A 144,179-nucleotide genomic window follows, 5' to 3' on the forward strand; every position below is an offset into this window, starting at 1 on the left:
CTTTCTCAATAATCGAAAACGTCTAAGTCTCGAACGGTTCTTCTTTTCTTGGCCTTTCTAGCTTGAAGTCTGGTGAAAGGGTGTTTTCTTCGTCGTCTCTTTCTGCCTTGTCCTTGCTGAATGCCTGACTCGGTAGCGTGCAGGGCATTTATAGGTGTGTCTCGTCGGCCTAAAATGTCTTTGTCCGTTTGCAGCAAGACATTTTTGCCAGCCCTCATGAAGGCTTCTTTAGGGTTTTGTTTGTCGATGATGACATTTTGGAGAAATTCTTTGCCTTGCGTCAGTGCCGCATCTTTCAAGGCGTGCAATCCGCGTGTCACCATCGGTTTCAACACCGGGGCCACCGAACGAAAGGCCGATTTTAACATATCTCCTAAACCGTGTCCTCGCTGACGAGCAACCCCTCGGTACACTGGATACATGACTTACGAGTCGTGAGAGAACCGTTTTCGAAAATGGAGTCTCACCGTGACTTTTCCTTTGGTGAATGGAATATTTTGTCCCAAATCTCCTTTTATAGCAATGTTGACCGTGTCCAATACGACTTGCTGACAGGCAAATAGTGAGGATGTACAAATTCTCGGTGGACGTGGTAAGTGTTTCCACCTTCCTCGTCATTGGTCGTGGTACTATCCACTTTGAAAGGAATGACACGCAGTAACGGTACGGAGGTGTGTCCCACCACGTTGTACTCCACCACATCGGAGTACACAAACATCAAATTCAGCCCTTGGTTCAGTTCTACCGGGGAACGAAAATACTGGGTAAAAGACTCGTTGTCGTAAATGACTGGTAATTCGCCTTTTTCTTTTTCTACTTTCTTCCTCATCTCCATGTTCCCGCCCAACATGTCAAACAATTCAGGACAAAATACAATGGACACGATTTTACTCGGGTCAAATTTCATCAAGAAGCGACGAGCTGCTTTGTGGTACTCCAGGGTGACACTTTTTTTGGCAAGCTCCAAAGCTTTCAGAAACACGACATTAAACCTGGAGGCTATGGTGCTGACCAAATGTTGACCACTAAAATAATAGCCTGGGGTAATCAACAAGTGCTAGGTCCACGATTGAGTTTTGTCATTATAGGTTTTCTTGTCATATTTGACATGGGTATTCAAGAACTCTTGCACATGCTCGTCATGAACTTCCACATCAAATTTATTTTGATTGACAAGGACATTGAGGACTTGAGTCGGGTGAATGATTTCTACTAAAGCCACTTCCCAATGGGCTTCGTGATCTAAGGGGATGGCCTGAGGTAATTTGGCCGTGTAACAGCACAACGTGTTCTTGGGAAACACCTCCATGGAATTGTCACTGGGTAAGGTTAAGTAAAATTAGTTTTGGTGACTCATAATTCCAGAGTTCTGTGGCTGTCCGAGGGGTTACTGGACGTCAGAGGCGTGTCTCCGCCCAAAATGGGGTTGTTGTTGTGGTTGTTGTTGTTGGAGTGGTGACTGGCACTGGCACTGGACACAAGGTTCCCGTGGTTCCCGTTCGAGGAGAATTTCAGGGAGGGATTAGGAAGCAGGTAACCGATGCAACTGCTCAATAAAATGATCCACAATTGTTTGTCTCCTTGTTGCAAACTCAAATTGGCAATGGCTGCCCCGATGACACAATACACCATGAAGATTTGGCAGAAAAAGACGATTTGCGTTTTAGGCACACGTTCTCCACACCATACCCACAAGGGTTGTCTTTGTAAATCTTGCACAGAAGAACTAGGTGAAGGAGTGGTCGACGTAGCTGCGTCTGTGTGAAAGAGCATGATGGTCACTTCTTTTTACAGTCGATGACTTGCGAAGCGTCGATCCAAGAATCAAAACTGGGTGGATATCCTTTCCAACGTACTTTGACTTCTTTGACACGTCGTTTGCCCACTTTACGGGTTCTGCGTTCGAGAATGCTTTCGATGTCGTACACGTCGTCTTCTTTTTTGGTGACACGTTGTAACTCGGGCAAATAAAACGTTCCTTTGAGCACTTCTCCGTTCATGTCTTCCAATTTATAGACGGCAGGATGACGGCCATGCACTCGTCCAGTGACGCGAAACAATTCGGTCGTCCAGTTAGGTAAGTAATCTTTGTCGAAAGTGCGTTTGGTTTTGCCAATGCGTACCCAATCTCCTACGGCCAACTCTCCACTTTTCTTGGGGACAGCCCTCGTCGGGGACGTACCAAACAGGCGCTCAAACACTAGCACTTCGTTGTCGAGAGTCACGTCTTGCGGGGCACGTCCGATGCTTTGGTGGTAAGATTGATTGTACGCTTGCACCAGGTGCGGTAAGATGTCGATGTACTTCAGAGTGTGGTGATGCGTAAAATATTTCCACATGCGTTCTTTCAAAGTGCGTTGAAAACGTTCCACGATGCTGGCTTTGGTTTCAGGATTCTCGGTGGTAAAAAAATGAATGTCACGTTTCTTTAATTCTTTTTGGAAAGCTTGGTTCAGAAATTCGGTGCCTTTGTCCGTTTGCCATCGAAGAGGATGACGACCGCTTTGTTTCAACACCCGTTGCAGGGCTCGCACTAACTCGCTGCTCGATTTGGAAGTCAAGGGCACAACCCAGGCAAATTTGGAAAAGACGTCGATGACACAAAACAAATATTTGTAGCCACGATTGTAACTGGCCAAATGAGAGACATCGGCTAAATCGGCTTGCCATTGATGATCGATGCCTTCCACTCGGGTGCGACTTCTGGCAAACTTGCTTCGAATGAGTTTGTGTAAAGTGTAGGTAGCTTGTTCTTGTAACCATCGTTGCACTTGAGGTAAACGGAGACTTTTCAGTCGAGTTTTGGCAGCAGGATACAATTTTTGAACTCCTGCGTAACCTGCAGGATGGGAGGGATCGTAGTAAATGCTGGCTAAGACTTTTTCCATTTTTGGTGTGTTAATAAGTCACCCACTCTTCGGTGATGCTACTTTGGGTGGGTCGAAAGGGTGGTTTAGAAACGGATTTACGTGTCCGATGGGATACGGGAGTAGAAGTCGAAGGTAGTGGTGGTGGAGGTGGCAACGGAATGGCTTTGGTTTTCTTTTCTTTTTTCACTTCTGGTTTCCCTTCTTTCTTTTTCACTTCTGTCGAAGGAAGAGTGGACATCATCTTTTTAACCCAAGCTTTCATTTCTTCTCGTTGGGGTATTGGGGACGGGGTCAACAAGGATGCTGAAATCTTACTCGAAATGGGAGCTGCTGACGGTGTTTGAAACATTTCTCGCATCTCTTCTTCCTCAGGCCTTCGTGGGGTAGCATCTCTGGTGACCCCTGGGGATGGTAGTAGTGGTGGTGGTGGTAATGATGATGGTGCTGGACTTTTCATCAAGGTCTTAAAATCTTTCAGAGTGGGTAGAGCTGTTTCGTCTAAAGCTTTCTGGTGAAAGAGTTGCAGTCGTTGCAAGAGTTGACCGTACTTTTGCGATTTTTCTGTTTCGGACAAATCTTGGCGATCCATTAAGGACTGCAATTCGTGTTGTAACTGGGACATCTCGCTCAAATTGGGATTGGGAGGTAAATGCGGGGTGCGTTGTTCTTGCCACCGATGGTATTCCATCCATCGTTTGTAAGGCACTAAAGCTAGTTTTCGTCCTTCCATGGGGTTGTCAGGGGTCAATTCTGAGATCTTGGGACTTCCGAAGGCCTTTTTATCTTGCTCCCACCAGTCCTCCCAACATGGTTCCCAAGACTCCTTTCAGTATGGGGCCTAACAAGAGAGGTAAAATGCCTCCACGTTGGACCAACATCTTCTTCTTTTGACGAATGGGAATTTTCTTTTGAACCATTTGGCGAAGAACGTGACGATGTTTGCTTAAGCATTGTTTCTGGTGTTTGGACAAAGGGATCGTGCCTTTCAAAACGTTCAAACAACATTCGCACACGGTATCGATGACCTCTTTGGAGGCCGATTGAATGAGTTTTTTTCGTAGAGGTGGAGAAGCTTTGGACAGGACAGATAACATATCCTCATGTTTGACTAAACGTGGTGGTAGTCCTTTTCTTTTCTTTCCTTGGGGTTTTCTGGAGGGTGACATCTTTGAGTCTTCAGGAGCACCAAAAAAAACCACTGATACCCCCGACTTGGTCACAGGTCTTTTTTATACTGGAACGCGTCGCCACTGATTGTCTTTACGTCGTATCAGCTTGAGGACAGGCATGACACGTCGTGGAGGGGTAAGCAACGGACTAAATCGAGCCAGTTCTTGCTTGGACAAATCCAGTAAACTTTGTAACATGCCCGATCCTTCATGGACTTTGATTTTGGGAGAAGGTACTTTGTGAGCAGCAGCCACTGCCACTAAATTGGAGAGTCCTGCCACTGGGGAAGTTCTTTTTGGGGTCATCAACGGAGAAGTTCTTGGTGTGATCAACGTCTCCAAGTACTTTTCAGTTCTTGGTGTCATTAATGGAGAAGTGGATGAACGTGAGGCTGCCGGAGACACAGTCACTGCCGTGGCAGGTCGTGGTTTGCGAGTGTAAAGTTGCGTCCTGGCCGAAGTGCCTCTCTTGCGACTAGTTTTCTTCTGTGGACTTTTCTTTTTCTGGGGGCTTCTTTTCTTTTTCCGGGGTGGTGTCTGGTAAGAGGAGGGTCCCGCCACTGGAGAAGTTCTTCTTCTTCTTGGGGACCTGGTCTTTTTCTTTTTCTTCTTGGGGCTTCGTTGGACTTTTTTCTTGGGGATAACTTTGGGGGCATTAGGATCCCATCTTAAGAGAGAGCGAATGATGACCCCTCCTAGAGTACCGCTCCCTCCAGGTTTCAAAATGATTTGTTTTTTGGTTTTAGTGTCGATGCGGGGATCGGCCACTTGGACCAAAGCGACTTTGTTTCGATCGGAAAAGCGTTTGGTTTGATGAGGAATCTGAATGATTCCTTGGAGTATTTGACGTGCCGTCACCGTGAACCATCGTAAGACTTCTTTGAGACTAGCTTCTAAGACACGAGCTCGTATTTGTGGATTTTTTTCTCGACTGATGCCATACAAGGCACGAATCAATTGACGGGAAGATGCGACTGAAGGGACGTCATGTTCACACTGTGTGAGACAGACGAAAAGGGTCTGAGGTTTTTATAGATTTTTTTATGTGGAGTGAAATTAAGTCGAGGACGGAGACGTGTACAGGACAGGCCCTCCGTCTTGGCACCAGTGGTGAAACAAGTGGGTACGAAATCGCAAATCCTCGGGGGTTGTCGGTTTCAAATCGACGAGTAAATAGGCGTGTGGCGTTTGAGTGGCATCGTCGTACGCCTGAGTCAGCCAAGGCGTCCCTAACTGTTTGGCTAAGACTTGCACTTGCGATTTATCTCGAGGGCTTTTAAACAAGACCACGTAATGCGCATTGAGACTGATGGTGCGATGGGCTTTACTTTGTTGAAACAAATTTTGAGTGATGTAAACGACACTGGCATTACGGTGATGCCCTTTGCGCGTGAACCACAGTTTAATTTTTTCTTCGTCTTCTCCTAACATGTCGTCAAAAATGACCAAATGGGTTTGACGGGAGTCAGAGACGATGCCATCGTCTTCTTTAGGAATGCCTCCCACAAACACGATTGAATCGCCTTGACTTTCTCGCAAGAGGCTGTACGCCGATTGCCACTCTTTGTAACACCACACGATCCGCTGAGGTGGCCGATCGATCAAATGATGTTTATGTTCGATCAAACGTTTGACGAATTCGGTTTGTTTTGCCTGAACCGCTAGGTCCAGCAATGAGCATGTTAAAGGGATGGCGAAGATACAAAGCCTCCCAACTGGCACGATCTAAGTGTTCGTCGATGACTTTGACAGTAGAGGAAGAGGGAGCAGAGACAGCAGTGGTAGCCATAGTGTCAGAAATGTCACTTGTGACACGAAAACAAACAAGACAAGAGTTTATATACTTTTTTCAGAACACGTTTATTGAATGTTTCAAACATAAATACGAAAGACAAAAATACATAAAAGCCAAAGGCTTAAGTACAAGGATAAAAGGCACATGATAACCATTAACGTGGAATAAAAACAAGTGTCTGTACAACAACATGTTTTGGGTAATGTTCTAAGCAGTTCTATAGTAGGGGGTAAGGTCACACAAGTGTCCTCCCGAAAGGGTCTTTCAGGCCTGTCCACGACAGTCCCGTCCTGGGTGACGGGTTCTTCTGGCACCGTCACTAAGTAACTTTTTTCCTTGAACAACTCTCGTGCATACTGGGCCACTTCTTGGGTCCAAGCCTCAAAATCCCATTCTTTCCAGGCACGGACATCTGTCCAGTGGGGATGTAAGTCACAAGCTACACACACATCGTCATACACGTCTTGGGTAGCTAAAAGTTGACGAATCTTTTTTTTCCCGTAGAGGTCGAGAAGTATCCAGATGAAACCGCAAGGCTTTGAGCAAAAGGAGTTTTTCGTGACCATTTAAGGCCATTGAGGTGGTAAGTACTGATCGTAAAGAGTCCACAAAGAATCGGCTGGTAAACGAAATCCCAGAAAACAAGTCACTAAGACACACACCACTTGTCGACCCAAATTGAATGGATACAGTTCTTGTAATAATCGATGGTAATGATCCACGGTTTGAATATGGTCATTGAGTTCCTTCCACGGAATCTGTTCAATCACTTGTGACATAAGCAGTGGCATGGATTCCTGTTTTTGTACTCTCTTTTTCTCGGAAGTAATACACGTACATTCTACCCAGACATCTTCGTTCTCCAGAAGGAAATCTAGAATACTGTAACCTACAGTTCAAACTTCGATTAGAAGTTTTCTCTTCCACTAAGCAGATTCCATGTAACATATGTTGGTAATCCTTTAACTCGTCTTCCTCAATACGTTGCTCTAGGTGAATCTCGAAGTAACCAAAATGATGAACATTTCGTTCATTCACTAACTCACTAACAAGGTCTGACCACTGAAACAATTTCTGACGAATCAGTTCTCTTATACCATTCAGGTACCAGTGGTTAAAGATTTGGTGACGTAACGGATGCAACTGTTCTTTACGTTTCACTTGTATTTTCACCAGCTCTCGGTAAATCCTTTCTCTCAACTCCTCAGGCAAGCCCAAAATGTTCTCTTGTAAAGTATCCATAAGTATATACACTGTTTTTGGAATCCTTGGGTGGTGGCCAATAGCCTCGTTTACCTTTGTGCCTGATGTAATATCCACTCATAATCAGTCTTCTTATACTTTGGAACAGAGCATAATTTAAAAACGGTTCAATAACTTTGCGTTTGCGTTTCACTTGTATTTTGATCAGTTCTCGGTAAATGCGTTCTCTCAACCCCACAGGCAAAGCACGAATGTTCTCTAGCAAAGTATCCATGAATAGGTCATACTAAATCCTCTTTGGTCTGACACAAGAAATGTACACTTTCCACAAACATGGTTTTACTTCAGTGTCGAATTTAAATCGTCTAGTCACTAATTTACACATTACAATTCGTTCAGAAGTTTCCTCTTTCACCAAGTTGACATTGTGTTCAAGATGTTGGTAATTCGTTCACTCTTCCTCTTCGATGCAGTAAGTTTACAATGATGTAGTAGATAGAATCGTCCATAACAAACCAATCCTTTTTAAAACTAGGGGATCGTTGATCAATGTCTGTCCAATGGAACACTTTCAATTGAATCAGTCCTTGTATAGCCTTCAGGTACCAGTGGTGCGAACACCGTTGACGTAACGGATGCAATTGTTTTTTAAGTTTCACTTGTATTTTGACCAGCTCTCGGTAAATGCGTTCTCTCAACTCCACAGGCAAAGCACGAATGTTCTCTTGTAAAGTATCCATGAACAGATTATGGTAAGTTACTTCAATGTCTCGGTCCCACTAAAGGTAAGTAATGACAATTCGGTGACCATCGAGCATGTTCTACGTAGGCCGAATCTTGCGGTTCCCAGTGGTGAAGTGACACACCGCAACTGAAGCACTTGACTTTATCTCCTTCGCCCAAGTAGAAAAATCCGGCTCTGGCTAATTCTTCGGGGGTCGGTCCTCCCAGATACTTAGGCCATTTTCCTTTGAACGATTGAAGACGATTTTCAAAGTCGCAGTATTCCGACAAACGCACAGGAAACGAATATTCGTCTTTCACAGGTTCGTTTCGATGAGGGTTGGGTGACATGAACAGGAGTTTGCTCAGGGCTGGATGACATCCGTAGGGGGGTAGACGTGAAGGTGAACATTCCCCTTTAAAACGAAACCCAGTAAAATGTCCAAGAGGACGAGCGGCATCACTTTCGCATCCCTCAGGTTTGACACGCACAGCATCCCTTTCCATGATAGGGGTAGTGACACTAAAGTTCCCATGATGCTTTACGGCATCGCTAAGGTCACAACGTACAGCATCGTACCCATCGCAAGGCTCACAATCGCATTCCACTTCAGAAGCCTCACACTTGAATTGTGCCTTTCTAAACAACTTGTTTTGTGTTTCTCTGAAAGTATTCATCTTGTTCGCTCGGTCTTGATAGTCCCAATGAACTATCGATCTTGCCTAGGGTTCCTTTTTTATATACAGACCACTACCGACGTGTCCATACGGTAAGGTGAAATGATTGGGAAGTCGCACTCGCTTCTGGTACACGATTTGATAGACTTTTTCCAAGGGTCGACTGACGATGTGGTGAGTGGGTAAACGTACAATCTTGTTCGGTTGATAGGTGGTCACTTTAAAGTGTTCATCCTCTCCCGATTGCAAGGCTTCTTTCAATACCCCAAAGTTCACCACACGACTGGTACGATAATTCAGAGTCAGTCCTTTCACTTTGCACGTCGTGTGCACTTCTCCTTGTTTGTCCCGGTATTCGTAGCCGTAATTTTTGGGACCGCCACTGACGAAACTTAGAATCTTGTCGTCGGGATGCTCGTCTGTCCAGGCTCCTAAACGGTCTCCTTCGATGTCAGGGTACTGTTGACTCGGGTGATGGATGTAAATGCAACTGTCCGTGTCAAAGTACAGGACGCGTTCTCCTAACAGTTCTAAAGCTTCGTACAATTTTAAGCGAGCATGGGCTGTCACGTAAGCCGCAATGATGACATTTCCAAAAGGGTCGTCTTGTACAAAGTCCAGATCTTCCTCGTAATTGACCAAGATCAAATTCTCTCGAACGACGTCCACGTGTTTCATGTATTTGGTTTTGTCGTGAATCATCTGGAAGTAGCGGGAAGGTTCTGTCAAATATTCCGTCTTGGGTAAACACGGTCGTTGTGCCATTTTACCCCACAAGCAATTTAACATCACTTTGGCAAACGATCGCCTGCCTTCGTTTTTCTCGATGTGGTCTAAAGAGATGCCTTCTTGTTCATAGTATTTCTCTTTGAATTGTATTTGGTCTTCGGGAGTGTGACACCAGGAAGGATAGCCGCTGCCTTCTTGTTTCAGTTTCAAAACGGCATCCACGTAGTCAGTGAAAATGCCTTTCTGACTGGGATCGCCCTTGTGGTATTGTTGTGTCTTGGGAAAGTGGCAAATTTCGTACACTTCTAACAGTTGGTATCCCATGTCCAGAGCTTTGAACAATTCTACGCTGACCCAGGTTCCCGTCAAGGCACGTTCTTCCTGGGTGTACTGACAAGGTTGGTCTTGGTTGCACGTTTCGGCACAAGTACGGCACAATGGAAACATCAGTTTGCCTTGACAATGGTGAGGTAAGACGGGATGGTATTGGTTCGTGGGAGGCAAAACTTTACACTTGATCAAGCTTTCGTATTGTCGAATGTTTTTCAGGTCGATGTGTTCCGTGAACAATTGCGGGTGCCCTACAGGAAAGCGACAATATTTGCACACGTAGCGATACAGCGAACACACGTCCAAGTATTTGATTTCTTATCCTTTCTCTTCGTCGGCTTGGTACAGCAAACAGGTGGCATTGGTCCTTCCTCCGTACAAACTATCCCTCGGGTTCACCGGGTCCATAAACTGGTAACTTTCCACGAGGCGTTTAAACTCGGGATCGGTTTTCATACGGTGATCGTACTCGTGTTTCCACATTTCCACCACTTGGTATCCTTCCTGTTCTAACTTTAGGCGTCGTTGACAAGTGTCCTAGTACAAGTCTTCCATGGTTCGTTGCAAAAACTGATTTTTAGTGCTACGATCAGGGTAACAGACGGGACATCCGTGAAATAAGCAACCGTTAAACTCGTACACGATCTTAGGGTTTTCTAAGTCCCAGCCATCGACCGAATACGTTCCGATGGTCTTTTCACCGGGCATGCTGAATCCACTTGTCTTCCTTGTCGCACAAGTAATGTAACCAGCGTAGGGCTTTGACCGAGTATTGACGTTTGACATAGTGGGTCGTTTGGGGGCTGATGACACCCACGGTGTTTTCAGGCATGAATCGTTGTCGATACACTAAGGAACACGCTTTGGCAATGGTGCAAGCTTCTTTCAAAGGATCGACCCCTCCGTGTTCCATGAACAGTTCTCGAAATTTTCCACAGCAACGCCGTAAAATGTCCACGTCGGAACGACAATACTTTAGCATTTCTTCCTGAAAGTCGAAAGGGTCCGAGGCGTGAGCCTGGTACCAAGCGTAGAAACCTTCTCGTTGTTCGGTACGCATGTTGTCGGGGTCGTAATAGTGAGCCTCAGGCAAATGGGATAGAACGGCGTGTTGATTGGCTTCCGTATTGAAAATGTGTGGAAAGTACCCTTTAGCCATTTCTGTCATTCCAAACGTTTTAGGCATTCGACTCAAAGGCATGGCCAAGTAGCTCATCGAATCTTTAAACTGTACTTGTCCCACTTGCATGAAAATGATTTTGGCTCCGTTCAAAGTCACTTTAGGACGCTCGGTGCCATGTTCCGTATAGTATCTGAGAAGAAACTGTCCATCGTATCCGGAGAAATTGTGAGCCATCACCGTGGCATGACGATGACAATCTCCGTAACGTTCGATGTCCTCTTGACTCCACGTCTTGTCGATGGTGCCTAAAACCCATTGGGCAAAATCGGCTAACGTGTTCGGTCCCCGAAAGATTTTTCACGCCCTCCAGGAATCCTGCTGCAGTGAGGGCAATGACTCAAGATAGGTTCTTGAATGCACTTCTCGCACGCTCGATGAGCTACGCAGAAATTAGGAATGTGAATACCGGTCTCTTGCATGCATTCGAAATCGAAAAAGATGAAATTGACTTTCTTCTTGTGACCGTCCTCTTTCTCTGGTGGAGGTTGGTATTTTTGCACGTAGCATTGGTGTTCCAAGTCCACGATGTGGTGACAAATGTGACATTTTTTCTTTCCTCGACATACGTGTGCCTTGGTACTATTGGTACGTATGCCTTGTCCACACGTAGGGCACAATCTCAGGAGTTGACAAGCACATTTCTTCTGTGAACCTTGCGTCTTCAAATGTTGTTGGTAACAGGTAGGGCTGACAAACGTGCGCAGACAAGTTGAACAAGGCACTGGTCCTTCGCTCAGACAGGGTGGAGAGGCCAAACATCCTGAGCATTTCAATCCGCAATGCTTGTGTTGCTCTCGATTATTATAACCATGGTCACATTTCTCACAGTAATAACCGTATCCCAGGAATGCAGTGATACTGGTAATGGTATCGAAATGGTCATCGTGATAATAGACATGAATGTATTTTCCGTCCTTAAAATCTTGGTCTCGAAACAACAGAGGCCCACGCATTTCTTGAGGGTGCACTTTCAAGGTGTATCGTGGAGCTAGGACATCTTGCAATTTTTGCATTTCAGGAATGCCACAGGGTGTGTCTTTGGACAGGCCAGCTTGTTGCAACAGGAGTTCTGCTTCGTTTCGTTGTTTGGCTCGGTCGGATTGTTGAATAGTTTTCCAGGCTCTTTTCCATTCTGCCGTGTCATTCTTGTTGGCATAGGTTCGTCCCACCACGATGGCTCGGGCTAAGCACATCTGGTCATGAGGGTTGTTAATTCGGACGAGACTTGTTTTGGTGTTGCGAAGGTCGTCCACCAATAACATCTTTTTGCGTCCAGTCCCTTGAGGAGGAGAGACGTGGGTCATGTCCAGTGTGGTTTTTCCATCGGTGATGTCAAACTGGTCATTATATTGTTGTACGTGTTGAATCTTGTCCATGACATTGGAAGCGGTCAATTCTGCAGGGGTGCTAAACTCGATCCAAACAGGGGATTTCAAACCGTCGTGTTCTATGGAAAGTCTCAAGCGATCGTCTTCTTTGGGTTGACATTGTCGCTTGAGTGTGGTGAGCAAAGAATCCCACACCCCAGTGATAAACACTTCTGCTTTCTCTAACGGCACTTCAGCCTTGAAATCTTTAAACTTCACTGTGTATTTGTAAGCCGTGGTTCTAAATTTTCTAGAGGAACGCTTTTCCGTCTCTCGAATGGAATAGTATTTTTCAGGGTTGACTAAGGGTGGTGAACTTGGTTTAGAGGGTTCGGATTCTGGTTCACTCATGTCCTCTTCAAAATCACTGGCATGAATTTGTGCCAAGATTTCAGCCCTGGTACGAGGCGATAGATCACATTTCTGCCTCTTACTTTCTTCTTCTTTCTTCTCGAATGAATAGGATCGTTTCATCTTGAGTGAAAAACGTCAAATGACTCAAGTTTAAACACCATGGACTAATTTATAGTCCTGGCAGACCAGCGTATATAAAAGGGTGTGTGTCTTGTCCTTTCACTATTCATTTCACTCTCAAACCGAGCACAACGATGGAAGAGACTAGCCAAATCGAACATTTCGTCAGAGCTTTGCGAGGGGTCATTAGAAAATTCTCTTCAGACCAGCCCACGGACTACTCTCCTTCCTTTCGAGATAAAAGTCAAGATACTTGCTATATCTGTCAGAAGAAAGGGCATTGGTCTTCAGAGTGTCCAGACCGTCAAAAAAGAAAAAAAGGGGCTAAAAAAGACAAAAGTAAAGATACCTGTTATTATTGTCAAGAAAAAGGACATTGGTCTCCAGATTGCCCAAAAAAGAAACAAGAGGAGTCAGAAGAAAAGAGGAATTCTTCAGAAGAAGAGAGGGATTCTTCAGAGGAAGAGAGGGATTCTTCAGAGGAAGAAGAGGAAGAAAGAAGGCAATTCTATTTACAATAGGCAAAGAAACAGGAGAAGAAAAGAAGAAGGGAAGAAAATGAGGAAAAGACGGTGAAGAAATTCAAAAAACAGAGAGACTAAACAAGGAGAAAGAAGAAGTAAATGAACTTTTAATTAAAGTGTTCTGTTGTGAATTGGATTGTAACAATGGAGAAAAGAATAAATTAATTGTACAAGGTAAGTGTCTTTGAGTTATGATTTTAAAATAAGAACGTACACTCACGCACTCATACAAAGACACGTACTATAGGGGGTAAAATGGGTTGTTTTTTTTGGGGGGGGGTTATTGGCAAATTGAAAGGCTATCTCTTTTCGAGAAATGTGGGTGGCCCTGAAAAGGGCCTTTTTTTTTGGTGTAGGGGTGAGTTTAAGCAATCAACTTTAACTGCCTTAAGCCTTTGCCACGGCCAAGGCCTACTTCTGGACTGCGTAATGTTGATGATGATTGGGTTGAAATCACTAAGGGTGGTACGGTAGGCTTAGTCACAGGGTTAACGTGTTTAGCTCGGGAAGGTCGTATTCTCTTCGGTCGTAATAAAGAAGTCTGATACATTTGTTTCAGACTTCTTAACTCCGCTAAAATGTCCAACAGTACCGTGACCGTTTGATTTTCACCCTCTTGTTTCTTTGCTGCTACTTCTTCTTGCTGTTGTTGCTGTTGTTTTTTTTCTTACCTCTTCTTCTTGCTGCTGTTGCTGTAGGAGAAAAGCTTGTTCCGCTTCCTTTTGTCGTTGTATAAATTTCTCCAATTCTTCTTTCTGTCTCTGTCTAAAATTCTCCACTTGCGGTAATGAAGAAGGTAACGAAGGTTCCAGAACAAATTCTTGTGAGGTAAGAAAATCCACAAAATCCAAATTCACCTCTTCTGAAAGTAAGTCCGGGTTCCCTTGGGCAGTCTCCCTTGCTGGTGCACCCCAATGGATCGTTTTCTGAGTTTCCATCATGTTGAATCACTGTCGCATAGATTGACTGCACACAAGCGCTAGCGAATCTATATAGACCACGTGACGTCACAGACTGCTCTCTTCGGATTGGATGCGGGCTGACTGAATTTTGTAACGCGTGTTCGGATTGGTGGATGAACTCAATCCGTTTCAATCCTTCCTCTACCTATAAATAAGCGCAGTTCACTGCATTGATTCACCTGTTCTCGTCGCTTCAAGATGTGGACCACAGTCGAATCATCCACCCTTGTGTCTTCAATGATGTTTAGGACGGACATGCTCATGTATGTCCGGTCCAAGTGGACCGTTGTCGACAAGTCAGACACCAGTCTGTGGATACGAAGAGTGTACGTAGAAAGACAAGGTTGCCTCAAGAGGACACTGATTTATGGCCCTCGAGTAAGACGCAGCTTGAGGACAAGAAGATGCCGCAGATGCCCTTTATGTTAATGGATACATTAACATAAACCCAAAGGCCCTTTTCAGGGCCACCCATATTTCTCGAAAAGAGAATGACTTTCAATTGCCTACCCCCTTTTTTTAAAAAAATTTTTTTTTTTAAAAAAAAATAAAAATAAAAAAAAAATCCCATATTCAATTTCCCTTGACGCTAGATAGTCCCACGATTTTCTCTCCATATTCAATTCCCCTTGACGCTAGACAATCCCACGATTTATTCCCATGTTAAATTCCCCTTGACGCTAGATTGTCCCACGATTTTTCTCCATGTTAATTTTCCCTTGACGCTAGAGTGTCCCAGGGTGTTTTTTAATGATAAGTCCCATTGACGCTAGGGTATCCCCATTCACTACTAATGTATCTACTATGCATGCACAATTGTTTATCAAAATCCACCTAATAGTTCCCTGGGAAACATTAATTAGCAACACTAAACATTGATATAATTTGTTACAATGATCTATCGCAATTACTTTGTCACAATGGTTTATTGCAATTACTTTGTCACAGTGGTCTGTCTCAGTTATTTTGTCACGATGGTCTATCGCATTTACTTTGCCACACTGATCTTACTTCATCAGTACCATCTCTAAACATATATTCCCTTCTATAAGTCTTCTCGCTAACACTTGTTGGACAGACGATTTCATCAGTGTCAAAGATGTTTGTTTTTTTGACATTCCATTTCGATCAAATCTAGTGCAATGTTTGTGTCTTCATAATATGTGACATCCCATACACTCAAAGGATGAATGTAGTCTCAAATACGTCATAACGTCAATTAAACGTTAGTACCAATTAACGTTTTGATTTCTCTTGCTGTGATATATAAAGCCTCAAAATTTCCCTTTTTGTTAGCCTCGTTGTGATCAAGAAATGTATGCCATATTAATCGGAAATGCTTTAACTTTTTCGTGGTTCTTTGTTTTGTATTGTTTTATAGATGTGGAAAGCATCGTGTCCACAAGTAAGAAGAAGTTTAGGGTTTCTTCACCGTATTGCATTTGCTCAAAATTAGCAAATATCTTGACTACCTCCACAACTGATTCATCAGTTTTTCTATATAGTTTATTCCTTTTTAACTAGTTCAGTATCTCCTACACCAATATGAAGCATTTTATGTCATAGTTATCACTTAACGTTTGATAACTATAGCTTTTGTTATCGTAACCCTTAGGGATGTATATGTAGTATCAGTTGTTTTATCTGAAATATTAGTCATTATTTCAATGGGGTATTGCTTGCCTTTTAGTCTCATTATTACATTTTACAGGTGCATGAATTTATTGTTAACTTCTGATGTCTTCTCTTTTAATTTTCACCTTCTTCCGGTTTGGTAATTGCTTATAAGTGCTATATAAGACAGCGGTTTATAGCTAATTTGTTCCTTATCCAAGAATTAATTTAGAGCACTAGTATTTCCAGGGGAAAAAATCACTTTTCTTCAAAGTAATTTGAAGAAAAGAAAATAATTAGCCCAAACTGGACACAACGTAAAACACCTGGATGTCTCAAGTGTTTATGCACGACTGACAATTATTTCTCAATATATCAGTAATAAGTCTATCTAAGACGCAAAGCAGATTCCCGGATGGGGGTCAACCTTCTAGAAATGGAAATTTGTTAACTGATAAATATCACGTCGTCCAGGCATGGCCTTGACTTACCATACTAATTCTCACCCTGAGTAAGAATTAAAAAAATTAAAAAAGTTGTTTACCAGAACTGCCACTGTTTCCCAATCCAGGTCAGAAACTATATACAGTGTTTCTATTATTATCACAGCCAGATCAAGCAGAACTGAAATGAATTTCTGTAAAATGTCAAATCCAGTAAACAAGGTTACCTTACAATAGCATGTAATATCATAAAAAATCAAACCTAAGAAACAAATAATTACATTAAATATGGATAACAATATATATATATATATATATATATATATATATATATATATATATATATATATATATAACTGATGAAATATATCAGTTTGATAATGTTATTATGGCTCTAAATAAACGTATTGTTATGTAAAGTTATTAGATCTGGCTTAGTCATATGCTGTGTTATATGACTGTCATACTCTATCTGCCTTTGTTGTATTAAACATTTATATTATACTTACAGAGTATAATACTGTCATAATATTATTGTGCATGTCTCAATAATATAATGAATTCTCAATAACTGGTTAATGAAAGTTTATTCACAATTGTCGGCATATATATATAGTTGTCAGAACGAGAAAAAAAAAGAGGCACAACTAAGGATGCATATATACCAATTTTGCTTTCAAACAAGATAAAAAGAGCTTTTCAAAAATTATAATTACAATATTGTCAAAATAAAGTTGATATGTACAGATAAACTTAAACAGATTTTGAATGACGTATGACTTTGTTAAACTTTGACTTTGCTGTGTTCAGAAGGACCCCTTTCAGCAGGGGTGACAAAGTTATAAACAAACAAAAATAAAATCAGATGAAAAATAGTATCCAAATGTGTACACCCAAAAAATATGTGCAGTTTTTATATTTTGACACTTTTCAGCTGATTTTATTTTTTCATAAAATTGAACCTTTTTTCTCTATGTTTCCGTTGTCATTCAAATGTGTAAATAGTTCAGGATTTGAAAGAAAAAGTATCTCCCCTTGGTTTCCTCACTCTTAAGTATTGTTCAAAGAAGCTTTAATTCCCTTTAGTTTGGTGTATTATTGATGGGTGTAATATGGGTTATAGAGTATACAGCTTAGCCTTACTTCAGATGTGCACCTTTCAAAAACTTCTAGCTCCGCTTGGTCAATTTTACTTCCTGGACTTCAGAGGTAAATTGTGAAAAACAAGGTCCGATAACTTTTTTTAATATATTTTATATAAGTTATAATTCATCCATTGTACTTTTAGAAGCTTGCATTGTATGGTTGGGCAAATTAATTTTCCCTATTTTCATAGGTGCTAAAGATAGTGTACTTTAGACTAATTCAGGCTGATTTTTTAGCAAAAGAGAGCAGTCATTTTAGTTAGCAGTGTACTAAGATCATGTACAATTTTTGTAAGTACAATATCCAAAGAAATGTCTGCCACATTACATCAAAGTAGCATAGTTGTATGCCAAAATTCTCTCCACTGTGCATGTTTTAAATGCAAGCAACTTAACCTTGCATACGTCACTCTCTCAAAAGTACATAATAACTTGTGAGCGCACCCTCTGTGTGTGTTTGTGTGTGTATGTGCGCGTGCGCGAGCGAGCGGGGAAAAAAAGCTGACAACACAGTGGAAAAACACGGCCTAACAGCTTTTACTCTGGTTAAGTTTTTATCTAATAGACAAACATACTAATACAATAAATACAACAGATCGCACAAAATTTATCTAATTTTACACGACCATGTCTAGTGTAAATGTCTAATATGTAATGGAAATGCCTGACGCTGTTTCAACCATACAATATCCAAGGATATAACTGAATCTTCTAGTGCATCTTGAGTATTGGAAGATTTATCTCCCATAACCAGAAGAATCATGCGCCTGTACGATTAAGTCGAATACGTCATTTTCATTTGACAAGATGGCGGGAACACGGAAGCAGGTCGAAAATACACGATGTATCAGCTTCGTTTTATTTTTGTTATTATATATCAATGTTGTATACAGTGATGTGCAGTGCCTGTCTGCTACGGGCCAATACATTGACTGGTAAGTAGTTTTACAGACAACAAGCCCAGTCTGTCTTTGGCACATCAGTTGGACATGCAGATGATAAAAAATATTGACATATTCATCACATTTTCGATTTCATCTTCCTCGTATGTATTTGACAATCATTTATCAGGAAGATAATATTGTTTTGGAAAGTGAACAGAAATATTTTGGAAAAGAAGAAATGTATTGTCGTCGTTTTTTCTTTCTCTCTACACTATTTAAAATTTAGATGGCAAAGGATAGATCTGCACACAAATTTCCAATCTTTTGGTTTGGTCTCCATTATATGCAACCCGGATATGTAGTCCTACAACATAAGACACATCACCCGATATTTTTTTGTTTGGGGGAAGGGATGATGGGACATAGCACAAAAACAAAAGCAACATGTGCTATGTCTTACATTGTAGGTCTACCCGGATATGGAGAGAACAATATACTTTAGTGCACAGTGTTTCCCTTTACCCTCAACTGTGCTTCAGGGAATCCCCTCCCCCAATTTTAATTTGACCCCCAGTTTTGATACCAAAGTTTGTTTTGTACACAGTCTGACCCCCAATTCTCACACCAAACTTTGGTCCAAAGGGATTTTTGACTCTCAGTCTTTCACCCTTAGGGGATATACACTGGTGCAAAAATTCATGTATGTGTTATTGTGTTTCACATTTGATGAAGGTCACAGTCTGATATATCACAGCCATCAATCACATACACCACAAAATCAGCCCAAATATGATGAGAACACTGTGAGTGGGACATTTCATTTACACATGACTGGGACCAGTTGGAGGAAAAGTCGCGTTTTTTTAACGACGCACATACAGTCAAGACTATAATGAAACAAGAGGTCACAACATATATACTTTATGACAGTAGAATATGTGTAGTCGCTTTGCTGATTTGCTAATCAGTGCACCAAGTGGCTTTATTTAACTACTTTCAGAAATCATGAAAACATTTAAATCAGTTCCAACACAGCTTCTGTGTGTTGTCTTTGAATCTAAATAGCTTTGGATAAATGTACAATGATATGTACACAAGCAACTGATTGTCAACTTGCATTTTTATTTACAAATTGCCTCATACAAGTGCAGGGCTCAAACTAAAATGTTTGAAAGTGCTACCAGAATTTTCATTGTTATAACATTAATCTAGCAAAGGTTAGTTACGGTTAATGTCCACTAGCATATTTCATGTTTTGAAATAACAATTTATAAATGCTGTACCATTATGTAAATTAATAAATAAAAAATAAATATATGAATAAATGAAACAAATTACTGAGGAATATAGAAAAAGTTAACTAAATAAATTTAACTTTTAGAAGAATAAAAGAATATTCTCTTCTTATTGATTTATAAAAAGTCTTTAATATTTTTTCTTGGAATGTTTGCACAAAGTGCTATCTTTTCTGTTATTTTGGTGAGAGTCTGAAATGGGTTCGAAGACATTTCAAGCGATATTTTATTAAGTTTGATGCAAATCATTTATTTTAGATTTTTCTCAAAATAGCAAAAGCTTGCAGACAAGGTAATTCAATCTCATGTTTTTATTTCTGAAATCTTAGTAGTTTTGTTGAAGAATGAGAAGAAAGTGCAGAGAATAAATATTCAAGCTGAGAGTATTTCATACAGTAAAACCTGTCATGAGCGACCTCTGCTATGAGCGACCACCTGTCATGTCCGACTGCAATCGTAATGCACGGATCGATTTTACTATATAAACGCTCTGTTATGAACGACCACCTGCTGAACGCGACCAGCGACCGCGATTTCTTGGCAAAATATGCATTTTGACACTGCTATGAACGACCGCATCGCCAAAAAATCAAAACAGATTGACACCACTGACCTTAACTTAATCCTTTGTAAACACTAGAGCTCGGGATAAATGTAGTATGCAAACAAAGTGCACATTAAATAACACTATAGTTGAACAACCATATATCGGGATAAACACCTCTAACCATCATTTAATCCTTTGTAACAAAGACGGCAAAAATAGCAAAGATTGCTCTAATAAAGTATTTAAAAATAATTTGTCTTGCTACAGTACCAGTTTTGTGAAATTTACAACTCCAGCGTACGGTGTCATTTGTAAACTGCAGTAAACCAGACTAAAGTACATGTCACTAACCGCCATTGTAGTGCCGAAGTCATGTGAATAGCCAGTAAGAGTAACATCAAAGGGAGTAATGATGGATATACGCAGTCAATTTAGAGGTTTGTATTTTTTCTTTATCTGTATGAAAACTCACAAAACGCTGGTAGTCCTTATGTCCAAGTGAGAAATCGTTTAAAAGGGCTTCAGTGTTGGTTTGAGTACGTCGTTTGCTTTCCAGTTAATCCATAATGCCTGGAGGGTGAATGAGCTCATTGTCTTTAATACTAGTAAGTGAGAATCATTTCCGGATTTTTTTAAAATTATTTTTTATTTCTTTTGTTAGTGTTTCACCAAGCCACAATCTGTTTACGTGGGTGCAGATGGTCGGAACATTTGTTTATCGAGCTATAACGCTGTTGATTTAAATAAATGTACAGTATTGTTTCCTGATGAGTTAATTATGTATTTTGGTTTCATTCATTGGTACATAATATATATTTATTCCACAATTCCCCAAAACCTGATCAAAACCTATAGTCTTTATAACGTCAACACTAATAACAACGGCAGAATCTCCGCTGAAAAAAAGAAAAATTTTAACACTGGAAGAAAGGATTAATGTCATTGAAAGAAATGAAAAAGGTGAGACCACTCGCAAAATAGCAGTCAGGATAAAGCGTCGGTAAAACGCAAGTTCAAAATGTAATCAAAGACAAGAAGTCCATTAGAAACGAATGGCAGAAAGGTGCACAAGCACAGAGGAAATATGCCACGGCACGACGGACAGTTTACGGAGATCTGAACGAGCGAGTATGGGAGTGGTTTTGTGTTGCAAGGAGTAAAAACATACCAGTAAGTGGAAAGTTGATTCAGGAAAAGGCAATAATTGAGATACATCTTCAGACCAAAGAGCTGAGTAAAACATGTCAACAAAGAAGTATAATGGATTTCTTTTAAAAAAACAGTGAATAAGTGTATAAAATAAGATATATACATCATATCTAACTGTTCATTTTTTGTACATATTAATGTGATGTTGAAATATAAATTTTATTCTCGTTGTTTGATAGATGTATATCTTTATTATATAAAGATATTTTGAGAGGAATGCATGCATTATTTAACAAGATTCATGAATAAAGGATATGATACATGTACAGTGAGTATGGGTATTAATTATTTTTCAACAATGCTAACTATTGACCCTGAAAACCAGTCCATTTTCACACACCTCTTATGAGAGACCACCTGTCTTGAGAGACCACTTTTGGTTGGCAGAAGGGGCGGTCTCTCATAACAGGTTTTACTGTATTACAATTTGTATGATACAACATTATTCCAGAGGACTCTTAATTTTCTTCTGGATGATACAATAATTCTAAACGGCTCTTACTTTTGAAAAGGATGATTTAACATTATTTCTACATGGCTCTTTTCTCCTGGATGATGCAATTTTAATTTTAGATGGCTCTTTTCTCCCAGATGATGCAATTTTTATTTTACATGGCTCTTTTCTCCTGGATGATGCAATTTTTATTTTACATGGCTCTTTTCTACTGGATGATGCAATTTTTATTTTACATGGCTCTTACTTTTCTGCAGGACCAGCATTACAAGCTTTGGAATATTTTGCTATTCATGTATTTTATTTGGTAATACTCTCAGTTAAGCTTAAATTTGAGAGTAAATTGCAACAAATAATTCTACTTCATGTATAGGCCAAGAAAAAGTTGGAAAATAATGTATGTGGTCCAAGAGAAATCTTAAACACATTGAAAAAATAATTCTGTTGAAATCTTTGCTGTTCTTCATCTTTAAGCATGTATTTATTTCATTCTCAAATAATACAAGCAGTCCCTTATCTACAGTTGTGCAAAGTCATAGTTATATATAAAACTTTCAAATAACTTTTAAATATTTTAATTATCTTTTTCTCTGATTAGACTGTTTTCATGAAGATCAACGTTGACTAATGGAACTGAATGTTTTACTTCTGTACTGTGTCAAGGCAACTATTTACCACTGTTCAAGTGTAAACAAAAGTACAATTTACATAGTCAATGACTTTGACCTATGTGTGTCTTTTCATTTAAAGCATTTTTCAAGCCTAAATACAAGTTTCTTTTTAGAAATTCCAAATATCTGATTTATGAATTTTGTTGTCAGTCATGAATCAGGCCTTTTGAATGAGCCCAGCACATATAAATGGTTCAGAAAATGCAGCGTTTCAAAAGTTAGCATGCATATAGTAACAAGAACTTAAAGCATTTGGATTCAAGTGGATCTTGCAAAAAATATTTTTATAGAAAGAATGCTTTTTTGATGGTTTTACTAGTATTGGTACAACCAGATCAGGTGGTATCTGATGAGTAAAACCAATTTTTGCATCCATTTATTCACAATTAGACTAGGTTTTTTTCCATTGGCATCTTATTGTGTAGTAGGTCAAATGATGATGTGTATATAAATAGGGGTTTGATAAAACAAATCATGCCTATTTTTGATCAGTCCCTGAAATCATTTTATTATTAGATTGTATGGTTATGTTCAAATAAAATTCCAGAGGAATTATTTATTTAAATTATTCATTGAAATTAATAAGTGCTCATTGACTTTCATTTATTACACTATATTGGAATTAATGTAAAATCATTCAGTCATACTGGATTGCATTATTGTGGTTCATCAGGACGGTGAAAAATATTGAAATTCATTTTTTTGGTATATTTTTTTTTGCTTGTGATAGGACATATAGACTTATTTAGGATTTAATTCTCAATATTGTACCTTTTAAATTTTCACCATGTAACTTAGAGAAATAAATTATTTGTTGATTTTACTTACAATTGATGGTTTCACTTTCTTCATTTTCCTTATTGGGGCCCCGAGTGGCCGAGTGGTCTAAAGCGCTCTTCGTTACGGATCACTGCCATCTCACCTCTGTCTGCGGCGGTTCGAGTCTAAGATTCAGCCAATTGGGTATGTGAGAAAGCTTGCCAGTAGCTTCTCGTGGGTCGGTGGTTCTTTCCGGGGTTTTCCGGGTTCTTCCTCCACCATTAATACTGGCCGCCATGTATAGCCTATCGTGCTGAAAAATGGCGTTAAACCCCACAACAAAAACAACAACATTTTCCTTATTATAAGACCTAGAGTCATAACAGAAATTGGATGCTCCTCCGGATCTCAGTTTGTTCAAAATATCTCAGAGATATAAAAAAAAATTGTCTTTCAAGTTTAAATGAACTTTGTTTCAGAATTTTCATTGTCCCTGGTAATGATTTTAATTTTGCACATTTAACAAATCATTAGTGAAATCAACAAGCATTCACAATGTTATCTTATCTTCAGAACTTTGTTTAAATCTGACACATGGTGGATAAAGTTTACAAAAAAGAACAAATTGCTTGAGCTTGCCAGCTGTTATGGTCTTTCAGAAGCAAAAGCATTTTTAACAAAACAAGAAATAAGACTATTTTGGTTCGGTATTTTGTGGGAAAGGACATTTTGGATAATAGTGCTTTTGGTTTGATTGGTTGGTCTGTATCTGGTTTGCATAGATATTTAAAGGAATTACAGTGAAAAAGATAGAATTGGAATTAAGAAAATGTCAGCTTCAAAAGGAAATGATGGAAAGGCAAATGCAGAAAAAGAGAGAGGAAGAAGAAATACATATTCCCTTATTGTCAACTCATAAAGCATTTAGTATTGTTTATTATAAAACATGTATTCTGAATTAGTTTTTTTAAGGACACATTTCCTGCGTGGTATGTATTTTCATTCCTGTTTTAATTTAATGATGGTAATTATCATTGGTATATACGGTATAAAAATGCCAGGTTTTCGCTCATGAAAGTTTTTTCATGGGAATGTCACTATAGCAGATGGAATCATAGCATTCGTAGTGATCATTCTTGGGATTGAAATTAATCGTGGACGATTTTATTATTGTGTTATATTTTTTGTCCTGGTTTTTCTTTTTTAAATTTTGTATTATTGTAGAGGTAAAGAAAAATCATTAATTTATGTGAATAATGTTTAAACTCAACATTCTATTTAGTGAAGAAGCGAATTTGTTATAGTAATTATTTCGACACAACAATAATTCACAGGTGATCCAACAGAACATGTAGGACTTTTGTTGTTTAAAAGAAATGAAAATCAAAGACATAATGTAATAATTGTGAGTTATCTGCAAAAATCGGAAGATATTAAGATATCGGGAGGTAGGACTGGAGCGATCCCAAAAATCGGGAGTTTTTTCTTTTTTTGGGAGGGGAGGCACCAGACAGATACCCTCCCAATTTAGCCAAAGCTTTTAAATAGTTTTATGTGTATTTGTTACCCCCAAAAGTGTGTTGTTTGTGTTGTTTTTAAACAGATTTTCGAAATTTTGATTTAACAATTTGGAATGGGGTATTTCAAAGTTTCCCTAGTGTGTCTATAAGATTGTTCATCCGAGAATGATTTCTATTATCCTCTCGGGATTCCTTCCCTAGTAAATTTGTCGACCTTGCTAGGGTCGCCTATGTCCCATGTTTGCTATATGAGTGTGCTATGTGTTGTGATTGCTATTTTTTGTTTTCCTGTGGGGACAGCATATTGTGTAAAATCTATTCCCAGTTGTCTTACTTTCTGCCGTGTTTATAATACACAGGCAGTGTTGTTTTAATTTGGAATTTTCAGCGAGTACTGTTATGTATATAACTTTAAAACCCTATTGGTTTATATGTGTGCACTATATGTCGCTCTCTTATATTGAGAAAGATTCAACTGTGCTCGAGGTGGGGTCTGTACTTTCTTTATTATTTGTACGTCTCCCATCTCGAGCAGGTTCTCTTTTATTTAAGTTTATGCCAAAGTTTCAAAAATATTTATTATTATATTTTGTCTTTTTAGTACAGTATGGAGCTGTATTATGGTTAGTATTTAAAGATTGAAGAAAAAAAATGAGGGTGAAAAACTAGGGTGATGTATTTATATTGTTAAGGATGTCTCTTATTTCTATATTTTTATTATCCCTTCCATAAGGGTTCCTTTTCCAGACACTTCCATGGGCATGTTCACTTCGCGTAGCGCCATGTGACATAGACCCATGGCATCCTTGTCTGTACTTTCCTCATGGGGGATATTATCATCTCTTATCTACTGTTATCACCTGTCCACAAGCTTTCATGGTTGTTACAATGTAATTTGTTATTTTGTATAGTGTGTTTTTGTTAAAATTTCCATCAAGGTACATACGGTTGTGTGGTTTGAATGTCTCATTTTTTTGTATTCTATTATAACTTGTTCCCTATTGTTTTTGGTTTGTATTTATTGTAGTATTGTGTGTGTTTTACTAAAAGGGCTTTTCTTACACAGTGGACATTTTGGCGGTACTCTGACCATATGCCGTCTCACTGCAGCCTCTCCCGCCAGCCATGCATCATGCATATATTTGAAGCAGAGGCTTTGGATTTTTAGGGAGCCTAGTTTTGACCAGTGCCCCCATGCTTTTTTCCAATTTATATAGATATGTTCTTTTTCTACTTTACATGTTATTTTCCCTGTGATTTCCTCCCTTATCCAGTGATATGTATGTTTTTAGTCAATTTCCCACAATTCCTTTTTATCTCTATTTTTAAGTAATAATTCTTTGGTACTTCTAAATTTCCTAGGTATTACAAGTAATTTTGTAAGACTATTATTTTTATATATGTCAATTCTGTTTCTAAGGGTAAAACCAAGCCAGTAAATATATATTCCCTCCCACGGTAGTTTAGGGGCTGAATTTAATCTTTTGAATCTATTTAGTGTATTTGTTATTTTGAGAAGTATAGGGCTAGAGATTCCTATTCCTTCCCTTTCTTTTGTCCTATATAATGTTTCTTTGTTTATATAATGCATTTTGAAATTCCATATATATTTTACAATCTGGTTATCTGTCTTATTCAGTGTAAGGTTATTTATGTCTATCGACTTCATAATATAATCTATATTAACATACATATATGTTTTTGCCACTTGGGCTCGTTCCATGATGCATAGTGGCATAAGTGCCCAGATATCAACATTTTTATTTATTTCGTTTTCTATTTTTTTACAGTTCACCTTTTCTTCATTTATTCCAAAGTATATACCTAATGATTTAAACTTTTTTTAAACAGTTGTGGTGGTATATTCGAGTGTTTACCTCTCCAGTTTCCAAAATTTCTGTTTTATCTTGATTGATTTGCGACCCAGATGCTTTACCAAATTTTTCGAATTCCTTTATTAAGTGTTTAAAGGATTTTGAATCTTCTATAAAGTTTGTGCAATCATCTGCATGTTGCAGCATTTTCATATCATCTTTTATATTTGGAACTTTTATACCAACTGTTTTTTCGTTGAGTTTTATGCTAATACTCAGCATTTCAATTGCTATTACATATAATAGCATAAATAGTGGTCATCCTTGCCTCACTGATCTTTGGATTTCAAATCTTTCTGTCATGGCTCCATTGACCTGTACTCTAGAGGTTATGTTGTTGTACAGTATTTTAGTCCATTTTCGGAAATTATCTCCGAAACCGAATTTTTTTAGAACTTTTTGTATATATTTATGTTCAAATCTATCAAAGGCTTTTTCTTGGTCAAAAAAGTAACATAGCAGCTTTTTTTTTCATGTAAGTAGTCTATAATTGTTTTTATATTAAGTATGTTATTTTGTATATCTCTTTTTTGGGGTCCACATGTATGATATACACTGATCATTTGGTCCATACCTTTTTTAATCTGTTTGCTAATATTTTGCTTATAATTTTGTAGTCCATATTTAAGAGGGAGATGGGCCTCCAATTTTTTAGGGCTTCTTTTTCTCCTTTTTCTTTATATATTAAAATTATAATACTCTTCCTCATACTTTCAGGCATTTTATTGTTACTAAGTAATATATTATTGTATAACCATTCAAGTATGGGCAACAACTCTCCACAGAATTTCATATAGAAATCTGCGGAGAGTCCATCTCCTCCTGGAGCTTTCCCTTTATTCCATGTTTGGATACTTTCCCTTATATCTTCTTGCGAGATGAAATCCTCACATAAGTCTTTATGTTTTGAGGATATCACCTCGCAAGGGATATCTTGCAATTATATTCATCGATTGTTTTCCCTGTAATGCTTTGCGTATTGTATAGATTAGAATAAAATTCTTCAATATAGTTCATAATTTCCCCTTGTTCTGTTGCTAATTTATTGTCGGCAATTTTTAATTTATCTAATATTACCCCCCCCCTTCTCTTTTGTACAATCCTTATGCTGTTTTATAAATTTGGGTGAATTTTCCAGCTCTAATTTCTCTCCCTCTCATTTCTTCCTCTATAAACGCCTATAATCGTTTTTTTTTTAATTTGGTTTCTAGATCATTATTATTTGTTCCTTGAAGTTGAAATTTTATTGCTTCTTTTTCCATTTTCATGCTTTTTATATTGGAGAACGTAATCGCTATTTCTTTGAATTTCTTTTTTAAAGTTTCCCATTCTAAAATGATATCTAAATTCCCTCTTTGCTTAAAATCCTCTATTTCTTTTTTTTATTTCATTTATAAAATTAATATCTTTTAAAAGTGAATTATTAAACATCCATCTCCCCTTACCCCGTCTTTTTTTGTTTTAATTTCCATAGTCATGTAGATAAGTTTATGATCTGATATTTTTAAGTTTGATATCCCTGCTTCTTTATGTATGTTTTCATCGTAATTTGTACACAGAAATTTATCTAGTCTACTTCCATTATTTTTCTTCTATTCGTATGTATATTCCTTCCGTAATATATTTCGCCTTCTATATATGTCAACAAATTCATGTTTTTTTTAAAAAGAATTCCATTTCCGGTTTAATCCATACGTCGTTCGGTGTTAAAACCCCATTCCCTATCAATATTTTCACCTACCCAATTAAAATTTCCCCCAATAATGACTTTTTCCATGGTATATTTTTCAAGGTATTTCATAAGCTTCTCTAAAAATCTTTTTTTGGTTTCTGTTGGCTGGCATATATATATATATATATATATATATATATATATGTATATATATATATATATATATATATATATATATATTAATTAGATAGGCCTTTTCAATGGTTATGTGTAGAAGCCTTCCTTTAAAAAATTTCCCTTCATCTATTCTTTCCCACATTAGCCCTCTTTTATTTTTATTCATTGTTGCTACCTCACCTTTACATCATTTCCTTCATAATCGTTATTTAAAATTATACCGTCTAAACACTTTCATACATTGCTTTGTTTTCATTATTAAAAACATTATATCATACTTTATATCCTTTGAAAATTTAAGTAACTTATCTTTATTTATTCCATTAATATTTATAGACAGGATCCATAAGTTCATTCCTTCCATTCCTGTCTCTTACCAGGGTGTCGCATTGATGGTTATACTGTCTTAGAATTTTTGTTTTTTGGTTTGGTTTAGATAGAGGCACTGGTTTCCCCACCCCTCAGAAGAGTTGGGCGAGGTTTCACTTTCTGTTATCGTTGTATTATTAGTTTCTTGTAATGTGCTATCTGGTTCGCTTGTTATTACAGTCTATCTTGTTTCTTCTTTGCTGTCCAATTCTGTTTCTGTTTCTGTTTCAAATTCCGTTAATTCTTCTTCTTCACTAGTCATGTCTTTTTCCATTTCGCTCTCACTTTCGGTTCCCACTTCACCCTGCTCTGTATCTTCATCTTCCTTTCTTTTTGGGTATGATTTTTCTCATCTCGGTTGGTTCTTTCATGGGTGTTGTATTTTTCTCTTGTGGTGATACGAAGTCCGCTTTTCTCTTTTGTCTGTTTCTTCTAGGTAGGGGTGTCGACGTCAAAAGTTTAATCCCCACCATTTCATTTTCTGCTTCTTCTTGTGTTGTTTCTATTTCTAGTCCTTCAAATCTATTTTTAGAGAGTATATTACTCTCCCTTGCGGGTGTGTGGCTCTTTCCAGTTCTGTTCGGGCTCAAGATTTCTTCCCATTCTGTTTTTTTTTTTTTTTTTGGCCATCTCCATTATTTGTAATATCAATTTCCAGTAATAAGTGTATGGTATTTTCTTCTGCTTGCTTTTCTTCTCTTATCTGCCGGATTAAATTGAGCATTTGTTCTCCCTGTTCTTTTTGTTGTTGTTGTTGTTGCTGATCGCTCTGTTTGTTTTTGGTGACTTTGCTTGCATAAGTTGTTCCATTTGCATTTGTCTCCATTGTTGCTTTTGTTCCTGGGCATTCTCTTGGGCCATGCCCAGTTTGATGGCATACGGGGCACGCTCTGTCTTTTTCATAGCCCTTATACCAGCTCTTTAGTCTGAAACCTAATACATATAAATATATAGGGATCCTCTTTGCCTCTTCTCTTTTCAAGTAGATAAATCGTATCCCGGATTTGATGGGGGCAAAACCCCACACAGTAGCCATCTTGTGTGTGATGACTTTGGTCCCGAATTTTTTTCAATCTTCTGCACCAGTTCTGTGTTATCAACTTCGAGTGGGAGGCCCATAATATGTATTTCGGTTGCTTTGGGCTCTATTTCTCTTATAAATGGTGGTGTTTTGGTGACCGTAACCAGCATTCCTTTTATCTGTAGGGTGTTCTTCTCTATTAGGGGGGTTCTCTGTTTTGGATATAGTACTAGTTTATTGAGCCCTCCATTTTGCAGTGCATCTATTTTCCCTTTGTCGATTCCTAGGGTGTTTAGCGCTGTTAGTACTTTAATTTGCCTTGAGCACAGTTGAATCTTTCTCAATATAAGAGAGCGACATATAGTGCACACATATAAACCAATAGGGTTTTAAAGTTATATACATAACAGTACTCGCTGAAAATTCCAAATTAAAACAACACTGCCTGTGTATTATAAACACGGCAGAAAGTAAGACAACTGGGAATAGATTTTACACAATATGCTGTCCCCACAGGAAAACAAAAAATAGCAATCACAACACATAGCACACTCATATAGCAAACATGGGACATAGGCGACCCTAGCAAGGTCGACAAATTTACTAGGGAAGGAATCCCGAGAGGATAATAGAAATCATTCTCGGATGAACAATCTTATAGACACACTAGGGAAACTTTGAAATACCCCATTCCAAATTGTTAAATCAAAATTTCGAAAATCTGTTTAAAAACAACACAAACAACACACCTTTGGGGGTAACAAATACACATAAAACTATTTAAAAGCTTTGGCTAAATTGGGAGGGTATCTGTCTGGTGCCTCCCCTCCCAAAAAAAGAAAAAACTCCCGATTTTTGGGATCGCTCCAGTCCTACCTCCCGATATCTTAATATCTTCCGATTTTTGCAGATAACTCACAATTATTACATTATGTCTTTGATTTTCATTTCTTTTAAACAACAAAAGTCCTACATGTTCTGTTGGATCACCTGTGAATTATTGTTGTGTCGAAATAATTACTATAACAAATTCGCTTCTTCACTAAATAGAATGTTGAGTTTAAACATTATTCTGTTTTGTTTGTGCCATGGCAAGATTTTGAGTAAAAGCAAATATTTAAAAATCTCACTACTTTGCTTCTCAGTAATGACTGTGCTTCTCAGTAATGGGTGACAGAATCTTTTTCTTCCTGGCGTGAAAGTAGACAGGTATGGTGTAAGGTCGCTTACATCAAAGCAAACTACAGCTCGGCTTTTACGGTATTAGCATCTAACCGTATTGTTTGTTCGCTGTGTTGTCATACTGGGATTACATTTTAATGGGTTAGGTATTTACAATTTCAATGCAAAGTAAAAATGTAATTACTGGTGCACTCACATAAATGTCTAATGCAATAATGCATAAACAAACAATCGAGTCAAAAGGGAGAGGCAGTGTTACAGCAACTCGCGAATGCTAAATTCTTGTCATCTTTCGATCAAATTATACACAAATCTAAATTAGGCAGAAACAATAAGAAATAAAGAAAATTAAAAGAATTACTTTTCAAACAAATGTATAGAATTTCTTTTTAATAATCATGCATGCCAACCTCAAGATAAGTATACATTACTTTTTTAAATGAAACTTTGCCGAAATAAATGCATTTAGAACTTACCTTGTGCATCTTGAGATGTCTCTGAGTTGTAGGTCGGCTTATACTCAGGTCATGCAATTTTTAGTGTTTATACCTGTTCAGTTAGGGGGTCGGCTTATACGCGAACGAGCTTATACACGAGTATATACACGGTACTTTGTCTTTGAGAAGTCTTCTAATAGTGAAAGTGTTCAGCTTTGTTAATGTTCCTTCTTCTGTGTCAGTTTGGCATCAGACTAAGTTTCAGGACCTGTGACTATTGGAGTAGTGCTTCTTTACCTATAGAATGTATTTATTACTATGAATTGAGCTAACTAGAGATAAGATTGTGGTTAATTCACTAGTAACTGACAAGACTTGTTGATCCTATTGAGAGTGAAATCCCTTAATTGTATCATAGTATCGTACTTGTGAAATGAGAATGATGTTGTGAAAGAAATATTCCTTTAGATGACATACTTATTGGTCAGTCTTTTGATGAGGTCACATTTGCTTCTGTTATTTATCAATCAATAGATATTAATCACTGTAATCCTCAAACAGGGTGACAAAACACAGTCACTCGCTGTCAAACAGGAACAAGATCCTGCGATCTCCTGTCCTATTTCAGACGAATATTAGTAAAAATTAATCCACACGAGTTCCAATTTCTTTCTTTGTGGAAAAATGGAGTCTTTAAGAGAAATTAAAGAACAGCTGAGGTACTTACTGGTGACAAGTGGTTGGTGAGCTATCAAAGTATAATGACTTGTCAGAATAGGTTCGGTCAGTGAAATGTTTTAATTACAGTTGCCTTTCTGAACATTTGGTCCAAGTAGTTAATTAAATTAAGTTACCTTTTTCAAGTAATAAATTTCTTATTGATAACTTTTAGCTATGTTGGTCAATGACTGATTGGATGGTCAGTTATTTTCCATCTATCCATTTTGCCACTAATGAACTACTTGGAGGATGCTTTGAAACTTTCATACACATTCGATCCATGGTGTTATTGCTACCACTCATGAACTACTTGGATGATGGCTTTAAAACCTTACACACACACATTCGTTCCATGGTGTTATTGCTTCTAAATGAAAATATTGCTGCTTGGGTATCCAGCATTGCCAGCAGAGTAGTCATCTTAAAAAGCTTGTCATTGCTACTGACAAGAAAACTATCAAAATATAGTTTCCATTAAAAGTCCATATGATGTATGGTTGGTCTTAAATGAAAATGGTGTCAGTCAGATGTCCAGTATGGCAGTCATCTTAAAATCTTGTCGCTACTCCTTCCGAATGGATGATCACAGCAAGATATTTTCACTAAAATATTTCTTTGGTATCTCATTGGGTCTTGTTGTCCTTAAATAAATCAAGATCAGAAGGGTGTGGTATGTCCTTGGGCAAGGCATTTTACTGAAGCACTAAATAACCTATATGTGTGCAATGCAGTAAAGCACCAAACTAATTGAAAGGAAATGGCTGCCACTCAAACTTCATATATGGCTACCATGGCGACCATCTTGAAAATCTTGCTATTGCTACTCCATATCAACTCCTGGTTTTCACTAAATCTTGTGATATCTTGTTGACGTTAACTAAAAATGGGGCTGATCTGAATGGCAGACATATTCAAAATCTTGTATTGGCTTGCCTCCATAATGTATGGTAATACCAACATGTTTACGCCAAAGGACTTAATATGATATTTATTCAGGTCTAAATGGTGCCTGTCTGACATCCATTATTGCCACCACAATAGCTATGGTGAAAATATTCCTGTCACTAATCTTCCTGAATGGTTGGTCTTATCAGCATGGGATTTTTACTAAAAGATTTCTGATCATGTCTAGATGGTCCTAAATAAAAATGGTTTCGATCTGACGTCCAATATGGCCACCATAAAAACCCGAATAAAGATCTTGTTATCACAACTGTATTTGAAAAGAAAAAGTCATATGAATTTAGGGTTTTCACCAGAAGATAGCTTGTGATGTCCAGTTGGTCTCAAAGGAAAATGGTGCCGATCATACATCCAATATGGCCACACAGCAGCCATCTTGAAATTCTTGTATTTGCTAGTCATATCTTGGACATAGTGTTATCTCTCTATTCCTTTCCAAATGGATGATGTAATAAATTCTGTTTTCATAAAATATAAATAGTGTGTGGCTCGTGTTAAAATAATTCTTGCAATTCTCAGCCATAAATATTAACTTTCATGGTTTCATGTGTCTTTGTTAATAGTGAACAATCGAGGATACATTTTAATATATATGAAAGTTTAAAAGATGAATATGTCAATGGGTTCCCAGGTACGCAGATACCCGCCAGTTGATAATAACCCAGGTAACAAAATGGTCAAATGGACAAATGAGTACCCATTTTAAAAAAAAGTTTCTTACAATTTATTTGTCATACATGTACTGTATAATGATACAAGAAAAGACACCTCTCCTTTCCCGTGAGACCTATTCAAGAATAAATGCTGATATTTCAAGCAAGTTTTTGCATTTCGCATAGTGTAATAAATTTGGTCCCGACCCTTAGCTCAAGCATTCGACTTTGTATCATACCTTTAAGGAATGCCAGACCATTTTTTTCTCCATGCTACTGCTTGACATTGCCATGATCACGCCCACTTAATTGGCAAGTGTAACTCACTGAATGGAATACTGCCCTCTCACTGGCCAAAGGAAAATGACGTACTGTAACTATTTACAACTTTTTTGGTTTTATTATATGGTACTTATATGACATCATTAAATAAGAATCGATGATACAAACCCCTGAGTTCCTCGTTTGACCCCTGTCTAATATCCTTTTTTGCTATTTATTGCATATACTTAAAAGAAGAAAACAGACTGGTTTCTTGAAGGGGAAACCACATGTTACAGATTCATTTTATTTTGATACCACATACGTAGCAATCCAGTCTAAATTGAAAAAAATATGCGTCAAATATCATAATAAACAGGCTTTATTGATGTGAATGATGGATGTTACATGACTGAGAAATATTAGAGTAGAGGGATTTTGTTAAACTTAAAAAGATTTAGCTTCCAGAAAAGGACAAATTAATAGCACTTTAAAAATTTTGAAATAAGAATTCAACAGTAATGTCGTACAGCAGACATCATTTGTGGACTTTACGACTATTCACAAAAATTACTGTAGACATGTGGACTAGTTAAAGTGAGTGTTATGCATAAATAATTTATCACTTCCTTTTGTGTATGCACTTTTGTACTAACTACTAATCCACATGGATTTAGCTGATTTATGACAAAAATTTTAACTGCAGATCCAGGTAAGTAGAAAATATAAATACGTATTTCCTATAGTTTTCTGTAATTATGGCATGTAATATATAGATTGTTCTTTTATGATCAGATTACCCTATTTTGCCATTTATATTAATATACATTGTGCATATACCTCTCTTGGGGGTTGGCATGTGTGGACCTACAACAAAACAGTTCAGGTTCACATTTAATACAATTTCCTTTTGATCAGGTACACCGGTGGTCGATCATAAGATTAACAGGTACACAGTGGAAGGCTTCTAACATTTTGACATCTCATATCACAGAACAAAGCCTGAGATGGTTTGAACGCACAACAGTTAGAAGGAGATGGTCTTATATTGAATTCCTGGAAATTCCCTTCCCCCAGTGGAGCATCAGTCCCTTTCAGGGACTCTTGTTTGTCATATCTCAGCAACTACATCACAAAACTATTTAATTCTTTGTGTTCCATATTTTTCAAGAAAAAATGGTTGGCACGGATAGAGCTTGACAGAAGAATACACAGAGATATTTCAAATTCATGCATTGTTTGTTTATTTCAATCTCATCTCAATTACTTCTTCCTATGTTTCAATTGATGAAAGGTGCATTTCAGGTATAAGTTATTTTGGACTGTGTCAAAAATGTCTAATCACATGTTGCTTGTGAATACACACACACACACACACACACACATATATGATTTACAATTACAAATTGTAATTATCCAAGAGTCTGCTGTCTGGACAGAGGAATGGATTATTGATTTATGGATACTCACAATACTAGGTTAAGAACCAAATAATGTTATGGCATGCACTGCAGTATTCTTTCTCTCTCTCTCTCTCTCTCTCTCTCTCTCTCTCTCTCTCGTGTCATTCTTTTGACCAAAATTTTATAAATTAATATGATTTCATTGTATCATTCTAGACCTTTGTATATTTTTTCCAGGATTTCTTGCCGTCAATAAAATTCATTTTTAAAAATATATAATGGACGATCTATGTCCTTGCACAGGTTCATAGTCTACAAACTGCCTCTCTTAGACAATGATAACAAACATGACGCTAGTGGAAAAAGCTTTTACTACATGGATGAAAATAGCCCAGAATGGAAGTTTTCCAGTGTTGGTATGGGTTCCTCAGGGCATGCTGTCTACAACACGTTACAGCAGATATACAAGAATCTTACAGTAAGTCGGGATTAAACATTACATGGAGCTATATGTAGTCGTAATTATTTTGGAATGTAATATGTTAAATTGGTTTGGAATGTTATATATTAAATTGGTTTGGAATGTTATATATTAAATTGGTTTGGAATGTAATATGTTAAATTGGTTTGGAATGTTATGTATTAAATTGTTTTGGAATGGAAAATGTTAAATTGGTTTCGAATGTAATACACCAGAACCTCGATAACTAGCACCCGGATAAGTCGCGATCACACTTATAACGCGGTGTCAGGTGTGGCTCCCAATATTTTTCGAAAGAAAATATATTTTAAATATATTTAAAATATGCTGAACGTGAAAAAATTGCGGTAAGAATTGGTAAATTAAACTTTGATACATTACTCATTTTATCATCAAAAATGGTGATTAATGCCCATAAAGATATAATCCATATTGTTAAATCTGCAAGTTCTAAATAAGATCATATATTAGGTAAGTTTTTTTTAATTATAAATAGTTGTCAGTACACTGTAAATAGTCTGGTGAAATAGTGATCAATGAAAACTTCTGGTAAATGCTAACAGGTGCCAACAGAGAATGAAATAAACACCAATTAAATGTCTTGCTGTGTGAAAGTCACGTTCTAATCCTTTAATTCCGTTTCAGTGTAAACATTATAATCGCAGCATATTCTGTTCTATGAAAACATGAACAGAGTCAATAGACCATCACATCGAAACCCACGAGTACTTCTGTGAGAACCTAATTACATGCCAGCTTTGTTTTGATCAATAATTTGGGGAAGTGTTTGTTGCATTAAAAAATCAATTAAAAGAGACCTGTGTTATTTTATCACTTTGAACATGTCTTTTGTATCAAATCAAGCAAGGGAGGTACAAAGAAAAAATTCATAGTCATGCAAATCTAAGCATAAGTTATTGTGGTCACTGCCATTATCAACTCATTTTATTTGACCATTCGAAAATGCTTTCACCTTTGTATATACTTAACATCATTAAAGTATATAGAGGGCGCTTACCAGTTATTTTGTACTTTTGAGAGAGTGACGTAGGTACGGTGAAGTTGTTTGCATTTGTATTATGCACAACAGAGATAATGTTGGCATACCTCTATGCTACTTTTATGTAATGTGGCTGACATTTCTTTGGATACTGTACTTGTGGAAATTGTACATGATCTAAGCACACGGTACAACAAAATGGATGCTCCATGTGCTTGACAAATTAACCAGAATTAATCAAAAGTACACTAACTTTAGCAGTTATTAAAATAGGGAAAATAAATTTTGCTGAAGTAGACAATAGCAGCTACTGAAAGTGCAATGAACCACTTACAAAATATATCTGAAAAGTATAAAAAGTTATCGGCTATTTTTTCAGCAATTTACCTATGAAGTCCAGGAAGTGAAAATGACCATGCGGAGCTAGCAGCTTTTTTTATACGAGCACATCTTAAGTGAGCCCAAGCTGTATACTCTAGAACCTAAATTACACCCATCAATCATACATCAAAATAAAGGGAATTAAAAGTTATTTTAAGAACAACTAAGATATACATAGTCTTTATTATATAGCCAGTATAACCAGTGAAGAAATCCTGGAAATTCTTTTTCCTTAAAATTCTAACCCTGTGCAAAATACGAAACTGTAGAGCACCACCTTATTACTAATCAGTAATGCGTCTTAATCATTTGTAAATGTGACCATGGAGAGTAAAGGAATCAAGTGAAAGGCGTACTCAGTGACTGAAAAGCTGTTTATCATATATAGGGTTCATAATAGTGAAGCGAGAGCCAAAGTTTGCAATGAACTAAAAATTGCTGAGTCGACACAGATCATACAATTAGGAAATCTGCAGGATTTTGCTCATTGGCAGAGAAATCAAGAAGTAACACAAAAAAGTATTATCATGTTCAAATTTACGTTTTAAATCTGTAGACCCATTAAATTCATGTTGGTAATGATTAACCCTTGTGATTTTTGTTTTCATTTTACTTCGTCCACAATCAAATCTATCTATCATTCGTTCAATCGACAATGTTTCTCGAAAGGAGTGTCGATCTTTTGTATTAAAAAACCCGTCTAATTTGGATCAAACAATAAAACTAGAATGTATCCAATTCAACACAAATTATTGACGTAGTACACAATGTATGAAGTGACACACGTGTTAAGCGAACGGAAACCACATGGAATAATGTTTTTGTTGATCTCCTCAATATACTTTAATTTATCTTGAAATTAATGTTGCTTTATGAGGAAAATTTAAACAATGTACACCGTTATGAAAAGATATTTATTCACAGTTAAACTCAGCATGATTATAAATTGAGTATTCAGCACTATAACTTGCCAACCCACCCCCACCCCTTTTGCCTTTACATCGATCCCTTTATTGGTTTTTTATTCATTTTATAGGTCCCTGGATAACTAGCACCTCACTTATAGTGCGGTCGATGTTTTTGGACCCCGACATGCATGAGTTATCAAGGGAGAGGTGTATGTTAAATTTCTTTGGAATCTTATATGTTTAATTGGTTGGGAATGTTATATGTTAAATTGGTTTAGAATGTAATATATTAAATTAGTTTGGAATGTTATATATTAAATTGGTTTGGAATGTAATATATTAAATTGATTTGGAATGTAATATGTTAAATTGGTTTGGAATGTAATATGTTTGCAACAATCTAGTTGTCTAACTGTTGATATAAAAAATAATCACAACTCAGTTATGCATGTTGAACAGGCAGCGACAAATTTCATATGCATACGTTAATCGACGGGACTTCCAGGTAAAAACGCTGAGTCAAGATTACATGTTGGAATGCTTTAATGAGAAACCAATGCTGCATTAGCAGTAAGAAAACAATATCCCCTTTCCTTTTTTATGAATGATTGATGATTACAATACCTGCACTTTTTAAAACAAGTGGAAGGGGATTATGTCATACTGTTCATTTACACAAATTGCTCCTACATATTCAAACAGAGACTTCATAACATTGGCGTATGATCGGTGGATATTATGTAAATATGCACAAAGGTTTTGATAATTTGTAACAGACCCTGGTATTTCAGCTAGGGTAACATTGGTCATCTTACATAAATAAAGTTCTTGGAGAATTAGTATGTGTGATTAATGAACCAGTTGTCAACATATGTCAGATTGTATTTTCAATTATGCTCCTAAATGACAGTTTCATAATGGACACAAAAGGACAAACTTATACATGGAAGTGACATTAACTTCAGAATCCAAACTTTACATTCCATGGGGCTTAGCCCAGGGTAATAGGCTGTGCTGTATCCAGCCTTACCTTCCATTGGACTTAGCCCAGAGTCACAGATTGTTCTGAATCCAACTTTACCATCCATGGGTCTTAGCGTAGTATCATAGTTTAAAAACTATTTAGATCCCTCTGCTATAACCATGTATATACTTACTGGGCATAAAGAAACAAGGTCCTTTATAAAGTGCCCACGTATTGGGGTGGAGGTCAAAACAGTGAAATGTAGAGATACTTGTGTTATAAACAGAATCGTGTTTAATATTGATTTTCTAACAACATATATTGTTCTCTACATGTTCAATGTTCTCTTGCTGTCATTCTCTGTCTACTTTCCAGTTCAGGGAGCCAGAATGGTCCACCATGGTATAAGTGGAGATGTTAATAGAATGATATGTATGTAATTAAATTTTGATTTATTTATGTATTTTTCATTCCTTCATTTTTATTTATTTATATAGTTGGCTGTTTTTGACAATTAATATTACTTTTTTTGTATTTTTATAACAAGTACAATTTGAAGTATATTGCTGGAAAAGATTGAATCAAAACATTTTGTTTAAGAACGTTGCACAAAAGATAGTCATTGTGGACAGTTAAGTTGGCAATTTTACAATGAATAAGGGATTATGCAGATCCACTTAACTTGCATTTGCTCAGTAAATCTTTTAGAGTATACTTGTAACTACTAAGTGTCAGTGATGATCCCTGAGGTGAAGCAGAAAATCTGGAGTTGGATGCAACTTGATGGCAAGTTCCATTCACGTCAGTCATAGAATTGTTCATCATAATTCTGTTGCAAGAAATTGGCAAGATGCCATGCTATTTAAATATATATTGTGTTGTTATTATACAAAATACACATTCAGTCTGTCAGATCATTTGCACATACCACAAGTCTAAATGAGTCACTGTCGGATCATTTGCATGTACCACAAGTCTAAACGAGTCACTCTTCCTGATCATTTGCATGTACCACAAGTCTAAATGAGTCAATCTGTCGGATCATTTGTTTGTTCCACAAGACTAAATAAGTCATGTGTTAATTGCTTATCCTGATTCTCACCCCTTACAAAGCCACTATTAGCTTCAATATTATTAGTTGGGATATGAACTGAACTCAGGCCAAGATCTTTGTCAGGACACAGAGCAGTCTCAGACCAAGGTAGACACATGCAATATTTAGACCTAGGATATAATAATATTTAAAGCAAGGATGCATATATATTTTAACCAAGGACACATGTAATATTAACCAAGGATACCTTAACATTTAAATCAAGGATACATTAATATTTAAACCAAAATACATTTATTTGAACCAATATACATATAATATTTAAACCATGGATACATGTAATATTTAAACCAAGATACATATATTTGAACCAAGATACATATAATATTTAAACCATGGATACATGTAATATTTAAACCATTGATACATGTAATATTTAAACCAAGATAAATATAACATTTAAACCAGATACATGTAATATTTAAACCAAGAGTACGTGCAATATTTAAACCAAGATACACGTAATATTTAAACCATTGATCCATGTAATATTTAAACCAAGATACATGTAATATTTAAACCATGGATACATGTAATATGTAATCCAAGAGTACATTAATATTAAAAACCAAGGATACATTAAACTTTAAACCAAGAATACATGTAACATTTAACCATGGATACATGTAATATTTACACCAAGGATACATATAATATTTAAACCAAGGATCCATGTAATATTTACACCAAGGATACATTTAATATTTAAACCATCGATATATGTAATATTTAGACCATTGATACATGTAATATTTAAACCAAGGATACATGTAATATTTAAACAAAAAGATACATGTAATAGTTAAACCAAGGATACATGTAATATTTAAACCAAGGATACATGCAATATTTAGACCAAGAATACATGTAATATTTAGACCATCGATACGTGTACTATTTAAACCAAGGATACATGTATCTTTTGTTTGAATATTACATATAGCTTGGTTTAAATATTTCATGTATCCTTGATTTAAATATGAAAAATATACCCTTGGTCTGAATATTACATGTATCCTTGGTTTAAATAGTACATGTATCCTTGGTTTCTGCTGTATTACTTTATGAAGGATTTAACTGAATTTGGCATGCAGTTTTATACTAAAATGTGACCTTCAATTTAGTTTCCAGCATTCCACATTGTCAGGATTTATGGCCACTTATTGCAAGCCTTGTAAATATGGTTTCCAGCATTCCACATTGTCAAGATTTATTGCCACTGAGTGGCACCCTTGTAACTTTGGTTTCCAGCATTCCACATTGTCAAGAGTTATGGCCACTGATTGGCACCCTTGTAACTTTGGTTTCCAGCATTCTATTTTGTCAAGATTTATGACCACTGATTGGTACCCTTGTAACTTTGGTTTCCAGTATTCCATATTGTCAAGATGTATGGCCACTGATTGGCACCCTTGTAACTTTGGTTTCCAGCATTCCACATTGTCCAGATTTATGGTCACTGGTAACTTAGGTTTCATCTGAATGACTTTAATAAAGGTAGTTATATTTTGACCAGATTTATCATACACCCTTACACTGATGAGACCTTGGATGACTTTTATTTTCATCATTACCTGTCACTATTTAAAAAAAGTGAGGTCTCAGAATTCCCATCTTCACCTAACTTTGGTTTCCCAATTCAAAAGTTCCTATCTTCAATGCCCAGTCAATCAAATTGTAGTGGGCAACCTTTGCAACACATATCACCTATTGCTAGCAACTCTAATTTTATTTTCAGCGAGGTCCAGACTCAATGTATTTGATGTACAATGACGAAAAACCAAAGACTCATTCTGACCCGCCAAGCTATGGCCATACTAAAGGTACAGTATCAAATATTTTCAGTCTGAACAAAGCCAGCTTTCTGCAGCTACAAAATATTTGGGGTTTACTAATGTCAAAAAAATAGTAATTACGTTTTAGTTTTAGATTTTATTGACTTGCATTATATCAGATTTCTTCAAAATTTGTATTTGCAACTCTTAAGTTTATGGATGTCATCCTTTTGCATTCTTTAACAAAAAGGAATTTAAAAGAGTTTCTTTGAAACATGTACAAGCAAAATAATCATTCCATGTTACTCTGTATGTCCGTTTAAATGCTACTTACCATTCTCACCACATGTTAGGGAATGACTATATTTCATGATGTTTCTTTTTTTGTACAGCAAATTCAACTGTACATGGGAATTGTTGCCATTGAATAACCTTTCTTTTAAAAGAAAATGGTTATAAAATTGTTTCAATGACCACATAGGCTATTTTGATCAAATTTGACAAAAGGCATCCTAACTATGGTTTTTATGATGTAAAATGCAAAGTGAGCTGTCTGATGGACCCATTTGGCCCCTCATTAGGAATAAAGTTTTCTTAATAGCGTAAGTTAAATAGTTTTTATTATTAATTTAAGTTAATATTTGAAATATAATCTATTCATTGATCATGTACATTTTTCATCACCGCTAATAAATGTCATGTATGACAAGACTAACCATTCACTGTATGATCCCTTATTCTCTGTATAATCCATTATTCTTTGTATCATTCGTTATTCTCAGTATAATCCATTATTCATTGTATAATCCATTATTCAATGTATAATCCATTTTTCACTATTATTATTGGCTGTACGATCCATTATTCACTGTATAATTAATTATTCATTGTATAATCCATTATTTATTGTATAATCCATTATTTATTGTATGATCCATTATTCACTGTACGATTCATTATTCATTGTATAATCCATTATTCATTGTATAATCCATTATTCAATGTATAATCCATTTTTCACTATTATTATTGGCTGTATGATCCATTATTCACTGTATAATTCATTATTCATTGTATAATCCATTATTTATTGTATAATCCATTATTTATTGTATGATCCATTATTCACTGTACGATTCATTATTCATTGTATAATCCATTATTCATTGTATAATCCATTATTCAATGTATAATCCATTTTTCACTATTATTATTGGCTGTATGATCCATTATTCACTGTATAATTCATTATTCATTGTATAATCCATTATTTATTGTATAATCCATTATTTATTGTATGATCCATTATTCACTGTACGATTCATTATTCATTGTATAATCCATTATTCATTGTATAATCCATTATTCAATGTATAATCCATTTTTCACTATTATTATTGGCTGTATGATCCATTATTCACTGTATAATTCATTATTCATTGTATAATCCATTATTTATTGTATAATCCATTTTTTATTGTATAATTCATTATTTATTGTATGATCCAATATTCACTGTATGATTCATTATTCATTGTATAATCCATTATTCACCATATAATCATTTATTTAGTTTAATTCATTATTCACTGTATAATCCATTATTCACTGTTTAGTCATATTTAATGTATAACTCATTATTCAATGAACATCAGCTCAGAATATATCCATTCACTACTTTTGTACGAATTTTAGAATATTTTCTATATCAATATTTGAAAAGGCGTTTTGCAGCGATCATCTTGTATTACCAGCGTCAGTTTTCAATAGATTTGTAATAGGGTTATTGATCTTTTTCTTACTCACACTTTTTTCCCTATGGATAGCGATACATGTAAATCATATTTTTGCCAGCAATGTCAGACGTTTCAATAGTATCAAGACCATGGCTTCAGGTTTTTGAATGTGCTGTATTCAACTGAAATGTTTGGACAATATTATTATTTGTTTTTAATGTTTGTACCTGATTAGCCAAGATTCTGTGTTACATGCCCACACTAGCATTATGCTGTTTATGTATGATAAGCGAGGATTCTGGGTTACATGCCCACACTAGCATTATGCTGTTTATGTATGATAAGCGAGGATTCTGGGTTACATGCCCACAATAGCATTATGCTGTTTATGTATGATAAGCGAGGATTCTGGGTTACATGCCCACACTAGCATTATGCTGTTTATGTATGATAAGCGAGGATTCTGGGTTACATGCCCACACTAGCATTATGCTGTTTATGTATGATAAGCGAGGATTCTGGGTTACATGCCCACAATAGCATTATGCTGTTTATGTATGATAAGCGAGGATTCTGGGTTACATGCCCACACTAGCATTATATTGTTTGTACCTGATGAGCCAGTTTTCTAGGTTACAAGTCCACACCAGCATTAAACTGGTTATATATTCTCTCTTAAAGGAAATTCAAAACTGTACAGTCAATTCCATCACAAAAAAATATAATGTAACCAAAAATCCAATATTACAAAGCAAAGTGTTTTATTGAAAGGTTAGGCGTCATCTTTGTTTTGTCTGGATATGGTTGAACAGGAGATTATTAGACATATTGCTTCTAGCTGATATAAAATTGTCAATCACTGAAAATATACATTAATTTTCATTTGTATGGCCTAGGAATATATTTCTTTCAAGTGTTGATAGACATATGTATCAACTCTCATTCAATTTCTATAATTATAAAATATAATTTGATACACTGTAACAGATAATTGTATTTTCTGTTTTGTTATTGCATGCATAATAAAGGTATAACATTTCTGGCAATGTTGTGACGTCTACATTATGATTCCGTGTTTAGGTCAATATCTTCTTCAAATGTTGCTGTATTCAACTCAGACTTTGGGATAGAGTTACTGTACGTCTAAAGTTTGTACCCAAAAATGCTACTTGTATCCTGCCAGCTCCTATCAGCTACTAGTTCTCATAGTGTTCTTACAATATTGTTTCATTCTTTGCCTGCCAGTTCCTATCAGCTACTAGTTATCTTAGTGTTCTCACAGTGTTCTTTCATTCTTTGCTTGCCAGTTTCTATCAGCTACTAGTTCTCAGTGTGTTCTCACAATGTTCTCTCATTCTCTGCTTGCCAGTTCATATCAGCTACTTGTTCTCATAGTGTTCTCACATAGTTCTCTCATTCTTTGCTCTATAAATAATTATCATAGTGTTCTCACAATGTTCTCTCATTCTTTGCTATATAAATAGTTCTCATAGTGTTCTTACAATGTTCTCTCATTCTTTGCTATATAAATAATTCTCATAGTATTCTCACAATGTTCTCTCATTCTTTGCTCAATAAATTAAGTTTAATCAGCATCATCATGAATTCAGCATCTCTGCATATTTTGTCGTGGTGGGGAGGATGCACTGAGTTTGCATCTTCACTGTACAAGACAGTTGAAAGAAAATAATGAAAGATTTATTTTATTGTAACTTCATGCCATTGATGGCTAAATAAATACTTGTATTTATCAGTTAAATAAATGCATGAATTTATCTATTAAATAAATGCAAGAATTTTTCAAAAATAAATGAACAAATGTAACAATTAAATAAATGAATTTATCAATTAAATAAATGAATTTATCAATTAAATAAATGCACAAATTTATCAGTTAAATTAGAAATAAATTTTTTGTAGGTAATGCATTATTCAGAGAATAATGTCTTTACTTTCATGTATGTATCACTTGTAAGATAATTAAGTATAAAAACCGAAAAGGAAATGCAGTCACTGAAATAAAGTATCACTCAAATCAACATAATTCAGTACCATACAAAGGTATGACACAAACTGAAACTGATACAAACTGTTTCCGTAGACAAGGAAATCAGCACCAGTTTCAGCTACAGTCAAAGTATCTAGATATTTGTCATACCATATATACTCACTAGTAAAACTGAACAGACCCAGATCTGTGGTCACATAATGTGATGGCAGATCTGGGTCGCTACGGTTAAGAATAATCCCAACAAGCGGCATTGACTTTGATTAGCTAGTGCATTATGTGACAGCAGATCAGGGTCTGTTTTTTTAGTTGGAGTATATTTATAAATGACTATATGATGTATGTCAATTTATGCTGTGGTTTATCTTAAATAAAGAGATGCTTTGACTTTTATCTTCATGAGTGAAAATAGAAATTTGATTTTGGAAAGTGAAACAATGTTCCTGTTCAGAAATGTGATAATGGTGGGATGCCTGTTGGAGTTCCTGTCTTGCCTATGTATGCAGAGAGCTTTGTCATAAAAACACTCTTTCTTGTTCATGAAACTTGATGAATAATTATTCCAGCTCCATTATTGTGTCATGATACCATTTAGGCAAGACACCATGCAACGAATACTTTCCTTTTTATTTTAAGCTACCACTAAATATCTTTGTTCTACTTGTGGCCCTAGTAATTATACCATTTTTAAGCATTTATGATTTCTTGTTTCAACTTTAATTGTACAAAAAGTGTAATTTGTTTGATATGTTTTGTTTTCTCCATTTCGAATACATCTTTTTCAGGTGTGGTAGCCTTTGGTAAAAATGCTGGTTTCTGGATGCTGCATAGCACACCAAAGTTTCCCCCCAGACAGGCTGAAGGGTACACTTGGCCAGTTAGCGGTGATATTAACGGACAGACATTTCTCTGTATCTCCCTTTCTAAGAGGTCTATGGAAAATCTAGGTTAGTTACAATGGTTTGGATTAGCAGGGTATATGAAAGTTGTCGGCCATTTGTATGTTTGTCCCATAATAGCGATGATATATATTTATACAAGAAAAACACATGTGTGAACACTGATCTTATGTGACAATAAAACAGCTTTTGAAACTTCAAAGGAGAAAATTAACAGATTATGTCTTCTGCGTGGAGATAGGAGGGTAGTCAGACCTGTTGGCTGATGTGACATAATGAAGTCATTGTACATGAGTGTATCACTCAGAATATAACCACACATATCATGCAGGAAACAGTTATTTTTAGTATCAGTATTACCATACCTGTTCCTGTTGCATAGCTGGTACTTTTCAGGAGAAAAATACCCCAACCGTATGATGAGACTTCATCCTCCCATTAGGGTGAACCCAGAGATGCCAGAATACTGGATGACCTGAGAAACCCCGTAATTTTGATGCATATTTCCTCAGTGCTTTTCTTGGTCCCATGGCCATAATTGCTGCATTTTGATATACAAAAAGGATGCCATTGCTTTGGAAATTTCCTTTGTGCATTTTCCATTTATATATTAGTGGCATATTCTAGCTGATGTTTGGTTATTCCATGCTTGAGTTTTTCCCCTGTCACTTGAACATTCTTAAGAGTTAATGCAAATTTTCAAAATCCATGCAAGTTTGTGTATGGCTTTGCATTTTATCCTTCTTTTCCCCTTCAGCAGTGGCATCAGTTATTACAGGGAAAACAGATTTGATTAGGGTATGCATTTTGTGAATTTTTCCTGTCCTTGCAAAATTGAGGTCTTTGGAATCAACTTGATTCATATTATTTATTACAAGTCATCTAAATTGACATTGGCTATATTTTGAATTTAGCTCTTCTTATATTCAATTATTATTCAGTTAAAAAGGTTGCACACCACTTTTTCTTCTTCATATTACCTGCTCGGTTTTTGAACACAGTTTCCCTTTCAAGTTTTGTTTGAGAAAACTATGCTTGATTGCTACCAATTTTATTAGCAATCATACATACTAATTTTTGCCAATTCAGTTTTAGTTTACACCTGGGTGACATTGTCATCTTTTATTTTTCCGTTCTGGGGTTTGCTGCATTGTTTCTGCCTTATAAACTAATAAGTAAAATAACATAAATATGATACATTAGTAATAACTCCAGGGTATGTGACTTCTCACTGAAATTATCATAATTACTGTAGATTTAGTCCACAAAATCCTTGTTACATTTAGTTGCATAGAAGCTTTTGTAAATTAAATCTCTTCTGTTGCTAAGAACAATGTCTTAGCAGGGAATGGGTAGATGTGGCCACACGAAGTCCCATTGGGACATACGCCCCACTAGTGTGTGAAAGAACAGTTGGTTGTTCCTTCAGCAGCCTATAAGGCAAAGTAGAAAGCTCCATCCTCATTGTCTTCAGGGTCCCACGCTACCAGGAAATCAGGAAAAAGTTGGGAGAAATGATTATAAAAAAATTCCCGATCATAAAAAGTCCTTGAATTTCGCAAATATGGATGCAATTCAGGGAAAACCCATGAATTATCCACCACCACTTGATGCCAAAACAATCGTGTAATTGAGTCAGAACTAAACTGATCATGAGTTAAATTTATTGAGTTCTAACCAGAATATTCAGAGGGATCATTTAGTTGTTTGCAATAAACATATATGCTGAGTCAATCCAAATGCCCAGTGGATTAGATTTGTCTAGTAGACTTTAATTTTCAAAGTGAGCTTGATATCCATATCTTTCCTTACGTGGAAAGTATCAAAACCAGTCTAGCATCACAAAAGGCCAACATGATGGGGGCAAAGCATAGCTGCATACCGGATGACCTAGCAAACTTTAAAAGTTGTTAGATCAAGTGTTACATACATGAAATCAATATGAGAATTACTTATTTTTTCAGAAATAGTGAGTATTAAAATCGTGTTTGATTTGCAGAAAGGCAAGATAAAACTACGTCATTGATGAAATGTGACCTGGTACTCGCCATTCGCTTTGCAAGTTGCATGAGTACACAAATCTAACAACCCACATTTTCAAATGCTGTAGAGAAAAAAATAATTTTTTTTAAATGAAAGTCATATACTGGTTGTAATAATAATTTAAAAAATGAAAAAACACAATATTTTCCATATTTATATATTCCAAGAACAATTTCTGGAGTTTGTTGTCTTACATGACTACCACGTTGACATGTGCTCTCTGCTTGATAAATCAGACTGGCCAGATTGCTGGTTTTATAAAAAGTATCTGAATTTCATTTAATATAATTTAATTTCTGTAAAATATTATCAAGGAGTTTGTTGTTGATATTACGTGACTATTAGACTTCTGATGTCATTTGAAATTTGTGAAGTCATGTGACTAGTAATGCAAATGGCGAGTACTGGGTCAGGTTTCATGTACGCCATATTTTCATCTTTTCTATCAGCGGATTAACGACATAACGATTATAATATTTGCCATTTCTGAGTAAATAATTCATTTTCCTATCGATTTCATGCAGGTATGAGTTGATATAACAAGTTTAAATTTTCTAGGCTCACTGGTAAACAACTACCACATGTCTCCACCACACAGTAGTGGCAAATTCCGAATTTTTTATATGCAGTTGCAATGACTCCACACCCCAACCTAAATGTCCAAACATGAAAAATGGGATGGGAATATTCAGAGGAAACTCAGATTAGAAAACAGACTGCTATCGTTTTAAACCAAATTTGTAGTCCAAATTGTTGAATCTCAGAGCTGAAAAAAGAAATTGTCCCTTGTATTATATATGAAAAAACAATATGAGCCCCTGTATCAATACAGTAGTCCCCCTGTTATAAGGCCACCCCTATTGCAGCAGGGAAGGGGCCTTATAATGAGGGTGGCCTTTCTAGAGGGGGATGACAAATGTGAATAGTAAATACATATGAAGAAAGTCTAAAGTACATTTAATTCTAAAACATTTAATATTTTCACATGGATGTTGTGAAATAAATGTAAAACGAACTGTTTCATCATTTTCTAAAGAATGTTATGAATGACCATTGATATAGTTTTAAAACTGTCTTTGTAATTATGTTACAGATCACATCATCTGTCACTTTGTTGGTAACAGTCTAAAAAACAAATCCAGTCTCATCACAATTAAAAATATCCTTGCTGTCATATCTCCTTCATGTATCGTCTAGTCTTTTGTTCCAATCTTTGGCAACTTCATTATTAACATCAGCTGATTCTCCACTAAGGACAGAACACTTACTATTGTGTTGCACTTGAAATCTGTGCAACCATCCGTTACTTGCGGTAAAGTCGTCATATCATATCCCAATTCAACTGACAAAATTGTTGCTTTTTCTTTTCATTCAAATGATACAAACATCTCCTGGCTCAAACAATCTTCCTTTCTCCGTCCATTTCACCTTCACACTTGAATCTGCAGACTTGTTTACTTATCTTTCACGATATTGTTTATCTGAGTCTTTCCGACATTGGTTTTCTGCAAGGATCTTCGACCCCCCCCCACCTTTCAGTCAGTTGAATTACTTTCACTTTCTCTTCTAAACTGAGAATATTTATTTTCCTTGGTGACATATTCATCTTTTTGCAGTAAGTTATTCATGTTGCCAACTACAATACTGATTTTAAAAAATGTATGCATCATAACAAATTGACGTGTTTTTAAAGGAAGTGATCTTGTCACGTGATTCGTTAGTCACAGTCTAGTACCCTATTATTTTTATACATTTCTTTACACTAAATGAAGCCAAAATAGCTTCGATATGTACCATTAACATCATGCAGATTTGACCTCGCAGCTGTCATGATTTGTAATTTTTACAATTATTGTCAGTAGTAATAGCCACTAAGTTTCAAAGTGAACAAGCTCAACATCTTACTACTAAGGAAGCCATAAAGGCTATCAAACCATTTTCCTGCTGTCTTATGTATTGTACATTGATGATGCCACTTCTCAGCTGTTACTACTGTTCGTTAACTGTAATCTTAACAATTATCAGTGACTAAACCAGACATCTTACGATAACACACAGTAAGGCTAATTGGATTACATGTACTTACCCTTTTGTATGGATTAAAATTTGAGTCTTTTTCGGCTTTATGGAATAAGTGTGGCTTCTCGTGAGGCATAAATGATATAATATTAACCTTAGTGAAACGTACTTTAGTCAACACTTCTTTCAGTATCGAAAACCTGAAATCGGGAAACAGAAATCGGATTATTTAACACACGTTATGAATAAAATACTGGTTCTGGATTCATATTAAAATAAAATGGTACCCTATTATTTTTTAGGGTAAATTTTATATTATTGCATTAATATGCTGACCGCTGGTTGCATTAGCTGGGTGGCCTTTCGTGAGGGGTACTTTTGAACACAAACTCGTCGGTGCCAACGGATTCTGGCCGTAAGGAGCAGGTGGCCGCTGGTCGGGAGGGGGGGCGTTCAAGAGGGGGACTACTGTACAGGTTTGGGGACTGGTTTAATGAAGTACAGGAAGACAAGTTGATTTTAGAGAAAATTCAGCCCTTGTTTATACAACAGTATATAATTTTGAAGGTCTTTTGTCAAAATTTAGATCAACCCTTTTGAAAATGTTTTTTAAATGATGGCTTTTTTTACCAGATCGTCTTATAGAGATTAGGTTGTTTGAAAAATCTTGTTTGGGATTTTATTGGCACAGATAAATTCAGGGTTCAACTTTTTTTCATTACAAGACAAGATTCTAGATATTTTTGTTTATTGTTTTTGTTTTCTTATACTGTAATAGCAAATGTTATTTTCTATGAGATGCTTATATATATTGCTATATAATTCTTTAGAATTAATGGTTTGAAAGGAAACAAAACATAATTTATGTTCCTTACATTGTTCCTACTTAACATCATAATGCAGTTAGCAAAATAAAGTTTGGACTTTTATTCTGTACATTGAAATGATTTTACATGCCAATTTATAGGAATATAATCAAACTTGTTTCATGTGATACATTTTGTGGTTTTGTACATGATCATTTTTTCTGACTTAGATATTTTTGGAGAGTCTTGAAGGAGAAACATCTTTAGATTTAGAAAATGCATGTTTTATAAAATGTTCTATAATTCTATTCAGTAATAATCATATGTGAACCTCGGAAAAGTAATTTCATCCTGGAAAAACCCTGGAAATGACCTAGAAATTTATCTTTAGAAAAGCATGGGATTCATGTGTCTCGATAATTTTCGGTGTTCTCATTTCTTTGAGTCCCTCTGCGTTTAGATTAAGATTACACAAATTTCTCAGAAGACACCTAGGGTTTGTGGGCCTATAGTTTTATGTATATATTTGTCACCAAAATATTGTACTCTTCAATTATTACTATTAATGTGAAACATTCCATATTTTGCAGGAATTCAACTCCAGTACAACTATCCACAAATCTATGACAAGTATTTCCCAGAATCCCTTGCTGCCCAGTATCCTCAGATGGCTTCTGTTGCTGTGGCATCTTCTCAGAAACATCCGACAAAGGAACCATGGTACAGGCAAACAAGACTCTCATCCCTAGGGGGTCAGGAGTTTATGAGCTTTGCAAAATTTTCTAAATTTGGAAAAGGTTGGTAATTAGTTACTCAGATTGTTTTCCAATAAGCAGACTTGGTTGCCTTGATGTTCTCCATCCATCCAATCATGCAGCCATCTGTTTATGGTTTCGGCACAGTAATATTGCTTCAAGACTATGGACTTTCAGCAGACTTTCTGCAATTTTTGCATTTGACATAAGGAAGGAATGTGTTGATTTTCATTTCAAAAGGTTGTTGGTCAAGGCCTTGACCAGACTTTGTGACTGTCTTGCCTTGACCACTCTTTGTGACTGTCTTGCCTCAACCAGTCTTTGTGAATACCATTCCTTCAGCACTTTTTGTGAATGTCTTATACTTAACCAGTATTTGTGAATTTCTTGCCTTGACAAGTCTTTGTGAATATCTTGCCTTGACAAGTCTTTGTGACTGTCTTGCCTTGACAAGTCTTTTTGGGGGCCCCGAGTGGCCGAGTGGTCTAAAGCGTTCTTCGTTACGGATCACTGCCATCTCACCTCTGTCTGCGGCGGTTCGAGTCTAAGATTCAGCCAATGTGGGTATGTGAGAAAGCTTTCCAGTAGCTTCTCGTGGGTCGGTGGTTCTTTCCGGGGTTTTCCCGGGTTCTTCCTCCACCATTAATACTGGCCGCCATGTATAGCCTATCGTGTGCTGAAAAATGGCGTTAAACCCCACAACAACAACAACAACAAGTCTTTGTGAATATCTTGCCTTGACAAGTCTTTGTGACTGTCTTGCCTTGACCAGACTTTGTGACTGTCTTGTACTTAACCCGAGTTTGTGAATGTCTTGCCTTGACCAGACTGTGAATGTCTTGCCTTAACCAGTCTTTGTGAATATCTTGCCTTGACCAGACTTTGTGAATGTCTTGTACTTGACCTGAGTTTGTGAATGTCTTGCCTTGACCAGACTGTGAATGTCTTGCCTTGACCAGTCTTTGTGAATATCTTGCCTTGACAAGTCTTTGTGACTGTCTTGCCTTGACCAGACTTTGTGACTATCTTGTACTTGACCCGAGTTTGTGAATGTCTTGCCTTGACCAGACTGTGAATGTCTTGCCTTGACCAGTCTTTGTGAATGTCTTGCCTTGACCAGACTTTGTGACTGTCTTGTACTTGACCCGAGTTTGTGAATGTCTTGCCTTGACCAGACTGTGAATGTCTTGCCTTGACCAGTCTTTGTGAATATCTTGCCTTGACCAGACTTTGTGAATGTCTTGTACTTGACCTGAGTTTGTGAATGTCTTGCCATGACCAGACTGTTAATGTCTTGCTTGACCAGTCTTTGTGAATGTCTTGCCTTGACCAGACTTTGTGAATGTCTTGCCTTGACAAGTCTTTGTGAGTGTCTTGCCATGACCAGACTGTTAATATCTTGCCTTGACCAGACTTTGTGAGTGTCTTGCCTTGACCAGTCTTTGTGAATATCTTGCCTTGACAAGTCTTTGTGAGTGTCTTGCCTTGACAAGTCTTTGTGAATATCTTGCCTTGACAAGTCTTTGTGACTGTCTTGCCTTGACCAGACTTTGTGACTGTCTTGTACTTGACCCGAGTTTGTGAATGTCTTGCCTTGACCAGACTGTGAATGTCTTGCCTTAACCAGTCTTTGTGAATATCTTGCCTTGACCACTTTGTGAATGTCTTGTACTTGACCTGAGTTTGTGAATGTCTTGCCTTGACCAGACTGTGAATGTCTTGCCTTGACCAGACTGTGAATGTCTTGCCTTGACCAGTCTTTGTGAATATCTTGCCTTGACCAGACTTTGTGAATGTCTTGTACTTGACCTGAGCTTGTGAATGTCTTGCCATGACCAGACTGTTAATGTCTTGCCTTGACCAGTCTTTGTGAATGTCTTGCCTTGACCAGACTTTGTGAATGTCTTGCCTTGACAAGTCTTTGTGAGTGTCTTGCCATGACCAGACTGTTAATATCTTGCCTTGACCAGACTTTGTGAGTGTCTTGCCTTGACCAGTCTTTGTGAATATCTTGCCTTGACAAGTCTTTGTGAGTGTCTTGCCTTGACAAGTCTTTGTGAATATCTTGCCTTGACAAGTCTTTGTGACTGTCTTGCCTTGACCAGACTTTGTGACTGTCTTGTACTTGACCCGAGTTTGTGAATGTCTTGCCTTGACCAGACTGTGAATGTCTTGCCTTAACCAGTCTTTGTGAATATCTTGCCTTGACCACTTTGTGAATGTCTTGTACTTGACCTGAGTTTGTGAATGTCTTGCCTTGACCAGAATGTGAATGTCTTGCCTTGACCAGTCTTTGTGAATATCTTGCCTTGACAAGTCTTTGTGACTGTCTTGCCTTGACCAGACTTTGTGACTGTCTTGTACTTGACCCGAGTTTGTGAATGTCTTGCCTTGACCAGACTGTGAATGTCTTGCCTTGACCAGTCTTTGTGAATGTCTTGCCTTGACCAGACTTTGTGACTGTCTTGTACTTGACCCGAGTTTGTGAATGTCTTGCCTTGACCAGTCTTTGTGAATATCTTGCCTTGACCAGACTTTGTGAATGTCTTGTACTTGACCTGAGTTTGTGAATGTCTTGCCATGACCAGACTGTTAATGTCTTGCCTTGACCAGTCTTTGTGAATGTCTTGCCTTGACCAGACTTTGTGAATGTCTTGTACTTGACCTGAGTTTGTGAATGTCTTGCCTTGACCAGACTGTGAATGTCAAGCCTTGACCAGACTTTGTGAATGCCTTGTACTTGACCAGTTTTTGTGACTCTCTTATACTTGATCAATCTTTATGGTTTATTTGTTGTCGGGGTTAATTTGCTTTTGTTTATGAGATGGGGTTTCTGCATGACATGTGCTGTCATTCTTACCACCATAACACATTTTTTTTAAATCAACTTTTTTCACCAAGAGCATCATACTCATGTCTTGTTGATTATTTTTTTATACAAATGAAATTCCCATTTCCATCAATCATAGAATTTTGTGTGATATTTTGGTCGCTTTGATTTTTAATTTTTGGAATTGTAAGATAATCCTGGCCAAATTACCTTTGATCAAACATAGTATAGGCTTTAATCCATCTTGACAACTTTAAAGAAGAACATATCTTGCTGGGAGAATCAGAGTAATGTTTTTCGTTTTATGCTAATTAAGCTTTTTACCTCTGTAATTAATTAATATATTTAATCCTTTTGGAATTAACACACATTATAATTCACCTCAACAAACTTCCAACCGGTAAGCCAGCTGATCCTGTCAACAGGAGCAAAGGGTGAAATCAGCAATTATAGAATTCACATTCCTTCCTGTTTTGTAACCCCCTTACCAATTTTAAAAACATCAAGAATAACAAATGCACACAATTTTGTCATTTCCAGAGTCTGTAATGGACCTTGAAAACCTTGAAAAATGAATTGTTCCTTAACCACCTTTAAAATTCAAAATCTTTTCTGGGTACCTTATTAATAAATAGCTTTTGTTTTACAGAATTAAATAAAAATAAATGGGAAAAAAAACCACAAAAAAACAATCTCTCGCTAAGTTTGTGCTGGTATGGAACTTTTTTCACAACTGGCCACTGTGAAGTCATACATTTTGAACTTCCGATTGTATGAAGCCTGCATGTAGCAGTGATTTAAATTTGAATCATTCACTTCAACATGGCTGGCTTACGATTCCAGCTTCAGTGGCTAGATGAAGAAAAATATCAAGTTTGGATTATGTGATCTCTCTTGGAAAGCTTTGCAAAATGCAAATTATGCCAGAAGGATATTGATTTGCGTGCAATGGGAGAGAGTGCTCCATGGTCACATGCACCTGGGGAAAAAACATTCTTGTAATGGCACTTAATACAGGCAAAACAAGAAGCCTTCAGCACGAAATCATTTTTGACAAAAGAGGTATGTCTGTGAACACAGAGATTCAAGTTTTAAAATAGAAACTGTATATAGTCTTAATATGAAATTAGTTCAATCTGGTTCTATTTTGGGATTGATTGGAAATAGGACAGACAATTATTGCAATGAACACAATAAATCTAAAATATAGAATGCAGCTAAGCTGAGAGAAATATTAATATATCTAACATGAAAAAGTTTACAATATCCATACCCTGTTTTTAAATAAGCAATAATATAAAAAATATCTTTCCTTTTTTTGTTTATGGGGATGAGTGAAGAAGAAAGGACGGTACTGAAAAAGATATTGAGACAATGCATTGAAAGCATAGATCCATAGGAAAATTTCCTTTATCACGACATCAAAATAATTTGAGGAAAAGTGAAAAGGACAAAACTGCTGAACTTGAGCTCTTGAAAAACAGCTTGATAACAAGCTACAAGAACTGAAAAATTCACTCAAACATATTGTGGACTTTGTAAATAGTGTAGTGTAAACATAGTAAAATGAAACTTTGATCAGCGACATTTTATTCTAATGCCCAGATGTAGGATGTTTAATTTTAATGGGAAAAATATCAATGATCATACTACTGACTTCATGTTTTATTTTGTTGTTTTTAAATAAATTTGCAAGAAATCTTCCTCATGTGGAGTACAAGTAAGAATTAACTTGTGTTTACATACAGTTTCATTTATGTATCTATTAAAATTAATGTAATAATGCACCTTGTAAAACACGATTTTGAACCTTGAAAAAACCTTGAAAATTTTGAATGAAATATGCTAATAACCTTGCATTTCATCCTTTGATTTATAGTTTCCATCCTGACTATTGTCATGGGTCACTAACACTATCGTCCTTTTGGCATTTCAAAACAAATGGAAACTCCTGATGTAAACAAGAAGACAGGCTGCTCCCCATTCTTTTCTAGAATAATCCATTTCAGTAAAAACTGTCGTGTGCATCCAATATTTGCAATCTCTAGTCTTAATATTTTGAAAACAAATTGAAAAAAAAAGAATGTAGGAACTACTGTATACACACCATCAAAGAGATTTAACTCCAAAATATATCGAAGTATTGAGGGTATCAAAGACAGTAAACTGCGTCACATATGTTGCTTAAAAAACAGACTTTGACCATGCAAACATGATAGACCATCCTACTAAAGAAACTCATGTTTGATTCAAAACACCAAAAAGTTGACAGTGTTTGGAACCCCAGGGCAACAATCAGGTTAGAACTTATAAATCAATGAATGACTAAGTCTTTTGCACTTTATATATCTTTGATGCTTTTTGTTTTTACAGTCGGTAAGGTTATACAGTGTGCTGAAAAATGGTGTTAAACCTACAATAACAACAACAAAACTGAAAACATCTCTTTCAGTACTTTGTGAGCAATGTGTCCTTTTCTTTCAGCAATTTGTTTGAGAATATTTAAAGTGTGGTTTGGCCCTGGGTGGCCAAGTAGCCTAAAGTGCATGCCTTTTCAGATCACTGACTGACATCTCAGCTTTATCCAGGGGATTTATGCCTCGGGCTCAGCCAACCTGGGTATAAGAGAAAGCTTGCTTGTAGCTTCTCATGAGTCAATGGTTCTTTCCATGGGTTTCCTCCACCAGATACAATAGCTGCCTTGTATAGCCTATCATGTGCTGAAATATGGCATTAAGCACACAACAGCAACAATTTTGGCAATGGCAATGTACAAGCAGCAGCTTATCAAGAAAGGCCTCCCTTACAATAATGCATACTTCAGGCAATATTATACAAGTATAACCAGTGCTGGAAAATTAGTCGTAAATACATTTTTAAAAATAATAGGCTAGCACAGTTTTAACAAAATAATGGAACAAAATGTAGACAAAAATTGACAGAATAAAAAAGACTAAAGACAAAAATTAAAAGTAGAAAGAGAAGGACAAAATCCTAAAGGATATAAAATAAAAATCCATGTAAAAAATATATTTATTAGTTGAAATTTAACTTCATGTTATTTTTATTTTCCAGATCTTTACAGCACCTGGCTTGCAGAAAGTCTTGGCAGTGACCTGTATGTAGAAACCTGGCAGAATGGACCAAAAAAATACAAATTAAACTCCAGCTGCACTACTCAGTTTAAAGTAAGCATTTCTCTTTGTGTTGCATGCTGCTATACTGGCTCATTTGTTTAAAAGTGCAAGAGAGTTTAAACCCTTCCCCAGTATTATTGTCATTGTCAACATCGTTATTCTTGTCATCACCATTGTCAGTGTTAACAAATGCATGTTTTTAGTTCCATGTATCTGATGTGCTTGATTGTATTGTCTTAAAACTTGAGATTCTATACATGCTGAAGAGCAGCATGTATTCTTGTTAAAATAAAGTCACAGTGATCTAATTTTCACAAAGTTGTAGACTTTGTGTAGAATAATCTGTCAGATATTATTGCTTGTACAAACAATAACTCATTATTTCCTGAGCCAAGCAGCTAGGTAGTCTCCTAAACCATACAGGTAGAGAGATCCCCAAAATCATTGAGAGCCTTAGCACTCATGGGAAATCTTGGAATTATTGTGTATTCGTTCAAGGCATTTAGGATTATACCTGACTGATTGATTTTTAGAGAGGGCTGCCTGAAAGAACTTGCTTATTTTGTGCTTGATATTCTTTCAATACAGCTGAAATTTGTCAATGTTCTTCTCCAAATATTGCAGAAAGGAAAATGTGATTTACCTGCCAAATAATAAAGATCTTGAACTTTAATGTAAAATCAAAACCAAGAATTAGCTATGTAATATTTTGTTTACAAAAAAGAATCATTAGTTAGGTAGGCCTTTATCCTCAATTACTGACTAAGTTCAGCCACATAATACCAATTAAATATAGCTATATAACACCTCCCCTCATAAATAAAAAGAAAGATTTTATACATTAAAGCGTTCATAATTTAGTCAAACTATACATATGATACTATAATAACTATAATAACAGGAAAATGTATAATGTCACAAGATCCACACAAGCAGTATAGTAAAAATTATACATGAAACAACATAATAATGAATGTGCATCTGCAATCAGATTATCTTTTCCTTTGATGTGCCTAATGTCAATATTGTATTCCTGCAACTTCAAACTTCACCTTAACAATCTTAGGTTTTATTTTTCATGTTGTTTAGGGGCTTTTGATCACATAATATAATAATAGAAGATGGAGCTGAATTTGTAAGTGTTGGAAAGTTAGTATCAAAGCAACTGTTCATTCATTGTATAATACTGTCTCTGGTGTTTGTTTAATTATTTTAGAAAAATAGCACACTTAAGTATGACCTCGAATTTATCAAAAGCCTTTTGACATTGGTCAGACCAGCAAACTTTGTTGTCTTACTTGACAAATTGGTCAGGGGTTAAGCAGTTATGAATAAATTGGAACAAAATTTCCAATAGTATCCAGCCATACGAAAAAAATCATATCGCTTGCGTTTTACTGATGTGCACTGGAAATTCAGAGATTGCCTTGACCTTAGCTTCTATAGGTTTAACTTGACCATGTCCCATAATATGTCCTAAAACTGTAACACAAGCATGGCAAAACACAGTTTTACTTATCACAGAGTCAATCAAAGAATTTTCAAGTGATCTTTCCAGGAATGACCGATGGATGTGTTGGATATCTATTCCAGGTGTTATCTTGTTCATAAAACGCTGAAAGTTGAGTGAGAACCTCTCATACCAAATAGCATCACTTTATATCAATGAAGTTTATCTGGAGTTACACTTGCTGAAATGTTCTTTGCTCTTTCCATGAGTGGAATTTGCCAAACTTCTTTCAAAATGTCAAACTTGGTGACATTTTTTGCATTTCCAATTCTGTCAATGTAGTGATCGATTCTTGTCATTGGAAAAAATCTGTTTTGGTGACCGTTCAATTTTCAAAAGTCAGTACACATACATGAGATTTTATCTCATCTCAGCACAAGAATGTGCTCTGAACTCCAGTTTCTTTTACTTGGTTCATGGAAATCACTATTAAGTAAATGTTGAATTTCTTTTTTAAAACATTCCAGTTTGAGAGGATACATCATGTAAGGATGTTGTTTTGCAGGTGTAGAATCTACAATTTTAATGTTATGATAGACTATATTTGTTCATGTTGGAACATCTGGAAATAGTGTTTATATTCACATAATGGGGCCCCGAGTGGCCGAGTGGTATAAAGCGCTCACCGTTACGGATCATTGCCATCTAACCTGTCTTCATGGGTTCGAGTCCAAGGCTCGGCTAGCGTGGGTATGTGGGAAAGCCTGTCAGTAGCTTCTTGTGGGTCGGTGGTTCTTTCCTGGGTATTCCAGTGTTCTTCCTCCACCAGTTATACTGGCCGCCATGTATAGCCTATCTTGAGCTGAAAAATGGCGTTAAACCCTAGAACAACAACAACAACAATATTCACATAATAGCTGTTTTAGTTTACTCTTCCTTTGTAGCTGCAGATACAAAAGTTTCTGGTCAAGATTGCTCAATATTTCTGAATTCTGAAGATTTGTTTAACTAAAATCACTTCAGTCAAATTGCATGCCATCATTTAAACTCTCACTGTACAACTAAATAGACTGAATGATTAACAGTGCAGATGCCATTCTTCATTGCATTTAGCTGTACAGGTCATCCTTGAACCTCACACAGGCAGTATGGTGAATTATTTTGGTAAAATTCGTCTGCTTTTTTCCAGATAACGCTATATGGCATAGCTCTGCACTGATTTAATGTTTAGTAATAAGAGGCAGGTGCAGAGCTACAATAGGCTTACATGTCTCGGTCTCTTTTTGTGATGCAGACTAAAAATAGGCAAAAAAAAAACACATGCACAACTTAGGATGAATACACTATAAGCCTACATGTTAACATGTCCTTAGTGTGGGAATGTTTGGTGGATAAGGGAGATAATTTAACAAAGGGCTTTCCAGTTACAATATGCCAGAAATCTACACAATGAAAGACAGCCCTGGCACCAATGTCACAACCATAGGACTCCTAATTCTGGCTATACCTTTAGGCCTTGCCTCCTCAGGGTTTCACTCCAGAGCTCTTGACAATAACAGAGCGAATGATCAAAACAAAGTATTCACAATGATCACCCAACAATTGGTTTCCAACAGACTCAGCATCACTTTCAAAACATCTTTATCCAGAGTCCCATCAACTACCAACATTTCAACAGACCTATTCAGAGCCACCACCTTGCAACAAGAAATAAATGACCTTCAGACAAGGGTGGTAGAAATCATTAGAAATATTAATTCACCAGGATTTTATTCCAATCTTGTCTTGGTTCCAAAGGCAAATGGCACTCTGCACCCTATCATCGTACTAAGCGGCTTCAATCAATTTATTCATGCACCTTGGTTCTGAATGGAAATATCATTTTGAATGATGTTCAAGAGGGAGACTTTGCAATCAGCATGGACTTAAAGACATATCTTCGTGTCCCTATTCACAAGTCTTCCTGAATGTTCCTGCATTTCACCTACAAAGACAGTGTCTGTCAATTCCAAGTACTCCCATTTGGACGCAACATCTGACCCAATGTCTTCACTCATCTGATCAACCATGTTACAGTGCCATCTCAACCATTAGTTCGTCTAGGTATTGAATTCACTGCACAGGTAAACAATACGTCTCCCTCACTAACTGGCATTGGAAATCAGAACTATGGTGGCTTCATTACTCTCAAGGGAATCTCACTCTGCACAGGAAATGCTTCGCCTTCAAGGCTTACTCAATGTGGCAGTGGACCTCATCATCCTAGGTCACCTTTATATGTACCCATTACAGATGTTTCTTTTATGCCTATGGTGGCAAAAAGTTTGCCAACTGAACCAACCTCTCCCCATTTGCACAATATGAGGCACCATCTGCCGATTTTGAGAACCCTAGCTTGGCTCATAGCAGGTATACATCAGCCAGAGATCACATCCTATGGATGCAAGAACAGATGGATGGGGTGCACACATTCTGCCATCTTTCATGGAAATCAGTGAAGTGTTATGTCCCTAAGACAGGCATCTACATATTAATATTCTTGAGATCAAGGCCATTTTGAAAGCCTTTCACTGGTGTCAGGAACAGGAGTCCTCATTCTTACCGACAACTCTGTGAAGATCTTTCATCCCAACTGACTCAACTAGATTTAGTGAGTCCTGTAGCCGTGGCACAACAGGTCACCCTTCCTGGTCATTCAACAGCTTTATAAGATATGGCCACATGACTTGATAGATTTTGCTGGAGTGAAAACTTTCCCTTTTGGAAGCTGCTCTCTGACAGTTGGAGTCTTCTCCAGTCTTGTTACCTAGAAGTCATCTTACATAATGTTGGGGACCGGAGATGTCATCTCTGGAGGGAGGGTATGTACCTCCCGCCACCGCTTTCATATTCCCCTTAGGTATTATGATTGGGTAACATATTTAATGAAGAAACTATTTTTTTCTAGTAGAAAATGTTTCTTTTGCAAATACTTAGCCAATCAATATAGACACTCTCCCAGCCTCCGCACAGTTACATCATGAAGAGATCCTGCCTTACACTCAAGTAGGAACTGAGATGTTCATGAGTTTTGCCGCCAATCCTTATATCAAAAGGAGATCAGTCTCTCCAAATGCCATGTAGGTGGTCAGATAACTTGTAGCTTTTTTTGTATGTGGGAGGAATCAATTTGTGAGGTAATAGTAGTTCTCCTAATATATTATGATTGGGTAAGTATTTGAAAAGAAAATTTTTACTTGAAACAAATAGTTTGTCCTTAAAAACTTTAGTTGTCAAAGGACAGTATCTCCAAAAATTAGTTCAAAGGGACTCAAACTAAAAATTTATGAACTGGCACCCTAAGAACAAACAACCACAACTGAACACTCTTTTCCCAATCTTTCCTGTGGTCAAAGAAATGACTAAATCATATTCTTCAAGGTTTAATGACATCTTTCCAAAGCATAGATTTTAAGGTGATAGACAAAATATGTAAACTGTTGGATGCCTAATTCATGCATAACTTGGAAAATTCCAGACATAAAATTTGATCCTTGATTTGACTGGAAAGATTTGGAAGGACCAGAATTTTTAATTTAAAAAAAAGCGTTATCAATGCTATTAACTATGGTTTTAATTTTAATATTTTGCAACAGTATTGGTTGTGTGACTTGGACTTAGGTAAGGGATTGATGCATTCAACCATTATCTTCTAATTGATTCATCAAATGCAGGAATTGGTTGCAGTTGAGCATTAGGAATCTTCTGATTGGGTTTTCCTACCATTTGACAAGTATTGCAGGACCTACAGTATTTAGAAGCATCACTTTTAATGTCTGACGATATAGATGATTCAAGATCTTGTGATAAGTTCTAATGAACAGCCGAGAGAGTTTCATAAGCTAGACTAAGAATTTCTTGTTGATATGACTTTGAAATAATAAATTTATAGTTCACTGACCACTCAAACTCTAGCAGGTACCTCGGTTCTTCTCCATTTCCTCATAAGAACCCCATTTTTCACAAAATAAACTGGTATATGTGTGGCTTCAGTTTCACTAATAGCCCTCTGGAAAAAACAGGAACTCTCAGAAAGAGCGATTGTCTTTTGTCACCCAGGTTAGAACTGAGTGAATGAGTAGCAAACTTAGGATCACTATGATCAATACATTTTGACTGCTCATTAATAAGAGCAAAAGTTAAATCATCAAAAGACTGATCATTAAATATGTTAATTAATGGAATAATTTTCTAATCAACTTCATTCTGAACAGTTCTTTACAAGCCGTGTCATTTACAAGTTGATTAATCACAACCTTTTCACCAGCTACTTCATTGCCTAGTAATGAATGAACAGCCTCAGTGGGCAAAGAAGACACTGCTCCAACAGTAACAGGCCCTGAGGCTAAGTCTGATGACATCTTTACACATTGAAGATTTACATTAACAAAGCTGAATTTACTGAGCAAGAACACTTTCACTTGAAAATGATGTCTCAGGTTAAGACAAAGTACCTGGTAATAATAGACTGAGAAGCTCCAGTATTCCTTAAAATTTTAATAGTGATAGTCTTGGCATAATAACCAATAAGTGATGTAGAACCTTTGAACATTAGTGGTTCATAATTCTCCATAATAGGATCAGACAGGGGTTTGTTTGACCCAAAAAATGTATTGCTTTCAAATACAAGAATGTGACCTTGACCTCTTAGAAATGAGCAATTTGAATAGCTGTCATTATTCTGTTCATTACTTTTACTAGCGATAAGAAATAGCATACCCTTTCTTCTTACATGAAGTACATGTAGAATGAGATAAGGATTTCTTATGTGACTTGATTCCTAAATGTTGTGCCAGATTGAGACTTGGAAGTACTTATATTAGACTGAGATTATTTTTAACAAATCTCTGCTGAGAGGAAGACTTGTTGACAAATGTAACTTTGTGAGCCAAGGAATAAATTGTTAGCTGTATGTGCATCATTTCCCAAAGCTTCTGCCTTTTGCTCATCAAGGTAGGTCTTGATGTAACTATGGATGCAATTCTTGACCTCTTCAACTAACATGAGTTGTCAGGTTATCATAATCTGAACAGGCGTACTGAGCACCAAACATCAGATACTCTTTTTCCATAACAAATTTGACATGGGTCTGCCCAGTTTCTCTCCTACAACGTTTAAACCTCCATTGATATGCCTCATAACCCTTCAAGATACATTCCTTAGCCACATCATAATTAACACCTTGTTGTACTAACTCATAATACTTCCTTAACTACATCATAATTACCACCTTGTTTACTAACTCATAACACTTCATTAACCACATCATAACTAGCACCTTGTTGTACTACACTGCAGACATTGTAGCGATATGACTGATTTTTTTTTTAAAGCTGCGTTGAAAAATCCATATCACACACTTATAATTAGTACCTTGTTGTACTAACAGTAAAGTGTGGACTGGGCAAGCTTTGCCAATAAGTACACTTTGTAATAATAAAATATAATGCTTTCTTGGCAATTGTGGATTTTCAGCAATTTTCACAAAATGAGGAAAATATTGATCATCTTCCTTTTCTTTAAATATGGTTGCTAAACTAATAAACCCGAACGTGTGTGTAAAAGAGAAAAGTGCTTTCTGCCCACAAGTTCTGAGTCGTTTAATATAAATTGCATTTTCCTTTCCTCTCTTTCTCTTTCTTTGTACATCTGTGTTTCCATCTCTTCTTTTTCTCACTGCATATACTTTTGCCTCACTTCTCTTTCTCTTTCCTCTTTCTGATTTTGGATTTCTATTATATCTTTATTAAGCTGACTTTTTTAAATTTTATTTCCATCTGAACTTTTAACTGCAGGGGCCTCGAGTGGTCTAAAGCGCTCTCCATTACAGATCACTGCCATCTCACCACTCTCTGCGTGGGTTCGAGTCTTGGATTCGGCTAATGTGGGTATGTGAGAAAGCTTGCCAGTAGCTTCTCGTGGGTTGGTGGTTCTTTCCAGGGTTTTTTTCTGGGTTCTTCTTCCACCATTAATATTGGCCGTCATGTATAGCCTATCATGTGCTGAAAAATGGCGTTAAACCCTACAACAACAATTTTAACTGCAATTCATTTATGTTCGTACCTGAAACAGATACAAACCTAATAATTAAACTCCAAAGCACTTGCTTCATTAAAGAATCATTCGCTTTAGAAACATAATGTCTGTGAAGCTCAAAGCATCTCTTCCTTTCCTAAGGACTTGAACCTTTCCCGAGTAAGATTTTAAAACAAAGTTCTTCATTTTAGATGACATTTTAAAAAGCTTGTTGGTTTCACTAATGATTTCTCAGATATCTGAAATCAAAATACGAGGGATTAAGAAAATTCCAAAACAGAGTGAATTTAAATTTCAAAAGCAATTTTAATTTCTGTGAAATATTTTTCCCGAACCTGCCTCAATTATTTATTATGACTCTCAGGGATTTTAAGGAACAGAATAGAGTGAAATGCAACAAGTTTTGTTAAATATGGCAAATAATTTATTTCCCTAGAATACTAAGTGAAGATTTAAAAAATACTGACAGTGTTGCAAATTAAATTAAATCAGGGCCCCAAGTGGCCGACTGGTCTAAAGCGCTCTCCGTTACGGATCACTGCCATCTCACCTCTGTCTGCGCCGGTTCGAGTCTCGGATTCAGCCATTGTGGTTATGTGAGAAAGCTTGCCAGTAGCTTCTCGTGGGTCGGTGGTTCTTTCCAGGGTTTTCCCGGGTTCTTCCTCCACCATTAATACTGGCCGCCATGTATAGCCTATTGTGTGCTGAAAAATGGCGTTAAACCCCCACAACAACAACAACAACAAAGAAAATTAAATCCTAATATATTCCCTAAAGTTCCATCACAAAGTTAATGATTATTCCAATTGACTTCCATTGGTGTTCTGAATAAATTCCAGTATTGATTGTGCTGATGTTACAATGGTCTTGAATGAGCTAAAGTGCTAACAGTCTTGTTGTCTGATAAGGATATAATCCCAAACACCTTGAATGAATACACAATAATTCTAAGATTGTAAAGTCAATGAGAACTTTGTAATTGCAGTGAAAAATTCAAATAAATAAATTAATGGAATGGTCTACAACTGAACACAACTTAAAGACTGGTTTCTTTTAGACGTTAAGGTTGGGAAAGAGAAGTTCTGTTGATCACAACCTTTATTTAAACAAAACTAAGACAGAATTATAGAATGAGGATGAGCATCATTTTCCCATCAAATTCATAAACAAGATCACTTCTAGAACATTCTTATTTTTAAAAAAAGCTTGACCTTGAATTCAGCATCTGTAAACAGGTTTAACTCCATGTAATAATCGTAAAATATAATCTAAAATCATAGACAAGAATTAACTATGTAAAAGACAAAACATTAGTCAGCTAGGCATCTACCTTTAATTACTGACCAAAGTCAAGCACACAGTAGAAATTAAATATACATGGCAACTTGTCAGTATTTTCTTCAAATACATGAACTAAATTTCTTGTGTAACTAGTATATGATCGAATGTAAACCTGTAGTGTATGCTGTATTACTTACCATATGGTATTAAGGTATGTTTCAATAATACCACATTATTATGGCACACTGGTACACTTATAGACTTAGCTACACCACTTTATCATGGTTGCCTCTTACACATACATGATCAACTACACCGCTTCAGCAGTACAAAGAGGATCAACTATACCACTTTAACATGGCACACTGGTCTACATGTAGGATTAACTGCACAACTTTATCACAGCACACTGGTCTACATATTTGATTAACTACACCACTTTATCCTGGCACGCTGGACAACAATTTGTGATGTAATATGTTATTTATAAATGATCATTATAATCTAGAATCATGGACAAAAATTAAATATAGATATACATGACAGCATGCATACTGAGAAGATAGCATTATCAAGTGGCATTTGCAATGGGACTTTTTAAAAAATCTTTTATACTTTTGTCTGTTTCAGGTATATAATGTGGAAGATATCACTTTCTCCAATACGGTTACATTCAAGGAGACCAAAGATCATTCTAAATGGGCCATTACAGCAAATTCTGTCAACAAGAAATGGACTTGCATTGGAGATATAAATAGAATGGTAAGTATTATAAAGGTCAAGGTTAAGCAAGAGTGAAGGATGAATGGTCAAGATCCTACACACTGGAATGTTAAGATAGAGTTTGGATTAAGTGAAAGACAAGTCTAAGCCTGTAGACAAACAAATATCAGTATGAAATATTGTATTGAGGAAATACAAAAGAAAAAAATTGTTATCTACAGAGTTAAAGTACACAGACAGTGATAGACCATAATACTAAATGAAATAGGGTTGAGTGGGTGTGAAAGCATAGGCAGTAAGCAACTTGTATGTAGATTTTGGAGGCTGAGAGATCATCAAGAATAAGTTTCAGTTTTATATAAATTGAAGGAAAACTGTGTCGGTACTGAAAAACATGCTTCAACCTTGTTGGTAAAATCAAGGCATTATGCAGATAGTTATTGAATGCACAAAACAAAATTGCATCTTTTTCTTATACATTTGAACTTGAAAACTATTGCATATAACATAAGCATTTTATTCATGTATGTACAGTACAGCTTACTTGGACTGCTCTGGTAGCCTTGTGTTTAGAGCATCTGCCTCAGATGCGGGCGGTTGTGGGTTTGATCCCTGGCCGAGTCATACCAAAGTCTTACAAAAATGGTACTAACAGCTGCATCGCATGGTGCTCATCATTAAGACGTTAGTGTTAGGACTGTTTGGCCTAGTGTCAGGATAATGTGACTGGGTGGGGCATCATGCTACATATATGTGACATGATGCCCCAGTGCTAGACATCACTATAAACTGCCACATTGCAGACATCATGACTGAAAGATTGTTAAAGCAGCGTTAAAAATCCAAATCACACACACACAGCCTACTTGTATTTTCGGAACCCCACACACAGTTGTATGGTGTAGAGATTGGAGAATATTAAGAAAAAAGCCACCACCATCTCTCCTTGTGTCTTCATGGAGTTCCAGCAGCAGCTTGTGAGGAATTGCTGTACACACCACATTTTTTTTGTCGTGGATTTGTCAAGAATTACCACCACATAGCGGATATGATCTATCTAATAGGCGTGGTTTACTGTTTATGATCCCAGCAAGCATGCTTTTTATAATTTCATGGAGAGAAAGAGAGGCGCTACTATATGTACATCATTGTCAGATGATCATATACATTTCCTTGTCCTAATGAAGGTAATATAATAGATATAATGGCAAATTAAATTTAGATAATATTAACAAACTCACAATGCCTCAAAACTGTACTTATACTACTATACGTTTTTCATTTACAAAAGACTGATCAACACCTTTTGCAACAAGTTTATGCTTTTACTTTATTCAAAGAAAACTGAACAAACTTACACACTGACTTAATGAGAAACTATTGAGCTTCCTTTGAACAGTGCAAATTTATCCTGCTGTTTAAACATGAAAAGCAATCTTCTGAGGTAGGTACATTTAAATTCCCAATGACAGCTGCTTCTGATAAAAATATGAGAGCCATGTATTTAGTCCTTAAAAAGTAATGACCCACTCACATGGCTGAATATACATGTATACATCTACGAACTTTGGTTCAATTCGGACTGCATTTATACTGTAAGGGACTGATATTTTAAATTTTGTGACTATATTGTTCTTTTCAGGGTATTATTTTGTTCTTTCATTCATCACAAAATAAATTTTTTTTAAAACAAACCCTTGAGAAACTTAAATGGTCTCTTCCTAATAAAGACTTGGGTTATGCAGAAGTTCTACGGAAGTAAAGTCGATGCCCATTATAAACAGTTACAAAATGTTAGCATCGAAAGACAATATCAATTTCAGCTTGGAAAAGTTGCATTTCTAACATGAAGCCAGCTGTCTGTGCACATTGTACATTACAGCTCTGATTACGGTCTCATCATTAACAGAGGAAGTTTGGTAATTGTTTTTAATTAATCCTGACCTGATTGTATATTTCAAAAAGAATAATATGGACGATTGTCAGATCTTAAATATTCAACAAATTGAAGGCATTGTGTATCCACATGTATTCTATTATTGTTCGTTCTAATAAGGAAAGATATCAAAATAAAATTTTTACTAAGATAGAAAAAACTATCCAGTCGTATGGAAATGAGGTGTCATTATCTTGATTGCAGTATAGATCTACGATGTTTAATTATTTCATTCCAGTTTCCTGTTTGTATCTGTTTGAATGTTTGGCCAATGAGACAACAAAATAAAAGATGCAAACCAATTTCTTTCAGTAATATTTAGCTGATTTCTGTATACTTGTATACTGCATTACAGCAAAAATGGATTAAGTGGAAGACATGGGATCTCTCTCTCTCTCTCTGTCTCTCTCTGGGCAAAATGATGGATGTTAAAATTGTCTTTCTTTAATATGATGCAAATAGAAGACTTATCAAGATCAGAGCCAGATAGGGGGTCCAGACTGACCCCACCCCCAGACTTAAAAATAAAGAAAACCATGAAATTTGACCATTGTTTTATTCTTGTTTATTGGGTATTATGCACATTTTGAGTAAATACACATAAATGTTGTTGCCCTTCTGAGAAATGTCAGGGCCCTTTTGAAATTTTGGAGTTTTAAATATAAAAAATTGACCTAATCTGGCCCTGAGTATCAGTAATTACTCAGACTGGTTTAGTGTGTATATTGCAGAATGCTCTACTTAAGATGAAACAAAATCTTAATGATCTATTTCAAGTAAATTTGCGCAATGTATCTTATTACAAAAATTGTCTCAATACTATGTATCGGAATGTACAGACACATTCATTTTCTTATTTCTGTTGCAGTTTGTGCAATATAATTTTTTAAATATCATTTGAAATTAAGTAAAATTGCACTCCCTGCAGTGAAAAAATGATAAGGAAAGATCGACATCAAACATTTTCAACAAAATTGTATTCATACTTGACTGAAGTGAAACAGTATAGCACAATTTCTGATAGGTACCTCATGCACGAGTTCTCAGTAATAACGTTGTACTATTTCTTCTGACATCCAATCACATAATTATAGAGGGGTGATTTAAACTTGGGGAAAACATAGTTCTCACAGTACTGTTGCTGTTTGAACATACAGAAACAAAACTTACTCGTCAAAGCTAACTGACCATGTGCTTTTCAGTAATACCAAGATGATGACAAAGTTAAATTCACCCTAGTACTGAATCTCAGTATGTTGTGAAGAAAAGAAGATTAATTCAAGGACTTGAAAACAGATCATGAGCAAGGCACTAGATAAAGTATGTCAGTCTCATATATTTATGCGTGTGCATGAAGTATAGAGAGAAAATTATTAAGATTTTATATCTTTACTTTAATTTAAACTATACCATTTTTATTAATTACCAAATCATTTAAGAGACATATAGGTTCATGTGTACTTTTTTAAGACAGATGACCACAATTACCAACTTATATTTTTAATGACAGGACCATAATAGTAGCTGTTAAGTACAACACTCCAAGTCAAATGGCTTCGTGTAATGGGAATTCACCTTTCCCAAGCTGTTAAGTACAAGACACCAAGTCCGATGGCTTCATGTAATGCAAATGCACCTTTCCAAAGCTGAAACTGACATCATCTTCTAATCCCAACATTTTATGACAGTCAGGGGCACCCACGGAATTTTGTGTGTGTGGGGTGAACATGTAGTGTCTGCTGTTGAGTTTTTACAAAACATGTTTAGAATGGGGTAGGGGTGGCAGGTGCCCCCTACCCAACTACGTGCAGACGCCTCTGACTGTGTTGACAATATTCACTGCTTTAATTCTGCAGAACATACATTGAAGTCTAGTCTTTTTTAGGGAGAGACCATTTAATTTCTAGGGGTGGATGCTTGCTTGAAAACATTTATCATGCAGATTTTTATTATACAAGGACACCATACAATTCCATTTCTTATTTGAAATAAATTTATCATGTGGTGAATGAAACAACAAAATATTTCCCAGTCAGAAAGAACAATCTAGCCCCATAAATTAAATGGCCATTCCCTTGCAGTACTAATGTAGTTAAAATCGAACAAGTGTATATATTCAGCCTCTTGACTAGATCATTATGTTGTTTGTAAATTTAGAATTGTTTTCTGTTGTTTTATTTTATCAAAAGTGGCTGACACCTGGAATTTAATTGTCCAAACCTTAGAGGATCACTTTTCGTCTTTAAACAGCAAGATAAATTTACACTGTTCAAGAAAAGATCAATAGGGTGTGCCTCTTGTCAAGTCAGTGTATAAGTTTTGTTCAGATTTCTTTGAATAAAGTAAAAGTGTAAACATATTTCAAAAGACGTTGATCAACCTTCTCTAAATGTGCAGAATATATGAGGCATTTTATTATATTTGTTTTAAGTGTCGCAATATATTTAATAGAAATGGTATCTTATTATAAATCACGCATGATGTCAGTCTTTCTGGGGGTGGTCTTCATTCATTGGCTGTTCAAATGTCCATAAGTATAACTTATGTTGTTAATGACTGGACCATAATTTGAGCTACATGTATTAAGTGCAAGGTGCCAAGTCATTTGTGTGATAGAAATACACCTTTCCCAAGTTGAAATTGGTATCTTCTTCCGATGCTAGCATTTTATAACTGTTTTACAATGGTCACTGCCTTGATTTCTGCTGAACATCCACTAAAGCCAAGTCTTTATTAGGGAAAACCATTTAAGTTTCGAAAAATTGGGTGGGGGTGATAAATGCTTGAAAACTATTGTCTTATTCCTATTTGAAGTACAAAATGGACTCTATGCCATTCCTTGCTTTGCTTGAAAGAAACCTATGTTGTGATGAAAGAAAGAATAAAAAACACCACTGTTGGCAATAATGAGTTAACCCCATAATGTTAAATGCCCAGTCCCCTTTAGTACGTGGGCATTAAGAAGTGAACTAGTTTGTAGTTGTGTACATGTAAATTCAGTCTCGTAACTGGGCCATTACTCCTTAAGGACTAAACATTTGGTTGGCATGTAAGTCTAAATTCAATTTTCTCTTTTGTAGTTTGTATTATTAAGCAGAAACTGTTGTTATCTGGAATTTAATTGTCCATATTTTGGAGGATTATTTTTCAGGTATAAACGGTAGGATAGATTAACACAAGTTTTCAGATGTACAAAATATACAAGACTTTAGAATTCATTTCTATTCTATATATGATCCAGATAAAGAGCACTGATTGCTGATTTGGTATTTGATTGTGAACCACTCATGATGTGTCAGTATTTCCATGGATGGTCTTCATTGATTGGCTGTTCACTCAGTAATGCCAATCAGCCGTTTTATGGTGGAGATGCCATCGGTGTGCCAGCTAAGGCACAGTGGTGATTTGTAGGTATTTTATTGCTCCATCACGGAGCATTATTGCAGAGCAAAATTGGAAGGGACCAAGTCCAACCCGCAATGCATGGAGTTAAACAAATACCTGTGAACTGTGCTGATTAGTTCAAACCTTAAAGTGCTACCCAGCAGAGCTAGTGTCTTTATGTATGAAAGCATATCCAACTGAGCTATTGTGTTGATCTATGAAAGCCTATCCAGCAGAGCTAGTGTCTTGATGTATGAAAGTGTGTGTGTGAGATTGGGAATTTTAACATAGCTTTTGTAATTTTTCAGTCATATCACTATGATGTCTGCAGTGTGGCACTTCTATAGTAATGTCTGGTACTGAGGGATCATGCACATATATGTTGCATGATGTCCCACCCAGTTACATTATTCTGACACCAGGCTGACTAGTCCTAACTCTGACCTCTTAATGCTAAGAGCCTAATGAGGCAGCTTTTAGTACCATTTTTATGAGTCTTTGGTATGACTCAGCCAAGGTTAAACCCACACCATCCCACATCTGAACCATACACTTATAACCACTAGGCCACCAGAGCATTCTTGATGTATGAAAGTCTAGCCAACAGAGCTTGTCTGTTGATGTATGAAAGCACATTGAAAAGAGCTAGTGTGTTGAACCATGAAAGCCTTTCCAGCAGTGCTAGTGTGTTGATGTACGAACGTCTATCCAGCAGTTGGTGTGTTGATGTATGAAAGCCGTATCTAATAGAGTTGGTATGCTGATCTAGGAAAACCTATCCAACGGAGCTAATGTGTTGATCTATGATAGCCTATCCAACAGAGCTAGTGTGTTGATCTATGAAAACCTATTGATCATAGCTAGTATGTTGATTTGAGAAAACCTATCCAACGGAGCTAGTGTGTTGATCTATGATAGCCTATCCAACAGAGTTGGTGTGTTGATGTATGAATGCCTATCCAACATTGCTAGTGTGTTGATCTGAGAAAGCCCTATTTAACAGAGCTAGTGTGTTGATCTTTGCAAGCCTATAAACAGTGCTAGTGTGTTGATCTATGAAATCCTATCCAGCAGAGTTAGTGTGAAAATGTATGAAAGCCTATCCAACAATGCTAGTGTGTTGATCTATGAAAACCTATTGATTATAGCTTGTGTGTTGATATATGAAAGTCTATCAAACAGAGCTTGTGTGTTGATCTGCGAAAGCCTATCTAACAAAGTTGGTTTGTTGATGTAAGAAAGCCTATCAGCAGTGCTAGTGTGTTGATATATTAATTCCAATCCAACAGAGTTGGTGTGTTGATGTACGAAAACCTATCAACAGTGCTAATGTGTTGATCCATGAAATCCTATCCAATAGAGTTGGTGTGTTGATGTATGAAAGCCTATCAGCAGTGCTAGTGTGTTTATCCATTAACTCCGATCCAACAGTGCTAGTGTGTTGATGTATGAATGCCTATCAACAGAGCTAGTGTGTTGATCTATGAAAACCTATCCAACAGTGCTAGGGTGTTGATATGTGAGTGACCTGTCCAACAGAGCTAAGGGTGTTGATCTATGAAAGCATATTGATCAGAGTTGGTGTGTTAATATAAGAAAGCATCATCCAACAGTGTCTTGATGAATGAAAGCCCTCTCCAACAGAGCTAAGGGTGTTGATGTATGAAAGCCTGTCCAACAGAGCTAAGGGTGTTGATGTATGAAAGCCTGTCCAACAAAGCTAGGGGTGTTGATGTATGAAAGCCTGTCCAACAGACCTAAGGGTGTTAATGTATGGAAGCCTGTCCAGCAGAGCTAAGGATGTTAATGTATGAAAGCCTGTCCAACAGAGGTGTATGAAATCCTGTCCAACAGAGGTGTATGAAAGCCTGTCCAACAGAGCTAAGGGTGTTGATGTATGAAAGCCTGTCCAACAGCATTAAGGGTGTTGATGTATGAAAGCCTGTCCAACAGAGTTAAGGGTGTTAATGTATGGAAGCCTGTCCAACAGAGCTAAGGGTGTTAACGTATGAAAGTCTGTCCAACAGAGGTGTATGAAATCCTGTCCAACAGAGGTGTATGAAATGCTCTCCAACAGAGGTGTATGAAAGCCTGTCCAACAGAGCTAAGGGTGTTGATGTATGAAAGCCTGTCCAACAGAGCTAAGGGTGTTGATCTATGAAAGCCTGTCCAACAGAGCTAAGGGAGTTGATGTATGAAAGCCTGTCCAGCAGAGGTAAGGGTGTTGATGTATGAAAGCCTGTCCAACACAGCTAAGGGTGTTCATGTATGAAAGCTTGTCCAACAGAGCTAAGGGTGTTGATGTATGAAAATCTGTCCAACAGAGATATTTTGTTGATGTATGATACCCATATCCAATAGAGATAGTATGTTGATGTATGCTGAGACTGTCTTTCCATTCAAGTTATTTTCCTAAGTGCTTCTACCCTGAAAAGGTGAATATTAATATGTTAATACATGACCAGAACATAGCTAGTTTGACATGCTATAGTATGTGGATATAAAGGGAGATAACTGGGTAGACTATTGGCAGTTTTTTATGGAATATTATTCTCACTTATGTACATTTATTACAACATTCTTGAGAATTTGTGGATCACAAAAATAGATATGTAACATATTATTCATTATTAGAACATAAGTCATGAGTTTACTTGATGTTCTTGCAATTTGTTGTATGGAACCTAATACAAGTTACACTGATAGCTGTTGTCACTAAGTTCCTTTTTTCTGTTGTAGTCAAGCCAGTTTCACAGAGCTGGAGGTACTGCCTGCTTTCAGAATCCAAGTGTTTGGAAGAACTTCAACAGGCTGATTAGTGATGTTGAATCCTGTCCTCAGCATTGAATTAAGAATTTGATGATAGCCAGAAAAATATACAAGGGAAACAATCCTTTAATAAGCTTGGAGGAGTGTGTAGTGGTTTTCAGATTTATTGGCTAATATTGGTTATCTATGAATAGCAAATTAATTTTGATAACATTTATGTGTTTCTGGTTTCAGTATATTCTTTGGGATTTAAATATTTCTTAATATTTAAGCAGTGTCAGTTCTGTACATCAGAAGGAGGTAAAATAGTAATAATTTGAAAATTTTATGTTAGCTTTTTTTGCTAAAGCTATGGTACAAGTTACTGTATTTACTATAACTATGGCATCAGTTATTGCATTTAAAATAGGAATGGCATAAATTACTATAATAACTAGTACTATGGAATTAGTTACTGTACTCACTATAGCTACGGCATCAGTTACTGTATTTACTAGAACTTTGGAATTAGTTACTGTATTTACTAGAACAATGGCATCAGTTACTATATTTACTACAACAATGTAATTAGTTACTGTATTTACTAGAACTATGGAATTAGTTACTATGTTTACTCAAACTATGAAATTAGTTGCTGTATTTACTAGAACTATGGAATTAGTTACTGTATTTACTAGAACTATGGAATTAGTTACTATATTTACTAGAACAATGGAATTAGTTACTATGTTTACTAGAACTATGGAATTATTACTGTATTTACCAGAACTATGGCATTGGTTACTGTATTTACTAGAACTATGGAAATGGTTACTGTATTTACTAGAACAATGGCATCAGTTACTGTATTTACCAGAGCAATGGCATAAGTTACCGTATTTACTAGAACTATGGAATTGGTTACTGTATTTAATAGAACAATGGCATCAGTTACTTTATTTACTAGAGCAATGGCATCAGTTACAGTACATGCATTTACTAGAGCTGAGGCATCACTTATTGTATTTAACATGGCTATGGCATTGGTTATTGTAATTACCATATCTGTGGCATTATTAACTGTATTTCTGCCATGGTGGTAAGTCCAGACTTGACAATAAGCTCATGGCCTCCTTAGGAAAGACCCTTGGTTTATTAAGGTAGAAATATTGTACATTACTGTATGTACTCACGTATAAGTCAAGTCCACCTTTAAAAACACAGACCATGATCTGCCTTTGCATAATGTAAGGGAATATCAGGGTCTTTGCTGCTTGTTCACTGATACACCCAACAAGCTGGATAGACCCAGATCTGCCAGTCCATTGAGTAATTGCACATCTTGGTCTGAATAGTTGAACACACCTTATAAGCCTGTATATATGGTACTAATTGGATGCCATTCAGGTATATTTTTACTTATTCAATAGGAGACTGATGCATTAGCTTCATTTACTTTTGTCATTTTATTGACCAGATTGTTAATCTAGACCAGCCTCTGAATTGATGATATCTGTCAAACCTTTCGTCTGTTTAGCATCAGACCTAGTTACAGTGTATGTTTAGTTGTGTTTTACAGATGTATGTAGAGTCATGTATACTGGTATGAAAATGTGTCATGAAAAGTACTACATCCTTGAGGCAAAATTGGGTTTCTCTGACTTAATTTAGTTGCTCCGGTGATTTGTGTTACGCTGTACATGTAACTCAGTTTCTTAAGACATTATTGTTTACAGAGATGATAGATTTATTATTTAGATGCATTATAAGGAAACTCTTCACCCATCATTCAAAATGTGTCTCTCTTAATTTTAGTTTGAATATACCTCCCCATTTTTTTGTACCCCCCTACCAGTTTAAAAAATTAAAAGTACAAAAGAGCTAAAGATGCACAGAACTTGATCAGTTAATTTATTGATTTAGAATTTCAAGCCTGATTATGGCCCCTAACAACATTATGTTCTGCACATTTCATTCTAAACAAAAGTTTTCAGTTTAAAAGACAATCCTGTTTGCCAGTCATTCTAATTGTTGGACAAGTCCATTTTCAGTTAAGGGGTGTATGCATGACTACATATGCATGTACATATAAGGAAAATACTACATCATCTGCTTCTGATATTTCCAATATCGAATGAAGCAAAGGAAAAGAATGACAACTACAAATTTGCCGTTCACGTGGATTAAACAAGTGGTGTAATTTCTGTGTTCATGTGTACAAAGGGATATAACTCTAAACTCTCAACATTATGGTAATTTATAGAATTATCTGGAAATTAATGAATAGGATGAACTGTGTCACTCTGTTGTCTGAGGAAAATACTATTGTGCATCATGCACGCATTATGGCGCTCTCTGAGCATGGAAAATCATTAAGTATGAAGCATGCAGAGGATGCCAGTGTTAGGGCCACTCTTGTCACAATTACAAATCAATGAATGAATTGACTATGTTCTGTGCACTTTTTATCACATTAAAGATTTTTGTTATTCAAATAGGTTGGAGGGCACAAACAAACAGGGATTTATGCAAAAGCTATACACTGCTGCATGCAAGACCATGTGCTATCAAATAGACCAATAAACAAATCCAGTGAACTCAAATTTAAACACGCTGTTAAAATAATTGTATTCTCTTAAGTATGATCGTATTAAGAACCAGTTAGTTGAATCACCACCCATTAAACAGTAAATTTGTAATAACTATAAACAATTCATTAAAGATTTAGGGCTCATTATACAGATGTGCTAGAAATTGTTATTTAATGTCGGGGCTGTTCCAGTAAAAACATTCATGGGACCCAGGGAAGGCACTTTTCATGTAGGGTACTCACCCATAGATACAATTTAGAATTTTCTTCTTTTTTAATATGAACTCTGTAAATCAAAGTACCCTGGCATATGTATTTTTAAAATGCCTTCCCAGGGTACCATGTATGTTTAAATGGGACAGCCCTCATTGTGTTTGGCACCTCTGCATTCTAAAACTATTGGACATTGGTTGGGGTTGGCATGACATTATTTGGGATTGACATGACATTAGTTGGTGTTGGCATCTCTGCATTGTGAATCTATTTGACATCGGTTGGGATTGGCCTGACATTCGTTGAGGTTGGCATCTCTGCATTATAAATCTATTTGACATCAGTTGGGATTGGCATGACATTAGTTGAGGTTGGCATCTCTGCATTATAAGCATATTTGACATTAGCTGGGGTGGGATGACATTAGTTGAGGTTACCATCTCTGCATTATTAACATATTTGACATCAGTTGGGGTTGGCATGACAGTTGAGGTTGGCATCTCTGCATTATAAGCATACTTGACATTAGCTGGGTTGGCATGACATTAGTTGAAGTTGGCATCTCAGCATTACAAGCATATATGACATCAGTTGGGCTTGGCATGACAGTTGAGGTTGGCATCTCTGCATTATAAGCATATTTGACATTAGCTGGGTTGGCATGACATCAACTGGGCTTGGCATGACATTAGTTGAGGTTGGCATCTCTGCATTACAAGCACATTTGACATTAGCTGGGTTGGCATGACATCAGTTGGGCTGGGTATAATATTAGTAGAGGTTGGCATCTTTGCTTTATAAACCTATTTGACATCAGTTGGTGTTGGCATCTCTGCATTATAAGCCTATTTAAATAAGCAGAAATGTTATTTGTGCTCCAGTGACATGCATTAATATTTGTGTTTAACCCCTTTTCTTACAGACTTTTGTGTGCAGAGTCATGTTGTTTGGTATATTAATACATTATAAAAAATAATACCAGACCCTTCAGTCTATACTTATCCAGTGTTCCTGTGACCGGCATCAGGTTTTGTATCTAGCTCAAACTTTTTCAGACACTATTGCTTGCCAAGTCATGTTACTTTGTACATTATTATATCATAAGGAATTCTACTTCAAAAATCAATATTAGGTCACTGTGACCTGCATATTAAGCTTAAGCGACCTGTGATAATTGTGTTTGCACACAATTGTTTGCAGTGTTATCTTAATTGGTATATAGATGATTCCTAATAAATATGTCACACCAAGTCTAAACTAGGTTACTTTGATCTATATCTCATGTTTCCTTGACTGGTTTTAGCTATTGTGTTTAGCTAGTGTCTTGATTACCACTGCCTGCAAAGTAATGTAAACCATTGGATGCAGTAGTTTGATCAGTATCAGAATGGACTTAGTGGGATCAATATATGGGGACTTGATATGTCTTTGCAACATGAAGAGTACATTGGTCCCCACCTTAAGGGACCCCTGTCAGCAGAGACTATCCCTTAATCAGAGACAATCTTGCCTGACACTACAGTATTATATTTTTACCATTTTCTCCCCCACAAGAGATACCAGCCTTTAATCAAAGGTCACCATACCCAATACTGTAGTCCTATGTTTTTAAAATTTTATCCATCACAAGAGTCCAGCCCTTGATCAGAAGTCATTATGCCCAATACTGTAGTGATATGTGTTTACAATTTTATCCATCACAAGAGAGTTCAGCCCTTGATCAGAAGTCATTATGCCCAATAATGTAGTCATATGTTTTTACAATTTTATCCATCACAAGAGAGTCCAGCCCTTGATCAGAAGTCATTATGCCCAATACTGTAGTCATGTGTTTAAAATTTTATCGATCACGAGAAAGTCCAGCCCTTAATCAGAAGTCATTATGCCCAACACTAATGCAGTATCTTCTTACCATTTTATTCCTCACAAGATGGGTCAGTTCTAACTCAGAGGTCACAATGCCTGATACTCCAGTCATATAGTTGTATCATTTTATCCACACAAGGGAGAAGGTCATTTTTATAATACCTGCTTTTTAGTGCATTGGTCACATAAGAATGATACCTCTGTATTATATAGAGAAACTGGAGTTTTACACTCTGGCTATCATTTGTGTTCCAGTTTTAAAATGTATGTACATATTTAAAAAGTAAATGTATTTTACTATTTTCTTTTAGAATTGAACTATTGCATTCCATTTATTAAAAGCTAGTGAAATTGGTATTGAGAACAGCTTTTGTTTGATTGATGCATTTGTCTTATAATACTAATTTGTATGCATGTTTTTATAATAAATTTATTTTACTTTTTTTAAGTCCTACAATTTTATTCAAATTATATCAAGCATGTTAAGTTTTAATTTAATATACCATATAGTATTCGATGACAATCTTTTTGTATACTTAATACATTTGTCTTGTAATAATAATGTATATGTATATTTTTGTAAGAAGTTTATTTGTCTTCTTTTTTTATAATTGTTACTTTTGCATTCCAGTTATAGAAGGCTATTTAAATTGCCATCAACACGTTTTAGATTTAGATATTGTTTTACCAACAGTTGCAGTTGTTTTGTTTCCTTTTTAATTCTTTCAGTATTTATGTTTTGTAATACAAGGAGGTGTAATACAAGCATGTAATACAAGGAGGTGTAATACAGGCATGTAATACAAGTGTTCAATACAAGCATGTAATACAAGTGTGTAATACAAGCATGTAATACAAGTGTGCAATACAAGCATGTAATACAAGGAGGTGTAATACAAGCATGTAATACAAGGAGGTGTAATACAAGTGTTTAATACAAGCATGTAATACAAGTGTGCAATACAAGCATGTAATACAAGGAGATGTAATACAAGTGTGTAATACAAGCATGTAATACAAGTGTGCAATACAAGCATGTAATACAAGGAGGTGTAATACAAGTGTGTAATACAAGCATGTAATACAAGTGTTTAACTGTAAAGAAGACAGGATAGTGATTTGGTTAGAACTAAGAATTGCCTAATTAGGATCGGAGAAAGAGGGATTATGGATAGGCTGGTTTGAGAAGTTGTACAGAGTTTATTGTTTATTTTTTACTTAATCCTATATCACTTTTAAGTTAAATGCAATCATATTTTGGATTCTTTTAAAATGTTTTCTTTTGTTATGGCTGTATCTTGTCTTCTGAAGTGCTTAATATTTTACCTACACAGCATTGTTATAAAATGATATGTTAATGTATAGATCTCAATAAATAATATTTTCTATTTTATTTCTTGTATCTTTAAAACAAATTTCACATGAATATTTATTTTTTTGTTTGGAGTGGGGGGTTCACTTGGCTACAAGGTTAAGTGAAATTATGGGATGGTCGTACATTATCTTCCATCCATCAATCAACAGTTGCTTCTAACATCTCTGGGGGCCATATTTCAATCCAGGCTTACATATTCATGATCTTGAATGAGGCCATTAATGAGTAAAAGCCATGCATATTCATGAGGTGATTTCGTATTTGATTGGTTGAGCCAGTTACAGTTCTGTAGCGCATATTTCTGGTCAGTTTTGAATTGTGGTCTTATCTCGTAAAGATTTCAGATGAATTCAATAAAAAATTAGATCTATGCATATTAACGATGCTATCTTGAATCTGATTGGCTCAGCTTGTTTCCACTATAGAGACCATTTCAAATCCCGTTTTTCTAACATCTCAAAAACCACTTGACAAACTTTTGACAAGAATATTTTAAACAAAACTAATCTGACCATGAAAAACTAAACTGTGTGATCTTGTTATGTGAATGTAAGCCATATAATCTGGCCAAACAAAACTGAGCTATTTATTCTTGCAATACAGAACTAAATCATGTAATCTGGCGATACAAAAATAAGTCATGTAATCTGACCATACAAAACTAAGCCATATGATCTGGCCATACAAAACAAAGCCATGTGATCTGGCCATACAGAACTAAGCCATATAATTTGGCCACACAAATTTAAAGCCATGTAATCTGGCCATACAAAACTGAGACATCTAATCCTGGCCATACAAAACCAAGCCATTCAATCTGGCCATATGAAACCAAGCCATGTAATCTGGCCATGTGAAACTTAGCCATGTAATCTGGCCATACAAAACTAAGCCATATAAATTGGCCTCACAAATTTAAGCCATGTAATCTGGCCATACAAATTTAAGCCATGCAATCTGGCCATACAAAACTAAGCCATATGATCTGGCCATACAAAACTAAATCATATAATCTGGCCATACAAAACTAAATCATGTAATCTGGCCATACAAAACTGAGACATGTAATCCTGGCCATACAAAACTAAGCCATATAATTTGGCCACACAAATTTAAGCCATGTAGCCTGGCCATACAGAACTAAGATATGTGATCTGACCATACAAAATTAAACCTACCGCTCCGGTGGCCTAGTGGTTAGAGCGTCCACCTCGGATGCGGGAGGTCGTGGGTTCGATCCCCGGCCGAGTCATACCAGAGACTTAAAAAATGGTACTAACAGCTGCCTCGCTTGGCGTTCAGCATTAAGAGGTTAGTGTTATGACTGGTTGGCCTGGTGTCAGGATAATGTGACTGGGTGGGACATCATGCTACATGTCTGCGGCATGATGCCCCAGTGCTAGACATCACTGTAAACTGCCACATTGCAGACATCGTACCGATATGACTGAAAAATTGTTAAAGCTACGTTAAAAATCAAAATCACATCACACATCACATCACAAAACTAAACCATATAACGTGTTTACTGCTATGGGAGGCTAGCTCTTCCTCCTAGCCGACTATTGGTATTTCACTATCATTTCTTACTGCAGAGTAACTATGGTAGGTGTATATGCCTGACATCAATTTCAAGAACAACACAAGCCCGAAAGACCCAGTTTACAAATATAGCTATATCTTTAAATAATAAACAATAGTAGCTGAAAAAGTCACACCATAGCCTTAAGTTAAGAAATTTGCCAGGGGCCAATTTACAAAACTGGAGCCCGGCACCAATGGGTTGAAGTCATGTACTAGATAAGTTTTAGACTGTACTTCCCATTTATAAACTTTCACATTAGGTCTCACTGGAAAGTTTCGTATTTTGACACATCCCTAATTTTTAAGGAAGAAGGCATGAAGCTAATCATCATAAGCCTAGCATTTATAAATTCACACAGAAGCTAAATCTGTAATGTGGTTTAGATTTACTCTGAGTTATGCTTGAAAACGGGTTGGCTTGTTTGGGGACTGCCTGTTACACTTAGATTAGCACTGGAGATTATATGCGTAACTTGGGCTGCAAATGAACAACCGACTTGGCACACATATTTATGTATGTCTGCTACAGAGGTAAATGTCTAAAACTCGAGATGGTTGAGGGCTGATGAAAAGTATGCTGATTTGTTATAGTACTAGTGAACTTTATTCATACATAAGGCACATACTGATTCTCTTAGCTGCCATGTCACAGGAAAATATTCAAAATAGCTCTTTGCTGTAAAAAAAATGGATGTAAGAAAGAGGGGTTGGTGACAGTGTTGGTTGAATATAAAAGCCACCAGTTGTATAAGAAATTAACCTGATTGCCACACTAAAAATCTCTTATGTATTCTTTGTACAAAAATCATTCATTTGTTTTTATTTGCATCGTCTGTGTAAACTTATTTTCATTTTTCTGCAATATGTCATTGTTGGATGAAAATTGAACAGATAAACTGTCCAGTGAGACCTTATATTGTTAGATGTTAGTAGAATACTGTATAATGATTACTGATAGGAAAACTAACAGTTGTCAGGGGATAAGTTCTTCTGTTGCTGGTATTAAAATATAAGTTGTAGATGAAACTGTCAGAAGCAGTTAGAAAAAACATCACATTTTGATCAAAACGTCCAATTGAAGAAACCATTATCAGTCAAGTCTCACTTTTTATGAGCCAAGTATTGGGTGGTGTAAGCGGTGACTTCAAATTCGCATATGTCTGTATTAGTAATGTTCTGTCTTTTGCAGTTCTGATTCATGAACATTAAAACTGTTAGATAAAAGAAAACAAAGATATGTGATTTTACACCAGTTTTTTGACATTTATGTAATAAAATATTACTATTCCTATCAAGTCAGTATTTATGATGAAAAAACATACAAAATCTTTCGAAAGTTTATCACTGTTTAGACCAGATGCTTTGCGTAAAAGAAATGTTTTCTAGTTTAATTGCAATGCCTACCATGTTCAACTTTAATAGTCAAGACTGAATATGTCTATGTTTTACGTTACTTTTTGTGACTTCCTTGGAAGACGAAACTGCAACAAGACCATGCGTTTGTACAGGAAGGTTGCAGGGTCCAGCTTGTGGTGACAGTGACTTTAAGGAAGAAGTTAAACCACACCCTGGTAAACAGACTGGTGGCCAATTAGACTAAAGCTTAGTTTCAAAATTTATGGTTTTCCAAATGGGGATTTCTCACATACCCATATTGGCTGAATCCGAGACTCGAACCTACACAGACAGAGGTGAGATGGCAGTGATCCGTAACGGAGAGCGCTTTAGACCACTCGGCCACTTGGGGCCCCGGATTGTGAAGTACTACCATAGGAATAATAATAATAATAATAATCATAATAATAATAAAACGCTGTAAAACGAATTATTACACATCATGAAACATGTAAGTCGGTTTACAGAAGTAACCTATAAACATAAAATGAATTTACAATTTCAATATAAACATAATGATAAATGGATGAATGTCAACTCTGTTCTTCTGGTGCAAAAGATGTGTCTTGAGCAAGCTTCTTGAACGTGATCATGATCCCTTCGTGTCTGAGATCAAGCGGCAGTTTATTCCAGGTAACTGTGCCCTGATATACAAATGCATGTTGTCCATGGGACTTACTTTTTACCTTGGGAATACTAAGAATAAGAGTGCCCAATGATAAGTGCAAGCATCTAGCAGGAGTGTACAAGTGTAAAATCAGAGAGTTAGTTCCTGCCAGAGTCAGTCAAAGAAGTGTAACAGAGAGAAGATAGTTTGTGCTTTATTCTACTGAAAACGGATTGCCAGTGGAGTTGTTGAGATAGTATAATCATTTCGTGGTGCTCTAAGAATGATTCTAGCTACAGTGTTTTCGACCTTTTTGAAGTTACTGAGAAATAGACAGTGGCAGAAAAGACATAAGAGCGTTACAAAAGTCAAGTCTAGGGAGTAATCCATTCAAGTCTAGAGAGTAGTCTCGTCAAGTCTAGAGAGTACTAGTAAACACAAGGGTTTTGTGGCATCAACTGTGAGAAGATTGCAAATAGTGCCGATGAGTCTCAGCTCCTGTGCTGCTCTTCAAGTGATCGTGACATGCTGGTGCAGTACGAGACAGGTATCAAAAGTAAAACCGAGATTTCTAAGTGTTAGTCGAAATTTAATGGGAATGTTACAGATATTAATTGTTTCTGGTAACTGAGACAACATGCATGTATTCAATTTAGTTATAGCTTATTGCACCTCACCCATGACTTAACATCGGAGACGCACTTGTGTGTGCTTTGGATGGTTGAAGCAACTTCATTAACACAGCTAGATTTATACAGTGGCTGTGTGTATGGAATAAAGCGAATTGGTCCTAAAACAGAACCTTGTGACACGTCATAACAGAGATTATCTGGACTACAAAGTTTACCATTTACTGAAACAATTTGATTTTTTACAGGTGGATATGATTTGGACCATGATAAAGGAGTGTTGTGAATGTCAAAGACATGATGCAGCTGGTGAAGTAAGATATCATGGTCAGTTGTATCAAAGGCTGCGGATAAGTCAAGATTTGTGAGAACTGAAATCTTGCCATCATCCAAAGCAGAGAGAAGGTCATTGGCACGTCTTAATACCTTGTAGCATCAAAGAGTTGATAAGTATTTGAAAGATAGTGTATTTGTGTGAAACAGTGTATTTGTAAACATTGCTAAAAAGGAGACATTTTTTTTTTAATAGACTTTCTGATAGGTTTCATTAGATAGACATATTTCACGTTATAAGACAATTTTGAAGCAAGGAACCTGGGTACGATCAATGGGTCACACATTACACTATACAAGTGTAATTATGCCTATCTCAAGACATAGTCATTCTTCAGCAATCGGAATAGATTGATGTCAGGATTTCTATTAGACCGATATTAAAGGCCGCGATAAACCCTTCATAAAAGGTCGAAGTCATAAATAAGTTAATTAAAATGACTTGTAGCAAATACACATAGGTCTCGGACTTGTACTGAATAAAAGTTATAAATAAGTTAATTAAAAATGTTGTGGGACTTGTAGCAAATACACATAGGTATCTGACTCGTACTTAATACTCTGGAGTAATACCGTTATTGCATGATCAGACCAGTTTAACGCATGCGATTTTGTGACTTAAGCCGATATTAAATATCATAATGAACGTATTATTTGAGTTTAAAAACGGAGCGCAGAACAAATTGTAGATATATTATTTGTATGTTCTAAGTAATTGATTATAACAGTAATAATCATACTCGACTTTATATATCCCTCGGTTTGCCAGATAACTTGGAAAACACATTGAGCCCTCGGATACAATCAGCTTTTCTCGTGCTGCAACAAACTTTCGTATAAAGCAGACCTTATTAAAACTATATAGATAAAAAGAATTATAGTCGATGTCAATCGTGGTACTAAAGGGACAATAATATCCGCTTTATACACTGATTAGACATCATAAGTTCCCTTCCTTAGCTTAATAGATAGTTAACAGGAGCCGGCTGTCCCTTGTTCTTCCTTGCTCGCGACACAAACAACTGGTAGGTGATGAAAGTAATCATTCTGACCACGGGACCTGACGTGAAGTCACGAGAGTGTTCAGTTCAAAACAAACAAAGGAGACTTGAACCTATTATACATGCCATGTGGTCTAAGGTTGACATTGTCCAGGATGGGAGTGGGAGACAAGCACCTCAATCCTCCGAAAATGCCCCATACGGCTTGCGTCTCTGATTGCCTCTGTCAAATAAAATCAAGCTCATGGCCTTCGCGAGTGGCTTAGATTTTAAGTCCGGCAGACCACGTTTTCCACTAATAGGAGAAGGGGTGAAGGCGGGCCACTGGCGCCTTAAAACCAGTTGCTTCGGGTAGATGGGACTCGTAAACCTTGGATGGTAGCTCATCTAGGAGAAGGAAAACTCCGATTCCAAACCTCTGCTGCCTTGTGTCTATACCCACTCATTGGAAAGGCTAAGGGAGTAAACCCCGACAGAAAATCCGGAGATGGAGTCCCTAATGCGGTCTGACATTGCCTTCAACGTCATTCCGGCAACTCCTGCGACGCAGTTGGTGCCAAGCTGTATCGGCATTCGTCGTTCCCTTGGGCCCACCAGCTGCGTGGAGAGGGGGGATCTGCTGTATGGACAACAGCTGATTCTCCATACCACCCTGCCCTTTCTTCATAGCTCCACTGGAGAGGACACTTCAGCGTCGTCGTACGGCGTCGGCACAACACGAGAAGTAGCAGTTTACCGGTTCTAAGTCAAAGCTTGATTGGCGTAGAGCTTGGCGCGGCGCCAAGGGTTACTTCTGACGGTGGGAGAGATCACCAGGTCTCACTGGACAGCTACCGCCCGCCACAAGTTGGGCAGCCCCCAATCAGTAAGGTGCTGCCCACCATAGCCTGCCTGCTTCACTGGGTGCGTGGAGCTTAGAGAACCATCTCGACAAGTGGGCCACAAAACTCCGCACCAGGAAAGACTAAAAGAAGAAATAAGAAGACTCCAACTCTTCGTTTTGCAGCCTGGAACATCAGGACCATGTGTCCTGGATTGACTGCTGACCTACAGCAGATCGAAGATGCACGGAAGACTGCCGTCATTGACAGAGAACTCTCCCGACTGAACATCGACATTGCCTGACTCCAGGAGACCCTTCCCCGGCTGACAGCGACACAATCAGGGAAGCCAATTACACGTTCTTTTGGTAGGGGAAGCCTAGGCAGCATGGTGTAGGCTTTGCCGTAAAGAACACGCTAATCGCCTTCAATGAACCTCCATCACCAGGTACTGAGAGAATCCTTGCCCTCCGGCTGTCAACGTCCTTAGGCCAGGTCAACATCTTCAGCGTGTACGCCCAAACCTTCTGCTCCACCCAGGAGGAGAAAGACAAGTTTTATGAGGCTCTGGATCAGGCAATATCCAGTATCCCCAACAATGAAAGCCTTTACTTACTAGGAGACTTCAATGCTAGAGTGGGAGCTGACCATGAGGCCTGGTCCACCTGTCTCGGCTTTTACGGAAGGGGCAAGATCAACGAGAATGGTCAGCGACTGCTGCATATGTGCTGCTCCCACAGACTATGTGTGACCAACACCTTCTTCAAATGCAAGGAGATCCACCAGGTGTCGTGGAGACACCCATGTTCATGCCACTGGCACCAACTAGACCTCGTCATCGCCAGGCGTGCAGAACTGGCCAGTGTTCTGCTCACCCGCAGCTACCACAGTGCCGATTGCGACACGGACCATTCTCTCGTGGCCAGCAAGGCGCGAATATTACCCAAGAAGATGCACCACGCCAAGAAGAAGGGTCACCCACGCATCAACACCTGCTGTGCAAGCAACCCAGAGAAAACACAGCAGTTCATCAGCAAACTAAAGGAAGCCCTCACCAAAGTGACACCTGATGACACCATTGACTCCAAGTGGTCCCATACCCGTGACTCTGTGTACAATTCAGCCATCACAGCTTACGGGAAGAGGGAGCGAAAGAATGTCGACTGGTATGAGGCAAACTGGGAGGAGATGGAGCCCGTGACTGAGGCAAAGAGGAAAGCCCTCTTGGCATACAAGGCTGCACCTAGCCCCAGAACACTACAAGCCCTCAGGATTGCAAGAAACAACGCCCAGAAGACCGCCCGCCGATGTGCCAACACCTACTGGCTGAACCTTTGCAACATTTTACAGACAGCTGCCGACACCGGGGATACAAGAGGAATGTATGAGGGTATCAGAAAGGCGACAGGCTCCCGCAGCTACAAGACCGACCCCCCTCAAGTCCAAGACGGGCGAGGTCATCGCAGACCAGGGGAAACAACTGCAGCGATGGGTTGAGCACTATCTCGAGCTATATGCGACCCAAAACAATGTCACTGGAACTGCCCTGGACGCCATTCTAGACCTGCCTGTCATGGAGGAGCTAGACACACAGCCCACCCTGGAAGAGCTCGGAATAGCCATCGATTGCCTTGCCTGTGGGAAGGCTCCTGGAAGCAACGACATTCCGCCTGAAGTCCTCAAGAGCGGAAAACCAGCACTGCTCCAGCCCCTACACATACTCCTCTGCCTTTGCTGGGAACAGTGATACATCCCACAGGACATGCGTGACGCCAACTTCGTCACTTTGTACAAAAACAAAGGAGACCCTAGCGACTGCAACAACTATCGGGGCATCTCCCTCCTCAGCATCGTCGGAAAGGCTTTCGCCCGTGTTGCCTTGGCGGGCTTACAGATCCTAGCCTTCCGCGTCTACCCAGAGTCCCAGTGCGGATTTCGAGCCGGCAGGTCAACTGTAGACATGATCTTCTCACTACGTCAGCTGCAGGAGAAGTGTCGCGAGCAGCAGATGAACGTCTACATTGCCTTCATAGACCTGACGAAGGCGTTTGACCTGGTTAGTCGGAGTGGACTCTTCAGACTCCTGCAAAAGATCGGCTGCCCCCCCCCCCCCATGTCTGCTTGCTGTCATCATGTCGTTCCACGAGAACATGCACAGCACAGTGTGCTTCAATGGCGCAACATCTGAAGCATTCCCAGTCATCAGCGGAGTCAAACAAGGCTGTGTCCTTGCGTCGACGCTCTTTGCCATCTTCTTCTCCATGTTTCTCCAGTACGCATTCAAGGACGTCAGCGAGGGAGTGCACATCCATACCAGGGCTGACGGTAAGCTGTTCAACATCGCCCGTCTCCGTGCTAGGACTAAAGTCACAGAGGTACTCATCCGTGAATTGCTCTTCGCCGACGATGCAGCCTTAACATCACACACGGAAGATGGACTGCAGCAGCTGGTATGCCGCCTCTCCCATGCTTGTAAGGAATCTGGACTGACCATCAGTTTGAAGAAAACGAACGTCATGGCGCAGGACGCAGACTCCCCTCCCTCTGTCACCATCGTTGGGTACAACTTGGAAGTTGTCGAGAACTTCACATACCTCGGGTCTAACATCTCGAGCTCACTTTCCATTGATTCTCAGGTGAACGGCAGGATTGCCAAGGCAGCAGCAGTGATGGCCAGACTTAACCAGAGGGTCTGGAACAACCCCAACCTCACAGAGAAGACCAAACTGCGTGTCTACCAAGCCTGCGTGCTCAGCTCACTTCTCTACAGCAGCGAAACATGGACCACCTATGCAAGACACGAGAGGAAATTCAACAGCTTCCACCTGAGATGTCTGTGGCGCATTCTGCACATCCAGTGGCAGGACAAAGTACCCAACACAGGTTCTAGAACGCGCCAACATGAATAGCATGTTCTCCATTCTCAGCGAGAGGCGCCTTCGCTGGCTTGGCCATGTCAAGAGAATAGACCCATGCCGCATTCCCAAGGACCTGTTATATGGGGAGTTAGCAGAAGGTGCACGACCCAACTGGACGACCACATCTGCGCTACAAAGATGTCTGCAAGAAGGATATGAAGACGGCAAACATCAATGTCAACGACTGGGAGAGCTGTGCAAACAACCGTTCCAGCTGGCGTCTAGCTGTCAGGCAGGGAGTTCAAAACGCAGAGGAAGAGAGAAAAATAAAACAAACTGAAAAGAGAGCTAGAAAGAAGGACAAACAAAAGCTTACTTTGGATCTACGCCATCGTCTCCCGTAGACGGACGGATGCCAAGACATGCCATGAATGTCGTGCTTGAGAAAGCTTCAAACAATGTGAATATTTCGTGAGGTAAAGACTGTTATTGTGATCTGTAAAGTAGTGGATTCACCTATAGAGGTATACAGTCGCCCGTGGACAAAAAGCAAAATTCGTCGGCCACGATTACATATTATTCGATGCATGTGATTGGCTGAGATAGAAAGAAAGTGGGGGGTGCACTTCTTACTGGTAGTGGCTGGCAGAACGTTTTGATGAGCCCCTGGATAGAAGCCAGTGTAAGCCTTTCTAACGTTAGTCTTTATCCAGTGTCTGTGTAGGTAGCTAGAATGCGCAGCAGATGGAATGATATCAGTTTAGATCGCTAGGTAATGTTCAAGAACGACCAACCTCTACCTTTTAAAACAAACCAGAAAATGCATCCAAGGTACAAAGCAGATTGATTTCCTCATTTTGGGGAGAAACACGGAACAAACAGTACATTATTGCTCGTCAAGGATGCATGTAACATACGTTCTGATCCGTGAAAGTAAATAAAGTATCAGGCCAGTTAAAGTGACTGAAACTAAAAATAGATTGTTAAATTAAAGTAGCTTTTCGATCTTATCTAAAGTGAATGCATACTTTTGCTGTTTTTGTACTCTGTACTGACATTGTATATCGTCACATCATCACGTGAATCTATAGTTTGGTGTTGTGCATACACAATGTGTTTCATCACATCACCAAGTGAATCTATAGCTTGATGTTGTGCATACACACTGACGATTTATTTCGTCACAACGTCAAGTGAATCTATAGTTTGGTGTTGTGCATACACACTGACGATGTATTTCGTCACATCATCAACTGAATCTATGAATTGGTGTCGTGCATAGGCACCGACGATGTACTTCGTCACATTATCAACTGAATCTGTGGTTTGGTGTTGTGCATACGCACCGGCGATATATTTCGTTACATTATCAAGTGAATCTATAGTTTGGTGTTGTGCATAAGCACTGACGATGTATTTCGTCACAATATCAAGTGAATCTATTGTTTGGTGTAGTGCATATACATTGACGATGTATTTCATCAAATCATCAGGTGAATCTACAGTTTGTTGTTGTGCATACACATTGACGATATATTTCGTCACATCATCAGGTCAATCTATAGTTTGGTGTTGTGCATACACACTGACGATGTATTTCGTCACATCATCAGGTGAATCTATAGTTTGTTGTTGTGCATACGTACTGACGATGTGTTTCGTTACATTATCAAGTGAATATATGGTTTTGTGTTGTGCAAACGCACTGACGATTATTTCTTCACATCATCAGGTGAATCTATAGTTTGGTGTTGTGCATACACATTGACGATGAGTTTCATCACATTATCAAGTGAATCTATAGTTTGGTGTTGTGTATACGTACTGACGATGTATTTCATAACATTATCAAGTGAATCTAATGTCCGAGTTTCCTCTAAGCCTTGCAACCCCATTTTTGAATATTTGGACATTTTTGTTGGGGTGTAGCCAGCTCAGCAAACTTAAACGACCATTCATCGAGATATACCTGCATAAACCCCATCATAAATGTGCAAATATCAAAAATGGGGTGACAATGTTCAGAGGAAACTCGGACTCATGAATCTATAGTTTGGTGTTGTGCATACACACTGACGATGTATTGCGTCACATTATCAAGTATATCTATAGTTTGGCGTTGTGCATACACACTGACGATGTTTTTCGTCACATCATCAAGTGAATATGTGGGTTGTTTTTTCTTGTACATACACACTGAGGATGTATTTTGTCACATTGTCAAGTGAATCTATGGTTTTGTATTGTGCATATATACGTTGTATTTTGTTACATCAGCAAATGATTATATTGTTTTGTACAAACAGACTGACATTGTATTTCGTCGTATCATCTAGAAACGCGATAAGTTCATTTCCCTAAATGAAATACAAAATGAATGTCTGAACAACACCTACTAGGTTTTTTTTCACGAAAAATGCAGAGGAAGCTCCGATTGGACGAAGGTGGCGTAATGTATAACAGAAACGTAACTAACCCCTATCCCTCCCTATTCGTTCTCACGTAAATGGTCCCAACCCATTTATTTACTTACACTCCATTCTACAACACGAAAGGTGTTTCTTTTGACAGTACGCAAAGAGATCTTACTTTATCTTACACAGATAACATTATATAAATGTGAATATCACAGTACCCTTTTGAGATAATGTGTGTTTCTGTGACTGAGCGAAAATTTCTCCTATGATTCTTATTTACCCACTTCAAAAATAACTAACTGTTGAAACCATGTACACAATGGATTCAAATACAACAGAAATCAAAATTCCTACTGCCTTCCTCGTACAGAGAGTAAAGCATGTAAAAGTAGGTATTTTCTTTTCAAGTCTTTGTCAGTAAAACCTGTAGAATGTTGTTTTCAAACCTTTGTCAGTGAAACATGTAAAATGGGTCATGATGCTTTCAAGCCTTTGTCAGTAAACCATATAGAATGAGTCATGCGGCTTTTAAACCTTTGTCAGTAAAAAATATAGAGTGCGTGATGTTGCTTTCAAGATTTTGTCAGTAAAACAATTAGAATATGGCAAACTTGTTTACAAGCCTTTGTCAGAAAACATATATAATGGGTAATGTCGCTTTCAAGCCTTTCTCAGTAAAACATGAAGAATGAACCATGTTGCTTTCTAACTATGGTCAGTAACACATACAGAGTCAGTCATGTTGATTTCAATCCTTTGTCAGTAAAACATATAGAATGGGTCATATCGCTTTCAATCCTTTGTCAGTAAAACATGTACAGTGAGCCAGGTAGTTTTCCAGCTTTTTAAGCAAAACGTGTAGATTGACTCGTTGTTTTCAACTTTTTGTCAGTAAAACACGTAGAATGAGTCATGTTGCTTTCAGGCTTTTGTCAGTAAAACATGTAGAATGGGTCATGTTGTTTTGAACTTTTGCCAGTAAAAATTGTAAAATGAGTCATGTTGTTTTCAAGCCTTTGTCAGTAAGACATGTAGAGTGGGTCTTGTTATTTTCTAGCCTTTGTCAATAAAAACATGTAGAACGTGTCATGTTGTTTTCAAGCCTTTGTCAGTAAAACATGTAATATGAGACTTGTTGCTTTCAAGCTTTTTCAGTAAACATGTAGAAAAATGAGTCATGTTGTTTTCAAGCCTTTTTCTGTAAAACATGTAGAATATAGCAATCTTGTTTTCAAGCTTTTGCCAGTAATGCATGTATAATGGGTCATGTTGTTTTCAAACCTTTCTCAGTAAAACATGAAGAATGAGTCATGTTGCTTTCAAACCATGGTCAGTAAAACATATAGAGTCAGTCATGTTGATTTCAATCCTTTGTCCGTAAAACATGTAGAATGGGTCATGTCGGTTTCAATCCTTTTTCAGTAAAACATGAAGAATGAGTTATGTTGCTTTCAAACCTTAGTCAGTAAAACATATAGTCAGTCATGTTGATTTCAATCCTTTCTCAGTAAAACATGTAGAATGGGTCATGTCGCTTTCAATCCTTTGTAAGCAAAACATGTGCAGTGAGCCATGTTGTTTTCCAGCATTTTAAGCAAAAAGGTGTAGAATGACTCGTGTTGTTTTCAATCCTTTGTAAATAAAATATGTAGAATGAGTCATGCTGTTTTTAAGTTTTTTTCAATAAAACGTGTAGAGTAAGTCATGTTGTTTGCAAGCCCTTGTCAGTAAAACATGTAGAATGAGTCATGTTGCATTCAGGCTTTTGTCAGTAAAACATGTAGAATGGGTCATGTTGTTTTGAAGATTTTGTCAGTACAAACTGTAAAATGAGTCATGTTGTTTTCAAGCCTTTGTCAGTAAGACATAGAGTGGGTCTGGTTCTTTTCAAGTCTTTGTCACTAAAACATGTAGTGTGAGGCATGTCGCCTTCAAGCTTTTTCAGTAAAACATATAGAGTGAGTCATGTTGTTTTCAAGCCTTTGTCAGTAAGACATATAGAGTGAGTGATGTTGTTTTCAAGCCTTTGTAAGTTAAACATGTAGAATGTGTCATGTTGTTTTCAAGCCTTTGTCAGCAAAACATGTAGAGTGAGTCATGTTGTTTTCAAGCTTTTGTCAGCAAAATACGTAGAGTGAGTCATGTTGCCTTCAAACCTCTTTCAGTAAAACATGTAGAAAAATGAGCCATGTTGCTTTCAAGCCTTTGTCAGTAAAAATGTAGAATAGGGCAATCTTGTTTTCAAGCCTTTGCCAAATGCATGTATAATGGGTCATGTTGCTTTCAAGCCTTTCTCCGTAAAACATGAAGAATGACCCATGTTGTTTTCAAACCATGGTCAGTAAAACATACAGAGTCAGTCATGTTGATTTCAATCCTTTGTCCGTAAAACATGTAGAATGGGTCATGTCGCTTTCAATCCTTTGTCAGTAAAATATGTACAGTGAGCCAGGTAGTTTTCCAGCTTTGCCAGTAAAATATAAAATGTGAAACATGTTGCTTTCAAGCCTATGTCACTAAAATATGTCGATTGAGTCATGTTGTTTTCAAGTCTTTGTCAGTAAAACATGTGGAATGAGTCTTGTTGCTTTCATTCCTGTGTCAGTAAAACATGTAGAATTAGTCATGATATTTTTAAACTTTTGTTGGTAAAACATGTAGAAAGAGTCATAGTGTTTTCAAGCATTGTAAATAAAACGTGTAGAACGGGTCATGTTGATTTCAAGACCTTGTCAGTAAAACATTTAGAATTAGTCATGTTGTTTTCAATCCTTTATCTCTAAATCATGTAGAGTGAGTCATGTTGCTTTCAAGCCTTTGTCAGCAAAACATGTAGAGATAGCCGTCTTGCTTTCAAGCGTATTAAGTAAAACCTGTAGAATGAGTCATCATTTTTTCAATCCTTTCTCTGTAAAACATATAAAATGGGTCATGTCGCTTTCAATCCTTTGCCAGTAAAACATTTAGAGTGAGTCACGTTGCTGTTAAGTCCTTGTCAGATAAAAATGTAGAATGAGTGAGGTTGCTTTCAAGCCTTTGTCTGTAAAACATGCAGATTGAGACATTCTTCTTTCAAGGCTTTGTCAGATAAACATGTAGTATGAGTCATGTTGCTTTCAAGCCTTTGTCAGTAAAACATGTGGAATGATTCATATTATTTTAATCCTTTGTCAGTAAAACATGTAGAATGAGTCATGTTGCTTTCAAGCCTTTGCCATTAAATTATGTAGAATAAGTCTTGTTGCTTTAAATCCTTTGTCACTAAAACATGTAGAATGAGCCAGGTTGCTTTCAAGCCTTTATCCGTAAAACATGCAGATTGAGTCATGCTTCTTTCAAGGCTTTGTCAGATAAACATGTAGTATGAGTCATGTTGCTTTCAAACCTTTGTCACTAAAACATGTGGAGTGATTCATATTTTTTTTAAACCTTTGTCAGAAAAACATGTAGAATGAGTCATGTTGCTTTCAAGCCTTTGTCATTAATGTATGTAGAATAAGTCTTGTTGCTTTAAATCCTTTGTCACTAAAACATGTAGAATGAGTCATGTTGTTTTCAATATTTTGTCAGTAAAACGCCGTAGTATGAGTCATGTTGTTTTCAAACCTGTGTCAGTAAAACGAATTGTGTCCTAAAATATATGTTATTATCCTAGCTTTATTGCTGTCATTGAACTGTAGAATTTGGTCACAAAAGAGGTACTGTTCTCAGTGCGTTACAATGAACATCTTAAAATGGAAGAAAACATGAATGTCGTCAGGCTTGATGCATTTTTATGTATATGTCCACGTAATGGTGTACTTGATTTCTTGTAAATTAGAGACAATTTCAAAAACGATTTTATCATACTTTATAATCCGGTATATTGCAGTGTTTGTTCCCAGATCAATGAGAAAGATATGTTGACGCGGACATATCATCTGTGTAGTCACACCTGCATACATATCATATACACTTGGTACAGGAGAGAGAGAGAGAGAGAGAGAGAGAGAGAAATGCGATATGACGAATAGTTAAAAAAAAAACGATTAAAAGAAGTCTCAGTTGAACACCGAGTCAAAATTTGTATTCCTTATTACAAAAGAAGTCCCAGTTGAAAATTTAGTCCAAATTTATATTCCTTATTACAAATGAAGTCCCAGTTGAACATTTAGTCCAAATTTATGACATATACATTGGACATGACTTAGACTATCTAAAATATCTCATCACGACATGAGTCCCCACGGACTATATATGTTTGGACGAGGGCCCTTCCACGCGCATACACCATATCTGTCTGGATGGGTCGCACACACACGCACGCACACACACACACACACGCCAGATCTGTCGGGATAATAGTATGTGCATATTATACCGACTATCTGGAACCATTTTTAGTATTTCTTTTATTGCCAGTACTACTGCTATAACTACTTTTACCGTGGATCTTTATCCCAGTACTACTAATACTACTACTACTTCAACTAAGACTCTGCTAGTTTTCCTGCAACTACTACTTCTTTAATACAACTACTAATCCTACAGCTACCATTCATACGATAACTACTTCTGCAGCTACTAGTCCTACTACTACTATACTAGTCCTACAACTACCACTCATATTACAACTACTAATTCTAAGCCAACTGTTGCTGCTACTACCACTACTACTCCTACACCAACTGCTATTACTACTACTATTCCTGCAACTACCACTCCCACTACAACTACTGCCACTAATATTCCTACACCAATTGCTACTACTACTGCTACCACCACTACTACTCCTACTGCTACTAATCCTACTCCTATAACTAGCTCCTTCTCTTCCTTCTCCTTCTACTGCTACTACTACCACTGCAACTACTGCTACTGCAACTACTCCTACAACACATACTTCTGTTTTCTACTATTCAGCAACTACTCATACCACTCCTGTAACACCTGCACCAACAACTGCTCATACCACTCTTGCAACACCTACACCACCAACTGCTCATACCACTCTTGCAACACCTACACCACCAACTGCTCATACCACTCTTGCAACACCTGCACCAACAACTGCTCATACCACTCTTGCAACACCTACACCACCAAATACTACTCTTACAACACATACTACTCCTACTCCTGCCACTACTACACTTAAAGCTACAACTCTACAACAACTACTCCTTCTAATATTACCCTTACAACTCCTACACCTACTACTACTACTACTACTACTACTGCACATACAAACGCTACTCTTACAACTAATACTCCTTTAACTACTACTCCTACAACAACTACCTACTCCTTTAACTACTGCACCTACAACAACTACCTACTCCTACAACAATCACTCCTACAACTACTACTCCTAAAGCACCTACTCTTACAGCAATTATTCCTATAACTACTACTCATATAGAGCCAACTCCTACATCACCTACCATTACAACAATTTCTCCTATAGCACATACCCCTACAACAACTACTCTTACAATTATTACTCCTATAGCACCTACTCATACAATAACTACTCTTACAACTAATACTCCTTTATCTACTATTCCTACAACAACTATTCCAACTCCTTCTACTCCTGCTGCTAGTCCTACTATCACTTATCCTTTACTGCTACTGCTATTGGCTCTGCTACTATTACTAGTGCAGCTAGTGCTACTGCTACCACTACGACTGATATTATTAAACTGCTACCACATTTACTTCTATTACTACCATATTAATGATGATGACTTGGAATAAAATAGCTAAATATCAGTACATGATGCTTTTCACAAACCGCGCTCTCTCTCTCTCTCTGTCTGTCTCTTTCTTTCTCTCTCTCTCTCTCTCTCTCATTTTGGGCCATAATAAAACAAAAGGTGATGCACTGATGTTAAGCTTTAATTTATCAATTAGACACGTGACATTGAGAGTAGATGTATATGCACACTGTAACACGATTATGTTATGCTTGTGACATAATGATCATAAACACTCTGCATACAGTGTTATTCTTATGGCCTGCTTCACTGCTTTGACAAATAGTCACAGTCATTTGTACTAATGAAATATCCGATTGCGCAGTTTTGTCAGTATGTTTATCTACGTGCATGTAAATGTCTTATTTTCTTTTTTTATTTTCTTCTGTTGATCCAAGGTATCATATGTTTGATATCTCTGATTGACAATGCATTAATCTAAGCATAACTTTAAACTGTATTTAAAACAGAATAAGCCTTGCGTTTGAGATATAATAGAAAACTATAACTATGAATTTTGGAGTCAAAGAATCACAGATACAGGTCACTGTGACACTGGTTGTAGGTCTTTATGACATGCTTTGACAAAACTTTGTGGAAGATTGCTTTTGACACAGAAAGACGCCTTTTTATTTTGGGATAGGTCGATGTCGAGGTCACTGGGACTGCAAGAAGAGGAAACGAATTCGACACATCTACCTAAGCCTGATACAATATGGCTTGACTAAATGTTGTAGATTGCTTGAATTTGAAACAAAGAACCATTTTATTGATTTATATGTCAAAGAGCAGGGTCAGGCGATTTCAACTAACTAATCCTTCATGAAACTTTGTCGATGGCTTCCATTTTAGACAAAAAAATCCATTTGTAGATTATATGGTCAATAGGTCAAGGACACAGAGACTGAAAGAAGAAATATTGTTTCCACAAAATAACATGACATTGCGGATGTATAATATACAATGACTGTACATGTGTCAATTTCTAATATAGATATTTGTTTTGCACTTTACATTGACATACGGATCAGAATTGAACAATTGATTTAGCTCCTCTTATTTTATCATTGTGCTACTTCCGTCAGTTTCGGAGTTTTCCACTACATGCAGTTTGTTTCCGTAATTATGTAGCTACTCATTGCGCCAGTTCGCTTGGATTTTTGTTTATTGTGCTCTATTTGTATTACTCTCCAACATCGAACACTCCCAAGAAGTTACGATAATATTCACATCCGTTCTAATGTCCAGACAAATACAGTATTTACAGCGCTGGAGTGAAGCACATTAAACTTCAATATGATTCAGTTTTGTACGTATTATCTCTCACATTGTACTTGTAAATACTTGATCCGATGCACTGTCGTTTACCTCGACTTAGTCTGGGGGACTTTATTTTAGTTTTCCTCGCAGAATCATATATGATGAGGCAAATAAACTACCGTTTCATCTTAGGCGAACAAACTTAGTGCGTTGGTGCACAAAGAAATTATTCCTTAATCCATCAAATTCTGCACACAATGGCTATTTTTAAGCCAAAAACACATAACCTTATACTAAAGTAAACCAAATTCAAATTTCAAATATCAAATTCACAAATGCTGCAATATTGTTCATCACAAAATCACTACAATCAACCTCCCAAATTGATATTTGATCATTGCCAATGCAAAACGGTAACTTCCAAGCCTCTCGTATTTCAGAGTTAGTTCAATGAAATTATAGCCACCTGTCGTGACCACACTTCTCTGCATATGCACGCAGTTAAAAATAAGGAGACGAGATTATTGCTGCCATTGCTAACACCCCACAACACCATCTAGAGCAGATTACCTGATAATTCCTCCAATTTTTCTGCAGAATTATGGTCATATTTATGACTTTGAACTTATTTTAAAATCTATCACAAATTTATTTAATTAATTTTCCAGATTCCATTTCCACACTAAAGTCCTGCAAAACCTTGAGTTTCACAATCCGTTCATATCCCGATTCAAGTGGAAAAACTGATTCGTTCCTAAACTGTTGAAATTACATCCATAACTGTTGTTTCCTAGTCACATGTAAGGTAATGAAAGGTCACATCATGCAGCCAATGCTACCATCCAGTCATCCATTTCTGAGAAGATCCAATATAACGATTTTCAGTAGTATATAACTCGGCACGCTCTACTTATGTGGCCAAATATGCGGAATGGATTCTCGGCTACGTTACCAGACATCATGTGCTTTATTGGGAGGTAGGGGTGACATTCCTTACATCGAACAAAATCGCTGAGAAGAAATCGTTTTATGTCGTTCGACTAATGCTGACCACCTGAAGGTTGAACCTCGAACAGAGTGCGTGTCTTCCCAGTACCCACGGAGAAAATTATTGTCGAGTATATCGACTTTACCCTGCAAGACAATGTCTAAACTTTACTTTTATGTTAAATCACTTAAGGCGACAGACACTGTCCTGATGTACCGGTAAACCATTCAGACATATATACATCCACGCACGGACACACACACACATACATACATACATACATACATACATACATATAATAATAATGATGGTTATGATGGATACCAGGATGACAGCGGCCACGACTTGCATTGGCAAGGAAACTGACAGGCACTTAGAACCTCTCTCTCTCTCTCTGTATGTGTGTGTGTGTGTGTGCTAATAAATGGATAGAGTATGTTCCTGATGTCTTAGATATACATTGGATCTGTATATTTTATTTGACGAAAACGGTGTTAGTGTTGTTGATTATATAAATAAAAGAGATACGTGAGATTCAATCAGAGCAGCGTCCCGAACAGAAGATCACCAGCGAGTACGACAAACGTAGTATCAAGTAGGCCAAGACACACTATGAGTAAAAGGATAGTAATTCAGACATTCAAAATGTCTGATCCAAATCATGTGTATGTGTGTTTTGGATATTTAACGTAGCTTCTTACGATTTTTCAATTATATCGCTACTTAGTCCGATAAATCAACCACCACCCCAACCCCAACCTGTGTTGATACGGATGGACAATATGTGGCTCTGATGTAACCTGTTCATTAAAATGTATACTTTTGCTGTATGCAAAATTTTCCGGAACAATCCTGCGTACACTTTAGACATACCGGTAATTCGTAACAGCCATTGAGCCATCATGCCGCAGACATGTAGCATGATGTCCCACCCAGTCACATTTTCCTGACACCAGGCAGACTGTTCCTAACAAAATAACCTCTTAATGTTGAGCTCCTAGTGAGGCAGCTGTTAGTACCATTTGTGTAATTCTTTGGTATGACTCATCCGCGGTTCGAACTCTTGACCCCACGCATCCGGGGCGGACACTCAAACCTCTGGGCCACGGGATCGGTCCTGATCCAAGTCATTATTAAACTTGTCTTACCATTGTTACTGACCCAAATGTTAGTCTCTCTCTCTCTCTCTCTCTCTCTCTCTCTCTCTCTATATATATATATATATATATATATATATATAACTATATACATTTTGAAATATTGTCTCTAAAACATGTACTTTTAGACGAAACTGAAGATAAAATATATATTTCGTCATCATATGCATATGTATGACTTATACATAAGAATCGGAACCTGTGCTCTGTCATTGGTTCCAGTATCTTTGCGCTGTGTCATTGAGTCCAGTATATTTGTGCTGTGTCATTGGTTTCAGTACATTAGCGCTGTGTCACTGAGTCCAGTATATTTGCGCTGTCATTGGTTCCAGTATATTTGCGCTGTATATTTGCGCTGTCATTGGTTCCAGTATATTTGCGCTGTGTCATTGGTTCCAGTATATTTGCGCTGTACTGGTTCCAGTACATTTGCGCTGGTGTCAGTGTTCCCGGTTAATGTACTCATATTTATACTAACTGTGCTGCTGATTTATTTCGGTAGTGAGTAGTGAGAAGAAGAAAAATATGCATCGATGTATATGTAAAGCCAAACAAAAATATGCGTTTTCCGGTGGCCGACCGTCCATGATTTGTGGTCCCTACCCTAGCACTTTTTCCACTAGGGTTTAAAAAAAAAATTGACTTGTGCATTTAATTGAGCCGGTTTAGCCCGCTTCTTGAAGCGCTTATTGCATTATATATACTAATCAATTATCACATATATCAAGTTTCAAAATAATCCCTACCTACCTACCTTAATTTTAAAACTAGTGCAATATGAAACACATTTGTTTTTGGCCTAAGATTCTCATATTGTCATTTATATAAATACAATTTGTATTGACATACTTTATGCAGTGTAGTGCCCTTGTTAAAACATTGATATATACGGCATATCATATTGCATATTGTGAACAACTATTGGATGTGATGAATCTGTGGACTGATTTGTACTCTAACGGACATGCATTATAGTAACGACGACAGCCTCGTGGGTCTCCATTATAGCTCTTACGTAATAGGCCATATCTAGTCATTCGAGGAATCATCGCAACATGATATTCCAAGAAGTCTGCATGAATCGTGACTGAACACCCATAACATTGTATTTAACAAGAAACAAAACAAACTGCTATTCTCGACGGTCTAAGATTCAAAGCAAACAAAGACAGAAGGTAAGTGCCGTAACATTGCCTTGGTGCAAATTTGAAACATTACAATTAGTCAATGATATTGTTGAAACACCTGAGTAAAATGTCTGACACTTCTCACATAACGATTTGTATTAACTGGAAAATTTCTTATTTCAATTGCAGCCTCTGGATTATCACATGAATGCTTACTTGCATAATGGCAGAGAGAGAGAGAGAGAGAGAGAATCATTACAATGATTAAAATACTGTAAACAGTTTCATATCATGAAATGTTTGCTAGTTAGATATTGTTTATATCAGTGCTTTAAAATATGTATGTTAACATACAGAACTGGTATATATATATATATATATATATATATATATATATATATATATATATATATATATTACAATAACCACGTGGTCTATACTTCAAGTTTAACGTTGTGCCCTATAATGACGCTTGCTCTTCAAACATACCATTTATGTGTGTTAAATTAGTAATTGTAACACATGTTAATTCTACACCTTTGAATACTTTTTCTTCCATCCACAACAATCTATCGGATTACAAACCATGCTACAGCAGGTGTGTATATCCTGCCAGTACTAGGGGGAGTTTCAACGCCACACACCGGTAACCCAATATTCCTTATTATGCCGCTGGCTGGTTTCAGAACCTAGCTATTATTCTACCAATAAACAAGTGTAATTTGAGAACCTGTAGTTGAAAATTTTGCGACCTTGGTTATATTGATCCATGTCTTGTAGTAAAACCTGGAACAGGGCGTTACAAAGCGGTCTGCGTGGTTTTAATTATTTCTAGTAAAGCAAAAATGAAGTAGAGACTGGATTTGAATGTCGATCAGCGGTACAGCATTCGTTCTAGTACTTGTAGTTTTTTTGTTTTTTTTTAACACAGTTTAGGATAAATGTCATGAACTGGAATAGGTCAAGGCAGATATAACATATGACAACAGTATTTATTTTCACTAATTACGAGATACACGGATCTGACTTTATCAAAGTGAAAGCAGAGTTGCTCGATTTTGCTTCGGTTTCTATATTTTGCTAGTATTTGAAAGAAATGGATACTACATATGTAAAGTTACTACTGAACTGTTGGACAGACAGACAGACAGGCAGATAGATAGATAGATAGATATAATTGGTAAGCGATTATGCAAAACAAGGATTGATACATTCTTTACAAACTAATCGTTTCTTTGTTAATAATTCACTTAATCTAAGGGTCGCGGATTCGATACCTGGCCGGGCAGCACTTGCTTGTTGTTTCTATCGTTTCCTTGGGAAGGGACATAGCTTCCGTTTCCTCTGCATGATATAGCCAATAATGTTATAAAAGTGTTGCTAAGCCAGAAAATCCCTTCATTTTACACACTGGCTTCTTCATTTATTCCCAATATTTGTAATTATTTACAGATCATAAGATTTCACTATGGCGGTCGAGGGAACATTCAAGAGCATTGACCCGCTGGCATACCTTGTTAATAATGTTTCTGACCTTGATGAAAAGGTTGTCATAGCACACAAGAAGAAAGATACGGCAACCATCGCCAAGATGACGGGTCAGGGGGAGACTTCCTTCCACATCTTCATCTGCATTAACAAATCATGGCATGCCTTCGTTCTGTGTGTGCCGTATGATGAGGAAATAGAAGACCCTATGGGCGTGTTCTCCGATATGCCAAAAGACGACCCATATGCTATCCCGAGTGAGATTCTGAGCTGGGTGTTTGAACTATGCTACGAACGGGAAGAACTGAAGACTTATAAGATCAGGAAAGAAGTATGCTTGTTTCGAGATGTAAAAGATAGAGTCAAAAGAGCCTACTATGTCGGCAAATACAGGAACATCAAGCATCATGCGCTTCAGTTTGCCGCGCTTCGTGCAGCTCCACATCGATATAACGTTCTTCTAAACGACTGTGTGGAGTTTGCTAAAGAATTTTGCATATGCATGCTGAGTTATTGCAGTAACTATAGAGACCTTGAAAAGGACATCAACGAGCGTATTAGCAAGGCTACGGCTAGTGGCCTGAGTGCGGAGTATCTTTCCAGACGTATCAAAAGTTCAGCTGTTTTTGGCAACACGTTTCTCGGCGGAATGGACGGCACCACTTACCTAGGTAACCGGTTACCGGTGATATGGATTGTGTTGTTCTTGTTGTACCCCATCGTGACGTCATGCATTGTAGCAGTAATTGTCGTTTATTTCATGCAGAATAAAGGTTGAGGTGCTTATTGAAAACAGCTATTAACTGGATTGTTAGGGACTGGAAATGTTTTCCGTCAAACGTAAGGAAGAATCAAATTAAGAAAAATAAAGAAAATAATGTTTGTTTCATCTTCATTAGACCTTACTCCGAAAGGTATATTTTTTAAAAAGTATATTAATTTAGAGTATAATTGTCAACTCACAATGTACAAAACGATCTTTTCTGTCAGTTATGTTTGTATATTTTAAAAAGAAGAAAAGCTTGAATCAACCCATAATACAGTAGAATCATATAATAGCATTTATTTTAAGATTTTCGTTGGCAATTTATATTAAATGTTACTCACCTTTTAAATTAACCACTGGTATTTTTGAGAGAGAGAGAGACAGACAGACAGACAGACAGAGAGAATAGTCTGTAAACTGTAATAAAATACATAAATTACGTTGACTCCAAATCGATTGTATATTGTTGTATGTTGTATTTTATTTTTTTTTACTCAACAATGTAAATATGAAATAAAATCCTTAAATGCCCCTGGAAATAGGTCAAAACTCATATATATATATATATATATATATATATATATATATATATATATATATATATATATATAGTACCTAACAATCAGAACTTACAAAGGACAAAATGAGAAATTAAATATAATTTAATTGACTTTTTTTCGAAATGTCTTACACACGTTAAGTTAATGAAACAGTCCACAGACTCTTACTTGAATATATGGCAGAGAATTTCCCGCTCAGAACTAGTTACTGACAGTTTGATGCAGGTAGTTATATGGAAGAACCAAACAGTGACCATTAGACAATCATATACCTATAATCCACTAGATATTAACGTGATCGATCCGACTTTCTTCCTGCTCATAATCCCAGTCAGAGGGCAATGAGGTACAAACAAAAATAGATACATACATATGGACAAAAGGAAGGAAAGAGATATATATATATATATATATATATATATATATATATATATATATATATATATATATTTGGTTATCATCTATTCAGCTATTTGTCCCATTTTTCCCTACTCTAAAGTAATTAGGTCTGTGGTAAGACGGCGATACAAAGACTAAGTTAACGTAGCATATTTGTATTCGTCTTGATTCCGCTTTTAGCTATTCTCATTAAAACTAGTTTATGGAGTAACTAAGCTACACAATAACTCGGTCACTGTGATCTACGTTTCACTTATCTGTGACCTTTGTAAATTCAGAAATTCATTTATAAAACCTCAATATCTTTGTCCCTTTTAAACCCACACTCATTAAGGATGGTTTCCTGTGGTATGATACATCAATTTAAAAATCCGTGTTATTCATCTTCTCAGAGTCATTAGTATCAGGTCATTTGAAGAAGTGGTCTCCTATTGAAAGTGATGTTATTCAGGAAGTAGAGTGCGGCTTTGTTTATGTTCCTCTCCATTGTGCAAATCTGGCGACAGACATAGTTTCGGAGTTGTGAATTCTTTACTCATTGAATGTATTTATATATTGCCACACACTGAATTATCTAGACGTGGCTGTGGTTAATCCACTTGTAACTCTCAACGATTGTTTGGATCAGAAAGTTGGTCATGTTGAAATTCAAATCCCTAATTTATACCCTGCTTGTGCAGTTACGAGAGCTATGGAAAAACGAGCTCTTGATAATGATGTTGATCAGGCAAATATTCCTTTAGCTAACACATTTATAGGCCAATATTTTGATGATGTCACTTTTTCTACTGGCATTGATTAATCAATAGGTATTGATCACAGTGATCCACTTTTTCATACTCATTATCTCTAATCTAATAATGTTAGCAAAATACAGTCACTCAAAAATTACTCGAAAAGCGACACGATCCAGAGACGTTATGTTTGTTTCATATTGCTGTTAGTAAAACTGATTCCAGAGAAGTACCTGTTTCTTATTTTGTAACATAAAATGGGTGCTTACGTGCAAATAGAGACCACCTGAGGTACCAGATGGTCATAAATTGTTAGAAAGCTCATAAATTGTAGTTCCGAGGGCATATCAACATGAACTTCTTAATTTAGTCCACCAAAGTCCTTTGCTGTTTATCTGAAGATCGATAATGTTAATCAAAGATGATAAGCAGTTTTCGAAACATAAAAATTATGTTTCTAAATAATGTTGCACTAGTCATATTGTAGAAAAACTCAATCATAAGTTTTGTAAGGTTCATCAGCAACCTATTCTGTATTTGACAAACCATTTGGCAGAAAAATGGTAGAGTGGATCGGTCCTTTACCTATAACAAGTCAGTCAACCAATATTTGTTGACCATAATGTGTGCGCCTACAAGATTATGAGCAATTCCTTTCAGAAATATTTAAACTAAAACCATTGGAAAAGCTTTTATAAAATATTTTTGTAAAGCTCTTGGCCTTCCCAAATCTGTCCAACCTGATTAAGGGTCGAATTTCATGTCTTGAAATTTTAAACAAGTTATACGTTTATTAGGTATCCAACAGTTTAGATCTTCTGCAGATCACGCGGAAGGTAAGCACGCGGAAGGTAAGGGGATTTGGGTAAGATTTAATTAAACTTTGAAGAATATGATTAGGTTACATTACTTAGATACAGGAAAAGATTAGGACGAGGGTTTTCATTTGCTGTTGTTAGCTGTTAGGAAATCAGCTCAAGAATCTAGGATTTTAGTACTTTTGAACTAATCGTTGGATATACTGTAATTGGACCACACAATTATTTATATTTTATAAAAAAAAAACGTCTTTCAACCGAAGATTGAGAAATTAATGTTCATGACACTCTGTCTGATTTCAAATTTAAGGTCTTTGAAGTAGCAAGATCTAATCTTCACTCTCTTCAGCTAGAAATGAAATTACGGTAAGAGAACTACAATGGAACTTTGTAGACTGGTGTTAGAGCCCTGGCACTCTTGTCTATAACCCCAAAATCATCTTCATTTAAATGTATGACAATCCTTATACAACTGAAAGGAAAGTAATGGTTTTAAATTAAATCATCAACAATCCTGGAAGGAGGAAAGACAAAGTACTTTATCATATGGTAAAGGACAATTTTTTAGAGAGGGCCCTTTTATTTATCCAATCAATTTCGTTGTACGTTTCCAACACAGTGAGGAAGGAAACGATCAAGTGCAAGCTTAAGTGAATGTGCTTTGGTTTAACTTTCTGAAGCAGTATCGACGAGAAAGTTGCACATCTAGAACCACAAGACAAGAGTGAACGCAACAGATATTATGTGAATATCAGCACTTGTTTCCCGATGTTCCAACACGAAAAAAACGTATCATGATGTTGAAATTGCAGCTTCTACACCTGTGAAATATCATCTTTACAGGTTCAATCCCCTCAAGTAGGAATGTTTTAGAAAAGAAATTAAACATTAAATGAATTCATAGTACCAACTGAAAGTGACTAGAGTTCACCATTTATTTTTGTGCTGAAACCAAATAATAATTCATGTATGTGTAAACATTGTCACTAAAACAAATTCATTTCCAATGCCAATAATTGAAATGTGACCGAAATTTACATTTTCAACGGATTCTGCGCAAATTACATTAACGGAAAAGTAAAGGAGATTTCGGCATTTGTAACTCCAGATGGACTTTATGAATATAAAGTGATGCCGTTTAGTATGAAAACTTCTCGGTGAACTTTCCAGTATTTGAAGCACATTTTACTGTCTCGTCTACATAATGTGTGACGGATACATAAATGATTCATGATCTATCACGATACCTTAAACAATCACTTGCAAACCATTCAGCAATTCACTGATCAACTGAGCGGTGCAAAATTGATAATTCATTTAGGTAAAAGTGAGTTTGGCCGTACTTGTTTTACACTCTTAGGACATATTGCGAGACATAGTCAAGTCGGACCTTTAGAAGTTAAGGTCAAGGCTTGTAACTCCAATAAAAAATGTAAATGAATAAATCCTCTATAAAAAGAAAAGCTGAACACAAAGTTCCTTCTAAAGTTTCACTTTGTATTCTAATTTATTTAATTATTTGTTGAATTATTCGAACCTTATTGATTTTGCTTTTTATGTTACTTCGTTTAAGACCACAGAGTCGTAACAACTATCCGATACTTAAAATAATTTTCTTTCTATATGAGCAGAAACAAATGATAAATAAGTGTTACTAATTTATGCTCTTAGCATAAATAACAGAAAAGAGTGAAAAGCAACAAGCTTTGTAAATTTCAACTAAAATTATGTTTTCCTAGATGACAAAGTTTAATTAGAAAAAGAAATTACGGTATAGCGAATTGAATCCCAAAATAATCCAAGAGTTACGAACACAAGTCCTAATAATTTAAAGTCCTGAATAAAATTTCATAGAAGTCCAAATTAACTCCAAGACTGAATGTGTTGATATGTAGATTGTATAATGATGATGTGTCAACATTCTTTTGTTGAATTCAGTAATATAATTTCAGGTTAGAATTTACTATAAATTCCAGTGAATGTATATATCCAAGAATTTTATCAGAGCACTTTTGTATTTCCAAAATAGTCACTTAAGTTCATTTGTTTAAATTAATATATTCCAACCCAAAATTACTGGTCAAAACAAATAATACAACTTGGTTGTGTTATATCTTAAAGAATCAATGAGCTTTCCTTTCACTGACAAAACTATTTAGTCTTCTATTTGACGTCAGGTTACATGTAGCATCATCTACACAAAATCTATTACCTAATAGAAAACAACCTTCTAGAATGTTCCTGATGTTTGCAAAATAAAAATGATAGTTAGTGTTAGAAACCTGTTACTAAATCTACAATATTGAACCTGTACACCAGATAATTTCCAATAATCATGACCTAGACCCAAATAAGTATATTTAATTCTATTAATAATTCTCTTCATATCAAGCCCATACGTATCGAAATTATTTTAGCTATGTATTGGTTGTTTACGGAAAAATAAAAGAATTAAATTCAGGTCAATCAGAAATTAACTCAGTCTTGGATAAGGTCAACTCCAACATACAATGTTAAACTATAATGGCATGTAATTAAATATAAAAATTAAAAAACTAAATAACAAATAATATAAATTAAATATACATAAAAAACGTGTAATAAATCTGATAATTAAAATCAATACTTTTTTACAAGCTTAGAATTTCATAGAAGTCACAATTTTCAGAAATTACCATACACTAAACAATACTTTTTTTATGGAGCAATTTAAAGACTAATTATCCGTTGTAGAGTATGTATAGGTATTCCGAAACGCTGACGTATGTGTATATATGATATCATGATATCATCCCTTGGTTCCTGATTTGAATATCCGGCAGCCCAGAGTAAGCATTCATATAGCCCAGCCATAAGTGTACGTACTTTTATCCATCTGTCAAGATTTCATTTCTCCATAATAGTTCCATTTTTTATTAACGCATTTCATTCAATTTATTATGATACTTGATATTAATGGAATCTTGGCTGCGTTCAGTTGACTATTGAAATAGAGAGTTATAGCCCGATCGTTAAACTCGCGCACTGTAAATCCCTCACAATGTTCCGTTAATTTTTATGGCATCATTATCAAATTAAGGTTTGTTGGATTTACACTAAATTCTATACATTTATTTCGAAAGATTGGGGTTGTGGTCATTGGGTCTTTAGCGGTAGATATAAAAATATCTTTGATATAATATCAAATATGACTCAGACATGTGTGCTGCATAAAACTGGCTGTGCCATGGAATGGACAATCTGTCTAAATCTGCTCCATGTTGATTGGCTAGTCATATTTTAAAAATGTGTTTGCAAACAACATTTGCATACCGAATCATCTTGTAGTTCTATTTTCAAAACATTGTTATATATGAGAGAAAAGAATTACAGTCATACAAACATTAGGAATTACTGCTGATACAGCGTATTGGATTCTATGAAAAGTAGGAACTAAATGGGTCACTGCATCCTCTCATGATGTCATCTTACCCATGATGTAGCTTTATAATTTTCACTTGCATTGACGTGACGGTTGAAAGCTTTCTCCTTTTCTGACTGTACATGTAGAAAGATGTCTTGCGCTTTATTAATCTGCCCCCCCCCCCTTTAATTCACTATCATATTATGTTATTGCCGTATTATAGGATGAAATGACTGATGATTTAATAATTTCAGATCGGACCATTGGCCAAACTATCAGCAACAAATATCTTTAAATATCTTTTTTTATTTCATTTTATTTATTTTATTTTTTAAATTTTCCGAGATTTTATCAGCTTTTTCAGTTTGTACATGTCTGTGTCGTTATTTTGTTTTAAATTTCCCAGATTTTATCAGATCTTTCAGTTTATACATGTCTGTTTAGTTACATGATTTCTCTTTTTATTTTTTATTTTTAAGTTTTTAATTTTCAGAGATTTTATCAGCTCTTTCAGTTTGTACATATCTATGTAGTTATAGGGTTTTTCCAGCCAGCAGGCCATTATTATCCTGAAAAACGTTTCTCGGTGGTTTTTGTATCGGCATCCTGCTTGAGAGACATGAATCGATAGAAAACAAAACACCGCAAAACACGTCATTATAGTTGCTTATGTTTCGTCTAACCTCTCTCACGAAGCGGATGTGTTGTGTACAGGGTAAAAGTGCACAAACTAGTTTCATTTTCTGGAATGTTAGCATTTAAATCTAGCTAAAATGAAATATAGGTCTGGACTGAGTACTCATAGAATTCCTAAAATTGGAGGTGTATATTACTTGGTAATGCCTGTCAGTACCCTTACTTCATTCACAATTTTAAAAAATTAAAATTGAAAATGTACCATCATCTTTTAATTGATTCAGTCCGAAAATGTTAGAAATCTGTGCAACAGCTTGCATGCTGCCATATTTGTCCCATTTGTTGAAGCCTGAAATGTAGTTATAGAAATCAAACATATTAAACAATAATATATACTTAGAAAATTTCAAATACTTAAAAGAAACCATGGCGATTCATCATTAATTTGAAAGATAAATTTATATTTCATTGAAATATTCATTCAGTAATCATTTCTTTGTTTAAAAGTTCAAGTCAAATCTCATTTAAAAAAGACCATGCCGCCATTGCTGTGAGATAAAACGTGTGCCATCTGTGTAAGTTGATTTCACGGGACTTTCAATTATTCAGTAACCTCCAGTTGAAAAAAGAAAGACATTTGTTAATTTATTTCACCTACAGACCTGTAATATCCTTAAAAGCTTGTAATTTTTCAAATAAGCCACATGAGGTTATCGGGTGAACAGCCGACTACTACATCAGTAGAGTCCTTTACATACAGGTGGCCTGGTTAGTTTGTTTTGTTTTTTGCTTTCTCTATTTACTTTTGCAAGAAACAAACTAAAGCAAGAATGTACTCTGGGCTGAAGAGATGAAGTCTTTAGAAAATGGAAGAGTATTTCCAGATGCAAAATAATCCACTGCGCTCTGAGACATGCTAGGCTAAGTCGTGCCCTAAAAGCAGAATAGTAAACCCGTCTCTCACGAAGCAAATGATCTGATTGGGAGATTCTGATAAACGTAAGAAACATCAGTTAAAAAACAAAATGCATGCAATAAAAAGAAACCAACAATAATGCACTAATACAGATTGGGTGGATTCGCCTAGTGGACATTCATCTTCGGTCAGACACGGACTGTATAATGTCTGGGCAGAAACATCGGACACATTATACGGTCGGCTGAAAATTAATTTGTACTAATTTTCATTATTAATGTTTGCAGATAAAAAAAGGAATAATTTATAAATTTTCACTAATTTTACTTTCAAATGAAGACAGTTACAAATCTAATAACAAGGTACTCGTGAGTCAATCACGTTCTCCATTTTGAAATATCGTTACATTGTATGATGCCTACGACTCGTGTAGATTTAGCAGAAACGGAAGACAAAATATAAACTTCTTCATCATACATATCTGTTCAAGATAATCATCTACTTAGATCGGAGTCTGTGCTTTGTGTCATATGTTCCGTTAACACCCTTGCAATTTAGCTAGCACATTCAAAACAGAGCATTTATCATGTACTACATATTGTTACTGATACGTTAATTTATAAAAGCATCATTTGTACGAATATAATTTATGCAGTATAGTGCACTTGATAAACCATTCATGCATATTGCATATCATAATTCATGTTGTGAACCAATTGTCTATGCGAAGTATATATGTACTGAATTCGTGCTAGTAACGTTAACAGCATCTTGAGTTTGATTATACACCACACGTAAACATTATCTAAAAACATTATTTTACGGAAACGTTCAACAAACCTACAATCTATATTACTTACGCCTGATGTTCTTTTATGACCATATATTATACTAGTCACAAGTCGTTCGGCCCTTAACCTCTCTCCTTCAACCACAAAGCACAAACAAGCACCCAACAAACAGAACTCACAAATGACGAGGGAAGAAATAAAACATAGTTCATTATATTTATTTTCTAAATGTGTTAAGTCAATGACATTATCCATTAGCTCTAGGCTTAATATATGGTGGAGATTTCCCTTCCAGGGCCTAAATATTTCTTACAGACAGCTGCGCAGTTTGATGCAGGTCTTGATATTGAATAATGGAAAACTGGTTAGCTTTTCATTACCATTAGACATATATGTGTTTGTAATCCACTTGATATTAAAGTAATCAATCCGCCATACTTCCTGCTCAGTCTATCAAATATAAGGTCCAGATGTGCAGAGAAAATAGATAAATACATTTAGGATAAATAGATTTATCCAGGAACATACATATTATACAAGAATATATTTCAACATATCATAAGTAATACAGATAGATAAAAACACATTATCTATGGTTTAGAATATTGAAATTACTTTAAGGCTTTATCATGATATTCTCAATATAGCACAATTAGTGAGGATGTAAACGAAACAATGGAATTCGACTGATACAGGTAGGGAATTCCAAACAGGAGGTACTGATACAGTAAAGGAGAAATTGTTGCTTCTCGACCTCGGAATCTGGAGTTCGTTATTAGTGGCAGTTCTGAGAGTAGGCTCACAATCATGTTTCAGCCAATTATGTCTATAATCCGACGAATGCGTTTTTAGTGACTCATATTGCATGATTCCTGCAAAATGAAAAAGTACGTTTTTGTATAGGTAGCCACTGTTGGTGTGAAAACAAACATCTGAATATCTAAAATGAGACGTTTGATAATTATTCGCGCTGCCTTTTTCTAGAGTTTATCAGTTTTGGATGAACTATTAATTGATATGTTTCCCCATTTGGTACAGTGATTATATATATCCACAGTAATTTTAAGTCAGTTATTTTTAACTCTTACTGCATATAGGTGATTTATATATGAATTTCAGCTGAGGCTTTGACCAATGTGGACACAAACATTTCTGATTTTCTTTTTAAGTGCTTTAAAAGGTAGATCCTTTTTTCAGTGAGAATTAAGTTTATGTCGTTGGATAGGGCTTGTCTTATTCCAACTGTACATATTTTTCATTTCCGTTGCATTAATATACCTTCTGTTTTGTTTGCATCAAATGAATAGTTAATTTCCACCTGAAGTTTGTTTTCAATAGAGTTGAGACAGTTGCCAAACGTGTAGTATATAATGTCATCGATGAGATCAGCAATATCGTGCGCTGGATACAAATCTATGTAGTTTATATATAGTAGAATAGGTTTATGCAAGGGTTGGTACTTGCTAAGTTATCCAGAAAGATGAATTCCTACATGTTTTCCTCAATACCATCGGTCGATTGGTATAGTATAGCTACCACGCCCACCCCAACACCACAAGGAGTTTGATGCTGCAGCATTGACATTCGGCACAGCAAGGGAAATATAATTTGATTGCAGAAGTATTATATTGCTTCATTTTGTATATATTCTGTATCATTCATAAGACATATTCCTCTGTATGTGCAACTATTAAAATGTCATATGTGTATTAGATTAGTATGTAAAATAAAGCTTTATTCTATAAATAGTTTTATTGGGGGGGGGGGGAGGGAGATGTTTATAATTTTCATTAATGAAAGTGAGTTATAGCTTAAGCGATTGGTCATTTGTACACAAAGTTTTAGATGTCTAACTTTCGTCCGTGGTTGTTTGCTGTAATTTAAGATAATATTTTTAACTTTAACATGTCGATACGACATTTGTGTCTTATGTTTTATAGAATTATTCATTCCTACTTTACGTTTAGTCTCTGAAATCATTGTTAATTGTGTTCATTTATAGTTTGAGAGGAAACATTTATTCACATTAGTCAGCGGAATTACATGGCATTCATTGACCTTTAGACTAAATTACTATCTCGAGATTTTGTGAATGCATTAAAAGACATTTAGGATTATATCATTGTGATGCATCAATACTACTGGTAAATCAACCAATTCAAAGTTATTCGTACATCAGCACATTCAAGACTTCAGTTTCAGTCAAAACACTCATTACTTTTGATTTCTGTTAGAACATTTAGGATCATTTGGGATTTAATTCACAGATATGTAAGTTCCTTTTAACTTGTGACTTTTTGTATTCTTAGGAATTTAATTCTTTCTTGAATTTTACGAGCCTTGTTGGCTATGGATTTACCGTTACTTACTTTACGGCCATATAGTAGTAACAGCTATCAAATTATCAAAATAATATTTTTTGAATATGTACTGAAACATGTGGACAGAAAAGTTACTTGAGTAAATATAATTCCTAATTTAACACAATACTTGTACACTTTTACAAAATATGAACTCCATAGCAATCACGGACATATAGTCGGGAACTTAAAAAAATCGATGTTACATTTTAAAAACATAATACTGATTTATGAAGCAATGAATCTGTACGACTATCCTTATTACCTTCTAACGTAGCTTGAAAAATTATTTATCCTTTGTAGGGTATTATGTAGTCATTCTGAAACACAAACACATATATACAGTAGCACAGACTACGCGTTCCTGTAGTCAAGGTGACGGACATAGATACTCTAGATTATTTACAGGTTCATGTTCGCAGTGCCGTGATCACATATCAAACCGAAATCACGGACAAACGCTGAACTCAGTAGTCAATATAAGAATTGGAATGATCGTGACTACCTGGGAGTTCTATCTGGCCAGTAAAGAACTGGTCGTGTCAAAGGAATCTTTTTCTTAAATATGAACTTTTGCTTTCATTTCATTTTATCTATTTGTCCAATTTCCACTTAATGCACAACAATTCTCGATATTATTGCATTTGATTAAATTTGGCATGATACTTAATATTAATGGGATCTTTCCCCGAATTCAGTTGTCCATTTAGTGGTTCTTTATAAGGGTTAAAGACCCTTTTTTGTAAATTTCACCTAATGTAATTCCCTCACAATAATCCGTTAATTATTACGGCATTGTGACCAACTTTTTTCTGTTGGATTCATATTGAATTATAGCAATTCTTTTGTAAAGAGTTAGGTTTTATAATTGGTCTTAAGCGGTGGATATGATATGAACTAATATTGATATAATATTAAATATGACTCAGAGTTATATGTGTGCTATATAAAAACGGCATTGATAATCTTTTGCATAGTCAGTGTGTATACCAGATGGCAAAAGTTGCTTAATTAACAACTATTTGGAAAGTGTAGACACGATGTTATTAAAATTAGGGAAACATAAGTCGAAAGTGATTATGTCTGTTGCTATTTATGCTAAACTATCATTGAACAATAACCACCAACTATTCAGGTGAATTTGTATGATGCTATTCATGCCTTGCTACCATGAAAGACATAACAATAACCTTCGAAGTAATGTTGTGTAATCATGTAATGTCTGAGCAGTTACATCGGACACTTTATAAGGTCAGGTGACATAGATTTGTGCAAATATCGAGTTTAGACGATCATAAAAAACATGGTCATGTGACACTTCAATGCACAGTCTGACACACAAAACGCATGTAGACTTCGATTTGCATCACATTCATTTATATGTTAATATAAGACTATTTCCTGCAGTCTTTGATAGCATGGAGTCTTTTTAATGCAATTACTCTATTTTCTTTGATCCACAATAAGAATACAAAGTTCAAATCACACTATAACTGATCAGTCTTCGAGAGTGTTAATTGTTCTTAAAGAAAATATCTTAATAAGTAGGTGCAAACTATTATTTAAGTGAACAATAATGTCGGTTAGCAAAACAAGATCTTAAAGTTGATGATTTCGTGAAGAACAATAACCAGGATTCTACCTCAGCCAGCCGAAGGATCACTTCAGAATATCCTGATGTCAACACTTCATTAAATAGGCAGTTTAATGCATTTATATTATGAATATATTTTATAGGCTCGTCATAAGGTGGAGTGTTATAGCATGGTGGTATCTGTATGCCTGTATGTCCGCACTCTTATCCGTCTTTTCCCAATTTGTTTTCCGCACTAGAACTAGTGTTACCAAATTTGTTTTTGGCTCAAATGATCAAAGATGAAGATCGCATAGATTGGAAAGAAAAATCTTTCCACACATTAGCCTCACTAGCATACCTGCTACCTTGAAAAACAAAACTTTGCAAATATCTTGAATTTGAGATAAGAAAGAAATCTGTTAAACGTTTGAATCAACTTATTTAAGATGAAGGTCGCGAAGGCTATATAAAAAAGGCCTCTGCACTGTATCATCGGTCTTTTTAACTGCTTTAAGTAAACAATTTTCACGTCCCTACCCAAGTTTGGCACAACATGTCTTGACAAACCTGTGTAATTGGCTTAAATTTGAGACAAGGATTTCACCTGGTTGATTTTGAAATTTAAATGTCAAATTGATCACTGTCATGAGACTTCAAAAGGAAAGTGGTTTCCACAAAACTAATTTATGTCCAATGCCACAAACCTTGATCAGACTTTGTGAATAGCAAACATTTAAGACCGTACACGATACCCTTTTTAATCTCTGATATAATTGATTTCATTTCACTTTGCACTGGCTTGGGATTATAATTTAAATTCATTGCTCTCATATTTTGTTACTGTGCTACTTCAATCGCGTGCCTACATTTGCACTATATGGGATTTTGCCATGGGTCTTGGTTTAGTGTTTTCTATTTGATTCTGTCAGTTTGGGGTTAACTCGGTGGCAACTAGCTACTATCGAACACTTGTAAAGCATCCAACCTTGCATTTTCAGGTTCGTTACTGTCTCCAGAAAAATCTCACTGTCCACAGCCGTAGTGTGCGGGCCAAGTAACCTATGAATCAAGTTTGTACGGATTATCTATCCCATAAATAAACGCGGTATCAAGAAGAGCTAAACAATTACATAGGTATTTCACTCATTGATACTCTGCAAAATCGTTGCTGATATATTGAATACTTGTATATACACGTGGGCAGAAGACGATGGTGTTTTAAACGGAACACAGTCAGGCTTTAGGAACAAATACTCCGCTTTCGACAAATATCTTTATTATTCGGGCTTTAGCTCAGAAATATATATCCAAAAGAAAAGGTAGATTTTCTTGTCTTTTTGTAGATTTTAAAACTGCTTTTGAAAAAGTACAGCATGATATGTTATTTACTATTTTACCATTCATACCCTTACCTATTCATTCCAGATTAAATAGAAATGTTGTGGCAATGCGCATTCATTCACAATATGACTCCAAATTTCAATTTTAACTAGACACGCCATTTTCTTTCGAAAGCTATATCGAGCGCTCGACTAAGTTCAAATTTATCTGGTTTGAGTTATGTGCGCAGTAATAATGTTGTTGTTGTTTAATGATGAATCTGTGCTTGTGTATTTAGTTTGGAATACGGCATACATTCAGTTACTTTGTTTCTTGTAGTCTATTTTATTAATATAATTAAACATTAGGTAGAATGAAAAATTGAGCATATAATAAAAAGGTTACTGCATTTGTGTGGGAAAATATGAGCTCGTTTTGTCGGATGGATATACTGCACTTCCAAGGTAGTGCAGTATTTCCATTCGAAAAACTCGTTCATATTTTCCCATACAAATGCAGTAACCTATAATTCCTAAATCTACCAAACTATTATTATGTTAGAAGAGTGCTGAATATACCCACTTTGTACCTCGTATTTCTTTACATTACGTTAAATACTGGTTGAAGGTCGTAAGAATGCCTTTAATTCAATATCCACATCAATGTTATCTAATGTTGAAAAAATTAACCGTGTCACCTGGGCTACCAAAGTTAAAGACATGTTTTTTCGTTTTTGTTTTGGGTATGTTTGGCTAAATTAATATGTTGGGACGGAACAACAATTTTCGCATTATTGTTGCCAAGAATTAAGGATTCAACAATACAAAACTGGTAAAATGATATTAACAACTCACATAAATGTGTGTATTATAATATGTATAAAACTGCATTAGGACCGGAAAATACCTCTCATGTGGATTATCGTATTTTCTTAGGAAAGTACTTGATCAGATTAGATGCTCAGGGCATACGCTGAAAATAAACACAGGTAGGCATAACAGGATTGTGAGAAAAATAATGTTTATTTGGTAAAAGACGAATTCCATTTCGTTTGTGTTTGTCCAACTTACGAACATATAGCAAAGACATAATTCAATGACGTTTATTATCTCTTTCCGTCTGTAGAAACAATTGTATGCATAATTAGTCATAGCAACAATATAATAAATATAAGAAATCGTTCTTACTGCATTAATTTGGCTTTTTATCTTAGACAATCTTTGTTAACTCAAACGTTTGGTGAATAATATACTTAGAGGTAGTAACATTTTTATAAAATAATAAACCGATTGTTGGACATTATGTATCTATACTCAAGATGAACACCATATTTACCTTCTTTAAACCAGATTATATTTACTTGATTTATTTTGTAAAACTTGCAAGTGGCCTAATTTACTGAATAAAGTACTTTTATTATTAATAGTATTATTATTATGCAAGATATACAATAGCAACACGGCAAATGGTGTCATTTACACCTAAATAAAATGCAACCTTTGAATATTGTTAAACTGGGCTTGATACCATATATGTTTTGTACTTGTTTTTCAGCTTGTGTCGGAAACAAATACTTTTATCTACTTGTATATTCACAAACATATGGTATAATCTTTGACTTATCAAGCTTTACTAAGCTACCAACTCATTTTGTATCTGCTAATGTAGATGTTGGAAAGGAAAGTAGCCTGATGTATTTTCGTTTTCACTTTTTGGTCATGGTATATACAATGATCAACTAAGTTATAATTACCATTAGAGTTACAGAAAACAGCGCTTTGATTGTGATAGGGAGGTAATATTTTGGTTAATGGGGCGAAGGAGCTATACTGCAGGTGTCAACACTTGTCGACGTGGCACCGTTTTCAAAGAAAAAGAGTATTATGTAAGTGTTATCAGACTACCCATGTTGTGTAAACTACACCAGAGTTCACGAAGTGTTAATAAAAACAGTGCTAAAGAAGGATGTGATGTGATCGTGGAGAGCAGACGTGTTTTGTGTATGCTCTGAGCTACATTAGCTATCGTGGCACGTATCGAAATGATGCGAGCAAAACAAATGGCCTAGTGAGAAGGCAAGTGTTTTTTTTTTGGTATTATTATATATTTTTTCTGTAAATTCATTAACTGTGGTTTTGTTGTGCACGTTTCCAGTTGGGAAACTTTGCACTATTGTATTGTATTGTTAGTTTTGCCATTTGTGTTTATTTTGTTCATATTAACTTTGCTGGACGGTCAGCCAAAGGTAGGTTTGAGAAGTACTCAACTCAACTCAAGGAGATTAGTGCTACTCTATTTCAAGAGACTTACTGTAACACGACCGCCCTAGTATTGAAATTACAATAACTTTATATAATTTGAATCTTTATACAGTGGTGTGGTACCTGTTTTTTCAAGGAATTATGTTATATGAACTTTAATCAAGAGATTTAGGCTTTGTCTTACTACAATGGAAATCATGGAGGAAAGAAATGTAATGACAAGATCTAAACTGAACCAGTACTTCAGAACTAGTGTAGAAGATAGACGACTACTTGTGCATCATCCACCAGGATGTCAGACTTTGGATTTTGAAGGAGCCGCACAAGCACCAAGACAAGCGGAAATACTGATGGCAATGCATGTCATGGGTGTGGAGATCGGGAAGATAGACCCGCTTCAAAATGGAGGACTGAACAAATATGTGATATACACAAAAGATCGAACTCCGTTATTAGAAATGACGGAAATAGAAATAAAAGGGATGAGAGCAGTAGTAAAGGAGACAGAACCCTTTACAAGAAATATCGAGCCAAAGTTAACAGAGATTAATATAGTGGGACTTCCATTCGAAGTGGATACAGATCAACTTGTTCTAAAAGTTGAAAAGAAATTCGGAACGAAGGTCGTAACCCACAAGATGGCAACAATTTGGGGTTTTGCGCCGATCAAATCCGGAAACAGAATTATTTATGTGCAAAAAGAAGATGCAAAGAAAATACCCCTATTTTTCTATGTCATGGGGTTCAAACTCAGAAGTTAGTATAGAGGAGCAGAGCAAGATCGGAGATGCCACAGATGTTTTCAAACGGGGCATGAACCACGTGATTGCCCAGGCGTAGAACAAACAGCGCAAGGCACAACCAACAGGGATACGTACGCAAGTAGGGTGGCAGCTGCACCACTAAATCGTAACATGCAAGAACCCGATCCGATACTAAAACTCATAAAAGAAGTCAGAACTGAAAAAGACCAAAATAAGGAAGTAACGGCAAGCTCACTCACGAATATGGACTTAACAGAAATAAGGGGAGAAGAACAATCGACACTGGAGTGGCAAAAAGTACTTAGCCCAAACAAATCGGGACTTTCAAATACCCTAAACAACAAAGAGGGACTAACGTTGAGAAATAGGTACGGATGCTTATCAGAGGAAGAGGAACAGGATAACCATACTGGGAATGACTTAATAGGAATTCAACCTCTAACATCCACGCCAATACCAAAGTTGAGAATAAAAAGAAAAGCAGCCACAGGACCGGAATCACCCCAGGAGGGCGAAACAGGAAGAAATGAAGATTATACAATAGAAGAAAGGAAAAATGTGTCAGAGAGGAAGGAAACCATAACTAAGAAGAAAAGAGAGGAAACAATCGAAGAAGAAACAATGGAAACAGAAACAGAAAATGAAACTATATTTGAACAGGAAAATGACAAAGAAACTGGAAATGATTATGATTATGAAACAGGACGTGAATACGAGAGTGAGACGGATGATACGCAAAGAAAAGTAATGGAAGACAATACGACAGAGAACAAGACTGAACAAGCAAGCAAAGGAAATACAAATTCAACAGAAGAAACCCCACCCACCCTTTTGACGGGGGTGGGGGGAGACTCTGAAGCCAGTGCGCCCGTTGAATAAAAATCAAAAAAAATTATTATGAATAAAGATCAAAATAAAATCAAGTGGCAACCATAAATGCGGCAACCTGGAGGCAACCAGAAATGGAAGGAACGAACTTCCAAGTATACTCAATAAATGTAAATGGAATAAATACAGAAAAACTTGCCAAATTCAATAAAAGCCTAAATTTTGATATTCTTTTTTTACAAGAAACCCATAATGGTTTTAAAAATGATGTGATATCTTTTTGTGAAAGTCACTTAAATGGAATTCTGTTGAAAAATGACTTTGAGGGGAATGATGTGAAAGGGAGTGTGGCAACAATAATTAAAAATAAACCAGGAATCCAATGGGAGAGAATAGAAGAGGGTAAAGATTTTAAAGGGAGACTACTACATGTCAAAATTGGGAAAATACATTTTATTAACCTCTATATGCCGTCCAACAAATATCCAAGACAGGAATTTATTAGAAATCTATCAAAATATCTAGAAAGATATACAATGGAAGACGTAATATTAGGAGGGGACTATAACTGGGTAGGGGATAATATAGATAGGGAGGGGGAACTAACAACCAATGATATAAGATTTAAGATAGAAATGGAAAACTTCATAAATAGGCATACATTTAAAGATGTATACCGACAGTTAAATATACTTAGGAAACAATATACATATGAATATAAAATAAACAAAGGGAGTAGAATAGATAAATTCTTGTGTACAAACTTTAACGAAGAAACACACAAAGAGGCTGGAATTATTGATTTTAAGATCTCTGATCACAAACTTACATACATGACAGTAAATTTTAAAGCTAAAAATAACTGGGGAAAAGGGGGCTGGAAATTTAACAATAAGTTATTGGAGGATCCCAATTTTATAAACGAAATTAAAAATGAAATAAGAAGGTTTATTGAAAGAGGAAACATGGATATTATTAGAGAATGGGATAAATTTAAATTAAAAATAAAAAGTATAGCTATTGAAACTTCAAATATCAGAAGTAAAAAACTTAAAATGGAGAAAGACGAAATTGAACGGCAGTTAAAGAGGGAAAAACAGCAGATATGGGAAAAAAACTAAACGATAGACTAAACAAAATAATAGAAGAAAACATCAGGGGTAAAAAATGAGAGCGGGAAAATTCACACATATATACAGAAAAGCGGAAGGACTGTATAAGCGAGAAGAGATTAGGAGGGGGGGGGGAGAAAAAATTATGGAGACCTTGAAAATTAATGGGGAAAAAAACTACTGATAAAAATAAAATACTCAAATACATTGAGGAATACTACACCCAAATATATACATCTCAAAAAATTGAAGACTACAAAATTGATGAATATCTAAAAAATATTCAGTGCGAGAGGATATCATCAGCACATAAAGACTTATGTGATGAGTTCATCTCGCAAAAAGAAATAGTGGAAAGTATTCGAAGCATCACCAAAGGAAAATCCCCAGGTGGAGATGGACTCACCACGGACTTCTATGCGAAATTCTGTGGTGAGTTGTCGCTCATCTTAGAATGGTTGTATAATAATATTTTACTTCGAAATGATGTCATGACAGAGAGTATGAGGGAAGGGATAATAACACTACTGTATAAAGGAAAGGGGGATAGGGAAGATCTTAAAAATTGGAGGCCCATCTCCCTCCTAAATACGGACTATAAAATACTAAGCAAAATTTTAGCGAATAGGATAAAAAAGGAAATGGGGAAAATAATAAATATAAATCAAACATGTGGTCCCAAAGGCAGAGATATACAAAATAATATATTAAGTATAAAAACAATTATTGAACATATAAATGATAGTGGACAAAAAGCTGCCATGGTACTTTTTGACCAAGAAAAAGCCTTTGATAGATTAGAACACAACTATATACAAAAAGTCTTAGAGAAATTTGGCTTTGGAAACAGATTTCAAATATGGACCAAAATCCTGTACAAAAAATAACTTCAAGAGTGCAGGTGAATGGAGCAAAGACGGGTAAATTTGATATTAAAAGATCGGTGAGGCAAGGCTGCCCACTATCTATGCTATTATATGTAATAGCGATTGAAATACTAAGCATGAGCATTAAACTAAATAAAGATACTGAAGGTATTAAAATACCGAATATAAAAGAAGAAGTGAAAATGTTACAACACGCCGACGATTGTACAAACTTTATAAAGGATCATAACTCCTTTAAACACCTGATCCAAGAATTTGACAGATTTAGCAAAGCATCAGGATCACAGATTAATCACGACAAAACGGAAATACTCAAAATAGGAAACTGGAGAGGTAACCACCCAGGTTTGCCCCCACATTTAATCAAGAAAAGGGTCAAAGTTTTGGGAGTCAGTTTTGGAGAAAATGAAGAGAAGGAAAACTGCAGACAAATAAGAGAAGCAATCGAACAGAATGTGAAAATCTGGGCACTAACGCCACTATGCCTAATGGAGAGAGTACAAGTAGCGAAAACATACATGTACGCCCATATTAATTATATCTTAAAATCTATAGATATTAGTAACAAAGCATTAAGCACAATAGATAATAATATAATAGACTACATTTGGGATTTTAAACTTCATTATATTAATAAAGAAACACTATATAAAGCTAAAGAAAGGGGAGGGGTAGGACTCCCCAGCCCTATACTACTTAAAGCCGGCAATATTTTAAATAGATTTAAGAGGCTAAGACTAGAACCAAAGAGTCCATGGGAAGGTATTTACATATACCGTTATGGATTCTCCATAAGAAATAGGGACGATATTTACAAAAATAATAAGTTAATAAAACAATTAGAAATTCCAAGAAAATTCAAAAACATTAAAGATTTACTAATAAAATATAGAGATAAAAAAGACTATGGAATAAAGAGGAAACTTTAACATATAACTGGATAAGGGAGGACGTAACAAAAAATATTAAAAGCACGGCAGAAAAAGAAAATTTATACGTTAACTGGGACAGAGCATGGGGGCACTGGATGAAACTAGGCTCCCTTAAAATTCAAAGCCTCTGCTTTAAATACATGCACAATGCATGGTTGACAGGAGAGGCTGCAGTGAGACGGCGCATGGTCAGAGTACCGCCAAAATGTCCACTGTGTAAAAGAGGCCCGTTTTCTAAATTCCATGTGATAATACAATGTGAAAAAACAAAAATAAATAGGGACAAGGTAATAGCTGAAATAAACAAAACAGATAAATATAAACAACAAAGCATTTTATATCTTGATGGGAATTTTACTAAAAATACGCTGTATAAAATTACTGACTATATCGTTACAACAATGATGGCCTGTGGCCAAATAATAGTCATAGGAAAATAAACTAAAGTGAGAGGCATATGTAATGATAACTACCAACGGTAGTTACCCCAATGGGACATTACTCCTGCCTACTCTTGATAGATAATAGTAGAACGTATACCTCTCCATTTCTACTTAAGCAAATGTATATTGAATACTAATACCTTTCTTTTATCTTTGAGAATTATAGGACAGAGACCTACACTCACATGGAGCTAGGAAGGAAGGAACAGACATGCGACATGGAAAAGTAGACATACAACACAAAAGAAACCAATCTATACTAACACCTATACTGTCACTCAACTGTATCGGAAATAAAATCTTTGGCAACCCTTTTCGGAAACATAATAAATAAATAAAGGTAGCCAAGTTCGAGAGAGTGAAGTAAAAACAATAAAGTAAATATGGAGCTCTCTCGAGCACAGCTGACCTCAGCAGAATATAGATTTGCGAAGAACGACACACACATAGCACACACTAAAACAATAGCAGTTTCCCCCCCCCCCCAAAAAAAAATAAATATTATTACACCGTTACTTCGCCCAAAATTCAAAATTCTTATTCTAAAAGCTTGGAAATATAAATATGTACAAAATTTAGAAGATCCATGTTATAAGGATCACAGGACAACTGGGGAAGAATTCGATATAGACGGCTGTCCCAACACGAACACAACCATAGCACGAACAAACATATAGCACATTCACACATAGCAAACACTGGACGTAGGCAACCTTTAGCCAAGGTAACAAAGATACTAGGAGAGGGACTCCGAGTCAGGTGATTGAAACCGACTCGGAAGAACAATCCTATAGAATACACTAGGAAATAAATACCCCGTCAAAAATTCATTTAAAATTTTTGATCGAAATTCTGTTTAAATTTAAAAAACAAAGCAACATATCTGGGGGACTCAGTGAAACATAAAAACACTTTTATTCTTTGGCTGGCGGGGGGGGAAATCTGTCTGGTGCCCAAAAAAAAAAAAAAATTGTAAGTGTTACAATGTACAAAATTATGTAAATTCTTGGTGTAGTTATATAAATGTTATCTGACTTATAGATCCGAATATGCATGCAAAAAGGTATATTTGATAGCTAGCTGCAGATAATATGTGGAGGGTTTAGTGTCGTATGATATATTATGATTGAACGTATTTAAAATGCGCATACATTTAGGTTCAGGGTGGAAAATTTATCTTATATCAGTATGGAAACAAATTTAGTTTAATAAAATGAAAAACGACATAACTAACAGAGAAGTAGACATGAAATAAAATCATGTTATGTGTAGCAAATGCATTCATGCTCCTAAATGGTGATGTGATATGATATGTTTATTTTATTACTTGGAAATATGAATATTTCTTAAAAAATTAAAAATTATGAAAATAGATCTAAACAACAAATATGATATGGTATATCAATCATACTCGATATACCGAAATGAAAGAAAGACAATTATTTGTCAGTATTCAGTAAATATATATTCTCAGATTGGTCTATTTTTTGAAAAAGCTGAGGCTATCAAATGCTATTAGTGGGGTTAATGAACTTAAAACGATGCATGTAAATATTACGTAACTGAACTCATTAAAATATGGCTTATTAAGTAAGCAGCTACAGTTAAATAAAATAACTATGTTTTGAAAGTGTCATTAGTTTTAATAAATCAAATGTTGCCACCGTATTGACAACTTTCCAGATCTACTTGCATCGTTATTTAATTTGCACACATCAGATTTTCCTTCATTATGCTAAACATTTTAGTGACGGAAAATGATTTTATTTTATTTATTTTTTGTTGTTGAGGTTTTTGTTTTAAAATAGTAGCAAGGTGCACGTTGCGTGTTTTATTCAAAGTAAAACAATATTTATGATGGTCAATAACTGAGATCTGTATTTATGTTCAGGATTTACCACGTAATAGCAATCGAGGTATCGATAAACAGATAATCAGTTCAATCTAAACCCTTGCTATCAATCACGAATATAACATACACAGGACAACATATATCCAAGTTAATATTTTAATAGCGTGTTTTATGATACGCATTATTGATAATGATTATTATAGTCATGATTCCATTGTTAGCCTTATGTCTACAGCGATTTTCTAAAAGCGACACACGTGGTATCCTAAATCTTGTATAGCTTTCCAGCTCAATGTCCTTAAGAAATTAACTAACGTCACAGAGAATCACCACTAGCTGTTAGGCCTTTGTAGGAAAACATAGGAAACACCAAAGGTATGTAGAATAGTATACTGAACAAATAGTTACAATTCAGAGAGACATAGTAATTGGGCCGCCCTAAAGACATTTGAGATTATGACAGGTGTAAGGTGGAATATTTTTGAATTTGAAACTGAACAGTGGAGATAATGTTGGCAAATATCAATTTTACTTTCATTTACTTAGGTTCATATGTGTTCGGAGACACATAACGTTTAGCAGTCATTCAAATAGCGAAAATGAATTTTGCCAGATTAAACAATATCAGCTTATGAAAGTGCAATGGATGAATAACAAAATATATAAAATGTAAAAATGATATCTGCTTTTCTGTACAAGTTACCTCTGAATTTTGGGAAATGAAAATGACCAATCGGAACTACCGTTTGTTTAGAGGTATACGTCAGATATTGTTTTCAGATAGAGAAAAGTTCATTTCTTTGCAAACCATATCTACAGTTTTGAGCCACAATATATAAAATCCAGGTGTCGTTCAATATATGCCATTCTTTTACATTAATATGGACTTGATCACTGTAATATCGCCTTAATATAAAGGGGGGTGGATAACTGGGTTTGGCAGCGTTATCCAGAGGATGACCTCCCTCGATATTATAGCCCGGCGTGAGTGAAAGAAGAATGGAATTTCAACAGAGAGCTAAGCGAGAATACTGGGAAGAAGTAAACATTACGAGTCCCCTTTGACAAGAAAATAACAAATTTGATCAGAACAAATTAAAACGGTAATTCAAATTCAAGTTAGATTATATAAGTAGAATTTATCAGGTTTGTCCAATTTGGATTTATTACATCATCATAACGAGTATACTGTGAGCCAGGATATTTATTTTGCCTCAAGGAAATATATTTCAGCTAATAAAAACATATACTTTAAATCAGATCACAAATATTATGTTCAAACCATTTGCGGGTCAGAATTTATTTTCTTCAAAATAGTTAAAGGCCACCCACGCACCCCCACCCTGTACTCTTTCTGTTTTTAAAATGACTAAGCCGTTCATTTTACTGTTTTAGTTGCCTATTCGTTAGAATAACTGTTATTTGTTATTGTTCAAAGTATCTAACTCAAAACTGAGTTTCTCAAGTTTAGTGCAACCCACCCGCCATCCCCTGAACACATACACACACAAACACACACACACACACACGCGCACACACACACACGCGCACACACACACACGCGCACACACACACAAACGTATTCCAAGTCACTGAAGGGAAGCAGACGGAACATAAATTTTGAAAACTGTGCCCAGATGGAAAAAACATTAGGTACTACAAGCCCAAATCTCCCGGAATATGCCAAAATTGTATACATCTGATATAATTTAAGAATTAACAAGAGATCATATCTTAGATATGACAGCATTAAAATAAGGCAGATGCGATCATGCAAGCGTCACTGACATACCAATAAATTTTCCTGTCGGTATTCGATCTAAGATATTTTGTCAATTACATTGTCAAAATTTTGTGTTCTTTGTTGTATTCGAATCAAGATAAATAAAGTCATTCCTTACGCTCGAACGAATGTATTTCGCGGATGTTTTGAAAATTTAAATTTAGCAAGCCACATTTTCAGTAATTATTTAAAACAAAACTCTTGCCTAGCATTGTTGGACGAGGTCGCTCCATTTTCCATAATCATGCATTACTGTTGGATTTTGATGCCCTATTGATGTACTTTTGTGTTGTTTTATTGATCTTTTACCAAATCGAATCACTCTGCACTTCCGCATCGCTTGTGTGTTGGGCTTGGAGACATGGAATCTATTCGCACAGAAGAGGTGAGTTTTCCAAATAGAAAAAAGACATGCTCGCTTGTTCTAATATATATTAGTCACACAGAGCGGGACAAATAACGAGGTACGAAAAGAATTACTCAACTCGTCTGCTTTACAGTATCTCATGTGAATTTTCATTTGCGTAAAAGTCAAAATATGGTTCAGAACCTAAGTAATTTAACGTATTGCCAGGCAAAGAAGTTGACGTTTTGGTGCTTGCCAGTATGCTTTTTTTTTCTTCTGGCAAAAACGTTTGTCAAACAAAAAAGATTAGGAAGTTTTGAAACCTTGCCTTTGGGGCTCAGGTTTCAAAGACCTCATCAGGATTAGGCGACTGTTAATACCAAACAAAACAAGTAGCCCTTTATTAAATATGCTATACCTGATTGCGTATTATTATTATTATTATTATTAATACGACTGAAATTAAGAAAACAAAACAAAGATTTAAAATGCTGCTCAGGAAAAGGGCATCAAATCTTGTGAAATAAATAGGGACTTCTCATTTTTTTTTAAACAATTGCATTTACCGGGGACTAAACGCTTGCCGTCAGGTACTTGTCGGACAGGATAATGGAGTAGTCCCAGGCATCTGACTAGCTAATTCGTACACCCCGGCCTTTTCTAAGTTTCAGTGACTCACTACGCTTTTGTTTAGTACATAAATTGTGGTTTCTGTCTTGTGTAACTTGCATGTACACCTGATCCATTTAAGGACGAGCGTTTGTTGGAACAAATTCAGTGCCGGATTACCATATAAGCTGAGTAGGGGTCCCACGACAACGGATCAAAATAATATTGATAAAACGTATTAGATTAAAATGTTTTCGAGGGGTGCCCCAAGATTTCGACTGCCTAAGGGCCTAAGGGCCTCCATCGGGTTTAATCTGGCACTAAATAAATTGTTTCTAACATACATCAATTGCACCGAAAAATCAACTGAATGCACAAAAGAGACCGTTTCATTTTCAAACCCGACCTTTATTTCTCCTTTAAATCCCTCGTGTATACAGTACATCCAGTTTTAATAGAAAGATGAGATTTAATCTCTAAATATTCATTTTTTGAAAGAAACTGGTATGTGGTCTTAGATATTTGGATCTTCAATTTGTTGAAGGTATTTGCACGCAGAACTATAGAGAATTCATTATTTAAGTGCATATTGTCATCATGGATGTAGAAAGGATATTACTATTATTATTATTATTATTATTATTATTTGTTCTACTAGAGTTCCCTTGCTGAAGTGTATGGAATAGTGCCCGCAAATGACCCCCAAGAATACGAAAAAAATGTTGGCAGATTAGAACCTCAATGACAGTAATGGGAAGAGTTCTTTTAAAGAACTTTTTATCTTGAGTTTTTTTTATAATTAAGTATGATTTGATTTATCGTTTATATCTTTAACATTATCAGCCATATACAGTTAAATGAATGGATATCACTTTGGTTTTCATATACGTTATGCAAAGACATACATGTAACATGACTTCAAAACAAACTTGAATGGTTGTATCTATCTGACAAATTATCCACTAATTATTAATGAAAATTAGACAAATACATTTCTCTATTGTAGTGACGCTTATTTAAAACGTATGTGTTACTCTTGCAGGAGCCTACCCAAGCTGAAAATGGCAGAGCTAAGGTCATGGTTAGTCTAGCTGAAGAGGCAGTAGACCTATCAGAGGCCATCAGGTATGCCTCAACTCATCGAGGAGGTAAAAATACAAAACCCATCAAGGAGTACAAGTATGCAGCAAACAACGAGGAGGGAAAACTATAAGTATACCCCAGCCAAACGAGGAGGGAAAAATACAAGTATGCCCCAACCCATCGAGGAGGGAAAAAGCAAGGATAATTGTTTGAGCTCCTCCTTCATTGCCATTCAATTTCGTTTTACATTTATATGTATTTGGGTTCACAAAGATATTTCATTTGTAACTTACTGGTGATATCGAAGAATAACCTATTGCCCGAGAACCAAACCTTGACTTCGAACAACTAAAGTTTACACCCATCTTGTCCGATCGGGCGAACATTTCCATATGGATTTCAATTGAAAATGAATTTTTCTGACAAGTTGAATCTACGTTGGAGCAATGGACAAGTGTGCCTCAAAGTTAACATCCATCCGTGATTAATGCTATTCAGGGAACACATGTTCCGTAATAAAGTTGTAATTACACGTGTTTGCTATAATTTTAAAGATGTAAGCAATGCCCAGATATTTTGCTTTGCACAAGTATTAAAACTGGTTTAAAATTTTGGACCAGAGCAGTAAAGAAAGAAGACGCGAATCGACGTTGATTTCCAGGATGCAGTTTCTGATACAGAATCTTACTAAATTCCAAATAAATGAAATTTAAAAAGAAAAACAAATAATGTCAAGGTAGAAAATAAGCTCTTTTTAATTTTCAGCATGCACACGTATTTCGTCCTATGCCTAAGCATTTGGCTTGCAAAGATTGTAAAGCTTGTTAGCAAAACTACAAGAAAATGTGTATTGACAAAATATTATTTTCCAAGTACGTTCCTTCGCTTTTATGGGGTACTTGAATATGTTTTTCATGCCACTAACATCAAGCAATCTGTATGTACAAATCATGTTAAACCAGCTAAAGATAAGCTGTGTGTTCATCAGGCATGTTTCCGTTTATAATTAAATGATGGAAATTAAGTTCAACTTAGTGAAGTTCATTTCTTTAACCCATTAATCCAATCTGATTGTCATCCTGTATATCACGAGGTATGGTTATCTATCCCTACAGGATAATCATGATATTTTGAACCAAAATAATGCATAATCAACGATTCTTATCTCTCTCTCTCTCTCTCTCTCTCTCTCTATATATATATATATATATATATATATATATATATATATATAATCTTGTATATTTCATATGCCAGAAGATGAAATATGAAACATAATCTTGTATATTTCATATGCCAGAAAATTTAAACATTTTCATTAAAGTTAAACGAGGTTGGTCTATTAAAGAAAAAGGAACCAACTGAGATTCCAATACCACGTCTACGATTATTGTTTGTCCCAAACAGAATTGTAGACAGGACCCTCTCTGCTGCTCAATAATCTTGGGAATCATCATCTGAATCATGGGAATCTTTTTTGTTCTTCAAGTAATATTCAAGTTCTGATGGTGGTTTTGGATTTATGTTTTTTCTTTTTCTGTAATAGTTCATCAAACTTCTGTATCGATCTCCACCGCAATTTTTGCAAATCTGATATAATCCTCTAACGCCGTTGTTACATCCAACACAACTTCGTGAACCAGCATGAGGATTTTTCTTTAAAATATAATTATGTTTTTTACAATATTCTCCACGACACCTTTTGTTCCATTTATCTGTTGTTCCTTGAATTAACCACGCACAGTTGTTCATTATATTAATGATATCTGTTTAATTAAATTTACACCCCTTCTGCTAATATCAATTAAAAAATTGTTATATTAAAAATAATGGTATATCCAGAATCTCATACTGCAAGAATAGTACGAGAACGATTAGAAGCAATTAAAAAATTTCTTCCTGTCAGAGACTCATTTAGAAAAAATCTACAAGCGCAGCAAGAAGCACAAGTCGAGTACGAAGAAGAAACTAAAAAACTGTTTAAACCCGTCACTGCAGCTACTGAAAAGGTTACAGCTGTCATCAATGAAGATCTTCTTCCAGTATCAAAACAAACAGCAGAACAAATTGAAAAAATAGCAAGAAGAACTAAACAGACAAAGAAGATTTTACGAGATCTTCCACCTGACATAGCCAGGGAAATAGCTGCGGCTCAACCTCCACCTGTTGGTGAGGAAATACTTGAAAGTATTGGAAAACTTCGTACTGAAGTCGCCGACGTGCAAAAAGAATATACACCTGAACCCGAACTAGTAGAAAAAAACGTAGAATTGATTGCAAAATTTAGGAAAGGGGTTGTTAAAGAAATTAGAAATACTAAAGAAGAACAATTACCCGAAGCAATATTAAATATACTATTTAATAAATCTAGTATTTTAAAACCCCATTATGAAAAAGTAAATGATGATAATCTTATTAAATATATATATCGCGTACATTACAACAAAAAACAAGCTAGAGGTCAAGAATATGAAATTATTAATGAAGAAGTAAAAAGACTTCATGGAGAGAGACTGAAACAACAAGAACAACTCGCCCAGCAGAAACTTCCTCCACCTTTACAACAAATAGAACAACAGCAATTGATGTTAAAACCATCAAGAGAGAACAGGAAGCAGATGGCAAAGGAAATGAAGCGAAAAGCAGAAGAAAAATGGAAACAAGAAGAATAAATATTTAGAGATATAGAAACTAAACAACAGGAGAAATTACGTTCACTGGGTAAAGAAAGAGATCCTGACGATGATCCTCCAAGCGCTGTAGGAAGTGGGTTCCTGACTACATCAGAAGGAAATAATTTTGTTTGTCCTGATAATATCCTCAATGACGTGTCACGGTTAGAAGTTCTCATAGGAGGAAAACGTGCCGGAAATAATTCGCCAGAAATAATTAATGAAGCAGCTGATATTTGTCGGCGATTATTTCAAGGTGGTATCATGGATATCGGAGTTTACCGAGAACTTATCGATGAACTTGTTGATGACTAGTTGTTAAATAAATGGTAAATTAAAAAAGATGATCATACATAATAATCATCGTAAACCTGTACAGGTCAGAGCGGTGAACTCACGATTACCAATCTACAGAGCTACTTACGGAGATGGACTTGGTGATGTTGTGCGGGAATTATTCACAAGGATAGCTCCAAAAGCAGCACCTATTGCAAAACAAATATCGATGAAAACTATAGATATTGTTCGTGAAAAAGCTCCTGGAGCAATTGTCAATGTTGCTGGTAAGGCGTTTTCGGCAATCAAAGAAAGACTAGCACGATTATTGCGACGAAAACAACAACCACCAGTGAAACTGGCAAGTATTCAAATTATGCCCGCAGACGTAAGTAAAATAATAAATCATGCTGCAAATCAAAAACTAGCGGAATTATCTAAAGAGGCAGAAAGAAATATAACATCAAATTTGATAGATCAAAGACTCAGTTAATCAGGAAATAATATTTCAAGCATGATATCAGGAAGTGGAGTTTCCAAACACGGTTTTCGTGTTAGACGAAAATAATTATAATAAAATGTTTAAACGTGAATCCGATGAAGCATTTGATATGGAGGCACCTTTCCTTAAAGATGAATCGGTACGTGATTATCAGTTTTATTCTTATGAGGCACGAATACCAGATCAACGTGGAAGAATTGAACTACAAGTTCATGATACAAGTAGATACTTTTTTGAGGCTTTTCTTGAGGTAGAAGGTACAATTATAAAAACGGATGATACTAATTACGGAGGTGCAGTAAAAGTTGGTTTTGTCGACAATGGGATTATGGCGTTGTTTGATAGCGCCACTTATATGATCGATGGAACAAATATTGAATCGATTCAGAAAGATGTAGACGTTGCTACAACAATAATAGGATTAGCAAGATATTCTGATGATTATACAAGATCAGCAGGTCCTACAATGATGTTTGTGAAAGATAACACCAATCACCCTGAAAGCGATCCGTATAATATAAGACGACCAAGTAATTTTGCCAAAAACGCTGATGCTGATGTGGCCCCAGTGGTTCATGGTTCTAGCGAAAATTTCAACTTGGGATTTGCAGCACGTAAAAATATGTTACTAGGAGACAATAGAAGATTTTCATGTGCAATTCCACTATCGCATATTTTTTGGATTTTGTAGAAATTTTAGAAAGGTTATTTTTGGAGCTAGACACACGGTTGTTCTTGTGCGAAAAGGTGATGATAACGATGCTCTATGGAGACCTGTTGGCGATGCTGGCAAAGTAAAATTGTCTAAACTTTCACTGTGGATGCCGGTAATGACTCCAACGATCGCAGTAGAACAAAAATTAATTTCTTTCATGGACACTGGTGGTAAATCCTTGTTGTCATGGTTAACAACAAGCACAGATAGTATGCAAACTAACGTTAACGGTCAGTTCACATGGCATATAGCATCACAACAGGGTGTTTCTGCACCGCGACATATTTTTGTTGCGTTTCAGGAAACTAATCGATTAGGCTCACAAGTTCACTCTCATATGATATTTGATAAACTAGGTATCACAGATATTTCTTTACGGATAAACGGACAACAAGAACCAACAGATAATATACAACTAAATTATGAACAGAATTGTATAGGACGTGCATATCATCGTTTAATGTCATTCATGGGACGTGATCAAAATGTTGATACCGGTTTGCAAATATCACAGTATGATTTCAGAACTTTGTATCCGATTTATTATTTTTCACTGGAACATCTTGATCTATCAAAAACAATATGTCGTTGATGTACATCTTAAAGCAACATTGAATACAGGTGGTGCTAATTATAGAGCAATCGCGGTCATACTTAGCGATAAAGCCATGTTACTTGAAGGTAGTAGTGGTCGAATAAGAGTCGTTGATGCACCAGTGGAAAATCTCTAATTATTCAGAAAAATATTATTTATATAAAAATGTCGTATAGTCATGTTAATGTTACTCTGACTCCCGGTCAGGTCAAAAAGCTTCAATCAAAAACCACCAGCAAATGCGGAACTAAAATATCACTAAAACGAGATCAGATGGGTGGTGGTCCAAACAAATTATCGTTGACAAATAATCAGATTAAACATTTCAATAACGCCCTAGAATCAAAAACTGGAGTTCAATTACGTCTTTCTCCGAGCGCCATCAAAGACATGGTTAAAACGGGTGGTATATTTCCACTTCTCAGGGCTATTCCAGCGTTAATAGCTGCTGCTGCTTCAGCCGTAGCAAAAGCAGCCGCGTTAGGTGGTGTTGGAACAGCTGCTGGAATGGCTCTAAAGAAAGCAACAGGAAATGGGTACAGAAAAAAAGGAACGCGGTCTAAGATTACCGGGATCTCGCTGGGGAAAAGGTCTAAGGCTCCCACGTTAGATGTTCCAGCATCAAATTTTGATTTACTTGATGCTGCTAAAAAATTAAAAATAAAAGCCTTTAGAGGTGTTTTTATGCGAGATCAATTACCAAAACAACCGAATAAACTCGAAACAGGTAATATTAATCTCGACGAACGTTCCGGACCCGGTACCCATTGGGTATCATACGCGTTTGATCCACGTGGAATCGTTTATTTTGATTCGTACGGGTTAGCTCCACCTGCTGAATTTATCAAGTATGTCGCACCACTCCACGCACAAGTTTGGTATTCAACGCTACCCACACAAACAATGACAGATCCGCCAATATGCGGCCGTGAAGTAATTAATGTACTCGACGCTATATCAAAATCATCCAAACCGCCACATAAAGTTGTGCATGATTATACAAGCAACCGATTCGTTGCGCGTAAAGCGTTTTAAATAGATCTTAAAATATAATGGTTGATATTTACGGAAGAAGATCTTCCCGCGTTAAGAGAAAATCCGGCGATGTTGATCCGTCGAAGTATGCGACCAAAGATGAACTTGCTGATATCATGAATCTTGCTGGAGTTGATCCAGATGAGATCGTTATTTTTCAAGATCGATATGGTAAACTAAAAACGAGCAATATCAGATGGAATGATATAGTTCGACGAGTACTCGGTGCAGTTACGGATAATATTCCCGTGTTTACTGACAGCGGCAAAATCAGAGATTCAAGTGTATCATTTACAACAATTAGAGATGAAATTGCAAGAAGCGTTGCTAATCGCGTGAAAAATACCGGTGACACAATGACGGGTGAACTCAGCATGAACGGAAATAAAATAGTAGCTTTAAGAGATCCAACATCCGACGAAGATGCAGCAACAAAAAATATGTCGACACCGCAGATGGTAAATTATCCACGCTGCGGGCCGAGTATGACGTTCACGTGGGCGCTTTTGCAGGATTTCGCAGAAACCATCAAAGAACCGCAGAAGAATTCTTCGGCACTCCGCACTCCGTTGACATAAATCTCGCTAATATCAATACGAACATCGACACGATCAAACGAACACAGCAAGACATCGTAGCGGGGACTCCTGAGATCGTTAATAAAACCAATTTAATTAAAATTGCAGCCGGAATAACTCCTGGGCATATCACAAACATCGTATGCACTGTATCATCGGGATTCGCAACATGGTCGCAGCAAAATAAAACCATCAAATATACTGCAACAGTCACTGGCGTGTACAGGTTGTCTGTGTTCACTGGCGCGCGATTTGAGATATTTACAACGTATCCATGGTGTCATTCATCGGATAGGTTTTCCGGAGTTGTATCTGTTATATTAAATAGCGGAACCGAAGAAATTTTTATCCTGGAAGCAGATGATAAGAAATTAACCGCAACATCTTACTGGTGGTGTTTGGAATTTGTAGCTGAAACACCTCAATTGGTTACTGCATAAAAATATATGGACGGTGCACAATACAGATACAATCAAGCGCGTGAATGGCAGGCGGCGCTAAAAGATCAAGTCGAACAATATATAGAAAAAGTACAAAAATATCGACGACGATTAGTTATCGTTGATGTGATTGTTTATTCAGTATCCGCTGTTGTTGCTGGAACTGGTGTTATATTATCAGCGGTGACAATGATGGCACCAGTAGCTGTAACTATTTGTATTTCAGCAGCAACAACGATTGCAGGTGTGCTCAATATCATCACCAAAAAAAATGCACCTGCATGAATGAAAAATTATCCAATTACATGATAAGATTGCATACAGCGACGGTCGCATACTCTAAGTTATCTTCGTTGTTATCAGCGAGACTCAATGATGGAATTATATCTGATGTCGAGTTTTCAATGATGACTAAAATATACGACGAAGGTATCGGTATTAAAGACATAAATACTAATAATGACAGAATTACTCCAGCAGATCGTGACTAACACAACTCCGCCAAAGATAACGATGATCTCGGTAAGTTCAACTAATCCTGAATTTAGTATTAACTTTCCTACTGCAATTCCAGTAAAAGAAATAGCATTAGCTCAATTACGGGTATATTACAGCTGGCCAAATATCAGATCAGAATCATTTAATGGCACACCAGCAAATAATTCGCTTGTATTTGCTAACAAGAACAAACCAGATGGTACTCCTGACTGGATTGTTGTTGGAGTACCCACTGGTAGTTATGAGATCGAACAAATCAATGAGGAATTTCAACATAGAATAAAATCAATAACCGGAAAAGAAGCAAAATTATCGATTAACGTTCACGAGCCGACGCTGTCCTCGACGGTTGAGATACATTCTCCTGATTATGCCGTTGATATCTATCAATCCACGATAAGATCCGTACTAGGTTGGCCGGATGTTCCCCAGAACCGAAATTAATTGAATTTCTCACGGACGATGCCAAGTTTATAACAACCCCCCAATATCAACGCGAAACCCCATGGACTCTAACAAATTACTATATAGGTGATGTTAGAGCTGTATTTACTGCGCCTGATGGCACACAAGTTCCTATGATGGTAGGAGGTAGTATGTACTATGTTAGTAATAAAAAAGCGTTTGTCAATGAAAGATTTATTGGTTTATTTTCCAGTACAATTAAGTCTGAGTATGAATGTGTATTCGGTAATCTACGAAATTTATTTCTTGATATAACATAGCTTTATTCAGAAAATACAAGACAACAGATTATTGAAACAATACAACATTTAAACCATGTTATATCAGATCTTCATTATGTTAATAAAATTATTACTCTATCACTTACTATCGACACTCCAAGACAGTCTGCGTTTATTGGTGGTAGTTTTATTTATAATGCTGAACCTCATATAACAGTTAAAAAATTATTTACTCATCATTATAAGATAACTGACGCGGATATACCAACGTTCATATTGCCAGGATTTTCCACAGGCGAATTAAAAAAATCTATCAATGATTTTTTCACGAAAAATTTTCCTGAAATACTCAATGCATGGAGAAAACTAGCACCACTAGCAACTGTTCTAAGATACAATAATGATCCACACGGCGGCGGCAGGCACGTATCTCCGGGAATCGTTAATATAACCAGCACGATCGTGGTCAATCTGGTTTGTGACGTAGTCGATGGCAGCTATCAAATAGATCTCGGAAAATCAAATCAGGCTCAACAAGGATACATCCTATACACATTCACACCACAAGTATCCCCTGGAAGTTTAATCATGCAAGAACCAACTAATCCTGTGTATCTGCGGTGTCACAACAATATGTTAGCACGAATAAATTTTAAGCTCACAGACCACCTTAATCGCTTAATTGACATGCGTGGAGAAGAGCCTGTGATAAATCTGTATGTGAAATCTTAATTAATCCAGTAAATGTTATGTAATGTACCAGCACGTGATTGTTTTTATACACTTGAAAAACGCTATCAGTACAGTGTTTTCAAAACACAGAGCAATTTAGCGTTAATTTAGCTATTGATGAATACGGAAGCGAGAACAGTTAGATGAGCTCCGTCGAGAACATATTATCGAGATCTTCTGTAACAGAGATCAGATTCTAAATTATACACACTCCTGTATTAAACTCGATCAACTTAAAAAAATAATATTTCAGAATAAATAAATATAATCACTGATGGGATAAATTACACAAATTAATCAATTTTGTACAATCTGAAATAATTCTGATGGGGTGGTTGGTACTGAAAATTACACAAATCAATCAGTTTACTAATTCTGATGGGGTAATTGGTACTGAAAATTATACAAATCAATCAGTTTGTTAATTCTGATGGGGTAATTGGTACTTAAAAGTATAGAAATCAATCAGTTTTCCAAAAAATACTACAAAAGAAATATTGTATTATTATTCTGAAATATTTTTATTATTATTCTGAAATATTTTATTTTTTTATGAATCAATCTGATGGGGTGGTTGCTACTGAAAAGTATACAAATTAATCAGTTTTCCAAAATATATTTTATTATTATTCTGAAATATTTTATTTTTTGATGTAAATTAATTCTGATGTGATATACAGTGAGGGAAATTATATTACTACTCAGTCGTTACCCGCTGACATAACTTTTCTTAAGTATCTTATGCGGGTACTGATTGTTTTGTTTTTTTTTGTTTCGTATTCGCTGGATAATCCCGACCTCATCTTTTCTATTGCAACAGAAAGAGGAACAAATTCATTTCCTTGATCATCGTTCACCATAACCAGTGACTGAAACATAGCTGCCTGAATCCGCTTCATGAACTTGTATTGAGATGATAGAACATACTTATTTTCATTTTTAAGTTCTTCTAACGTTTCAAAATCAGATATTATTTTTTCAGGATTTAGTTCATCAGATATATTAATTCCGTTTTCTTCTAGTTTTTAATAGCAGAAATAATGTCTTTGATATTTTCATGGTTCATTATATAATATATAAATCTTTAAAATAAAAAAAAAAATTATCCCTAGAACCCCTATCGAGTCTTTAGCGAGTTCGTCGGGATGTTTCAATGAAGAGCCCCTATCGAGTCTTTAGCGAGCTCAGATTATGGATGATTATCGATGACGAGCCCCTATTCGAGTGTCCTAGCGAGCTCAGATTATGAATGAATGACGGCACAAACATATATTATGAAATGAACTTCTATTCGAGTTTTTTTGCAAATTCATTAAGTATGAAATGAAATATATACAATGAATAATTGAATAAAGGACGGCACAAACATATACGCTCAGCAAAAACCCACTTACAATAATCAAGCCCGTGGGTGATACGAAAATATGTTTCAACCACTGGTTAATATGGTGGTTGAGTTTTGCTGAGCGGAGGGATTTGGCGGAGCCCCCAATTATTATAAAAATCGCAATTATGCGCACACCACCGACATGTTGTCAGCCATGGGGATTCGATCCTGGACCGCGAGCGTCACAGTCCGATACCGATTGAGCTATCAAATCTTGTTACAAACATATGTTTCGAAAGTTAATATATAGCTAATAATCATTGAAAAGGAACTAATTTCGAATATATTTACTCAAAATACAATTCTGAATTCAAGAAATACGTTTATATAATATATTCTCACCAAACAAAGCTAAATTAAGGAATTTCCTATTTACTATACCACGCCATGTATGATAGAACATCCGGTCTAGATCATCTAATTGCCAGATTTTTCCATCCTCTCTATGACTGGTCAAAGGGAGTTTACTCGATAAATAAATAATCACACATACATACACAATCTCGCATTATATTTCTGCACTGAACAAGGAAAATGCAACTGATTTTTAATTCCAAACACTATCGTGGACCTACGAGTCAGTACATTGTACATTGGATCTAAAACTAACCCGCCACACGATACAGACTAGACGCTGGATTCTGAACTCAGTAGGCTGGAATATACATGTCGGTTTTCTGTAGGTTAGATGTAATGTCTGTGTGTTGCGCTGTTCTAATAGGGCAGAAAAATACACGAACTGTAAGTTAGACATCATAAATCGTTTCTGTAATGCATACTGTTCAACTTGCTCCACCAGACATCACAGACCTTGGATGTTATATATGATTATGACCATAAATTACCTCCCTTTCATGAGTCAAAAAATAAGTAGTATAATAATGACAATTTCTGACCCCCAAAAAATAAATCTAATTCGAGGTGGTGATGATAGTTAACAGTACTGAAAGGTGATTTTCTGCTTATATTTTTTTGAGAAAGCAGATCTGGTTATATTTTTTGCTACTCTTTGTACTGAAGACGGATTAATATCAAAGTATTTCGCAGCAGAACGTATCGAACGAAATATAATTACTTCGCCAGTTTCTGTGTTTGTGGAATTTACCGCCCTCTTTCCGATTGTTTTACATCTTCCAGTATTACCAAGTGCAGAGTTCACGCTTTGTGTGACAACACGAAGGTTGGATAAGGAGTTGTTCTGAGGATTCCCGTCAACATGATCAATAACAAGATCATCTCTGATCACTCCGAAGAAACACTCATACGTGAATCGATGACACAGATATCTTTTCTTCCCAACTGTAAATCTAAGATAGCCAGTATTAGAAACAACGCCAACCGGTCTCTTCAACCTGCAGTGTCTGATCATGCCATTACGATCTGATTCATAGTTTGTTATTGTGGGATGTGGGACAAATATATTTTGCTCCATTATGATAATATTATTTATTTAAATCATTGTTTGTCTAAAATCTTGATATATAATCCTCCATGGATTTTATAGCGTTTTCACTATTATTAATTTTTTTGTCATAATATCTTTTAAGTTTTCTGAACCGTTTTCCACCCCATTTTCCATATAATTCTGTTTTTCCTCGCACTCCAATACCACATCGCAGACACGGTATTGGTCCTAGACTTCCTCGTCGTATACTTTGTAAGTGCATCCAACAAAATTCACCTCTACAGGATTTGTTGCATCGA

The 144,179-nt window shown here is 36.3% G+C and overlaps 2 protein-coding genes across 2 annotated transcripts; both read left to right on the forward strand.

The window, feature by feature from the left end:
- The first annotated feature begins 18,002 nt into the window (after nt 1-18,002).
- Nucleotides 18,003-81,790, forward strand: LOC149772941 (plancitoxin-1-like). The gene is made up of 8 exons (XM_089947053.1): nt 18,003-18,144; nt 35,584-35,758; nt 41,867-41,951; nt 46,433-46,594; nt 52,005-52,211; nt 58,075-58,187; nt 67,573-67,704; nt 75,725-81,790. The coding sequence occupies exons 1-8, from the start codon at nt 18,017-18,019 to the stop codon at nt 75,830-75,832; spliced, it is 1,110 nt and encodes a 369-aa protein (XP_089803179.1). The 5' UTR covers nt 18,003-18,016; the 3' UTR covers nt 75,833-81,790.
- Nucleotides 81,791-103,493: 21,703 nt separating this feature from the next.
- LOC149772942 (uncharacterized) lies at nt 103,494-106,398 on the forward strand. The gene is made up of 2 exons (XM_089947050.1): nt 103,494-103,740; nt 105,145-106,398. Exon 2 carries the CDS (start codon nt 105,161-105,163, stop codon nt 105,956-105,958), a length of 798 nt encoding a protein of 265 aa, XP_089803176.1. The 5' UTR covers nt 103,494-103,740; nt 105,145-105,160; the 3' UTR covers nt 105,959-106,398.
- The last annotated feature ends 37,781 nt before the right edge of the window (nt 106,399-144,179 follow it).

The sequence above is a fragment of the Sinohyriopsis cumingii genome, unplaced genomic scaffold (genome assembly GCF_028554795.1).
Source record: "Sinohyriopsis cumingii isolate HCF-2022 unplaced genomic scaffold, ASM2855479v2 utg000957l, whole genome shotgun sequence".
NCBI lineage: Eukaryota > Metazoa > Mollusca > Bivalvia > Unionida > Unionidae > Sinohyriopsis > Sinohyriopsis cumingii.

What these genes read in the sequence shown, in the direction of transcription:
- LOC149772941 (XM_089947053.1), top strand. Translation starts at nt 18,017, where the DNA reads ATGGCGGGAACACGGAAGCAGGTCGAAAATACACGATGTATCAGCTTC. An exon ending in ACGGGCCAATACATTGACTG is followed by an intron (nt 18,145 to 35,583) that starts GTAAGTAGTTTT and finishes GTCCTTGCACAG; the next exon opens with GTTCATAGTCTACAAACTGC. An exon ending in AAGCTATGGCCATACTAAAG is followed by an intron (nt 41,952 to 46,432) that starts GTACAGTATCAA and finishes CATCTTTTTCAG; the next exon opens with GTGTGGTAGCCTTTGGTAAA.
- LOC149772942 (XM_089947050.1), top strand. Translation starts at nt 105,161, where the DNA reads ATGGCGGTCGAGGGAACATTCAAGAGCATTGACCCGCTGGCATACCTT.